The sequence below is a fragment of the Mirounga angustirostris genome, unplaced genomic scaffold, assembly GCF_029215605.1.
Source record: "Mirounga angustirostris isolate CCGP_5_RB_7025 unplaced genomic scaffold, mMirAng1.0.hap1 SCAF_5, whole genome shotgun sequence".
NCBI classification, from domain to species: domain Eukaryota; kingdom Metazoa; phylum Chordata; class Mammalia; order Carnivora; family Phocidae; genus Mirounga; species Mirounga angustirostris.
Genome location: NW_026991713.1, coordinates 123,709,997 through 123,820,777, shown reverse-complemented (window position 1 = coordinate 123,820,777; position 110,781 = coordinate 123,709,997). Strand labels below are relative to the sequence as shown.

At 39.0% G+C, this 110,781-nt stretch overlaps 2 protein-coding genes and 2 long non-coding RNA genes across 10 annotated transcripts; 2 read left to right on the top strand and 2 right to left on the bottom strand.

Annotated features, from left to right (window-relative positions):
- Positions 1–5,602: 5,602 nt before the first annotated feature.
- Positions 5,603–64,849, bottom strand: TRDMT1 (tRNA aspartic acid methyltransferase 1). 6 transcript variants are annotated; one of them, XR_008506049.2, is made up of 12 exons: positions 64,717–64,849; positions 38,384–38,493; positions 27,077–27,153; positions 24,522–24,593; positions 23,835–23,900; positions 22,980–23,049; positions 22,036–22,119; positions 20,116–20,459; positions 18,031–18,088; positions 16,810–16,939; positions 10,469–10,619; positions 5,603–9,526 (listed from the first exon to the last, which is right to left on the bottom strand). XR_008506049.2 is itself a non-coding variant. In XM_045874339.3 (11 exons), the coding sequence occupies exons 1-11, from the start codon at positions 64,778–64,780 to the stop codon at positions 10,519–10,521; spliced, it is 1,176 nt and encodes a 391-aa protein (XP_045730295.1). In that variant the 5' UTR covers positions 64,781–64,849; the 3' UTR covers positions 5,603–10,518. The 6 variants fall into 6 exon arrangements, 5 of the variants coding, with proteins under 5 accessions (XP_045730295.1, XP_045730296.1, XP_054363319.1 ...); XM_045874339.3 differs by having other exon boundaries at positions 5,603–10,619; XM_045874340.3 differs by lacking the exon at positions 64,717–64,849 and adding an exon at positions 64,263–64,402 and having other exon boundaries at positions 5,603–10,619.
- On the top strand, positions 64,693–88,273 carry LOC135364499 (uncharacterized). Its single transcript, XR_010411700.1, has 3 exons — positions 64,693–65,254; positions 76,499–76,664; positions 88,197–88,273. It is a non-coding gene; the product is annotated as an uncharacterized LOC135364499 (long non-coding RNA).
- Positions 66,671–88,203, bottom strand: LOC123844187 (uncharacterized). 2 transcript variants are annotated; one of them, XR_010411697.1, is made up of 3 exons: positions 82,124–88,203; positions 75,659–75,768; positions 66,671–75,045 (listed from the first exon to the last, which is right to left on the bottom strand). It is a non-coding gene; the product is annotated as an uncharacterized LOC123844187 (long non-coding RNA). The 2 variants fall into 2 exon arrangements; XR_006790719.3 differs by lacking the exon at positions 82,124–88,203 and adding an exon at positions 80,175–81,573.
- Positions 88,274–90,300: 2,027 nt separating the features above from the next.
- On the top strand, positions 90,301–98,321 carry VIM (vimentin). Its single transcript, XM_045874337.1, has 9 exons — positions 90,301–91,067; positions 91,720–91,780; positions 94,588–94,683; positions 94,771–94,932; positions 95,463–95,588; positions 95,919–96,139; positions 96,601–96,644; positions 97,035–97,120; positions 97,963–98,321. The coding sequence occupies exons 1-9, from the start codon at positions 90,505–90,507 to the stop codon at positions 98,002–98,004; spliced, it is 1,401 nt and encodes a 466-aa protein (XP_045730293.1). The 5' UTR covers positions 90,301–90,504; the 3' UTR covers positions 98,005–98,321.
- The last annotated feature ends 12,460 nt before the right edge of the window (positions 98,322–110,781 follow it).

Genomic DNA, 110,781 nt, shown 5'->3' with positions numbered 1-110,781 from the left:
GTTAAGCTCATGTCACAGATTCTAGAAAACATAAAATATGGACTGGGGGCTCTTGTGTCATTGTGGGACAGGGACTGGTCCAGGATAGGGCACATACCAGAGGAAACATAAATTGCTAGGCTCCAAAATTAATGGCTCCGCAAGCCAGTGAGGAAACACAACACAGTTTTCTCTACCTCCAAAAGCTCTTGATACCAGGATTTCAGCACTTCCACCGGATTCATCTGAGCTTAATTTCTATGAAGCTGTGAGGCAGTGAAGTTGAGGTTATCTTTGGGGAGTGCCATGGGTAAACCCTCCTGACATTCCTTTGCAAGGTAACCTAAAAAGAACAAAATAAGTTTTTGACCTGGTGACTCCTGGAATTCCCTGAACAAGGCAATGAAGTGCAAGATTCAGACACGGTGATTCATACCACAGTCAAAGGAAGACGCCAGAATGCACTAACACTGAATGTGAGGGGCTGAGAAGTGTACGTGGCAAACAATAGCAACTTGTAGTAGATCCCATCTTTTGAAAAGGGAGAAATGCATTTCTGTAACAATATTTTGTGTATGATAGAGGAAGAGAGCAAGTGAGGTGAGCCTGTCCCCACTGAGCAGGGGCGGAGGGGGGCGGGGAAGAGTTTAGGGATATTTGGCACACTACAGAACTCTGCCTCTTGTATTTTTAATTGGGAAGCTACAGACAGGAGCAGCACACAGAAGGATCTTTATCTGGCAATGGGAGGCTTTGCTTCATTGATGTGATTTATGATGGGGGGAGTGTTCTCACAAGGCTGATGCCTTACAAAGCACCACCATTCCCAGGGGATTCATTAATTGAAGTGCCACACAGATCTGTGGGAAGATAGAAGGTGTTGTCATCAGGGCAGGAAGAAGGATGAGATGACCTCACCTCTCGGTCTTTTTCAGTGCCCTTATTCCAAGATCTGTAAAAACCGAAGCCTTTGTCCCTTTGTATTTTTTTTATATAGGAGCTTGGGCTATATTATTACAGAAGTCCTGCTAAATCAAGCTTTGTCAAAAACTCCTAGACTATATTTATAGGAGGCATAAACAATCCCTTAGGCGTTACACACAATTCTGGTATTAAATACTTTTCCTATAAAACTTGTGTTTTTCTTCTTTAAGTTGACCGATAGAATTATGCCAACAATTCCCCAAGTCGTCAAAGACCATAATGATTCTGCTACAAAACTCAGCATGCTCATATTCAAGTCAGATTAACTGGACAATTATTTATTAAGTACCCACCATTTGTCAGCCTCTGAGAGAGGTGCTGAGCAGACAGAACTGGGTAAGATGCAGCCTCTGTCTTGAGGGGAAAATGTCTGGGGAGGAGACTGTATTACGTGCCATGAGAATGCAAAGGAAGCAGTGACTTCGAAGATTGTTTAAAATGATCAGACTCCATGGTAGAGACTTAGAATAGAATATTAGTTTTGAATGAAAGAATGTTTTAATGATAAAAGAAATGTAACTGTACTATATTCAATTTGCAGAGTATAAACAAGAAAACTTAGAATTCAATTGCTCTAATGTAACCCTTATCTATTATTTTATTCCAATCTACTTACAGATGAATAATTTCAGTTATAATCATAGGATATACATGTATAAAATTATGTCTCCTCCTCTTTTTTCACATGAACCTAATTCAATGTCACCACCTAGTCTCCTTGACAGTAACTGTATTGTTATATACAATAAAGTTTATATACTCATATATTATTCATATACCAAATTTATATTTTTAATACCATAAATTTCACCCTACTTATGTGTACAATTAAATGCTTTTTAGTATTTTCAGAGTTTACCACCATCGCCACTAATCCCAAAACATTCCCATCACCTCAAAAAGAAATTCTGTACCTCTCAATTCCCCTCTTTCCCCTTCCTCTGGAAATCACTAATCAACCTTGCCTATTCTGGACATTTCATATAAAATGAAATTATGTAATATGTGCTCTTTTGGGTCTGGCTTCTCTCACTTAGCATCGTTTCCAAGGTCCATCCATCCTTTTTACGGCTGAATCCAGTGTACAGATATATACAATTTGTTTTCTTGTTTCCTCCACTCCTCAGTCTTGTTCCCCTTTTCTTGCCTTCCAGCTTGATTTATTTTAGAGTTTTGAGTGCATTTCTTTGTATAGTTTTTGCAGTGGTTGCTCTGGGTATTACGATATACACTTATGACTTATCACAGTCTCCTGGTATCAGCATTTTACCACTTCACAGGAAACGAAGTCTCACTTCCATTTAGGTCCCTTTACCTTCCCTACTTTTAAATATCATTGTCTTGAGCATCAGATGAAATTACAATTTTGGTCTCAATCATCAAATGGGATTCATGAAAGTCATGAGGACCCTATTTATTGTATGCATCCCTAATTCTATTCTTTCCATTGTTCTTCCTTTCTGATGCTCCAAGATGCCTTTTATCATTTCATTTCTGTTTGAGGAACTTCCATTAGGCATTCTTTTGGGGTAGGTTTGCTAGCAACACATACTTTCAGTTTTGCTTCATTTGAAAATACCACTATTTCTCTTCAGTCCTGCAGGATAGTTTGGAGGAGTACAGAATTTGCAATTAACAGTTCTTTTCTTTCAGCACTTGAAAATGTTGTGCCATCTCTTTCTGGCCCCCGTGGTTTCTGATGAAAATCTGCAGTCATTCAAATTGTGCTCCCCTCTAAGATTGTGTCATTTTCTCTGGCTGTTTTTGATGTCTTTTTCTTTGTTTTTAGTTTTCATATTTAATTATGATGTATCTTTTGGATTTCTTTAAGTTTATCCTATTTGTGGTTCACTCAGCTTTTTGAACCTGCATGATTGTATCTTTTGCTAAATGTGAGATGTTTCCATCCGTTATTTCTTTGCATATTCTCCCAGCTCTACTCTATTTTTCTCCTTTACTTCTGGGACTTCAAATACATGAATATTGGCACTCTCGTTATTGTCCCACAGATCACTGACGTTCATTTTCCCCCCAATCTTTCTTCTGTTATTGAGATTGCATAAACTCTATTGGTTTATTTTCAAGTTACTGATTTAATCTTCTGTCATTTCCACTGTACCATTCATTAAGTTTATTTTGGTTATTGTATTTTTCAGTTAAATAATTACCATTATTTCTTTTTCTAAAAATTGGGATATAATGCACACACCACAGTGATTTTTTTGTTAACTTTTTAAAACTCTTTGTTACCTATTTCTTTGCTGAGGCTTTCTATTTTTTGTTCCAATAGAATTTGTAATTATTTGCAGAGGCATTTTTACAATGGCTGCTTTAAAATCCTTGTCAGATAATTCCAATCTCTGGTTCATTTTGGTGGCATCATCAGTTGACTTATCTTTTCTCATTCAAGTTGTGGTTTTCTTGGTTCTCGGTATGACAAGTAATTTTAGATTGTATCCTGGATGTTAGGAGGCTCTGGGTCTTATTTTAATCTTTTATTTTAGCAAGTAGTCATTCTATGTTTAGCATGCAGACCCTGGCCTGCTTTTTGGTTTGTGATTCCAGTGGCAGTTTAATTTTCAGAGTCTTTTGGTCTGGTTGGTTTACCTGGTACTGCTGGGGTTGCATATGGTCCTTGATGGTGCTGCTTTAGGGGGACCTGGTTTTCCCCTGGCACCTATAGATTGGGATAAGGAGCCTCCTGTCCACGGTGAAGAAGAAGCTTCCTGGATCAGGCCTTTTGTAGTAGGATCCCCTTGCCTCTGCTCTCTGGCTGTCCAGTGTTCTGAGCAAGTGAGAGGAGTCTCAGGTCTTGCAGAAGAGTGCTTCCCCTGGACACTTGTCAATGCGGGAGCCCTGTATATTGCCCTTGCTGGTGGTATCAGACTCATCCTGTGTTGGTCAGTAGGACTCTAGTTCCATCTGGGATAGGAATGAGCCATGCTGGGCTCCCTTATCTTGTGAGGTTTGGAGTCAGGAAACACCAAACATGGGTCACCTTCTTCTGTTGGGTGGGAGCTTTTAAGACATTCTGCAACCATGTTTCCCTTCCAGTCTTGGGATTACCTAGCTGGTTTGTTTTCCTCTTCCCACCTTTCACAGTCCTCTTTTTGATGTCTTTTGCATTGTCTTATAATCATACTTATCCAGAATGGATAATTGTACTTAGAAGGAGCAAAGAGAAATGAGCCTGCCCTCTTGTCCAGGCAAGAAGTCAGAATGCAATATTTTAAAAAATTTCTATCTGCACAACTTCCTTAGCCAAAAGATCAAGCCCTATCCTAGAATTGTTTTTTAAATCATGAGTTCTAAACTTGAGTAAATTTGGCTATTCGAAAGTGGCAGTAACATAAATAGTTCTCAGGAGAGTGACTTAAAGATACTGTTTAAATTCCACAGTATATTTATGGCCTTTAGGCAGCTTCTATATTGATCCAGTATGGAGACTACAGTCACTCATCTAACAAGTATTTACTAAGGGCTCATTATGGGCCAGGTACTGTTTTAGTCCCTGGAAAGGTAGCAGTGAAAAAAAAAAAAAAATTAAATATCCCTGCCTTCTTGGAAGTTTACATTCTCCAAAATATGGGATGTTTTTCACTTAAAATGAATTCAAATCAACTATCAAGCTCATTGTCTAATCATCCATAGCATTAGCTTTTCAAACAGCAAACTCAACTTAAATCTACTACACAAAGACTATCACATTCCATTAGGTATCTTCAATCATTTCTGTGTGTGAGAGATGTTTAATTGTACTTGTGTAAGGAAATAGCTAAGTGAGTAGAATAACAACTATCTGAGTAAAAATGATACTCACGCTAGATTAAATTCAGAAGGCTGAAAATTGTTCAATGTCCTTATGTTCAGCCAAGCATACAAATCTGGTTGGAAATGGACATGTATGTCTTGAGGTTTCAAAGTGACATTTTCTGTTTTCCTAACATGAATCATTGCTCAGGGAAGGCTTTCAAGGGAAGGCCATTTTATTAACAGAAGCTTATAAATGGAAATAGAGTGAGAAAGAAGGTGACAATGATCTTGGGTGATGGGGTTTAAACTTGAGAGACTGGGAGAGAAGCAGTATCGTGAAGAGAAATATTGAAGTTAATTGTGAGTGGAACTGATTTTTTAAAAGTAAGTTTTTAAGATTGTATTTATTTGTTTATTTATTTGAGAGAAAGAGCAGGGGGAGAAGCAGAGGGAAAGGGACAAGCAGACTTCATGCTGAGTGTGGAGCCTGACACGGGGCTCAATTTTACAACCCTGAGATCATGACCTGAGCCAAAACCAAGAGTCTGATGCTTAACTGATGGAGCCACCCAGGTGCCCCAAGAGGGACTGATTTTTAAATGGAGGATGATTTACTTGTTTTCAAATATGCTAAGTTTGATGTGACAGGAAGATACTCAAGTTAAAGATGTCCCAGCATAAACCTTCTAGAATAGGGCTTAGGAAAAATATTGGATCTGGAATTATCTGGGTATCCCAGGCAAACGAAGTTGTAGGAAAGGGTGAGACCTTAGAAAAATGGCTTGAAAGTAAAGGGTAAAGAGAACTGAGGACTGAATCTTCAGTAATGGATGAGCTCCACCCCAGACCTCCACTCTCCACTCTCTCTCTTTAGACTCTTCAGGTGATCTCATCTGATTATAGAGCCAACTTGGCTAAATAAACATGTTCCCTACTTACACTCTTATAATTTAAACCTGCACTGATATGAATAGACATAAAGGTGCAAACAAAATAAAATATAGAGCAAATGCTTGAAGTAAACAATGGAACTGTGGTATGTACAAGCAAAGAAATGAGAACATTCCAGAGCTATGATGAAGAGTTCTACAGGAAAATTAACTTCCTATCTTCTAGTTCGGGAAAACTTCTATCTAGATTTCTATTTATAGGAAAAATAAGTTTTTGAAAGCTTTAGGAATCAGGTAGAGTGTACTTGAGGGAGAGCTGTAAGTGTTGGATGTAGCTGAAAATAAGACTCAGAAAACAAATTTGAGTATTTCAGAACCAGAAGCCAAAAAAGTTCTCTGCACGTTCATATTTATTGAACAAATAAATTTTAAAAGGAATAAACTCACAAGTCAAGACAAAAATAGTGAAATAGTTTGAGTCATGGTTGCAAAAGATTTTAAAGAGCATGAGTATCTTAGTGTAAAATATTCTTAGAAGTCCTAAAGAGAGAAACAGACATAGAGGCTAGGAAAATAGATTAAAAAAAAAAAAAAAAAAAAAACACAAGTTTTAAAATTTTAGTAGCAAAGTAAGGGAATGACAAGAGAGGAAAAACAGTGCTGAAAGGTTGGCTGATATAAATTAAAGTTGGGGAACACGTTTAAGATTCATACTGCCTTTAGTAAAATGTGCAAAGGGGCATTCCTAAATGAAGTATTACAGGCATATCAAGATATCTTGGTATGATGAATGGGGGAAGAAGTGGCTGGATTGGATGTGGATCAAAAAAATAAATGAATGTCAGGAAAGTGATAGGATAGTTGTATGCAGCACACTTTGACATTAGAAGTTGAAAGGAAGAGTTCTAGTACAGGGAGGTTCAAAGGCTGTGTTGAAAAATTACATAATGAGTTCAACTACAGGCTATGAGAAAACTGCTGAGACCATATGACCTTTACTCAAGTTCAAAGTCCAAAGCTATTTGTAAACCAGTTTATAACGTGTGACCTAAAATAGTCATAGTTCCAAGCTGTGGACCAAATAATAAAAAGTTAGCCTTCTTTTCAATAACATAACCACCTGAGGAAAACATGCTTTAACTACTTTGTCTAAATGGGCTTAAAGTTAGATCCTTATTATGTTATCTTGGCTTATTTGGGAACCTCTTGATTCTAAATTCTGATTTTATTTTTTTTAAGATTTTATTTATTCATCTCAGAGAGAGAGAGAGAGCATGAGCAGGGAGAGAAGCAGAGGGAGAGATAGAAGCAGACTCCCCACCGAGCAGGGAGCCAGACCTGGGGCTCAATCCCAAGACCCAGAGATCATGACCTGAGCCGAAGGCAGATGCATAACTATCTGAGCCCCCCAGGTGCCCCTAAATTCTCATTTTAAACTATAAAATTACCTCCCTTCCCCCCAAAAAGGCACCCAGAGCCACTTTAGTTTGGATGCATCAGTCAGTATGTGCTTGAGTTTGGGCCGACACGGCAGTTGCTTCTTCATTCTGCACTGTCACTGGAATTAACCAGTTTTATGTGTCCTTAGCTTCATTTCTCCATCCTCAGAAGCCTCCAGTTTAATAACTTCTGACCCGAACCATACTGAGATTGAACCAGAGGACAGACTGGGATTCTTGTTAAGGAATCCTACCCCCAACCCACAATTTTTTAAAAAGTGTTGCATAGTCCTGACTTTCACAATTTCCACTCCTGGTTTTGTCCCTTGAAAAGGCTCTAATCTTGAGAAGGGGAGCAAGTGGGCTGGTAGTCAGAGGTATTTTCTCACTTTTCACGGGCACCGCCCCTGGTGTGGGTCTGATTGAAGAGCCAAAATGAAACATGCAGGGTGATCTGAAGGTCAGCTGATCCCTTAGTTACAGGGTGATTCACGCCCTCCCTCTGGTCACTTGGCTCTCCTGCGTCGTAAGACTGTTGAGCTCCAGATCTTTCTCGTATGATGACTATCCATCCCCTTCTCAAAAAATTTTCCAATATGATTCATCTTGTTTGTATTCATTCATCTGGTTATCTCTTGTTTGTTATTTTTGGATCCAAAAAAAGTTACCAAAAGTATGAGGCAGGGTAATAACTTAAAATTATTTGGCAAGCAATTTGAGAGAGCACCAAAAGGAATGATATAAAAAGGAGGATAATAGATCAGTTTACTGTTAGAAATGGCAAAGATTTCATTGCATACAGTTCTTTTTAGAAGAAGAGGCTCTAGTTTCCAAAATACTACATAAATTAACAGTAAGTCCAAACATCAGAAAATAGGATTTCTAGAACAAATGTTAGGCATATTTATTACCAATAACATAGAATAGGCATTCAATAAAATAACATTTTTTTTTAAAGATTTTATTTATTTATTTGAGAGAGAGAGTGAGAGAGAGAAAGAGCACAAGAGGGGGAGCGGGAGAGGGAGAAGCAGACTCCCTGCCGAGCAGGTAGCTCGATGCGGGACTCGATCCCGGGACTCCAGGATCATGACCCGAGCCGAAGGCAGTCACTTAACCAACTGAGCCACCCAGGCGCCCAATAAAATAACATTTTTAAGATTAATTTTCCATGTACATATAAACTAAATAAATCACACTGTTAAATATGTCTTCATTAAGGTGTGAGTTTTATGCTTGCTCCTTTTTTATTTTCAAGGGCAAGAATCATTATGCCCATGAATATACTACAATAATTTAAAAAAATTCAAAAAGCAATATTCTGCCTTCTAGTTAGGAAGAAAACACTCTACAGAGCTTTCCTAGGTTTGTAGTTGGTGCACTGGACTCAACATTTATTTTGTGTAACATTGCTCAATGGGGCACAAGACACTATAATTACAGCTTAATCATAGTAAAACTCTGAACCTTTTTATCAGTAAGATTCTTTCAGCAGTGAAGAGAACCTAGTGAAAGTATGCCAAAGTAATTTCAGATTGTTGTATACTAAAATTTATGAGACTTGTAATAAGGTTTGTCTTTAAACATCACACACAAAATGTAGATGTGATAATTGATATATATGCATTGGCCTACAGCTTCCCTATATCCATATTTATCTATGAGTTTTTCTGAAAAAAAACGGTGGTGGGGAATAATTATGTTTTTTTGTTAAACTGTGGTAAAATGTCTATAACATAAAACTTGTCATTTTAAGGACTGCTAAGTATACAGTTCAGTGGCATTAAGTATTTACACTGCTGTGCAACCATCACCACCATCTATCCCCACAACTTTTTCAACACCCCAAAGAGAAACTCATTAAACCCATTAAACATGAACTCCCATTACCCAGGTGCCCTAAGCCCTGGTAACGCCTAGTCTACTTTCTGCCTCTATGAACTTGATGCTTTCACATACCCCATATAAGTGGAATTATAGGAAATTTGTCCTCTGTGTCTGGCTTATTTTACTGTTCATAATATCCTCAAGGGTCATCCATGTTGTTGCATGTGTCAGAATTTCTTTCTGTTCATGGTTGAATAATATTCCACTGATGTATACACCACGTTTTGTTTATCCATTCATCCACTGATGGACATTTCCATCGTTTCCACTTTTTGGCTATTGTGAATAATGCTGCTATGAACATTACTGTACAAATATCTGTTCAAGTCCTTACTTTCAATCCTTTTGAGTAAATACCCAGAAGTGGAATTGCTGGATCGTATGGTAATTGTATGTTTAATTTTTCTTAAGGAATCATCATCTATTTTCTGCAGTGGCTGCACCATTTTATATTTCCACCAGCAGTGCACAGGGTTTCAATTTCTCCACATCAAAATGATTCTTTTAAGAATAAAAATATCATTTTTATTTTGTGATACAATCTCTGGTCTTATTTCTTCTCAATTTTCTTCTTTTTGTCACTTGCTTTTATAACTGAAATCAAAATCACAGGATTTATGATACAAGAGTCTGATTAGAAACCCTAATTCCAAGAACTCTACTGAGAGAGGAAGTGAAAGTTTAAAAAGCTAATTCACAGAACAGTCATATGAATTGGGGTCAGAGGGCAGAGATTCCTCCCTAAAATCTGAATGTCATGCTACATCCTTAGAAGGTGATGGAAAATTTAAGTTACAAGAAGTGGAGAAGGAAGACAAAAGCAAGCTCTGATGATAGCAAACTAAAGGAAAGTTATTTACAAATGAAGAAAGGACAGTGAAGTTTCGCGGTTCAGATGGAGATAGAATTAAAGATAATCAGATAATGTGTACCTACATCTTCTGTAGCTTCCAATGGAGAGGTAATCAAGAATTTAAGATTATTTTTCTGACATTTTCTTCAGACTGTTGTATAATGCTGAATGATGACAATTTGTTTTAAAATATTATATGCATTTGTTTAGATGCAATTAAGAAATGTTTAAAGGATTGGAATTAAGTAAAACATTCAATGTTTGCAACAGGCCAGAATTAGAGTCATCATTTTAGAATGAGGAATTAATCATCCACCAAAAAAATGATAGGATTCATAAAGCAATTTGTTTAATTAACATACAAAAACATAATATCTCAGGTTCACTATACTATGCCTGTCATGACACTTCACAAGATACTCATGTAGACAAACTCCAATGTTCCTCCTAAATTTGTCAATACCATAATATTAAAAAGAGAATATTTTACATGTATATTTAGCAATTTCATATGAAAATATATTCTCCTAAAGCATAGTAATTTCTGCTTTATAAAATATAGTAATACAAATTTAGGAAAAAAACTGGCATTTTTATGATAAATCCAAATTTCTTTTTAAAGAGATAAAGGTAGTTGAGTTGAATTTCATCAAAATCAATTCAAAATAGAATTTCAGAATTACCATCTGGATATGAAGAAATAATGTGACCATCTTTCAGAGTCATTTTTAAATTATTCATATAGGATTTTGATTAGTTTAGCTACTATATGCACATTAAGACTATTTCCAAGTAGACGATAACGCTGTTTCACAGTTATCTTCTCAGGAAATCCTAGAAAAGAGAGATAATAATTTACAATACAATCATTTAAAATATTAACTTCCAGAGATAAAAGGATGATGTAACCTTCAGTAAGAACAAAGTGGTCATTCACATAAATAAGTCCCTAAGATCTCCATGAAATTCAATTAACAAATGAGAATATGAAGCCAAAAATAGAAGATTACATTGCCTACACAATGTGATATTATCATATCACATAACATATTATGTTCAGCGTACACATAAGTGCACCCATAACAACCATGAAACTCATTGAAATCTGTATTTTAAAGCACTTTAGGAAAAGTAGTGGCTACCATTATTTCACAGTTGTTTTCCTTTACTTAATAACAGCTTTATGGAGATAAAGTTCACCCTTTTAAAATGTACAATTCAGTGGTTTTTAGAAGAGTCAGAGTTTTGCATGCATCCCCACTATTTAATTCCAGAACATTTTTATTACCTCAAAAAGAAAGCTGGCCCACATCTAACATCATACTCAAAAATAAAAAGCTAAAAATTTTCCTCTAAGATCAGGAACAAGACAAGGATGCCCACTCTTGCCACTTTTATTCAACATAGTATTGGAAGTCTTACCCAGAGCAATTAGGCAAAGAAAGAGATCACAGGAATCCAAAGTGGAAAGGAAAAAGGAAAACTGTCACAATTTGCTGATGACATGATATTATATATATATATAAACCCCCCAAAGACTCCACCAAAAAAAACCTGTCAGAACTAATAAATGAATTCAGTGAAGTTTCAGGATACAAAATTAATATATAAAGATCTGTTGTGTTTCTAGACACTGACAACAAACTATCAGAAAGAGAAATTAAGAAAACAATCCCATTTACAACTCCATCAAAAAGAATAAAATACCTAGGAATAAATTTAATCAAGGAGGTAAAAGATCTGTACACTAAAAATTGTAAGGCACTGATAAAAGAAATGAAAGACACAAATGGAAAGACAGTCCGTGCTCATGGGTTGGAAGAATTATTAGTAAAATGTCCACAGTCTACATATTCAAGGCAATACCTATCAACATTCCAATGGCATTTTTGACAGAAGTATAATACACAATCCTAGAATTCATATGGAATCACAAAGGACCCTAAATAGCCAAAGCAATCTTGTGAAAGAACAAAGCTGGAAGCTCTGCTCTGATACACAAAAATTAACTCAAAATGGATTAAAGACTAGAATGTAAGACCTGAAGCCATAAACTCCTAAAAGAAAACACAGGCAGAGGGATGCCTGGGTGGCTCAGTTGTTAAGCGTCTGCCTTCGGCTCAGGTCATGATCCCAGGGGCCTGGGATCAAGCCCCGCGTTGGGCTCCCTGCTCAGCGGGAAGCCTGCTTCTCCCTCTCCCACTCCCCCTGCTTGTGTTGCCTCTCTCGCTGTGTCTCTATCAAATAAATAAATAAAATCCTTAAAAAAAAAAAAAAAGAAAGAAAACACAGGCAGTAAAGTAAGCTCCTTGACATCAGTCTTGGCGAGAATTTTTTGGATCTGACTCCAAAAGCAAAGGCAAAAAAAAGTAAAAATAAACAAGTGGGGCTACATCAAACTAAAAAGCTTTTGCATAACAAAGCAAAGAAAATCATCAACAAAATGAAAATGCAATCTACTGAATGGGAGAAAATATTTACAAATCATATATCTAATTAGGAGTTAATATGCAAAATATATTGAGGGAATATACACTGGTGCAGCCACTATGGAAAACAGTATGGTTTCCCAACAAATTAAAAATAGAACTACCATATGATCCAGTAATTTCACTTCTGGGTATTTATGAGGTAAAAATGAAAACACTAATTTGAAAAGATATATGCACCCCATGTTCACTGCAGCATTATTTACAATAGCCAAGATATGAAAACAATCTACACACACACACACACACACACACAGGAATACTATTCAGTCATAAAAAAGAATGAAATCTTGCCATTTGCAACAATACAGATGGACCTTGAGGGCATTATACTATGTGAAGTAAGTCAGAGAAAAAAGGACAAATCTCACTTATATGTGGAATCTAAGAAGCAAAACAACATGATGTACCAATACCCCCTCCTCTTTATAACTAAATAGTATTCTATTGCATGGATATACCACATTTTATTTATCTATTTATCTGCTGATAGACATTGGGTTTTTTCTACTTTTTGATTATGAATGATGCTGTTATAAGCATTACATATACATTTTTGTGTGGACATTTTCAGCTCTCTTGGATATATTCCTGGGGGTGAAAATGCTGATTCATACAGTAACTCCACATCTAACATTTGAGGAACTGCAAAACTGTTCTCCAAAGTAGCTGCACCATTTTATACTCGACCAGCAATGTATAAGGGACCTGATTTCTCCACATCTTTGTCAACATTGTTATTGTTTGTCTTTTTGTGAAGTGGTAGCTTCTTGTGGTTTTGATTTACATTTCCCTAATAACTAATGGTGAAGACATCTTTTCATGTGCTTACTGGCCATTTGTCTATCTTCTTTGGGAAATATCTATTCAAATCTTTTGCCCATTTTTAATTGAACTATTTTTCTTTTTATTGTTGAGTTGTGAGAATTCTTTACATATTTTGGATATAAGTTTCTCACAGTTGTTTTTTATTTTCCATTTCCACAAATGTGCTTTCTCATATTGGACTTCCATTTGCTATATTGTTTTTCAAAACAAAATGGCCCACAGATACAAAATTTGCTAGGACAAAGCCTTGCAAGTAGCAACATAAAAGACTGTCCATGAAGTTTATACTATAATGTTAGTTACAATTTTCATATTCAGTATCCTTTGACATAGCAATTAAATAAAGGAAAATTTATATAATAAAATGAAGGAAATAATTAAAAAGTATTAAGAAAAGCAAATTACATATTTTGTGAGGAACAGAAGGAAGAATTGATTATGATAAAGTTGCTTTATCAACACTTGACATTATACTTACTGCAATAAAATTAGTGATTACATAATAAAATTATATTTGCAATTGAGCAAGATCATAAAATTGCTATTATAAAGATAATATGTCTTAGGTAAGCACATTAGTCATCTAAAAAATTATTTCATTCAAATTAGAAAGAGATACAAATAGATCACAGACTTTTAGAATATTCTAGGGATGACCTTTTGTAATATTACGATTACATCACAGGGTAAGAAAGGTTTGAAAGCAAACAAGTCAGATTTGCAAAAATTATACATATGTGTGGGTGCTTGTGTATTTTATATACAGATATAACTTTTTTAAATTAAAAGGTGACTTTTTAAAAACTTAGGTACATTAAAAAAAAAAAACTTAGGTACATTAAAAATAATAATAATCTTCAAAAACAAAGAAACATAGCATTAACAAGGTCAAGATAGCAGCTTTCATTCTGTAAGTGTAGCTTAGTGGTCTCTTCCAAAGCTTGCTATCTCACAAATGCATGCCACTAGCCACAAAAAGAACCAGCACAAAATGTATGAAAGGATCGATGCAAATCCAACATTGACAGTGGACAAGCAGCTCAAACATTCCAGATTCAGAGTCAATAATGCACATATGAAGGACAGTTCTGTCACAGTGCTGCTCAGTGTGACATCAGTCAAGCCTGATTATACAAATATATCACATATTTTAAAAGAAGGCTAAGCAATTAAAAAGCCTTTCTTGTACATATTATACATATATTTTCAGAGAGCTGTGAAAAATCCTAATTTACCTATGTAAAATTTTTAAATGATGAAAAAAACTACTTATGAAGTAAAGGCTATAAAAGCAAATAAATGTTCATCATTTAAAAATAAAAGCTGGGAGGGCACCTGGGTGGCTCAGTTGGTTAAGCGACTGCCTTCGGCTCAGGTCATGATCCTGGAGTCCCAGGATCGAGTCCCGCATCAGGCTCCCTGCTCGGCAGGGAGCCTGCTTCTCCCTCTGACCCTCCTCCCTCTCATGCTCTCTGTCTCTCATTCTCTCTCTCTCAAATAAATAAATAAAATCTTTAAAAAAAATAAAAAAGAAAAAGAAAAAGAAAAAATAAAAGCTGGGGCACCTGGGTGGCTTAGTCAGTTAAGTGTCTGCCTTTGGCTCAGGTCATTATCTCAGGGTCCTGGAATTGAGCCCTGCATCAGGCTCCCTGCTCTGCGGGGAGTCTGCTTCTCCCTCTGCCTCTGCCCCTCCCCTCTATTCGTGCTCGCTCGCTCTCTCTCTCTCTCTCCCTATCGTTCTCACTCTCTCTCAAATAAACAAATCTTTCAAAAAATAAAAATAAAAGCTGACATTTAAATTTTTATTGTGTGACAGATAGCATGTAAACATTTTATATATGTTAACTCACTTAACAGTCACAACGACCCTATGAAGTTGGTGTTGTGATTACCCCCATTCTATAGAGGTATAAACTAAAGCAGAGGGGTTAAGGTGCTGCTAGGATTCAAACTCACTCAGTCTGACTCTGGGGTCCATGCTAAGTGTCAGTATTTCTGCAGTGACTACCACTGCTTAAAGAAATACACACTCAAAATGTAGGAATTAGTTATTAGATAGTCAATCTCTTCTCTAGTGCTATGGAAAGTACCTTTGATTGTTCATCCTAAAAGAGGAAAAAAAAAATAGTAATAGACTGGGAATTAAATTCCTGAGTCCAATTCTCAGCTTTTTATTTGTTTTATGATGTTCCCACTCATTTTGTGACATAGACTAAGACAAGGGAAGTTTGTGTTTTTCTTAAATAACACTCGCCAGGATATTTGTGACTGAATGAGATCACCAAGAAAAAGGCAGAGAGTTACAAAATAAACCTGGTTGCTGTGACTACACTCAGAAAACCAAATACCAAGAGGACAGTCAAATTATACAGTTTACTCCCAATGTACAAAAGGATGTGTTTCAAAACCTCATCTGTAAATCAATTATTTAGAATTTAAAACATGATCTATTTAACCCATTATCTGCTTCAAAAATAGTACTGAATTAATATTACAACAATATTGGATTTAGAAAAATTTGGCTTTTCTGCAAACCCCCGAGTTATCAAAAATACATTTCCTGTTTGCATAGTCCTGGAAGCATGTTAGGGAGGTCTGTCTTTCCCCAATCACCACCAGCCAGGTACTGGCCACACACCTACCCCAGCCTACGAAACTGATGGCATTGGGACCACGGAGAGCACAGGCACCAGGAAGGAGAGATCGGGGATGGGGCAGGGTGCTCTACAAGGTAAAGGCCATGTGTCCAATCTCTTAATGGCAACCATCCCTAGATTTCCCCGACTGCAAAGGAGTTAGGACTGAGTCTTTCTCCCTCTGCAACTGTATCTTCATTTTTGTTCCTGAGATTCCCTGCCTCACACTCAATAACCTTTTGTCCATTCTGGCATCTGTGCTCTGAGTCATCCTCTCTTTCCATTAGGAAAACTTTCCTAGACCACCTCCCCACCTTCTCTTTTCTCCACTTATAGGGAGGACAAAAGATGCATAACTGATAAGTATGTGTCTTTTTTTTTTTTTTTTAAGATTTATTTATTTGAGAGAGCGAGAATGAGAGAGAGAGAGAGAATACATGACGGGGGGAGGGTTAGAGGGAGAAGCAGGCTCCTTGCTGAGCAGGGAGCCTGATGCGGGACTCAATCCAGGGACTCCAGGATCATGACCTGAGCCGAAGGCAGTCGCTTAACCAACTGAGCCACCCAGGTGCCCCAGTATGTGTCTTTAAAGAAAATAAATACAAATACGCTCACTACCAAAAAAATAAATTAATTCCTCAACCACCTTGTAATTTCCTCATAAAAAGGACACTTCTGGCATTCTTTCATAAGATCTAGTGTGGGATTTTTAGAACAGGACTTATGGAATCAAGAAAATAAAGCTGGAGACAGACATGCTATTAATAACCATCTGTGGGGAGAGGTGAGAAATTGTGGGTTTGGCCCTCCTTCCCTGAAAACCACTCGGGACCATTATTGGAGTAAAGAGAGAGAGCATTGAGACTGAAGGGAATGGACTTAGGTTATGAACAAAAACAGAAAGAGGAGGAAGAAAAATGTCAAAAATGGCATGATCAGGAAAGGAAGAAGTTTTCTTACATCCATCTTTCTGGTCAAGGGTTTATTAAAAAAAATACATGAGTATGAGTCCCTATTGAACTCTAGGACCTTTAATAAACAAAAGCCGGGGTCTGCGTGTATCCCACATACCGAAATCTGAAGGAAATCCAAGGAGACTTGCTATTTCTTTAGGAGTGAAATATCGAAGTTTAAGCATTAACAATTTTGTTATCTTTTCTTCTTGTGACAAATTGGTAAGGGATTTGTAGATATCCTCAATCTGTAAGAAAACAGCCAAGGTAACTGATAAAGTAGAGTGCAAGTAGATTTGTTAAGATAAGATCATCTCTTGTGAGACACTTTAAAAAGGATGAACCTATAGTGTGCTATGATACCCGGTAGCAAAATGCACAGGGTAAAATGTCTCTTGCAATGAACTCTATAATAGGTTGATCAATGGCAGTATAAACTGTGAAAACGAAATGTCTGAAAATGAGAAGCTTAATGTTGAAAAAATCAGGAAGCTTTGATCCCTCAATTAAATCATAAGAAATAAACAATGGCAATATGACATAAAAGAAATGCAGTGAAAGATATGAAAAAGAAACCTGAATAATCAATGAAATCAACTTCACAATGCGAACAAGTAGATCATGAAAATGTTTACTGTTTGTGATCAATTTCATCAAATTATTTTCTTAAAATGATAAAATACATTTGGTAAATATAAATTCTCAAATCCATTTGCCTCTAATAGGATTTTTACCATGGGTAAATTTTACTAATGGTAAGAGTAATTGTCATACTCTTACTAATGGTAAGAGTAATGGTAATTTAATTCAGTATAAAAGGAGATAACATGATTTCACTTCAAAATTATTCAAAAGTATAGAATACTTTTGCAGTATATCAAGCTTCTTTTCAACTATGGTGCCATGAAGAGTTTACAATTGAAGTATTAATAAAAAGCCTTGCTAAGATGTAGATATCTTTCCCTAAAAGGCAGTTTTATAGCGTGTGATCCAAAGGAATATTAAGATATTTGTGCATAATTTTAGAGAACATTAACTATTGTATGCTGCATTTCAATTTACTCCTTATGGAATAAAAAGAATACCAAAGGTGAGAATAAGAAAAGAGAAAGTGAAATAGAAAATATTCTTTGTACATAAACTCATCTAGCAACAAGAAACAAAAAGGTTTATTCTATAGTAAAGAATTATTATATATATTACATAAATATATGAGTAATATGTATATCCACTCCCAATTAAACATGTAAGATTATTTTAATATTCTCAAATTTTAAGTATTAAATAGGTTTATTTAAATCAATTTTCAAGTATTTTAGTTCTAAAGCACATACAATACCTGCACATCCTCTGTCGTCTGTAACACAGATCCTGTCCCTTCTATGTAGCTTCCATAACTGAAAGATTAACATGTGTATTATGCAGCATCTAATGTTTTTGTTAATGTGAAATTCCTTAAATATTTCTTGAATGAATTAATCAATCTACATAGTTACATCCTTCTGAAATAGTCTGAAACACATAAATATGCTCTGTTAAGTGAAAAATTACTGGGTGAAAGACATAAGATCATTCTATTTAAACTTCTCAGACACTAAACTTGGCATAGTGTTTTGAATTGTGTAAAAACCACTTTGATCATGCATTATTAATTATCATTTCTTTGTATTAATTGTCAGTTTCTTAATGTTCATCACTAGAAAGCATGCATTTCTTAAGACTTTATATCCAAATGCTATTCAATATTGGCATCCCTGCTACATTAAACCAAATACAGGTGAAAATAAATTGCTACTATTTTTTATAATGACTGAACCATCACTTCTCCTCATGAACTGAAAATGAAAAGCCCACTCTCCAGTACTGTGACAAACACGGGCCTGCTGAACGTGCGTCTGCCTCCTACCGTGACGCAGTGTTTTCACGCCTCTTCACACAACAAAGAGGCCATTGTATAAAAAACTGTATTAAAAGTATAAAAAGCTACAGAAATACAAGGTGTTAGTAATATTTCTTCCCCTAAGATCACTGCCAAGCTAGCTGTTCAACATATTATCATAATCTTTTTCCCCAAATAGATCAATTTAAAATATAAAGACACACCAGGGAAAAATACTTTTGCAAATCTGTTTTCTCATATGTGTGCGTGTGTGCCTGTTTATATTATCTACACTAAAATAGACTTTTATAGTAAGGCTTCCTTTATACCATCTTTATAATTACAAAAGAATTTCAAGGTTGTTTTTTATTACCAAACTGATAAGTCTTGTCTTATCAGACTTGGAAACAGACAACAGCTGAGTAAAGTCTTTTAAGGCAATGGAAAGCAATAAACCAGTTGCCCTGAAAGTACAAGGGCAGAACATGACAAAATCGGAATAAATCTGGCATGGTTGTATCGGGACATAGCATGCATGAAAACTAGTGGGTGAAAAGAGAAAGCTTGAAGTTTCAAATCATACAGTTACTCATCAAATGAGGTTGAGTGGCATTAACAAAGCAGAGATAGAGATCTTTTACAAAATTTTCTGGAAAGGTCTAATTTTCCCCTTCTTTATAGGTTTAAAAAAACTGATGAAAAACATATTAACATTCAAAAATAACCCAGAAGTAACCAATAAAAGACATTATGATATACCATGAAAATGGAAAAGTTCTTTATGTACTCATATGTAATAATATTCAATTTATATTGTATAATGAAAAAAGTACATAATAACAGATACAGTATATTACCATTTACTTAAAAAGGGGGGTAAAATATACATGTATATTTAAATACACTCTCACACATAATACCTTCGGAAGATTAGACAGTAAATTGAAATCTCTGGTTGCATGTGGGCAGGAAAATTGGATGAGCAAGAGACAGACAGGGAAAGGAGTCTCACAATCTTTGTACCTTTGAATTTTGAACCACAAAAATATATTACTTATTTAAAAAACTGATTAAAATTTAAATATGCTTTAACAGCCACCAGATGATTTAACTTTATTTCTTGATATTAAAATTTAATTTCTTCTTATACATTGATCATGAGAGTGGACATAAATTTTTGAGGTTTGATGTGCCATGAAAAGAAAGGTGCTAAAAAGTAGCAATTCAGTATCTACAGAAACCATGTTCCACCACGGGTAATTAAGCTCTTATGAAGGTCACCAAACAAACGGCATTGTGTTTTGTGAGCACTTTTGTGGGTTGTGCACATAATGTTCTGCCAGAAGGAATTTTCACTTGTGCATTCTATTGAACACGAAAGCAGGCAATTAAGGGCAAAAAAAAAAAAAAAAAGAAAAGAAAAGAAATCATTCTAGCAGAAACATTTTGTAAAATCCTCCTTGTTTTGAGAAGAACTGAAAGAAACAATAGTCATAAAAACCTGGCTATTCTGAATATCCCATTCTAAGAGCTTTTAAAACCTACCCTTTGGTAAAGCATGTGGACCTTCTGCAAGTGGGCTTAACAATGTCTAACAAAAGAGCGTATCGCAGCAATGACTTTGGCGGTAAAAAATACTGATTCACGTCAACATCATCTTCAAGAAAATCTTTTAGCATCTGCACAGAGAGATCACTGTCCTGGTGATGTTTCCGGTCAATTTCTTCTACAGTTTCAAGCTTAAAAAGAATGGCCTCTTTTCCAGAACGTTGTCTGCTCTTATCAAAGCAAATACTAGGTTCAATTTTCTTTCTTTCAATTTTATTTTCTGTATCTACTGTATTTCTTCCTGGATATTCAGATTCAATTTTGGGAAACTCCATCAGTACCTGGCATTAAGTGAAAATACACACCTGTTCAAAGCTTTATTAAAAATAAATGATGAATTAATAATGTCTAGTCAACATTATGCAAAAAATGTCTTCAGCCTTACAGAGTTGTCATTAAAAAACAGAGGAATTGTGACTTACTTGTATGTATACAAGTTACTGTAAGTTTTTCACCATATAGCTATAGTGTCATCAGGCTACAACTGATTTATTTCATGGAGTTACTGCCTGCTGTATAGGAAGTATGCTGAATATAGATACAGTACTATATTTAAAAAAGAAGTTTAGAAAGCAACATTAGATATGGAATGAGTAAGTCATGGGACTAAAAGGCACAGCATTTAAAAAAAAGAAAGAAAAGAAAGTAACATTAACATTTCCAGAAAATGTGTATTCGATCAAAGTTTGCCATACCCCTTCATTAAAAAAGAAAAACTGGAACATACCCATGATCTAAAGGAAAACTCATAATTAAAAAAGGGAAAGCACTTTTTCCCCTGAAAGGTTATTTCTACTCAAGAGTCCCATAGGAAAACCGTTTTCCTGCAAAACATGTAACCACGCATAATGAATGCCCTATGCTGTAAAAGAAAAATAGTTCCAGGAATTTTTAATGCTGATGTCTTTGTTAATATAGTTTATATATTGTTTTTGGAATTGACCATCATGGAAGGGGGGATGTATTGGTATTGTATGGCAGGGGATCCAAATGACATGACTGACCCCCTATTAGACTTTTGAGTTTTTACCTGTGACTATTAAGGAGAGCTTCACTGAATCACTGAAACTCTGTTTTCCACAGCAATTTTGACGGAAAGATGTACAGTTGCTTGCATAATTAGAGATCCTATCTACAGCAATTGAGCATTTTATTCTAGTTTGTACTAATCACTATATTTTAATCAATTAAGGCTAAACAGCACTGACTTCAAAGAAAATGCAACCAATTTGTGTTAAAATACTGTTAAGCAATTGTTAAGATAGTATAACTGAATTTTATCAAAAATAATCAATGGCTTCTACTGGAGGGAAAATGACAGACACAAAATAGTCAATGGTCAAAAGGGAAATGAGAGGGAGAAAGAAGGATAACAGCACTGATGTTAGTCTTTTTTAACTTTTAACTTATATTTTTTTCTAATAATGAGAGAGAAGTTTTTTTTGTCTTGTTTAAAACAATAAAAACAGCAACAGGAGAGGAAAAAGCCCTAGGAAATAGACTTAGGTCATGGTCTATATAATAAGCTCAGTAGGAAACATATAAGCTTCCACAAAGTAGTTCTTTTTTTTTTTTTTTAATATTTTTTTAAATTTTATTTATTTATTCATGAGAGAGAGAGAGAGAGAGAGAGAGAGAGAGGCAGAGGGAGAAGCAGGCTCCCAAGGAGCAGGGAGCCTGATGCGGGACTTGATCCCAGGACCCTGAGATCATGACCTGAGCCGAAGGCAGACGCTCAACCATCTGAGCCACCCAGGCGCCCCCACACAAAGTAGTTCTTGAAATAAATTAGCCGACTGAGATATACTTACAATATAATAATACTAATAATAATAATAACAACAACAACAATAATACCTGACCAGGGACTTGAAAAGGTAATGGTTCTGACTGAAGCTTTGCAATAAGGAAATACCGGAGCCTTGAATTTGGAATGCCAAGCTGGAGTAAAGCAGAGCAGTTAGTTAATATAGGAAGTTAAAGAGATCTATATCAACTGTTGCACCTAACAAAAAACTCATACAGGGATGCATTTAGTTTCTGCCAGAAAAAATTCTGTTATTGATACGTGGAAGACTTTTTTGTAGCAAATTCTTAAACCTTTTAAATTGGTGCTTTGTACCTTTATTTGAATGAACAGAGATTGAATCTGATGAGTCATATGTCTTTGAGTCACTTTCATTTTCTATTTCCCAGATAAGAAGTTATATAGACATTCTCACATTCATTATTAATAATAATCATAAAAAATAAAATTCAAATATAGCTATTGGCTATTTATTGCCTCACTTTATTAAAAAAGGAGGATGCACTAAATTTTGAAAGTCAGAAGGCAGTAAATATGAAATAAACTTAATGAGATCAGACATAATGCCAATTTCCATGGCACATATACATCTAATTTTTGAAACAGGTTTTCTTTTAATTTCAGGGCAAATAACTGTATAATAGGCTAAAGATAGTAAGAGGCTAACAAACACAATGATAAAAGAAAAAATAGTGAAACTTGTAATATAAAAGATCTACCAAATATCATAACCACTTACTTCAATTTCATATTCATGAAATAGAAGCAATGTTTGCATTTTATCTTATTTTATTTTAATTCCAGTAGAGTTAACATACAGTGTTATGTTAGTTTCAGTTATTTGTTTATTTAGTTATTTGTCACTTACATACAATACCCAGTGCTCATCACAAGGGCACTCAGTATAATATTATTCAAAACAGATCTATTCTTTTTATTGAGTCAAATTCCCTTTAGGAAAATTTATAGGAATGTTGATAATTGTGGTACCTACAGAGGTTGGAGATAATAGAAATTCTTGGTACTGAAAACCGCAATTTTCTAATGTTTGTATTAACAGGTCTCTGAAAAGAAAAATTAAGAGAAAAAAGAAAAACTTTCACCCTACAGTTGGAAATGGGGTTCTTATATAAAAAAATTATACATAAACTTCATTTTATATGAAAACTGTACCTCCACCGAAGTTGTTTAGAAAGTGAATGATCCTAGGTCATAATTATTAAGTCCAGTACTTGAGAAATTGCATTTCTCAAAAAAAGATAGAGATGATTTCTATTATAAATAAATAAATAAAGCTGCCAGATAATTTATCCCAACTGGGGCTATATTCTATCCAGAGTTGGAATCACTAGTCTACTGATGATAAATCTGCTACTGGGATGAACTCTATCTGTAGCAAATCAGATAGGGGAGCACTGATCAGACGGCAGCCAGTTCAAGGACACGGATACTTTCTGGCTGGGCTACCATCTGAAAGGGCTCTGATCCAGAGCTTGCTTCTCCTAACTGCGGGACAGAAAATGCTTATTAAGAGGAACATTTCTTACTGAGAATACTCCTACTTCTAAAGAAATAGGCAACAATGTAAGCAGCTAAAATTGAGGAATACCATTCTCATTAAAATATGTGCTCATTCTGCAAAAATTCAAACATATCAAAATGGGAGAGAGTCAGGTGAACCTAACTTTGTGAAACTTTATATTATTAATTAATCAAAATCAATATTAATGAATAAAATATATAATATATATAAAATGTCAGGATGTATGGGTTTATTTTTAAGATCTTTATTTCCAAATGGCTCTTACAATATACCAAGTCTAAGATGAACACATCTTATATATTTTACCTTGTAGAAGATACTTCAAAGCCTTTAACATTTTCTAAAAGAATATATTTCGGTAATTTTTGTAATCTAAAACAAAACAGAAACAAATGGAATTCTAAACATGTCATTACTAAGAAGTAAGAAGTAAAGAAAATCCTTACTTGTGGGAGATTTGAGGTAAATAATTTTCCGAACTCTCTCTTTTTACGAAAGGACTTTATAGAGGATAGAGACAACTTATATTTTATTCATTTTCCCCATAAAAATGGCATAGCTAATGAAGTTAACATTTGAAATGTTAATTTCCATTGAACTTTATCAGGAAACATGGGTTCACACAGAGGCTCTGAACTGCACAACTCAAAGGGCTGCCATTTATATAGAATGGCAGCTTCTAGGGTTAGCACAAGTTTCCAGGCCTTGGGCAACAGCATTCACTAACATTAGCATCATGAATACTGTAAGGAGAGGCAGTAGAACTTAGCTATTAGACTGTAATTCCCTGTCACTCACTATAGTGGCAACCGCGGAATGGCAAACATTTGCAGTTATTCTATAAGTCATGGCAGAGGGAGATAAATGACATGCACAGTATCTGAAAGCTGCATGTATAAGCTGCTAATCGCTATAAAATGACAAATATTACATTCTTCCAGATCCAAAGTTTTAAATTTAAGGTAAGCTTGTACAAAAAATCTAAGTTTTTACCTTGGGAGAATATCTAGAACATGTAAGAGGCTATTCGTCCTTGGATCAGTCACATCACCTTGCAGGCCAATTCTAAAGGATAAAAAAGGTACAAATAAAATTCACCAAGAATCGTCCTTACAGAAAGATACCAAATCACTTTTAAAACATCAAAACTGAGAGAAGTGAAATTAGTTGGCCTTCACAAAAAATATGATCATCTTTGTTGCTATAGAGAACAAAATGCATTTATTCACTTAATAAAAATGAAAAAAGCCTTGCCTATCTAATAAATATGCTTATTATAAAACAATATGCCAAATGACTTACATGAGGCAAAGAAGAGAACAAAGAAGAACAAATAGTCAGTAGAGACTAAAATCAATTACTCTCTTAAAATCATTTTGTTTAGGAAAGACACACAAACACACATACACACAATTGGTTGATGATACCTTTTGCTCTGTCCCAGATGAGACAACAAAAGTTCAGATGAATGAGCTGGTTGGGTAGGGTGGCAACACAGAGTAATGCACTGATAACTAATCACCATCTAAGCAGACCATAGTAGGTAAGACTAAGACAATTTTGTCCAATGTAAATAGTAGAGACTTAACCTGAATGCTTGATTCTACAAGCAGGAGTTACAACTTGGTTAGACTAACTAGGTCAGAACAGGACATGTAAACAGGCAGTATTTCAGTATTTGGACTAGCAATTAGATCTTACAAGTAAGATTCAATGTGATCAAGAATCAAGCAGAAATGAAGACTTGGATTGGGTCTGGGTAGCAGGAACAGAGGACCAGGGTTTAAGACTTGGGTACTTACTAGCTTCATTGCCTCAGATGAGTTACTTGACATCACTTGTCAGTTCCCTCATACCTTCCAGCAGGGCCAGAACCATCTGTGGATCTGAGGCTCAGACAGACACTTAGAGTGGACTTGAAGAGATACCTCAGAAATCTTGGGTTCTTCTCACTGTGTCCCTTTCCTCTCGGCGTTGCAATGATGACAGTATTACAGAATCAGTTACTGCTGCCATCAGCAGCTGGAGTTGGGCTGCTGGCAGTAGGGAAGACACAGCATGCCCCGCGCAGTACTGGATGAGGCTACACGGTGCTGGGGCTGCATTCTGTTCTGTACGTCCTACTTACTGTAGTTAAACAGGCCGTATGCTTGCATATGTTTGGAGGCATCTTCATGTGGAATGCTCTCTGCTTTCAGACACAGTTCAGATACTGCCTCTCAAAGAACTCCTGTGTCCTGGCATGCAGCAAGCCACTTTCTCCTCTGTGCTCTCATGGCACTTCCAGCATTCATTATATAGCTTATATTACATTATATGATAATTACTTGTCGGTCATTCCCTTAAACTATAAGCTCCTTGAGGATGGGAACTACAGTATCAAAAGCAATGCCTGGCTTATAAGTGCACAATAAATCCTTGGGGAATTAATTTCCTAGAGAGTTGTTTAAATAAAGCAAAACTTAGATGGAAATTAAGCATGAGAATATTCATTTAAATTAGAATATTTATTACATGTGATATCCCACTTAAAATCATCTTATACATTTAAGTAGGAAGGTATAAAATAATTGATAAATCCTGGTTCTGACATTTTCTAATTGTATGGCCTTTAAAAAGTTACTTAATCTTTCTATGCCTCAGATTCTCACCTATAAAATGTGATAATATTAACACCTATCCCATAGGCTTGTTAAATTAAATGGCATACTCCATGTAAGACAGAGGATTGTTACAATTATTTAAAATAATTAAAAATATCTAAATGAAGATGGATTAGTCAAGATTTCACCTAAGATATAATTCCCTGAAACACACAGCCAAATAAATACTACATAATGAAAAAAATGAATTGCAAAATAGCTATAAAAAGTCAGAATTACTCGATGTACATATGAATTCTGAGAAACATAAAATTCACAAACACATTCTTGATTAGCTTTTAAATTTTACAGTTAAGTAATTTAGGAATTGAATATTATGAAAATTTACTAATCAGTTAAAAAGATATTTCTGAATACTCATTAGTTTAATTAATCTAAGGTAACTTAGGTCAGAAATAAATATTGTATCTTAGGTAGGTATAAAAGAGGTCCCATACAGTCTCTGCATATCTTTTATTGACCAAACTGCTTTGCTCATTTGGTAGTAACTGCTATTTCCTTTATGATTAAAGCTGAATTATAAATAAAGGGATAAAGGGAATTATTTATGAAAATTGTCAAAATTATGAAAATGCAGCTAATAGTCTTCAAAGTGTCCATGCTTGAAACTATGGTATAATTCCCTCGAAAGTACTCTTCCTGGGCGCCTGGGTGGCTCAGTTGGTTAAGCGACTGCCTTCGGCTCAGGTCATGATCCTGGAGTCCCGGGATCGAGTCCCGCATCGGGCTCCCTGCTTGGCAGGGAGTCTGCTTCTCCCTCTGACCCTCCTCCTTCTCATGCTCTCTGTCTCTCATTCTCTCTCTCTCAAATAAATAAATAAAATCTTTAAAAAAAAAAAAAAAGAAAGTACTCTTCCTCAACAGAGAAATAGTTATTATACATACCTGGTGAATGGTTGACAGGGAGGGCTCATTAAAATCATATTGAAAGACAATTTGTCAAACTCTTCTAGCGTAATGCCCTAAGGAATGAACATTTGGGGAAAAAAATATAAAAAGATGCATAGAATAGGGAAGAAGGAAAAATGCTAATTGTAACTGAATATATCAGAAATTATAACCCTTAATAGTTTCATTTATAATACTCAAAACTTTATATAACACTTAACAAATTAACTTCAGTTAAACTAACTTGCCAAAGCAATCTTACGAAGGAAGTTGGATAAGTAAATTAAAGCTATGAAAAACTAAGTGACTTCCCCCAAGACTCAGAGCTGGCCAAAGCAGAGCTGGAATGCTAATTTCCTGAATCCTAAGTGTTTCACGCCTCTGTGACACCTCAAGTCTAACACCACTATGTTTTCTGGAGTCAAACATAGAGAACTTCGTTTTATAATTAATGAATTTTTAGCATAGGGCCTAAGAAAATTTTTTAACACCTCTCTATCAATAATATTTTTTATTTAGGAAATGTGATATACTGACCAGTCACCATCCCTTCCATGTAGGTCTCTGTAAAAATATCACCAAATGAAAAAAGGTCCTGTTTTCAGATAGCCACAATAATTATACTGTTTTACAGTTGTGTGTAGTCAAAAAACTTCCAAAGGTAACAGATAAGATTAATCAATATAATTCCTATTGGGCTAAGTAGTTGAAAAATGTGCTATTTTGCTTCTATTTTATATATCAGAAGATAGGGCGCCTGGGTGGCTCAGTTGGTTAAGCGACTGCTTTCGGCTCAGGTCATGACCCTGGAGTCCCTGGATCGAGTCCCGCATCGGGCTCCCTGCTCGGCAGGGAGCCTGCTTCTCCCTGACCCTCCCCCCTCTCATGTGCTCTCTCTCTCTCTCTCATTCTCTCTGTCTCAAATAAATAAATAAAATCTTAAAAAAAATATATATATATATATATATCAGAAGATAAATACAGTACAGTGGTTCCTCCCTTATCTGTGGTTTCACTTTCCGGTTTCAGTCAACCCAGTCAATCAGGGTCCAGAAACAAAAGATCCTCCTTCTGACTTATGGTCAGATCATTAGTAGTCTAACCCTAACGTCACAATGCTTACGTCATTCACCTCACCTCATCTCATCATGTAGGCATCTTGTCATCTTACATTACCACAATAAGAAGGGTGAGTACAATATATTTTGAGAGAGAGAGAGAGAGAGACTGCAATCACAAAACTTTTACTAAAGTATATTGTTATAATTGTATCTTAGGTAGGTATAAAAGAGATTGTTAATCTCTTACTGTGCCTAATTTATAAATTACCTTTATCATAGGTATGTACGCATAGGAATAAACATGGTATATATACAGAATTCGGTACTGAGGGCTCAGGCATCCACTGGGGGCCCTGGAATGTAGTCCCATGTGATAAGGGGGTCTGCTGTACAGAGAAACAAGTCATGGGTTTTCCAATTCTCTTTAAGCACTCTTAGTATAAATGCTTAGCCAGAAACAAGCAACCAGACTAGAATCACAACTTTCCTAATTATGACACATTTTTAAGAAGTTCAATGACATGAATAAGGCAGGACAAGCTTTATTCTGAGTTCTGTAAAGAGTGAATGAACCTGGGGAACACATCAGTTGTCTCTGTTGTATTAAAAGTTTGAATGTATGTGTCTATCATTTTTAAATCACAGGCTTTGAAGTAGTTTAAGGTGTATATGTAACATAAACACAAAATTAAATATTGAAAAGTTCCTACAGCACCTCTGAATCCCTGGGTTCTCAGGAAAACAATGTGAAATTCATGCACTGACCAGTCTGTCAGAAAACATGGGGCAAAGCAGTACAATCAGACAGCACTTCATACCAAGTTAGAGAGCCTGTCAGCACAGGGCTACTGTGATAAGCAACTTACCTATGTCCTAACTGAATATGGATTGATTACAGCTACATTTCTAAAACTAAAGTAAAAATAAAACAATGATCTTTTACATCAGAAGCATCCTATGTCTAGAATCTGGAGGAAGTAAACAGAGTTACTGCCTCCAGTACAGGTTGGCATAAAAAATTACAATTTTAAAGGATTCTTCAAAATAGTGATTTTTTTAAAAATCAAATGATAGGGCAGTTATGCAAGAAATAATTAGTCAAATCATTCACAACTTTATTTAACCTGGCATTGGAAGGCATTAAAATGTGTTGAAATTCAAGAAAGTAGTTACAGAGATACACAAATTATCTTTAATAAGTTGATATTTGCAACCTAACAGAAATCTATTCTTTTGCTTTCAGAGAACATTAGGTCAGCTCAGTGTGGTAGCACTGTTTATCACACGTTGATGAGCAGTTTTATTGGTCCTCTTACTAGCTTTATTACTTGTTTTTGCAGAAAGTTTCCTAGCTATGCTTATACTTAATTGTCATTTAAACTTTAGGAAAAACTTGGTAGGTTAGAAAACAACTTTTGACAATTTTAGTAAATTTTAGTTAATCTAAAGAGAACTGACATTTGTACAATATTCGGTCATACTTCCAATTTTCAAGTATCTTTTATTCCACTTAGGTCATGCAGATTTCTTGTTACTTATTTCTCAGTGTTTGTAAGTTTCTTGTTACTACTATACATAGAAACTTTCTTCTATTATATTTTCTAACATGTCTTTGTTTGCATATATAGTAAGCTACCGGTTATCATATTTTTGTAAACAGCCTCCTTAAATGTAGTAATTGTTCCTCATACTATTTTTAGGACAGTACGTTGTTTGTTTTCCAGGCCTACACAATTATTCTTTAGAATCCTCCTTAATATTTATATGCTCTTTCTCCTGCATGAGTACATTACCTAATAGTCCACAACAACATTAAATAACAGTGCCAAAGGTAGACATCCTTGTTTTATTCATTATTTTAGTGAGAATGCTTTTAAAGTTTTACCATGTAGCATGCTATTGGAGTGGGAGATATATGTGCATGTTTGTGTTTAAACAGAAATATAAACACACATACACACAAAGCCAGTAAATGACATATACATCTCTAGTAGAATGCATTTGTCCTAATTTTACTGAGAGATTAAACTTATTGGAAAACCCTGCAATTTGTCAAATATTTTCTAATACATAGTTTTGCTCTTTCCAATTATTAACATGTTGAATAACAGTAATAGAATTCCTAAGTACTAAATTACTATTATACTTTCCAAAACAAAATCCATTTTAGTTATGCTACATTATTCTTTTGATGTGCTTTTGATTATTTGGTCATATTTTACTTAGAATTACTGAGTTTATATTCATAAGATAATGATTTTCCTATTTTGTGGCTTATAGTAAGTATCCAATAAAAACTGAGTGGATATTTCCTACCATTTCCTGCTCTATGAACTCTGATGTTATCTTGTACATAAATATGACAATCAGATCTTTATTGAGGACTGTATTAATCATCATTATAAAGTACCTTTCTATGATTCTTAAATGTTCTTGTCTTGAAATCCATTCTAACTAATATCTATTCTGAAACTGTTATCATTTGTGACCATTTGCCTGGTATCTGTCCATTTTTTAGCTACAATATGTTGTTCATTCAACATTCAGAAAGTGATCCACCAACATTGTTGTCTGTGACAACAATGAACCAAGAAACAAGGTTTCTGCTCACGTGGTTTATATAGTAGTGACTAGTAATTCCTCATTTTCTACCTAGATGAATTACAGACTTTAGTTTTATTTTACTAGCTATTTTATACCTGAGGAGTTCTGCTCCTGGTTATAACCCTCTCTGTGATTTTTCAGGTCTGACTGTGGGCAGTTACATAGGCTTCATCCCACAGGCCTTGAGGGAAAGCTGCCCTTCCCACTCCAGAACTGGAACATGGTCAGCACATCAAGTCTCTGCAGGCCATTAGGGTCAAGGATTCAGGCGCCCTGGCCAGCACATTCTTCATATATTTGCATGTCTAGTTCTCTTTATCTGTGGCCTTGGGGAGAGGTCCACTGCACGCAGCTCTGCCAAGACCTCCTTATGGGAGAAGGTGGTGGAAATCTGGAAGACACTTCTCCCTACTCCGGCTGGTACTCAGCACTTTCCCTTCCTAGCCCTCCTCCCTTACAATTCCCCCTAAGACCGGAACTCCCCCACATCTGTGCTGACACACCCGCTGCGGCATGTGGAAATGGAGCAGGGGGTCCTGGCGTTTTCTCTTATTTTACATATGTGCTTATATCACCACAGTCAGTGATAAAGGCTTTACTCTTTTATTTTTGTCTTGCTGCTTTAGTTAGCTACTCTGTCCTTCCCAGCTCAGCTAAGCTCCTAGTAACATTCAATAATGTCCTAAAAATCCATAGCTTCATTTATCTTTCAAATACACATATTTTTTAAGTCTCACTTTCTTCTCCTACGTCAATCATGTTATTATTTCTACACTGCAAAGATTCACAACATTTTTACCCAGTTTTCTAACCATAATTTCTTTCCTGACATGGTAGCTTTATTCCTGGGCTCTCTTCTTGGATTCATCTCTTGCTTAGTTAGATTAAGTGAATGAGTCATTTTTTCAATAAGGGTCCACGAGTACTACAGTTCATGAATTGTTGTAGGTTTTATTTTAGGAATTTCTTCCCTCTATTTCTGTTAATATTTTTGTTCCATTTATTTTATTGTCTTCCCCAGAGATACTAATTATTTTTATTGTAGATCATTTTTGTCTTCATTAGTTATCATTTATTCTGCAACATTTGATCTGTATTTCTTTTCCGTTTTATTTTGCTTTCTTTTTCTCAAGCTCTGTTCTTCATGATTGTTTGCAGCACTGTCCACTTTACTTTTTGCTACACTGACCTTTCATTTCTATAATGGCTTTATTTTTCTCCTCTTTCTTTTTTCCCTGACCACTGATATTTTTCCAGTCCAATCACTGTCTTATCATTGCTTTTTGAGCTGGTGTATATATTTATTTGAGTTCTTGTTTTGAAGATACCATGTTTTATTTAATGCCTGAAGCTCATGGAGGCATGTATGTTTGAAATTTTCTTCGGCTTCTTAACATAATTTTCTGTTGGCTATTCTGTGTTTTGTTTACATTTCGTACCTTATTTTTAAAGTACAATATTAGTATAGCCTCAAACTGGTTCCTTTCTCATTATCATTCATTTCTTAATGGAGGCCACTTGAATCAAGGAGTTTGCTGAAAGATGAGATGAAATAGGTACTTTGTGGCCACACTGTTTCTGGGAAGGACCTGCACTAGCTTTAACCTAAGAGCACGCCTCTGTCCCTAACCCATGATCTTGCATTCAGGGCGAGCAGGAAGTCTGTTGCAGTTGCAATGGCACTTTCAGCTCAGGGATCTGGATTTTTCAAATCTCTCTTCTCCTGACTTAGAACAAACAACCGCCAGGTGTATTTGGTCTTCTCCCTTGCCATTTTCTCCTTCTTGATTCTGCACAAAATATGTAGAGGTTTGCCCGTGATTTTGCCATCCTCATTCAGTTCTGTCCCATTTCCACTGCATTGGACACTATTCTTCATAATTTTCTTTCTTGTTTTGGCTTATCTCTAAATCCTATTTTTATTAATGATGGTTTTCCATCCCCTTTTCCCTTCTTTTCTTATTTCTATTAGGAAAAGGGATAGGAAAAGGGATAGAGTTTTGGAATAGAAGTATCTTTTTTATGCCACATTGGATCAGAAATCCCAAAGAAAAGTGTTTACAAGCATATTGTAAACCCTAGAGTAGCCACTAAGAAAATAAAACAAATATAAATAAGGTATGCCTAATAAGCCATTAGTAGAGAATAATAAAATATTAATATATCAAAAGGCAGAAAAAGAGGGACAAACAAAAAACAGATTGGAAAAATAGAAAACAAGTAACAAGGGAGTAGAATTAAATCCAAAAATATTAATAACAAGATTAAATGTAAATGGTAAAACACTCCAGTTAAAAGGTAGACACTGTCAGCCTGAATAAAAAAGCAACACCCAACTAACTATACACTGTCTACTACAAATCTAATTTAAATACAAAGATAAAAATAGGATAAAATTTAAAGGATGGAAAAACATAAACATGTAAACATTAATCATAAGAAAGCAGACTAGCCATATTAATATCAGGAAAAGTAGAGTTCAGAACAAAAAATACTTCCTGGGGTTAAAAAGGGAAATTTCAAGGAGCATTATCAACAATAGCCCAACTATGGAAAAAGCCCAAGTGCCCATCAACTGATGAATGGATAAAGACGATCACACACACACACACACACACACACACACACACACAACCACACACACAATGGTATATCACTCAGCCATTGAGAAGAATGAAATGTTGCCATTTGTAACGATGTGGCTAGAACCAGAGTGTATTATACTAAGCGAAATAAGTCAGAGAAAGACAACATGATTTCACTCAGATGTGGAATTTAAGAAACAAAACAGAAGACGGGCCCCTGGGTGGCTCAGTCGTTGGGCGTCTGCCTTCGGCTCAGGTCATGATCCCAGAGTCCTGGGATCAAGCCCCACATCAGGCTCCCTGCTCGGCGGGAGGCCTGCTTCTCCCTCTCCCACTCCCCCTGCTTGTGTTCCCTCTCTCGCTGTGTCTCTCTCTGTCAAATAAATAAAATAAAAATCTTAAAAAAAAAAAAGAAAAAAAGAGGGTGCCTGGGTGGCTCAGTCGTTAAGTGGCTGCCTTCGGCTCAGGTCATGATCCCAGGGTCCTGGGATCGAGTCCCACATCGGGCTCCCTGCTCAGCGGGAAGCCTGCTTCTCCCTCTCCCATTCCCCCTGCTTGTGTTCCTGCTCTCGCTATGTCTCTCTCTGTCAAATAAATAAATAAAATCTTTAAAAAAAAACAAAACAAAACAAAACAGAAGAACGAGTGTATTATACTAAGCAAAATAAGTCAGTCAGAGAAAGACAATTTAATTTACAGCATTAAATAACATGATTTCACTCATATGTGGAATTTAAGAAACAAAACAGAAGAACATATGGGAGGTGGGAAAAGAGAGAGAGGACAACAAACCATAAGAGACTCTTAACAATAGAGAACAAACCAAGGGTTGATGGAGGGAGGTGGGCAGGAAATGGGCTAGATAGGTGATGTGTATTAAGGTGGGCACTTATGATGAGCACTGGGTGTTGTGATGAACCACTGAATTCTACTCCTGAAACCAGTATTACACTGTATGTTAACTAACTAGAATTTAAATAAAATCTGGGAAAAAAGGACATTATAATGATAGAGGGGTCATTCCATCAAAAAAATTATAAAGTGTAAATACTTAATAACAGAGCTTTAAGATAAAATGGAGCAAAAACTGACAACACTAAAGGAAGACACATTCACGACTGTGGTTGGAAATTACAGCACCCTTCTCTCAGCAACTGATAGAAAAAATCAGTAAGGATACAGAAAAATTGAACAACATTATCAACCAACTTGACCTGACTGACATTTACAGAGCATTCCACCCCATAAAAAAAGAATATATTCTTTTCAATACCATATAGAACATTCACTAGACCAAACTGAATTATGGGCCATAACACAAGTCTCAGCAATTTAAAATAACTGAAATTATACACAGTATGACCAAATAAAACAGAAATGAGAAATCAGTAACAGAAAGCTATCTGGAAAATATTATGAATATTTGGAAATTTAAACCCATACTTATAAATAACACATGGGCCAAAGAAGAAATCAGAAGGGAAATTGGAAAATATTTCTAACTATATGAAATCAACACAACATATGAAAATTTGTGGAATGTAGCCAAAACTTAGGAAAATCTACAGCATTAAATGTTTATATGAAAAAAAGGAAAACAATCTCAAGTAACTCATCTAAAGTCCCACTGCAAAAACTATTAAAAAACATAAATTAAATGCAAAGTAGAAAGAAATAATAAAGATGAGCAGAAATTAGTGAAGTAGTAAACAAATGGACAATAGATAATATCAATTGCATCCAAAGCTATTTACTTGAAAAGACCAATAAAATTGGTAAGCTTCCAGCTTCACTAGCATTTTACAAATTACTGACATCAGGAATGACCTACAGTACATCACTATAGAGTTCACATATAGAAAAAGGATATAAGGAAATATGAAAAAATCAAGCGAATACATTTGACAAATTAGATAAAATGGATAATTCCTTCAAGATCACAAATTTCTAAAACTAAATAAAAAATAAATAGGAAGCTTCACTAGTCTTTTAGCAATTAAATAAATTAAATTCATAGTTTAAAACCTTCCCACAAAGAAAACTTCAGGCCCAGATGGCCTCATTAACTAAATTCTATCAAACATTTATAGAGGAACTAATACTTGGTTTTCAAACTCTTCCAAAAAATATAAGGTTAATATAACCCTAATACTGAAACCATACTAAAACACTGAGGAGAAGTAACAAATCACCTATGAAGCTAAATGTAAAATACTTAACAAAATATTAGCAAATTGAAACCAGCATTACATAAAAAAGGTAATAGATCATGACCAAGTAGGATTTATCCTAGGAATGCAATATTGACCTAACATTCAAAAACAGAAATTGATATAATCACCATATTAAAAGAATAAAAGGGGAATGATATAATCATGTCAAAAGATGCAAGAAAGATAGCATTTGATAAAATTCAAAACCCATTCATTATAAAAATTCTCAAAAAATGTAATAAAAGGAAATTTCCTCAACTTGATAAAATACATCTATAAAAAGTCTACAACTAATATCATCCCAAACGGTAAATGACCGAATGTTTTGCCTCTAAGAACTGGAAGAAGGCAAGGATATCCAATGTAATCCTATTTAATCGACACTGTATAGAAGGTCCTAGACAATGCAATAAGACAAAAAAATAAGTCACACTGATTGGAAGGGAAAAGTAAAACTCTTTATTCTCAGACAATATGATTGTGTATGTAGAAAAAATCCTAAAAAAATCAAAGCTATCAGAATAAGTCAATATGACAAAGTCACAAGATAGAAGGTCAAACAAAAATATGTGTATTCCTATATGCTAGCAATAGGAAATAGTGGTAAAATAGTGGTTTTTTAAAATACCACTTACAATAGCATCAAAACCCACAAATATTTAGGGATAAATTAATTAACATATGTGCAAGATTTGTACAACAAATATTACAAAATATTACTGATATAAATTAAAGACTACCTAAATAGATGAAGAGAGATACCATGTTCATGGCCTGGAAGACTCAATTTTATTAAGATACCAATTCTTTTAAAACCAATCAGAATTCCAATCAAAATATCTTTTTGTAGAAATTGGCAAGGTTATTTGGAAATTTACACAGAAATGTAAAGTACAGTGTAGCCAAAATAATCTTGAAAGAAAAAACAACAGCAATTTGAGAACTTATGCTACCCAAATTCAATACATATTATAAAGCTATAATAATCAAAAGAGTGTGCTACTGGTGTAAGGAAAAACATACAGATACTACTGAAGAGAGAGTCCAGAAATAGACACACATTTATGACCTATTTTTTTTTATGAAAGTGTCAAGGAAATTGAGGAAAGGATAGTCATTTCAGAAAATGGTAAAAGAAAGAAAGAAAGAAAATGGTGCCAGGACAATGCTATATGCACTTGAAAAAAAAAATAAATGACTGCTACTTCAAACTACACCAAAAAGTAACTTTAAATGGGTCATCAACCTAAATGGAAAAGCCAAAACTATAAAATTTCCAGAAGAGGGGAAAATGGGGTAAACAAAAATTTTTTAGAACACACAGAAATGTGATCAAAAAACAAAGAAAGATAAATAACTTCTGCATTTTGATGAACACAGTTAAGGAAATGAAAAGACAAATTACTGAACTGGAGAAAATATTTGTTATATACATTTCTGACAGACAACTTGAATCCAGAAAACTTAAACAACTCTTACAATGAAATGATGATATTACAAACACACCAAATAATAAAAATTGGCAAAAAATTTCATTACAGAAGAAGACACAGAAATGCACAACATTTTTAGCCATCAGAGAAATGCAAATTAGAATCATCACACACAAAAGAATCAGAACAGCACAACAGGCTCACTAGAATGGCTAAAATTTAAAAAATTAACAATATCAAGTGCTGGTAAGGATGTGAAACAACTGAAACACTCAAACATTGATTATGGGAGTGTGAAATGGTATAAACACTCTGGAAAACAGGATTTTCTCATAAAATTAAAGAAACCTACTATATGACCCAGCAATTCCAATTCTAGGTATTCATCTACAAGAAATGAAAACAAAGGTCCACACAAAAACCCTTACATGAATGTTCACAGCAACAGTTTTGTATAGTCAAAAACTGGAAATAACCTAAATGTCTAACATCATGTGACTGGATATATACATTATAGTACATAATATTTCACCGTATAGAATATTACCCAGCAATAATAACAAAGAACAGACTACTGATACGCACAACGACATGGGTGAATTCAAAAAACATCGTGCTAAATGAGCAAGTTACATTCATGATTTTATTTGTGATATACTGGAAATGGAAAATTTAATCTGTAATGACAGAAAGCAGATCAGTCGTTGCCTGGGCATGGGACACTAAGGAACACTAGAGGGGATAGATGTTCTAAGTCTCGACTGTGGCGGTTACACACTTGTAGTCAAAACTCAAACTACACACAAATGAGTGCAGTTTATTATAAATAAATTATAGCTTCATGAGAAATTTGATGTAAAATGTTTCACAAGAAAATGGAGAAAAACACAATCTCATATTATTTAAAAAATAACAATGTACATCAGTGTTAAATACTTCTGCAGAGTTCATCAATGTACTTTTAACCTGTAATTTTGACAGGCTTGCTAAAATAAGAAGCATTCAATAAGTAATAGCCAGTGACTGCCTCTCTTGTTTTTACTCCTGTTATATATATATTGTGCATTACTATTGCTTGAAAGTAAAGAATTAAACAAAGTTTAATATCATTACAGAACCATGCATTTAGAAGTCAAGCATATTCTTACATTTCAATCTTTTGTCTCGGAGACCAAAATACTGACCTCTCTCATTCTCATTCTCTCAAACTGAAAATTAAAACTAAATAAGGGCCAAAAAGAGCATGCCATCTTCTTATAGATTATAAAATGTTGATTCCCTTCTAAACTTTTTCAGTTATATATGATTTATCCTCCAATGAAGACACCAGAAATCAGTATTTTACAGTGTTTTTCAATCATACTTTCCTTGCCATATACTTATTAAAACAATAAGCAACATTACTCACTTCGATTGTCTTGGCCAGTAACTGCGTGTGAGGAAAATTATACTTGTATACTTCATTAGCAACAGTGTTTACATCAATGGCAGCCACCACTTGTGCAGGTATACAGCTTTCTGTAATGATAAGTGGAATACCTTAAAATGTGAAGTCCTTAATATCAACTTGATCACTTTACAGAAAAGTCAAAATCCAGAATTTTGTAGTACACTTCCTCACATCCTCAATTATGTAGCTAGATCTCAGATTTCTAATGGACAACCAGGCCAGGGAGTTAGGCATGAAATGGAATATTTGCATACTTCTGGTTCATCTCTCTAAATAGCATTCTGATGCTAAAAATAAGATTTAAATGTTTTAGTCACTATCTGTTACATTTGCCTTCCTCACTCCATTAAGATGTACACTTATGAGTTAAATAGAAAGTTTTCCTAAGTTAAAACAAACCAAAAATAGAAAAGGGAAGTATATTTTTAAAAACCTATCACTTGGAACTCTATATAAATAAATTAACTACCATTTGCTCCTCACCTTCTAACATTAATACAAAGCTGCTTCCCAATATCACTAAAAATGCTTTTACATAAATTTTGGAAGGTTTTTAACAACAGTTTTATGGAGATATAATTCACATACCACAAAATTCACTTGTTTAAGGTTTAGGTAAGTTTTTAACTGAAATGAACAATTAATTGGTGTCCAAATATAAAAACTACATAGACTAAAAATTAAAAATCTTAACAGACCAGGACAGAAAGGAGTAAGGGAAATAATTTCAAGAGCATGCCTTCATTGCCCTTCTCTCTTGCTGCTAAAAAAAAAAAAATAATTCTGGGGGCACCTGGGTGGCTCAGTCATTAAGCATCTGCCTTCAGGTCAGGTCATGATCCCAGAGTCCTGGGATCGAGTTCCCACATTGGGCTCTCTGTTCAGCGGGTAACCTGCTTCTCCTTCTGCCTGTGCTCTCTCTCTCTCTCTCACTATCAAATAAATAAATAAAAGCTTAAAAAAAGAAAAAGAATTTAGATGTAAGGAGCTAGGGCTCATGTAGCAGGCACCAGAACTAAAACTCAGATCTCAGAAGATGGGGTAAAGAGGAAGGCTCACACACACACTCAGAAAATAATCACAACCATACACTGAGGCCTAAAAGAGATGATGTCCAAGACAAAACAAGGGCATAAATATCTCTAAGTAAATATTTGCTGAATGTCTACCAGGCTCAAGACACTCAGCTAGAACCAATTATCTCCTAGGTACCCTGCTGCCTTGTATGTAGGTCACTGGAAACTCTGAGGTCCAGTTAGTAATATCATAGGTAGCTGCCTCCAACTGAGTTTAGAATCAGTAACTAGTTATTTGCCTTAGTATAAAGTTATAAATAATACCTTTGTCAAAGGTATCAGAGAAATCTTGAAACATAAATCAAGAAGGCTTTTAAACAAATAAAAAAATTAGTATATAAGGATTATTTTGCAAAATCACAAACCTGTTATAATTCAGATCAAGAACTAAGTTACTACTAAGCATTGTATGAGAGCTCAGAATTACATAAATTTCATTGAATTATTTCACTGTTTTGTTAAATAAGGTATCTTGTCATTAGCATGATGAAGCCTGCTTGCATTTTATATGCAGCAATCTGGGACTGCCTGGAGTTGGTTAATATGACTTTTCTCTTTTTTCAGGCTGACTGACAATACACAGTGATGTGCCGAATCTGTACCACAATCAATAATTAATTTTATGTTCTTGTATTATGTGCCTGAAAGACATAAAAACTTACATAAATCAACTGCCAAGTTAATGTTTTATGTGGCTATCCAAGAACCAATGAACCAAAAATTCTTTCTCGGAAAATAACAGATTTTAAAAGTCAGTAAGCAAAAGCACTGTTGTTTATTGCATTATTTTAGAGTGTTATAAAATTAGGATCCAGTGCATGGCCTAAAAAGTTATTTCTGTGATGAGAAATGAATGTACTAAGATATTACTGACAATAATTCAACTTGCCTTTTCAAAACAGAATTGTTCTGGTGTACGGATGTGTTTCTAAGGAAAAAGTTAGATTTATAAATGACCATTTTAAAAAAGCAAATCTGGTTGTATGTAAGTGATGAGTCACTGAATTCTACTTCAGAAACCAATATTGTACTGTATGTTAACTGACGAAAATTTAAATAAAATGAATAAATAAGTAAATAAGCAAAACTGTCAATTCTGTCGAAATCTGAAATTGAGATCCAAAGACAAGTTGTCTTGATATTTTCTACTGTATACTTCAAATCTATAGCCTCCAAAAATCTTTGTCAAGCCATGTACACATATTTTGAAAATGTTTAACTAAAAATACCAAAGTGAATATAACTCAGAATTTTGCATAAATGAGCTCTACTACTTAAATCATGTAGGAGAGGTAATTCTTGCAGGGGAGAGGGAACCCATCAGGATCTTTTAGTAGCATGGAGGGTAGGGATGTGTTTTCAGCACTGTGATCTACTGCTCTACCTGGATGTTATTCATGATATTTCAGTTATTACTCTGATTGCATATTTATCAACAGGAAGCATGGGTATAAAAGGTACGACACTCTAGTTAGAGAAATGCATATAAATGATGTTAAAAGATTGTCAGATTGGATCTACAAGGAAAAGACAAGGGGTATCATGCTCCTGTTTAACCAACTGAGCTACCCAGGCGCCCCATATTCCTGTTTACATGAGGACTGAATTTAAAAAGGCAGAGTTAGTTATACCAAGAGAGACCTTCTAGGGAGATGCAAGAAATGTCACCAACAATACATGCGTAATTCCTGCTCTCACGTATGGCTCTTATTGAAGTAGGCAAGAATCAAACACACACACACATACCATATTTGAATAGCAATAATTTTCCTTCTTTTTCTGATCACTCTTTCTGGAAAAGTTGTAGGGAAAAACTGGTTGGTAGTAGTGAAAGGGTACAAGTTTACACTCTTATCTGCCTTTCCTAACCAAATAAATCAGAAAGTTTAATTGTGCATAGTTATTAAGGTGGGGAAAAATTCAATTTTTAAAAATGTAAATATAAAATTAACCAACCCATTTTGAAATAAGGAAAGTAGCTTATTTTTTTCCTTCTTTTTCTTCTTTATCATTTATTTTCTGATTTGTATCTCAGATAGGTGAGTAATTACTTGAATGAGCTCATTATGACCATACCTGAGATACCTAATCAGGTATGTTAACACTGACATCTAGTTGTGAAATGGAAGATCAGTGGACCATATCCCATGTCTATTTTCCTTCATTCAAAATGACAGCTTAAGAATAAAAGTACTAAGCAAAAGCAGATCTGAAAGGATTCTGAATTTAAAATGATTGCTAAATGTTTTATCCCTATTGGCAAAGTATATTTCTTTTTTTAAAGATTCTTGCTTTTCAAAACTTGCAAATAAATTATTTCTCTGAATTAAATAAAATTTAAAATAAGTTTCAAAATTCATCCAATTTCCTTAGAAAATCGCCTTAGAAGTTTAGCTAACAGTAAACAACAAAAAAACTTACTTTGGGTCAAGACATACACTAGATCGTTCTTTCTAAGATCTAACTAAATACAAGGGCCCATCAACCAGAGAGTGGACAGAAACTGCTTGAGATATGTGTACAGACCAGAGCTGGGAAGTGGCACCAGAGAAAAAGGTACCAAATTAATGTTTAAAAAGGAGCACACTGAATTTACATGGAAAGGAAAATAAAGATCCTATGCTAGATAATACAATGCAATTTGGAGAAGAGGAGGATTGCCTCCTCCATTTTGAGGAGGACATTGAGAAAGAACAAAGGTATAAGAAAGAAGAAGAACATGATAGTTTGCGCTTTCTGGCCTTTTTACTATTGGTTTGTTTCTACTATTGAAAAAGAAACGTAATGGCTGGCACTCTAATTACCATGTTAATCCATGAAGAGAAGGGCCACTTTACAGAGCTAGCGAAGCAAAGAACTGGAAGGAGTTGAGGTCCTGAAGGATTTCATGGAATCACCATAGCAGCCCTAGATTACTATGTCTAGACTCACTTTTTTTTTTTTTTAAGATTTATTTATTTTAGAGAGAGAGTGAGAGAGGGAGAGAATCTCAAGCAGACTCACCGCTGAGCACACAGCCCTAAACGGGGCTCTATTCACGACCCTGAGATCACGACCTGAGCTGAAATCAGAGCCACCAAGCGCTCCTAGACTTACTTTATGTGAGAAAGAAACAAACTTCTACCTTCTTTAGTCACTATTATTTTGGATGTCTCTATTATTGACATTTGACATTGGATGTCTCTATTATTGACATTTGAACCTAATGCTAACAGATGCATGAACCTAATCCTAACAGTTCCTCAGTTGTTTAGATGGCTGTGTGTGTGTGTATGTGTGTGTGTGTCTGTGTGTGTCTGAGCATGTGGTGAGAAGAGAATTTCAGGTTCAATTCCTGTTTAGACCGGATCAATATAACTCAAAAAACATTTATTGAGTGATGTGTGCCAAGCATTTTGCTAGACTCACAGGGATGGATATATAAAGTTTATATTTAGGGAGGTCAGGGGAGTTTTACAATTAAAGCAACATTGTTTTTCTCTAAGGTACAAGAATTCCTCCTTTAATATAAAAGATGAAAAAAAATATAAAAGGTGATTTCCCCCCAAATTTTCCTTACGAAGTGAATTTCTACCAAGCAAATACTTTCTTCATTATTTTTAAATTTTTATTATTGAAGTATAGTTGACATACAATATTAGCTTCAGGTGTATACATAGTGATTCAACAATTCTATACATTACTCAGTGCTCACCACAATGTGTCGTCACCATTTGTCATCATATAATGTTATTTCTTCGTTATTTTTTAAAAGTCACATCTATGTTACCGTGAGGAGAAAAACTCTGGAGGCTTGATTTAAGAGAATATAAAAATTTTGGAAAACTAAGTAAAATCATATATTCAATAAACAACTCAAAAATCTAATATGAATAATATTAATAGGAATACCAGCACTAATAACACCACCATGGTACACTCAGAATCTCAAAAGCAAAACCGCTGAAACTCTGGAACAGTGATAATCAGCCTCACATATTTCCTAACCCCAGTAATCTCTTGTTAAATATTTTTGCACGGCGAGACTTCCTCAGATGATTTATCATAATACTGATTAGAAGGTGACATGAAGCTACCACTAAGGAAGCTCTGGTTTCCCTTTGGAATGATGGCTGAAGTGTTACCCAACAGCCTCTGTGGTTCTTGACATAAAACAAAGGTCAAACTATAAATATTGATAATGATAACTAAAGAGAGGACAAAACCTTAACTTCTCAGGCTTTCATGCAACAGATCTTCTAATGATTACTAAGTGTTCATAAGCCCTTTTTATAAAAGGTGCTTGGTGTTTTAAAATGATTTATTGTCCTAAGATAAAGAAATGTCTCCTTCCATCAAGTTTTGATAAGTTTTAAGACTTGGAAAGCAGGGCGCCTGGGTGGCTCAGTTGGTTGAGCGACTGCCTTCGGCTCAGGTCATGATCCTGGAGTCCCGGGATCGAGTCCCGCATCGGGCTCCCTGTTCGGCGAGGAGCCTGCTTCTCCCTCTAACCCTCCCCCCTCTCATGTACTCTCTCTCTCTCTCATTCTCGCTCTCTCAAATAAATAAATCTTTAAAAAATAAAAAGACTTGGAAAGCAGTATTAGATGGCTTATTTTTAAATTCTATTTTGTTTGAAAGAAAGATAAACCTTCATTTGTTTTTGTTCCTTATAGAAAAGTCTGTATTTGGGCGCCTGGGTGGCTCAGTTGGTTAAGCAACTGCCTTCGGCTCAGGTCATGATCCTGGAGTCCCGGGATCGAGTCCCGCATCGGGCTCCCTGCTCGGCAGGGAGCCTGCTTCTCCCTCTGACCCTCCCCCCTCTCATGTGCTCTCTCTCTCTCATTCTCTCTGTCTCAAATAAATAAATAAAATCTTTAAAAAAAAGAAAAGTCTGTATTTTAGAAACCTTATCAAGAGAGATGGTCAGTGTTCCATGGACATGTTTATTTATAAGCTACACATATCAATATATGTAACAATGTCAATTTTTTTAAAAAGCAAGATAGCATCAAATGCTCTTTTTTTCCTGAACTCATATCAGTAAATTTGCACTTACGGGGTTTCCCAGGATTCTTCCCAGACTGTAATGGAATCATTCTATAGCTTCTAAGTCATCTGGTAGTTCACCACGGTCTTCCCAATAAAATCCAAACTTCTTAGCATGATGTGGACCCTGCATACCTGTCTAGCCTCCTCTTTTGACACTGTCCCTCGAGTCCAATTCACTCTTCCAATTCACAGTCACTACACTCATACACATACGCTTTTTTCCCCAGGTAATACCCAACTACTTATCATGCCCCAGATGGGCCATAATTTCTCAATCCTAGTACCTCTGTATATAAAAGCCCATCCTACCCTGTCCAACCTCTGACACCATCTCTCTTGTCCTAGATCATTCTCATTGGTCCCTCAGGACTCCCTCAGCTTAGGCGTGACTCCTCCAGGCAGCTTTCACTGAGCCTGCTGGAGTGAAATGGGGGCCGGTCCCTCGGTCATGGTGCTGGGTAGTTCACACTATGGTCACATTTGTCCCAGGACACTGCCTCTCTCACTAGACTACACGATCTGATAGAGCCCAGGCAGTGGCTTGTACATCAGAGTACTCACAGCACCCAGACATTGCCAGAACTGGCACCCACTTGGCCTCCAATAAACATCTCCTGACCGAATAGTATGAAAATGAGTGAATTTGATCCCTAAAACCAACTCCTTATAATTGTTCATTTCCTTCTTCAATGTTCTGTTCCTCAGAACAGGATTAGCTTAAAAAGTCTTTAATAATCCTGTACTTCTGTGTTCATCAAAGCCTAAAAGACCGATTTTAGGTAGACTGTTTGACATTTAGGTCAAATGTTTACCTTGGCAACACAATGAAGTTTCCAGAATGGCCTACAGAATTCTATTTATCTTACAAATATGTTAAATAATAGCACCAATAGTGCTACTGTCGGGCAATTATAAATACTTATTAGAGTACCTATCATGTACTGGGCATTCTGCTGGGTACTGAGAATACAAGATGAGATGAGTGGACATCTGTGTTGTGCTTTACCAGCATCTAGTATGCTTCTCTAGCAATAGTCCCAGAGTTTCTTTTGGGGATCTTACCACACTCACTTTCTGTCAAATGGTTCAGACGGCCTCAACCCCCTACCCCTGGTTTCACTTAAAGCATGTGTCAAGCCTGAGCCAAGACTTGCAGAGTGATTTCGGAGAGGGCAAACAACTCAAAGTAAGCCAATGAGGCACAATAAGAGGGAACACCTGACTTTTTCCTGGGCAACTGGAAAGAGATGCTTGATTTTCTTTTTTTTTTTTTTTAAGATTTTTATTTATTTGACAGAGAGAAAGACAGCAAGAGGGAACACAAGCAGGGGGAGTGGGAGTGGGAGAGTCCCACATTGGGCTTCTTGCTCCACAGGGAGCCTGCTTCTCCCTCTGCCTCTGCCTGCCACTCCCCCTGCTAGTAGTGCTCTATCTCTCTCTCTGACAAATATCTCTCTCTCTGACAAAATCTTTAAAAAAATAAAATAGAATAAAATTCATCCATGGGGCGCCTGGGTGACTCAGTTGGTTAAGCCTCTGCCTTCGGCTCAGGTAATGATCGTGGAGTCTCAGGATCAAGCCTCATGTCAGGCCCTCTGCTCAGTGGGGAATCGATTTCTTCCTTTCCCTCTGCCCCTCTCCCCTGCTCATGCTTGCTGTCTCTCAAATAAATAAATAAAATCTTCTTTAAAAAATGCACCCAATCCATAAAGAACAAAACTGAGACAGATACAGAGAGAAAGAAAACTGGTTCCTGGTAACACAATTTGAGCCGCTTTAAGCTGTACCCCAAACCAAGCCTATATTTGATCTTAGTCATTACATGAGTATTTACAACTTTTATGTAAACCAGTTTGGATTGTTTTCTGTAACTTGGAAATAACAGTTCTCATAGGCATTTAAGAGAACACACACTTAAATATCACTTGTCACTAAGAGGAAATGCATTTCAAATTCCAACTTGGCAAGCAAAACAACATGAACATCAAAAGCCTTGTGAATAAGAAATTAATTCACTACATAGCTACAAAAAAAAACACTTCTCTTGATCAAACACTCCCCAAGTGTCCTAAATTGAGGCAATATTTGCAGGAGTCCCAACTTGGGAGGCAAGGACTTCGTTACAGGTCTACCTAATTACTTTATCCTATACATGTATTCTAAATACAACAAACATGCAGACAGCCTTCTGTAAGCTGTATCCCCAATGTCTTTTAAGGAGCATATAGTATTTTCAGTTGAACGGTCTTATTAATTTTTTAAAAATTCAAGTTCTAAAAGTAAAAATGGTCAAAATAGAAATTTCAGTGACAGGCAATTCAAAATAAAGAATTTCATATGATCAATTAACATAAAATGATGCTGCACCTCACCAATAATGACAGAAATCCACATTAATCAGTTTTACTTATCAGACTAGGAAAGCTTTTATAAGATGAACACTGTCTAGTACGAGCAAGAGTTTGAAAAAATGTGCCCTTCTTCATGTTGGCTCTAGTGTACACAGATTCAACTCCTCTATCATTCATCCTAGCTATTCCGCTTGTGACAATTTATGCTAAGGAGATATTTGGACGATGTAAGTGTAAGACTGTCATATTAAAAATGATACCCATATATACTGATGTGGAGTGATACAGATTTTTTAAGCACACACACAAAAAAAGTCACTAACTATCTTGTTCGGTATATAATATAATAATCCAAGTTTTGTATAGTGTATGTGTATGTACCCATATTAAGGAAAAAAAAAAAAAAAACAGCAAATTTGACGGGCTATCTCTTGGTGGTAGAGGGAATTTAGAAGTAATTTTTTTTCTTTCTTTAAACTTTTTTGATTACTTGGTCTTTTTCTTGACAATAAGAATGGAATGCTTTTTTTTTTTTAAGATTTTATTTATTTATTTATTTTTTGGCAGAGAGAGACACAGTGAGAGAGGGAACACAAGCAGGGGCAGAGGGAGAGGGAGAAGCAGGCATCCCGCCAAGCAGGGAGCCTGATTTGGGGTCGATCCCAGGACCCTGGGATCATGACCCGAGCCGAAGGCAGACGCTTAATGACTGAGCCACCCAGGCGCCCCAAGAATGGAATGCTTTTAAAATCAGTGAAAAGCAAACACACATAAAATTATTTTTATCTTGGAACAAAAGAATTCAATATTTCTCTTGGTTGTGACCCTGAGAAATCACAAAGGGAAAGTATCAAGGACAGATAAGAAAGGTTTGGATACATTCTCAAAACATGCTCATTAAACTGTAAAACCACACACACACACACACACACACATACAAACACCAGTAAACAGTTATAACTCAATGCGTATTTTATCCCACCAACTCAATAACAGTCAAGAGAATAAAAAACAAGAATTAAATTGCTATAGTTCTTTAGAGCTCAACAAATATGGCCTATGGCCAAAAATGTAATGAGTTGAAAGCTACCTATTTACATACTTAGAATTCAAAGGATATAAATCTGTCTTCTCCATTTTTCCCATGACATTTAAGGCCTTCCTCTTAATCTCTTAAAGGCATTACCGGTGATTAAAAACATTTATTTAAATGGTTTAAGAAATAAGCAATATAAACACATGTGATCCAGCCTATTACAGGTTTAAGCAGCAAAGACTTTGTTTTACGTAAATTTGCTTTGAATGAACGAACATCTATGAATGGTTCATCACTATAAATATATCAAAACATTCTTTGTTGATATTTTCTTATAATTTAAAAGATGATCATTTTTTTAAAGACGATCATTTCTGATATACTCATGGAAGTCAATGAAGAAATGATATAAGCATTAGTACTATGTATCTAATCACTATGAATGAAAAAAGACTTGTAAAAATAGAATTATGTTATCAAACATAAAGATCCCAAAAATTAAACTAAAAACTCCTCTCTAAATTTGTCCTGCCATTCTGAGTCCCTCTTTGCTTTATATATGGTAAACCTTCTTTAAAGCTTATTATTTTCATCATTATTGACTTCATAAAGTTTTAAACCCTATCCTGAATTTCTGCTACAGGCACCTCTAAAAGAATTAAGTTTAGGGGCACCTGGGTGGCTCAGTCAGTTAAATGTCTGCCTGCTTGTGGCTCAGGTCATAATCCCGGGGTTGGGCCCCACATCAGGCTCCCTGCTCAGCTGGGAGTCTGCTTCTCCTTCCCCCTCTGCCCCTTCCCCTCCTCATGCTCTCTCTCTCTCTCACTCTTTCTTTCAAATAAATAAAATATTTTAAAAAAATAAAAAAGAATTAAGTTTACAATTTTGAACTGAACCAGAAAGTAAAGTCTGTCCTAAGACCTTAGAGGAAAAAGCACTTCAATTATTTCATTCCTCATTTTCTTTTTCTGAGTCTCCTCCCGATTATATATTTCTCTGCAAACCTTCTTCCATTAAGCCACATGGTATTCAACACATACTAGCTATCACTGTTTTTTTTAATCAAGCCTATCATAGACACACCCTACAGAGATTCTTTATTCAGTATGTGTGTGTGTGTGTGTGTGTATATTCACAGGTCCTCAGAAAGATTTAGGATATGGATATCTAGCTATCTAGGTCTTTCTCTGCCTGCGTTTGAAGTTTCGCTCCACGATTTCCAGCTGTGTGACTTAGGCAAGTCACCTGACTTCATTAAGCCTCAGTGTCTTTATCTGTAAAAGTAAGAGAATAGAGATAATAAAGTACCTATGTCATAAGGTTTTCTGAGGATTAAATTAGCTAATACCTATAAAGTTTACATTTGTGCTGGCCATATACTAATTACTCAATAAATTTTTGCTATGATTATTATCACAAGTCCAAAGACTTTTTAAACTAAGAATAGCAAATGCTAGAAAGGACCGGTGTGACAGGAACCCTCACTGCAGGTGTATCAATGGAGGATTCAGTGTTTGAGAGAGCAGTTTGGCAGTATGCATCTAAAGCCTTCAAAACTGCTTGGACTTAGCAATTTTATACTTCGGCACGTATCCTAAGGTGTGGAAGGCAGAACAGTGAGCTCCCCCCGCCCCCACAAAAAATTGTCCCCATCCTAATCCATGAAACCTGTGACAACGTTACCTTACCTGGCAACAGATATGACTAAAGATCTTAAAAAGAGGGGATTATCCTAGGTTATGCAGGTAAGGCCCAGTGTGATCACAAGAAGGATGGAGGAGGGTTAGAGTCAGAGAAGGAGAAGGGATGAAAGAAGCAGAGGTCAGAGAGAAAGACTGGAAGATGCTGCACTTCCAGCTTTGAAGACGGAGGAAGAAGTCACAAGCCAAGAAACGCAGGTGACCTCTGGAAGCTGGAAAAGGCAAAGAAACGCACTGTCCCCTTCAGCTTCCAGAAGGAAATACCTCAGGCAAAACCTTGATTTTAAGACTTCTGATCTCCAGCGTTATAAGATAATAAATTTGTGTTACTTTAAGCCATTAAGTTTGTGGTAATGTGTTATAGCAGCAATAGGAAACCAATATATAAGGCAATAACAGAGATGTGAAGAAAAGATTTATATGAAGGATAAATGCTATTTTATTTATAATAGTGAGAAACCATAAGCAACATAAATATCCTAAAATAGTTGATTGCTTTGAACAAGTGGAACTTCCATAAAATGGAATATCACACAACGATTAAAAACCAAGTTTAAAAATATATTTAATAACAAGGCAAACTTCAAAATATTCTCAGTGAAAAAAGAAAGCTATAGTTTATTTTAATGTTAATGAACACCTGTCAAATAAAGATTGAAAGATATAATACAAATTCTCAACAGTGTTTATCCCTGCATGAACAGCATGTATAATTTTTATTTTGAAATTTTCTTCTTCATTTGTGTAGCATAAGTATTTCCCAGTAAACTATAATCTCAAGGAAAAGAATATAGCTGTCTTGTTACTGCTGTATCCCCATTGTGCAGCAAAGTAACTGACACAGAAACCATGCAAAAATTATGTGCTGAACGAATAACCGAGTATGTTTTCAGTATTTCCTAATGTTTTCCGCCCTTGGGACTTCTCGGATTCCAGGAGAGTTATGGTTCCCAAGTCCAAATGGTCCCCTTTCTTAATGCAGTGAGAGATAAATCTTGACAAATTCACTATAAATGTCTTGATGATTAATGTGCGCAATCATGCTGTTGGATTGGATGGACGGGGGACAGCTTAAAATTGCAACATTACTCTATTAATCAGGTGAGATGATAAAGCATTTCCTAATTTTTAAACAAATATATAGTTAAAAATAAAAAGAATAAGTGTAAAAATATTTTTAAATATTCAGCTTCACTAGTGATAAAATTAAAATAACAATTTCACATGGTTAACTATATAGTTTTAAATATTATATTGGTATATTTATGGTCACAAAAACATTACTGGATATAAATTGGTATATCCTTTTAAAAAGTAACTTGAGGGGTGCCTGGGTGGTACAGTCAGTTAAGAATCCAACTCTTGATTTTGGCTCAGGTCATGATCTCAGGGTCGTGAAATCAAGCCCCCCATCGGGCTCTACACTCGGTGTGGAATCTGCTTAAGATTCTCTCTCCCTCTGCCTCTGCCCCTCCACCTTGTGTTCTCTCTCACTCTCTCAAGTAAATAAATCTTTAAAGAAATAAAAATAAAAAGTAACTTCACAATATCATCAGTCTTTAAAATGTTCATGCTCTAGAACTTATTCACTCATTCAACAAATACTGAGCATCTACGATGCAACAAGTACCATTCTAGGTGCCAAGGGTATAACAGTGAACAAAACAGAATGAAACAAACAAACAAAAATATCCCTACCCTCATGGAGCTTACATTTTAGAAGGGGAGGCAGTCATTTTAAAACATAAACAAGCGGCGTCTGGGTGGCTCATTCGGTTAAGTGGCAGACTCTTGATTTCAGCTCAGGTCATGATCTCAGGGTCGTGAGATCAAGCCCCACATCAGGCTCCATGGGGAGTCGGCTTGAGGAATCTCTCCTTCTCCTTCTGCCCCTGCCCCCGCTCACTTTCTCTCTCTCTCTAAAATAACTAAATCTTAAAAAAAACATAAACAAGTAAAATATTTAATATGGTAGGCAGTAATAAGTGCTGAGGGGAAGAATAAATCAGGAAGGAGGATAGGAAGGCAAAGTAGAAACAGTAATTTTTGATAGTGGCCAGGGAAGCCCTGAGAAGGTGACATTTGAATAAAGACAACGGACTAGTCTTGTGTCTATATGGGGGACAGCATTCCAGACAGAGGAAACAGCAAATGCAATGGCACTGAAGCAGGAATGTTCTTGATGTGTTTAAGGATAGCAAGGAGCTCGCTATCCCTACTCCTTCTGCAGGAGCTAACACTGATAACAGGACAATGTGCATCCTTGCTGGCCTTTTCCTATGTCCAAACTCATATATATTATACACAATACACACACATTCTGTATATATACAATGTATATGTAAATATACATTGTATATTTGACAAATATAAGACAACTAGAATGAAAATTAATACCCATTCTCTGCAGGAGAATATCCAAAATTAGATGCATGGTCATTTTCATTATATAGATGATGAAAAGGTATAGCTGAAATATTTAAATGTATATTATATACTTTCTTAACTTAGTTATACAAATATATTTTAAATAGCACTATCTTACTATGTCCATCTAGAAATACCGCTTTTTCCACTCAAATTTCATGGTATAACTTTATCCGACTTTCTCACATGCATCTTTGAAATCAGAGTTTTTATAATCAATAGTCACCTTTTAAGTCATCTAACACAGTTTTCAAGATCCCATCAACTTCCCTTCAGTCAAAGTTACTTTAGCACTTTTTGAGTTTGCGAATGATGGTATCACTGGAAACATTATACCAACCACAAATGCCCATTAACTATTTGTGATCTCCACAAAGTAACCCCCTTCAGTATTACTCTGTAATTTCCAGAAGGTTTGTTTACAATGATATCTAACCCCTGTAACTGCAAGGTCATCCCTCTAAAAATTATTTCTAAATTTTTAAATTCATCTGTTATGATTTTTCATCAATTCCTTCAAGTGACCTTAATAAGCACCCAACATGTATTACCTTCTTTCAGGCTAACATAACTTATCTAAGCAACATTTTACTACTTTGCTGTTCAAAATATAGTAAATTGAGGACTATGAAGATCCTTCATGAAAATTAAAATATAGGCTATAGACTCTTTTCGAAGTATAACTTGTTTGGGAAAAACGAATATATTGTATTGAAGACAAATATGTCTATAAGGCATATGTATATATATTTGGGCTTTGTTTTTGATTTTCTTTTAAATAATGGAATCAAAAGCCCTTTGATTTTTACAATCACAGGAGAAATGTAAAAGACAATCTCTTCACAGAAGCAGAACTCTAGATTTTATGTATGTTTCCCTTGCCAAATCCTAAAAGTGCCAACCCACAAAACAATCTAGAAAAATGATAGATTCACATCTTTCCCCCCAAGCCATGGTCACCAACATTCTGACATTTCAAAATTAACTGAGAGAAACCTCACTGGATGGAGAGCAAGGTACAGATAAATGGTCAGTATTACGTCAAATCAATAAAGACTGCCATTAAGTCTAAACAGTCAAAGAATATAATTTAAACAATTGACCCAGCAACAATAACCACAAGAGTAAACTGAAGCCACAGAAATAAAATGCCTTCTGAAGAAGCAGAGAAATTACTCTGGTACTTTATTATCATGTAAATCTCAGGGTTTTCAGGAAAAATGTAAGCAAGGCAAAACTACTTACTTAGTATCTCTAATTTGATCTATGAAAGTTCAAAGCCTAACTAGATTGTCCAACTATAAATCCTTCATATTATGGGTTCTTCGTGGACCAAAAGTCTCCTATAATTAAGGAATGTGCCAAAGCCTATAAGGGTCGTGTATATACTAAAAGACTCAGGTACTTGTTTCTTTCTTTTTTTTAAAGATTTTATTTATTTATTTGAGAGAGAGAGAATGAGAGACAGAGAGCATGAGAGGGAGGAGGGTCAGAGGGAGAAGCAGACTCCCTGCCGAGCAGGGAGCCCGATGCGGGACTCGATCCCGGGTCTCCAGGATCATGACCTGAGCCGAAGGCAGTCGCTTAACCGACTGAGCCACCCAGGCGCCCCAGGTACTTGTTTCTTAAATTAAGTCTCACTCATTAAGTACTAAGGGATTATTAAGTTCACTACTGTGTTTGAACAAAAACTAATGGATGCTAAAGAGCTACTATGACTAACTTTCTGATGGAGCTGTTTTACTTTAGTCCAAGGGTTTTTGCTCAGTTTGTGGTGATTTAAAGTCCTAGAATGAAAAGATTTAGTGGATAACAGTAAAAGCAACTATTGGTCCAGGTAAAGTAATGGTATTTATAGTATTTTTTAAAATCTCCACTACATTCTACCTATTTTCCAAAACTGAGATGCATTTTTTTTGCTTTTAGGCAGGGTGAGAGCTGATTGGCACTATTTTTGAAAAGCACTTTTTAGGGAATATTCCTGATAATCTTCCATGGGCAAAGCAAGAGGCTAAAAGAATTCCTAAAAAGGCTCTAGACACCAACAAATACCAAATTCTACATGCAACCTTCATCTCCCTATTTTATGATAATAATCCTTCTGTAATTACTTACAGATTCGCTATCATGTATCAACCTCTTTTCAATTTTCCACACAAAGAGGTAATATTTCTTGAGAGGAATAAAAGAGTAAAAAATAAAACACTTGAACTTCATTATTTTCACCATAGCCCATTTTAACATATGATTAAAATTCTACAGAGTTAAAACCAACTTATTCCCAATACACTTGATTATTTTGAGAAAATTTCACATTTTATCATGTAGTACAAAAAAAAATGTTATCTATTAAAATGTCACATATAATCACACATACAAAAACCTTTCATGATTCTACTTATTTAGCCACTCTCCAACACACATACACACACGGACATGGACACATACACGCACATACATACATGTTTATCTCTTACATGATACCTATTAACATCCTTCAAAACACTACCAATGGACCACACTTCGGGAAACGCTGACTTAGCTCATCCCCCCAAAGAAAAATGATCTTTGTGATTCAGACTTAATAACTAAGTTAAACTTATCACAGTACAATGGTATCTACTTCAAGCTATACATATTTCATAGCAAAAATGACTCTAGTTCATTTATTCACTTGTACATTCATCCAAAAAGTATGTATACGCAATGTTCTAGACAAAGTCTATCTTATTATGGAACTTATATCCTAGTGGGGTGGGGCAGGGGGGAGAGAAATGATAAATAAGTACATATTATGTCTAACGAGGAAAAGTATTGTGAGAAAAAACCAAAACAGAGTAAGCCAGATAGTGTAGGAGAAGGGATTGGTTCTATTTTTGTATAGGTTGTTTAGAGAATGTCTCAGTAGCAAAAACCTGAAGGAAATGAAGGAGCAGGCAGGTATCTGGAAGAACTTTCTAGAACAGAAGGAAAAGACACTGCAAAGGCCCAGAGATGGGAGCAAGTTTATTTTGTAGGAGGAACAACAAGGAGACTGGTATTATAGACTGAATGTGCCCCCCAAAATTCTTATGTTGAAATTCTACCTCCCAATGCACTGGGAGACGGGGCCTTTGGGAGGTAACTGGGATTAGAATCAGATGAAGTCATGAAGATGGAGTCCTGATGAATAGGATGAGTGCCCTTCTAAGAGTCATGAGAGAGCTTACCTCCTCTCTCTGCTCTCAGCTATGTGAAGACAAAGGCGAAGTCAGCACTCTGAAACCTGGAACAGGGCCCTCACCAGAATTCAACCACACTGCCATCGTGATCTCGAACTTTCCAGCCTCCAGAACTGTGAGAAATAAATGTCTGTGGTTTATAAGCCCCCCAGTCTATGGTATTCTGTTACAGCAGCACAAACTTACTAAGACAGCCAGCAAGCCTGGAATGAAGAAAGTAAGAAGACAGCACAAGAAATGTGCTCGGAGAGGGAAAGGGGCTGGCTCTGGCCCAATGAGGACTGGGGCTGGAAGACTTAAGCTTTCACTGAGTGATATGAGAAACCTCTCAGAAGTTTTAATCAGAGGAAGGACTTACCTAATACATTTCTAAAGCATCATGTTGACACCAGAGGAGTCAAAATAAACTAGAGGAGACAGAGCAGAAGCAAGGAGACCAGTAAAAAGGCTGCTGCAATAATCCTTTGCCCAGGTCTTCTAAGAAAGAACCCAAGGCAAAGCTTAGCTGCAGATACTCTTTCTGGGAGGCAAAACCCCAAAGCAGCAAGAATAAGGGGCAGTGAGGCAGAGAGGAGGGAAAGCAAACAAAAGGCAGTGTATTACTAACCTGGTCACAGCTTCACAAGAAAACCCAGCTAACTGTTGTCATGGATGGACCACACTCCTCACAGTGGCAGGAGGGGGGATGTATCGAAGGTGACAGAAGCCCTGCAGTAATGACACTATTTGATCTAAGGCAACACTCCCCACATCCCCATATGCACTTGAGCAGGGAACACTGGTAGGGGGAGGAAGAGAGAGGATATGTCTGCTTACTCCTTCCTCATCATGTTTCTTCCTGATCAGAGGTCATCCCATAAGACATGTGTAGGAAAACACTCCTGTGGTTCTCTTTTACTCACATACTACTACATACTCACAACACTTCTGACACCAGATGGATGTCCACAGTTCACTTTAATTCTGATGCTAACTAGAGTTGGCCAAACCCCTTAAGAGCTCAGACCCATAACACTGCCCCAAGTCTGACACCAGTTGCAAGTTAATACCTACATGTTCCAGGTTACCTACAACTTCTGTCCGACTGGGCTACAAATCAAAGGTTCCCACAACCCCCTCCTTGGGTTCCATCATTTGCTAGATCAGCTCACAGAACTCATAGCAACACTTATGTTTGACAGTTTATTATATAGTAAAGGATACATACGAACAGCCAGATGAAGAGATACATAGGGCAATGTCTGGAAGAGTCCTGAGCACAGAAGCTGAGCTGGGGTGCACCATCCTTATGGCATATGGATGTGTTTACCAACCCAGTTGTTCTCTGAACCCTAGACTTTTAGGATTTTTATGGAGGTTTTATCACATAAGCATGATCAGTCATCAACTTAATCTCCAGCCCCCCTCCTTCCCAGAGGATAGGGGGTGGGGCTGAAAGTTCCAAGCTTCTAATTACCCTCAGTCTGTCTAGTGACCAGCCCCATCCAGAAGCAATTCAGGAGCAGATCAAGAGTTGCCTCATTAGAACAAAAGACACTCCTGCCACCTAGAAAATTCCAAGGGATTTAGGAGCTCTGTGTCAGGAAGCAGGGTCAAAGACCACATCTGAGAACAAAAGAGGCCTCCACTGCTCTTATCACTTAGGAAATTATAAGGGTTTTAGGAGCTCTGTGCCAGGAACTGGGGGCAGAGATCAATATATGTGTATTTTCTATTATTGCACAGGCATGACTCTTCCTCTCCTCCCCACCTAGGGTTGTGTTAGCCAACCCCTCCAGACAGCCTCTGCAGCCACGTTTCAGTCCGGACACTGGCGGTGGCCAGAGCATGTTACGAGGCATGGACTGGCGGTGTTATGGAATAAGGCAACAATAGCAGAGTTGGGGGCGCCTGGGTGGCTCAGATGGTTAAGCGTCTGCCTTCGGCTCGGGTCATGATCCCAGGGTCCTAGGATCGAGTCCCACATCAGGCTCCCGGCTCGGCGGGGAGCCTGCTTCTCCCTCTAACCCTCTCCCCTCTCATGCTGTTTCTCTCTCGCTCGCTCTCTAAAAAATAAATAAAATCTTTACAAAAAAAAAATAGCAGAGTTGGGGGACTACAGAGAACAAGCAGCTCAGGGCCCGGGAGGCAGGCAGAGACAAGTGAATCTGGGGTGGCACATAAATTAAGTCTGACAAAACAGGAGCAAGATTATGGATGAGGTGGTAAAGGGGAGGAGAGAGAGGAATGATAGAATTATAAAGAGCATTTGAAGGGCGATCCCATGGAATTTTCTGGAGTAAGAGAAGAAACATCAATGACTCGAGACTTGGGGGTGGGCCCCTGGAAGAATGGAGACACCTGTTGCTGGGAGGAGGCAGGCTGCAAGAACATTAAGTTTTGAAGGGGTAAGGAGAACCAGGAGTTCAGTTTTGAACACCTCTAGAGAAAAACAGAGATAAGGAGAACATGAACAAATCTGGCCTTATAGACAAACTACCGAGAAGCTTACTTAGGAGCTGGTCAGCGCTGTCAGCATCATTAAAGGTGATGCACACTGGTCCATGTGCGGAGCCCTGGCACTCGCTCTCACTCGCCCACTCACTGGTCCCGGCACTTCTCCCACAGCTCCCTCAGCGCTCTCCTGTTGCCCAGCAGGCATTTCCCAACACATGCTCTAAGGAACATTATTTTACAGGATGCTAATAAGTATAATCCCCTTCCCCACTCAAAAAAAAGCGTACTCATTGCTCAAATACATATGGGAAGTGCGGATTTAAACCACACAGCACCCTTTTTGCAGGGCTTCTCACCACTTTTGGTATATTAATGTGTCCTGAGACTCTCATGGGACAATATCATATGAAGAGTTTCCGAAACTTATTTGACCATCAAGGCCAACTTATTAATACCCCTGAGAAGACTATTACGTAGGATACCAGCCAGGAAATGGCAACTAAATCAAGAATGCATTTTAGTCCTTAGTTCACTTGGTTTGTAATATCAGATCACTCCTTGAAATCCTCTCCTCCCTTTATCTTCATGGCACAGTGTTCTTTTGGTTCTCCTTGCTCTCTAATTTTTCCTGCTCAATTTCCCTCTGTAAATACTATTTCTCTACCCAGCCCCACAATGTCGCTGTTCCTCAGTATTCCCTACTGTTGGTCCTCTTTTCTACACTCAGCACATATATAGAAACAAAAGTTTATCTCTAATCCCATCGATCCCCCAGACCAAAATACACAAGCAGCTGCCTATTTGGCATTCTACAGGTCATACAGACAACTCAAACTCTGTGACTCTAAAATGGAACCTATTATTTCTCCCCTACCTTGATTTAGGACTATCCCATTGGATAAATGACCCACGTCAGAAATCTAGGTAACTAACACCCAAATGACTACCAGGTTTTGCTGATTTTTAGATCCTGTATATAACCTGAGTCACCTCCTCCATTCATTGGCTCTGCCTAAATTCATTATCGCTGAACAATAATCTTCTGTCCACCATGTCTCTATACCCTACTCCCCACCACTACCACCTTTTGGTCACACGGTACAATTTCTAGAACCTAATTGATAGGTTCTTTAACTTTCATTTGCTAACTAGACCTAGGAGATAAAAATCCAAGCACGTTATCAGATTGTATGGCATTTCATGATTTGGTACCTCATAAACATCTACTTCTTTGTAGCACTTATATTGCAATAATATTTTAATACTTGTAGCTCTCCATGCTTGTACAGACCATGTTATTTCATGTCTGTGTGTGTACAGGAAGTTCCTTTCTGTCTGGTATAATCTTTCCCTTCTTAACTATCTGAAAAACTCTATCATCTTCCAAAATCCTGGATGGAAAAAAATATCGTAACAAAATTGAACAGCAAATCACCAATTATAAAAAAGAATATACCAATGACAACATGAACAAATCACAAAATAAATACAAAAAAATACATGAAAATGTTCAACTTCTTAAGTAACATCAGCAGTATTACTTATATACTATATACTAGGAACTACAACAGCTCTATGTATAGAGCTCCTACCAAGCCTGTTAGTAGTATTATCCCAATTTTATCAATAAGGACATCCCATACAATTAAGTGAGGAAAGCTAGTTACAAAACAACATGTAGAGAAAGAAAAGGAGCTAAGATTTACCAAGTACCTACACTATATTTCATACATCAACTGTTTCAGTTAACATTCACAACACCCTATGAGAAGTTTATTACAGTATCCGTCTCAGAGATAGGGTATTCAGGCTCAGAAAGTCAAATAGCTTTCTAGTACTCACACAGCTAATATTTGCCAGTTCTGCCTTACTCCTAAATAATGGTATTAATTTTATCACTCAGAGAAATAGACGGAGTAATTCCAAAATCATTGAATAGGAGGCCAGGGAAATGAACACAAAGTAGATCCAGGTTAGGAAATTTATTCCCTCATGGATAAGTGAGCTTTCTAGAGAATCATGAGGGCAAAACAGAATTTTCTGTTCTCTTCATTGCCCTTCTCTTTTACCTCTTCATACATATTCATTCCCTATCATCTTCTGTGGTTATAAATAATTCTTTCCTTCACTGATCTATTCCTGCATAATTCAAATCTAGTCTGAAAGCTCTTTGACAACTTCGAATATTTAATTATCAGTTTCTTCTAAAGCCATTTTTAAACAACATGTAATAATTTTCTATAACTCTAAGATTTTTGATAATAGCTGCCCATATTTACTGAGCACTTACCACATTCCAAGCACTACTGACATGCTTTATTTTTATTTATTTATAATTTTCACACTTCCCCTTCGAGGTAAGTACTATTATAGAAAAGGAAACTGAGGCACAGGAAGTTTAGTTTTTGCCCAAGGTCACAAAGCTAGGAAGTACCAAGGCCTTCTGATAATAAAACTGTGCTCTTAACTGGGAGATGAAATGACCTCTCCCTGAAACTGTCCTATAAACACTGTCTGCTGTTACTATCTCACAGTGCTACAAACAATGATTTAAGACCAACCTACTATGAAAACAAACCATCGTATTTCAAATTATTCGGCAGTACCAAATGATTGTCAGAGGCAGTTTAAGTATCAAATATGAAAAGAATGAGATAACATTTGCAAAATCGAAAAACGGTGACATCTGAAAGATTCCTAAAAGCATTTGGCATGTGAGTGTATGTGTTCCCCCTACTGATGTTTTTTCCAAGTGAGTGGTTTCTATTCATTTAAACTCCTCACACAGCCTTTTTACTTCTTCCGTGGAAGGCAGAGTGACTTCTCTAATCGGCTAATTTGTGAAAAATAAACTGGGCATGCCTGCTCAGCTCCACCAGTCCTCCTCTTGGGAATAAGCTACCCACAGGCAACATGCGTTCTGCTTGCGTCTCCAGCTGTGCCTAAAAGGTAGCTGCCTAATTGTCTGGTTGAATGTTAGCTGACCCATCGGGTCCTCTCAGTAAGCTACATCCTCCAACTCAGCCTTTACGAGTAATAAAAATCATACAAATTTGTATTTCCTATTTGCCTTACTCTTCTGTTTTCTTTCTCTCTTTGTTCAGAATTATGAAGAGGGGTACTATCTATTGAGCCCCCAAAAGCCCCAATACATAGGTCATAATACAAATTAAACTGGTCACCTAGACATTAGGACAGGGTAAGTAATCTGATCTATGGAAAATAGTAATACTCTGCAGTGAGGTAAGCATTTCCATCACAGAAAAGATAGGTAATTCTATCATCCAATGGAAAGTGAGCATTCTCCTTTGCTGAATATACAAAATTCATCCTACTTATTTCATCTTTGTATTTCAAGTTTGGAAAAAATAATCTAATAACTCCTGTGGCTAACAGAGAACAAAGAATACATATTTTCAAACGGGACAAATTTTTACCTCACTTCACTTTAAATCTGGCAACAAGTCATATAAGAATAACTATGGGAAAAGAGGCATAAAGAGGACATTTTTACAATACCAAAGAAAATTTAAGAAAAAAAAATTAAGCAGTTCAAATTCTAGCTCCTTACAACTGATGTTCCAAAAACACCCCAGGTGACATTCGGATCTATATTTAATCATAATATACTTGCCTGATTCAGATATAAGCACACCTAATTACAAAGTGGTTCAGTAGGGTCTCAAGTTGGCATATAAGTCATTGAGAAATAAAGATAAAAGAAATTCAGAAAATAATGAGTGACAAATTGCTTGACATTTTAACTGAAAATATTAAGGCTGAGTAATTCCTACTAAATATGATTGTTAATGTGACTAAAACTCAAAATCAACACCTTAAAAAACCTTTAGAAATTATTTGGTAGGGCAGGTCTTTTTACTTTCAAGGAAGTCTCAATAGTTGACCATATATATGATAATAATCAGCTAGAGCTTTCTTTATTCACTACCTTACATCACATTTTAGTCTTTCTGTGATATTATACTTTATGAGAAAAACAAAATCTTATTTGCTACCCATTAAATTTGCAGGTGCCTTGCAGGCCCCACCAATATATAACTCATGAAACTACTTCTACTACTTTCTGAAAGGAGATATTTTCACCTGGAAGATTCTCATTAGCCAAGACTTTATAGACTGTGCAGGCATAAATAGTATCAAAGAAGTAGTAAGTGCTTCCTATACAAGGGAACATGTCTTAAATAATGTGAAAGGTATTTGTTATACTTGTGGCCACTTAGAATCTTTGCCCGTGTCTTCTATATTTGAAAATTTTGCCATATTTTGAGTCCCTTCTTTCCAAAAGAGGAGCCAGAACTCACTTTCCCAGCTTCCTTTGCTGGCAGTGGGATCCAAAGTCCACCAATTAACTGCATCCATATACTACTTTCATTCAGAAGTAGCAACATGAGGTAGCAAATGAAAAACCCATCATTTTCGCGACAGAGATGGGAGAAGCATCCACCCTTCAGAGGAAAACAGGGATGGCACTTCTCACACCTGGCCCTCAGCATCACTGGTGAAAGCTGTGAAGTCAGTATGAAGCTTTGTGGGGGCAGGGCCCAGAGTGTGGTTTGAGCAGTGTTCCTGTTCACCTAACCTGTTTGTTGGGTGTCCTATAGATTCTGTGAGCTTCCAAAAGTCCTTTTCTATATATATATATATATATATTTTTTTTTTTTTTTCCCTGCTTAGGTTCGCTAGAGAATAGATTATTGGTTTGCAACTAAGAGTTTTGTATTATACAAAAATTGGGGCTGAGCAAACTATGCTTTTATCAACATAATGGTAGAATGATTACCCATCAGCAGTCATCCACAGACTGCCTGTCACAAGTGCGGTACTGTGCTAGAAGCTGTACAGGAACAAAAAGGAAGGGAAGGGAAGGCAGCAGAGGCCAGATCTCCCAGGCAGAGTAAGAAGATGGGGCTGTGACTCGAACCTCAAAGAGAAGTTACTTAAGCAGGGAAGTGAGTGACATGATCCAGTTTACTGTGCAAAAGATCATTCTCTTCCTATGTGGAGAAAGGGTGGAGCAGGAAAGCAAAGTAGAAACAGGGGAGCAATTGGGAAACTATTTTAATAAAGTTCAGATTCAGGATGTAGCAGTGGCAACAGAAATATATGTGCACAAATTCAGGTTGCATTGGCGGATAGGAGAGAAGATACTTAACTGTTTCATTAACCAAAAAAATGCAAGTTAAAATTACACAATTACCCCAATCAAATCAGCAAAGGTTAAAAATGGCTAATACAAATCCTGATGAATACGCAGTTGAAGGAGGTACTCATAAACCTCTGAAAAGCAATCTGCTATATTATCTATCAAGTCTTAAAAAATTATCCTAATTTTTTACTTAATAACTAGCACATAGTCTCAGATTGTTAAATGAATTAACTCAACTTTTAGAAAACACCAGTTAAAGAGAAAATTAGGATTTATGTTCAAGGCTGTAATTGTAGCACATTTATACTTGCAAAAAATTGGGGTATAATCTAATGTTCTTATCTATCCCCTTAAGGAGTGGTTGAATTATAGCTTATGATAAAGTACTAAGCAAACCTTAAAATCATGTTCATTAAGGGGTTTCAAGATACGGGAAAATATGGTGACATTATAAAATCTTACAAAATTAACAAAGAACAAAGAGTACTAGAATTTTTTTTTTTAAGTTTAATTTATTTACTTAAGTAATCTCTACACCCAACATGGGGCTGGAACCCATGACCCTGAAATCAAGAGTCCCTTGCTCTTCCGACTGAGCCAGCCAGGCAGGCGCCCCTAGAATTTTCTTTTGTTTTCTTGCTGGTTAAGTTTTGATAAGAGAACTGAATGTAGAGAACCAGCAAATAATTGGTAATAAAACTATAATAATCACTACCCTAGTCTACAATCAAAACTGAATACATATGCTCAGAAAACTTATGTTCAACTCATTATATATTATTTGTATCTTACACTATTCGTTTTTCGTTGCCCTTGGTACTAAAAAAAGGAAGCAGGCAAGTTTCAGTGTTGTGGCTGTCATAGTAATTTAAGAATAAACACGCACGTTCAAAGTCTATTTGTCACTCTGTATCTCCAGCACCTAGACAGTACCTGGAACAGAACAGGAGTTCAAGAAATATTTTTGAGAGAACCACCACCGAAAATAAACCTTTCAGTTCCAGCTTATCACCTCAAAATGAGAGAGGTACATAAAATAGTAATAGTCCTAATTTATAATGTTTTGAGTGGCTACAATGTACGAGGCACTATTAAACATTTTACCCGCCTTATCTTTGATCCTCATAATAATCCTCCTCTGAAAAATTTACTTTTCCCATTCTAAAACCAGGAACCGGGTTCAAAGATGTTAAGGAACTAGCCCAAGGTCACACCAAGTTTCATCTCCGCTCTTCTGGCGCCTCAATGTATCTAGACAAGACACGCTGTTTCTTTTCAATGATCAGAAAGGAACAGGTTTTTCCTCAGTGTTTCCTCTCCACAGTTCATTGAGGCTTCCCTAACTTCTTCCGCCTTGCCCTGCAACTCTCCCTGTGAAGATCCAATCCTCACCGGCCAAGCCCCCCAGGAACCTCCCCTCCTCGCCGCGACTCCCTCGAGGGCAAAGAAACAGGTGTCCACGCCTCTAGGTGGCAGCCACAGCTGGAACGGGGACCGGCCCCCGCCAGGAGCTCGCCCATCCCCCGTCGCCGGTACCATCTCAGTCTGACTTTCCGGCCTCGCCTCGCGGATCAGGACTCAAACTGAGTCCACACAGACTCCGCGTCCGCCCTTCGGGCAAGCCTCGGGGCTGGAGCAAGGGAGTCTCCGCCCGGAGCCGCCGGGCGGGGACTGCGCGCTCGGGCGGTTTCCACGACAACCGAGCGCCGCCCCCCCGCCCCCAACACACACATCCTGCGCTCCTCTCTCCGCCCCCGGCGCCTCGCCGCTTCGCCCCTCCCCCGAGCCCAAGCTGGGACCAGCCCCTCGGTGCGAATGGGGAGAGAGATGGCGTGTGCGCTCTCACCTCTCAGCGCCTGGTGCATGCCTCCAATGCCGCTGTACAGCTCCAGGACGCGCAGGGCCTCCATGCCCGCTGCGCCGCCGCCGCCGCCGCCGCCGCCGCCGCCGCGGAGCTAGGCCCGCCGGTTCCCTTCTCATCTTCCTCCGCCCGCCCTGCTCCCTCGCCTCTGGTTCCGCCGCTTTTCGGTTCCCCCTCGCCGGCCGCTCAGGCTCCGAGAGCTGCTAGCAGCGCGAGGCCCCCGGGGACTAGCAGGGGTCAGCGGGGGGACAATGGGCACAAAACAATGCGGCCTCCCAAGGGAATAGCGGCCCGATTTACGCCCTATCTACCTTCTAGAGTGCATTCAGGGACCTTGGAGTCCGAAGCCAAGGAGACGAAATCCACCTTTGCCCCAAAGTGAATTCACATGGGTTAGACGCCAGAAAAGGTCGTTTCCCAGGCAGACTGCTTTTCCGTCACTTGGAGCCTCAAGTGTCCAAACCTTACTAGCGTTAGTAACGCACCACGTGCCAGGTGTTGTGTCTGTGCTGCGGTTACCGAGGTAAGTCAGCCTTCTCCTGCGAGCAGGTCCCGGAGTTACAAGTACAGAAACCGGCGCCCCTGCAGCCGAGCCCCTGTGCCGGCCAGTTCGGGGTCGCGGGCTGTCATTGCCAGTGGGCTGCACAGTACTTTAGCTTGGAAAATAGCCCCAACACAGGATCTACTGTTACTATAATGTAGAAGTACTTAGGCCCCTCCAAGTGCTAGGGCCTTGCTTCTCCAAGATGCCCAGTGACCAAGTTTGTGGGAGGCTGGATCACAAAGTAAAAAATGACCTCAGGCACGAGAGGAAATGATCTATTGTGCGGCGTCCTATTGTTCCCATTACCACCACACGTTAACTTGTGTTAGGAAAAATTGGAGAGTACCACTTGTAATAAGTTAATGACTGGTTTGTTAGAAACTTTCCACCTGTGCTAATGTAATACTATAAACAAAAGTAGGACTACCCTATCTGGATTATGGAAGGGATCCATTTTTCATCAGTTTCCTATGAAATTTTTTCCTTGTAAATGTGTATTGGTCCCTAAATTTTTTTTTTTTTTTTTTAAGATTTTATTTATTTGACAGAGAGAGACACAGTGAGAGAGGAGCACAGGCAGGGGGAGTGGGAGAGGGAGAAGCAGGCTTCCCGCGGAGCAGGGAGCCCGGTGCGGGGCTCGATCCCAGGACCCTGGGATCATGACCTGAGCCGACGGCAGAAAGTTAATGGCTGAGCCACCCAGGCGCCCCTATTTCATTATTTTTATTTTTATTTTATTATTATTATTTTTAAGATTTTATTTATTTGACAGAGAGAGACACAGCGAGAGAGGGACCATAAGCAGGGGGAGTGGGAGAGGGAGAAGCAGGCCCCCCCACTGAGCAGGGAGCCCGATGCAGGGCTCGATCCCAGGACTCTGGGATCACGACCTGAGCCGAAGGCAGACGCTTAACGACTGAGCCACCCAGGCGCCCCTAAATATTTTGTTTTTATTGGTCACTTACTTCAGATAAGAAGGGTGGCAGAAAGATAACAGAGAACAGAATCTTAGCCCTGGCATTGCCAGTGACTTTGCACTGAGCCTGGTTTCCCCTTCTGTCAAATAAAAGGGAAGGAAGCAGGAGAAATGATTGCTGAGGGCCCGACAGCTCTAAGATTCTATAGCTGAATTCCCTTCTGCAAAAGTGAGTCCTGATTTGGCCAGATGTTAGTTACCTGCTCAACTTGAAATTGTCGAGGGGCGCCTGGGTGGCTCATTGTTAAGCATCTGCCTTCAGCTCAGGTCATGATCCCAGTGTCCTGGGATGGAGCCCTACATCAGGCCCCCTGCTCAGCAGGGAGTCTGCTTCTCCCTCTCCCACGCCCCCTGCTTGTGTTCCCTCTCTCACTGTGTCTCTCTCTGTCAAATAAATAAATAAAATCTTTAAAAAAAAAAAAAAAGAAAGAAATTGTCTAAAATTTGCTTTAAGCAAATGTACTCTTAAACCAACTCCATTTCTAGAAATCACATACACACTAACATCACATATATAATGCATGAAACAAACTTTTCTAGTATTTATTACATATTAGTACAATAAATACATCAGTACATATAAAGGGGGCTATATAGTCACAGTGATTTATATGCAGTCAACAACCAATAAATATATATATGTATGTATAACATACCTAGACTCTGTTTAGCATTAACTATAAATCAAAATAAATATGATCAAGGATCTTACCCTGTATGGGAGAGACAGGCCAAAAATATGTGGAAGAGTTCATGGAAAATACCAATCTCCTGAGAGGAAGGGAGATAGATCCCCATCCCCACACAGGCTGATTACAAACTGTTCACGCTGATACTTAAGGGTCTTCACAATATAGCCCCAGACTTACTTTTCTTTGTGAATTCTGTTTCCTCCCATTCTTCAGCTCTGCTGCAAACTGAAATGGTCGGCATTCCCCTCCTTCATGCCTCAGTTTCCCTGCTTATGTTCCTTGTTCATGTTCTTTACGTTGCCCAGAAATCCTAGCCTTCTTCTAGACCCACCTAGTGCAACCTTCCTTCTAGAAATCCCAACTTGTCTGATTCCCCCATCCCCGCCCTGCCAGTGTTCTGAAATACAGATTCCACCTGTTCCTATCACGAAACCCTTTCAGTTCTTCCCAGCCCAGTTTTTGCCTTATACACATCATCTCTTTGCCTAGTATTTCCTCTGTAAGGCTTATCCCATGTGATAATCATTTCTAGAATGAAAATCCATAATCATAATGTATGACCATCTCCATGGGAGCATCTATAGATGTCAGGCCCCCTCGAATGAGGTACATTCGCTTGCAAACCCTGGCGCAAGTTGCCAGAGCTGGGAATGCCAGTAGTTGATACTACCCATCCTCGGTAGGATGAGCACATACAGAGAACGTGAAGATATGTATTGATTACTCTTTCCCGAAGTGAATCCCAAATGTTCTTACAGAAGAAAAAAACAGCTTTCTAATCTTATAGTTTCCCATAAAGTTATCCTCGATGGCATTTCCAACAGAGTTATATTCTAATCACAGACACTCAACACTCTTTTCGAAAATACAAATATTTTTAGGATATTCAGTATATTTTCCCTCCAAACACAGAAAATGCACTTGCGAAGAAACCCAAAATGCTAGTTAACACCTGGCACATACAACGCATATCAGAAATAATTACGGAGCACAATGTAACACTAAAGGTATATTAGAATAATAAAAGCATATCTCAATGATTTAAGAGCTCATTGTATAACTTGAAATCTAATGATATTGTATTCTTCCTCTCCTGGCTGTCATGTCACTGATCATTAATATCTAACAGAACTAAACAAAGTCTGCCAAATGTTTAAAATACTTTTGGCAATCACCTTTTGGTTTCCATGATCCAGGCCATTCTTTATTCCCCAGTGAAACGTGATGTGGATTCTTATACAGGCTTGCTGAAGGAAGAGAATACCCTGTTTATGCAAATTTGAGTGATGAATAAATTACATCCTGGTTTCACACAGAAAAAGAAGGGTCTTTATGAATTGCATGGAAAATAAAAAAGTAGTCATATGGGAATAAATTGGCAGTAAATGTCCTCAAGAGAGGAAATTATATTCAGAAGAAATTTGAATCAGAAAGGCCCTGAGAGTTCATCTATCACTCGTGAGCTCCCACTTACCCAAGAAGGCCTTTTACCACCGTCCTGATGCAACGGCATGAGGCCTCAGCTATGAGCTGCTCCGACGCACAGCATGCTTCACAGGGCCAGGTGTTTGTGGTGGAGCGTGAATTAGTAGAAAATCCTTCTCTGTAGTCCCCCAAACTCCAGTTCCTTTTAGATTTGCCCTCTGCACTGATTTGGAAGAACTGTCCCTCTTGAATAAGGAATTTCATTGTGGTTAAAACTGTGAGCCTGAGAGCCAGAGAGTGTAAACAGGAATGGTATATTTGCAGCCTCCTAGCCGTGTGACTTTGGGAAAGTCACTTACCCTCTCTGAGCCTACGCACACATCTAAAATGTGTCAAAATAGGACATGTGGTTGCTACAAGGATTAACTGAGAATTTAAAGCACTTAGCCCCATGCCTGGCACAACATAAAAGCATGTTTAATAAACAGTATTCATCTAATGACATTCTCTAAGTGATGCATTCTCAGTCCCTTCAACTGTGTCCAATGGCATGATTCTGACCCCTGGCATTGCTCATGCTCCAGGATGGTGATGCTGGTGTTAGGAGCCATAATGAACACTGGGCCCTAAATGAGGTCAGGTCAGCATGCTACAGAGTGGGGCTTATAGCCATAGACCTCTAAGGGCCCTAGGGGAGTTTGTGGGAGGTGTCCAGGAGTAGCCTGGGCTGGGCGCAGAAAGGCTGGACGTCTGCAAGCCAGAGGCATGACTGAGGGGCTGCTGAGCCTAGAAGCACTGGCAGTAAGAAAAAAGACAGCAGCATGCATAGACAGAGCCTCACTCAGAACTCCCACAGAGACCAGGGTAGCTTGAAAGGTGAGTCTATGGGTCTGGCAATCTTACGGGAAACTTGTGAGGGACCTCACCCAGGATGCACCGGATGCCTGAGTTGCTGTGACTAGGGGTGGAGTAAGGGGAAACCTATTAAACCCATCCCATCACTCATTGACTCCTTTATGTGCCAAGCACTGAAGAAATGCTTAATTTAAAATGGTTTTATATGTAAAAATCTGTAACCTAAGCCATTCAAGTGCCAATAACAAAGAAGAACTCAATGCCTTCATCCCCTGAACGTTAAGATGATTTTACCAATTCTATTGATTCTCCAGAGCTACACTGTCCAATAGGGTCACCACCAGCCACATCTGCCGATCTAAATTAGCTTACTTACCACTAAAAACTCGGTTCATTAGTCATGCTAGGCACATTTCAAGTGGCTGGTGGCTACGGTACTGCTCAGCAAAGAGAGGATATTTCCACCATCAGAGAATGTTCTATGGGACAGAGCTGCTTGAAAGTCAGCCTCTTGAAGTCATGACCTTAATGGGTAGCCCATCAATAAATGAATAGTGTTGAAGTGTGCAGTAGGTGCTTAATTATTGTACTTGGAACACTGATTTTAAATAAGCGCCCCGAAGATTTAGAGTAAAAGGAACTCCCACAAAAGCAAACCTTGTAGCCCAACACTTCTGTTCTTCCTCTGGTGTCCGGTCACCTTGTTCACAGACTGTCACAAAAGAAAAGACGCAGGAAAACAGCAGGTGTGTTCTATTAATGGCATAACAAGCTTCCAAGAGAAAAAGAACAGATGGAAAATGATGAACTTCACGATGTCTTGAAGGAATGGTACTTCTCTTTTGTGAAGTATATTCTAGTGACTTCTGATTGTAAATATTATCTTACACTTACCTCAGAAGAATAAAGATTTTTCTGCAGAAAAGCATAGAAACCATGCAGTTTGCCTTATAGCTTGCCCTCTCAAAGTACTCAGTCACAGATTTTGACTTTGATTTTTCTCTTTCAGATTTTTTTTCTGAAATTTCTAACTTAAAAATGCTTGGCAGTAAATGTTAAAGATTAGATTTTAGTTAAATTAAAGATAGTGGGATTGTCTATCTTTAAAACGGGTCTCCTACACCCATGGAAATTTAGAGCTCAAAGAAATCTCAAGGACTATTTCCCAGTGTTTTTCCAACTATTTTTAGATATAGAACCTTTTCTTCAAACAAAATCTCACCGAGAATCAGGGCAGAGGGTGAGGTAGAGCATGTGCGTGTGTGCACACAGATGTTCTGTTGCTGAAGCATGGATAGTAGGGGGCCCAGAAGAACACCAGATCATCTATCCTGCCCTCACCCACCCCTGTAGCTGCCTCTAAGTGACCCCAGGTGACACTGATTTCACCCAATCTTAGTTTGACAGGTGAAGACCCTGAGATTCAGAAAGTTGAGGTAACTTGCCCCAGCCCACAACCAGGTGGAGAACGGGGAATTTTTACTCAGGGGTCCTCCAAAGGTCTTTATAGTGCTGCCTATACCATAACTTAGTACAGAAGATACTTGGCAGATTGAGCTGTCCCATGCCTGCTGGGCCTCTACACCCGGAGGGAAAGCTGAGGGTCCAAACCAGAGCAGCCCTGGTTGCTAGAATATATTGCTTCCCGAGAACAGGTTGGCCTGAGGAATGAAGGTAACTTTTGAGCTCAAAGAAGGTAACATGAACTGCTCTGACAATGTGTTTTGTAAAGGCTAGACAAAAAGGTTAATTCTGCTTCACAAAAGGGAGACAACTTCAAAGACTCACAAATAAAACTTACAGTTGATTGTCAGCCCAGTTACTCCTACAAAGACACCTTGATGCTGTTCAAGGAACATATAGTTCTTAGAATAAACAAGGCAATATGAGTCCTGCTTCTAATACTTTCTTCATCTATGAAACAAGGGTAATATTTGCTAGCAAGGTAACTGTCTGCATTTAATCAATAATTAATTGATATATAAGGAGAGAGAAAGAGAGACAGAGAGAAACTCGGTGGTGTGCCTAAAATAATAAATAACTGGTTTCCTTCCCTATCTCAACAACTTCCCTATCTGAACAACTCATAATGGAAGATATGATCCATTCTTTTCTAACAATCACATACAGAGAATTGTTTTCCTGGTATGCTTTCAAAGAGGGTTTATAACCAAGAGACTAATTTGCATATTCTCTAATAAGATGTCTTTCCTTATTGTTTTCTATTACAGCCTCCATTATTTCAGGTGGGAAAACAAGACCTATGATGGGAATAGAGGAGATAAAAATGAAAGAGAGCTGTTATTACTTTGCTCCTGTTCTCTGCTAATTCACCAAACATTCAGAACCGTTTGAGGTGACTAAATCCCCCTAACCAGATCCAGCAAGGCCAGGAAGAGGGAAACACACGTGCGTGCACACACATTCACACACACCCTACAGACACCACACACGAACACACACGCTCCATAAAACCCCTCATTCTTCTTCATAACCTTTTTTTTTTTTTAATTGCTACAGTTGTCAGTACCAACAAACTAAAATGCAGAGAGAAATCAAATAAAAGGATTTTTTCACCCTACCCTTGCTAGTCAGGTACTAGTCTGGATACCAAATATCACTTAGACATTCTCATAGGATCCAATAGTGATAAAAATAACCAAAATGTAGTAACATCATTACTAAGTCTACTCACTCCATAAGAACATAATGCAACTTCGTGTTTACTTGAAATTGTTGAAATTGGCCTTACGATCTTTCAAAGTCACTCCAGTAAACATTATACAACATAAGTACCACTGATCCCCCCCAAACGTTCTATTTACACTGGGAATGCCCCAGAGGCCATTAACCCTGCTATTACAGAGTTACCCTGATTCCTGAAGATCAAGACTGAGTCTTTCATTCCCATCTAAGGTAATCACTGCGGAGTTAAAATATAGTACAAGTCTCAAAGGGATTTGTTCTATGTTTAGTCATTCAGAGAATACGGAATGACCAAAATAGACTATATTTCAGTGGATGGCAAAGTATGTTTTAGTAATAGGACAGTATCAATCATAAATGATAATGTAGGCCTGTAAGTTTCAAAGAGCTTTATGAATGTTTAAAATGCTCATAAACCCATTTAGGCCCCATCAGTTTTTCTTTTTTAATATTCAGGTTTTGGGTTTTTTTTTACAAAGAATCAAAAGGCGAAAATTTCATGTTATGAGCTGTCACATAAATCAATATTCTCCAGGTGAACAGATTTATTTACAAGTCACAGAAGCACTTTTTTAAAAGAAATCAGGAGAGAGCACCAATTTAAAAAAAATCTGGAAGGTATCAAAGAATAAATGAAAGAAGAGAGCTGGTATCTATTTTGAGGGGTAAAAATCACATTAGGAGTTAAAAATCATTCTGGTTAGGAAAGAATGTCAGGAATCTGCATGGCCTATCCTTTTTTACTCCTTTTACTGTAGGGCTCACTCCAAGAATAGGGTGGGAAAAGAATGCAACCCAGAGTAGTATTTACGTCTCCTTGCAGAGTTCACGGTTTGCAAACCCAAAAACTTCAGACTGCAGTTCCATCATATTACTTGTTCCCTATAGAGGTGAGACATTATTATTTGAAAAACAATTTTTTTATTATCACTAAAAGTGAAAGAGACCTGATAAAAGTAACATCAGAAATGCCCAGAGTATTGAAAACCCAATCCAACTGTAAGAGGACCATTTTTTCTCTTTTGCACAACTAATAAAATATTTATGCCCATCACACATAATCTGGAAAATAGGAAAATATATTTTAAAAGAAAATCTTAAAAACCCAAAGAGATAACCATAGCTAATATTTTAGTATCTCTCTCTAGTCTTTGCACTAACTATATTTTACCAAAATCATAATCTTATTGCATTTATGTTTTATACTCTGGTTTTTTTCCCATCTGACATTTTATCATGACCAGTTCTGCATTTCTATCAAAGGGATATATCACTTTTCACGTGTCATCTTCACCTTTTTCTGAATTTTCTAAGTAATGCATGCTAATTTGGAGGGGTAAAGCAAATTACAAAAGCAAAAAAAAAAAAAAAAAAAAAAAAGATACAGCTTCCAAAAAAACCTTGATTCCACCCTCATCCTTAAAAATCATCCATATTCAATGATTCGCTGGATATCTTTCCTGCCTTAGTAGTTTCTGTAGTACATAAACAACCATAATTTCTTTTTCTAGTCTCTCAGTATTGAACATTTAAGAGGATTCGGTTTTTTTTGCCACATGAACAGTGCAATGAAATTCTTGCATATAAATATTCAAATGCTCTGATGTTCTCATCAGCTAGATAGAATCTAGAAGTGGGTATTACTAGGTGAAAGACATAATTGTCACCTAAGTTCTTGATGCATTTCCAAAACGATTATGAGCCCATCAGCAGTTGCTGAGAATGCTCACCTTCTGTATCCTCATGAACAAGTGTTGTCACTTGAAACTTTTGTCTATCTTATAGGCCAAAAAATTAGTGTGCTATTTTTATTTTCCCTTTTTTTTATGAACATCAAGGGTGAATTATCACATGTTTATGGGACATCTGTAATTTTTTCTTTTGTTAGTTATTTGTCATATTTGTCCTTTTGCTATTGGGATAATATGAGTTTCTGACTGCATTACCACAATTTTATTTTTGTTGCTATAAAGCTGTCAACCATGTGTGTTGTAAAAATGCCTCCCGATTCATCAGTTTCCACTGGATTTGGTTTATAATATTTCATGACACAAACGTATTTAATTTTCTGCAGTCAAATATACACAGTTTTCCTTTGTGATTTATCTGATGCCTTTTTAAGCCTAGGAAGTCCCATACTTAGAAAAAAAATGAGCTAAACTCACCTGTATGTTCTCTTCCTTTACATTTCATTTTTTAAATCTATTTTGATATGGTATGCAAGGTGAGGTTTTAAACCCAACTTTTCCGTAAATACCTAGATTCCCCTTCCACGGTGGAAGGGAATACGTCCTCGTTCACACAATATACCCTAAGGTAGCATCGTCCCCATGGCGGCTAGCCCTTCTTGGGGTATGCCTGCTATTCCTGCTGGCGAACCACACGGGCAAATACTGGAACTTTGTAATACATTTTCACACCTACTAGGAACCTCCAGAATTCCTCTTCTTTTGCAAACATTTCTTGGCTATTCCTTCCGGTTCTAAGCTCATTGGATATTTGCCCCAGATTTGGTACCAGTTACCCTCCCACTTTCTTTTATTGGAAGAGTAACAGAACATTAGATATTCCACAGAACTAACTTTAGAGAGAGTGATATACCAGGGGCAGTCTAGACTCTTTCAGCTTTAGAAGGGAGCTTTTAAAGTTCAAGTTCATCTTGATGCTTCCATTTTTTTTTTGCTTCCAATTTATTTTTACGTTATTTTTTTAAATAAGCTCTACGCCCAAGGTGGGGCTTGAACCCAAGATCAAGAGTTGCAAGCTCCTCTGATGGAGCCAGCCAGGTGCCCCTTGATGTCTCAAACTTAATAAAGCCTTTTTAAACCTTGATAACACACACACACACACACACACACACACACACACTCTTTGCTTTGTCTAAAGTAGAGCTCATTGTTCATTTCCCTCCTTTCCAGACCTCCTTCCAGTTTACCATCTTTGCATCCACTTTGATACACCATGCAGCTTGTTGCCACACTAAATCCTGTTTAAATTACAGTGTTGCCACAAAATTTAGAAGTCTCTTTCTTTCTTTCCTTTAACTGGGTCAAAGTTGACAGGTTCAGGTCATCTTCCCAAGTATCATCATCTCCTCTGAGCGCATCCCCAGCTATCTGGAAAGAAAAAGAAAGAAAGAGACAAGGAGAACAGGGAAGACAAAATGAGAGGAGGAGGAAAGAAAAGAATACTAAGGTATAATAGGCACCTGGCCTTGCCAATATTGTTCCCATAAACTTATTTAAAAAGTCATCAAATAGAAAGTATTTCAAGAGTAAAAAATAAAATAGTGCTCTCATTTTTCACAATTAGGAACCAAAATACAGACTTTGCTTTTAAAAAAAAAAAAATTCAGATTAGTGTCAATGTTTTATTATGACGATGATTTATTTTTAACCATGGGCAATTGTAATACAAAATTCTAGTATTTTAGAAGCCCCCCCCCCTTGGGTGGATGGATGCATAGATGGGCATTTAGTCATTATCTCAAGGTTTTACTATCCTAACTCCACCATGCCAATCAGGCATACTTGAAAAAAATAACCAAATTGATATTAAGAGTTATTAGACAAATATACCTAACATACCCAATTTTCAAACTCCCAGCAATTTTTCAGAGGTCCATGTAATTTTCACAATAGTACCTAGTATCTACAAAAACACCAAAAAAGGAGGCTTACATGACATTTCAAGTCCAAGTACATATTCGTCGTGTACTTAGATACCTACCTCCAGAACTACCACAAGGCAGTCGCAGACATTTTGGGCCTGAGTTCAGAGCTGCATCTTCTTGTACACATGCAGCCACATGTGAGCTTTCACATTAGAAAATGTTATGCCTGAAATGCAAATATGATAACAATAATAATAATTTAAAAAATTTAAACACAATACATAACATATTTAATTTGTCTCAAGACAAGTTTATTTAAATACAAGTGGGAGTTTAGGATCGGATTACAACTGGTAAAAGTTAACAGTTCTCCAACTTCATCTGAACACCATTTTTAAACACATTTTAGCTCCCAAAACAATAACATAAGTCAGCCCCAAGATTGATAATGTAAGTCACAAATAATGTAAGTCAGTCACTTTAAAAAACAAAAGCTGCCTATAAGGAAATAATTAAATATGAACATCTGAAAAAACACTCGCTCACACTGAAAGCTTTACTTTGTGATTTGGGCACTCATGAGGGTCAAACCATTGACTCTCATGCATGGACAAACCATTTTCTCCTTGGCAGCAACAACAACTTGAGGGTGATGGTCTGAGAAGTCAGGGCATCCCCAACTTAGGGCATCCCCAATATGATCTTTTCCTCTTTCCTTTAATAGGAGTTAAAGTACAAGTTTCAACTCATGCAGCACACAGTAGAAACCACATTCTGAAGTGAAATACAACACTATAATGCAAAGTTTTCAAAGGAAGGGCACCAGAAAGAGTGACATAACTTTTACAACCATCTATCTATCCATGTTGAAGGTATAAATGAGTTAGAGATTATTGAAGAGGAAAGTTGTTTTGTTTTGTTTTGTTTTTTAAAGATTTCATTTATTTATTTGACAGAGAGAGAGAGACACAGCGAGAGAGAGAACACAAGCAGGGGGAGTGGGAGAGGGAGAAGCAGGCTTCCCGCCGAGCAGGGAGCCCAATGTGGGGCTCGATCCCAGGACCCTGGGATCATGACCCGAGCCGAAGGCAGACGCTTAACGACTGAGCCACCCAGGCGCCCGTAAGTTGTTTTTTTTTTAAGATTTATTTTATTTTAGGGTGGGAAAGAAACAGAACATACATGCACGAGCATGGGGTGGGGGATAAGGGAGAGAGGAAGCAGACTCCCCACTGAGGGGGGGAGCCCAATGGAGGGCTTGATCTCATGACCCTAAGATCATGACCTGAGCAGAAACCAAGAGTTGGACGCTTAACCAACTGAGCCACCCATGCACCCAGAAGATGAAAGTTTTTGGAGGAAGTTGTCAGTATGCTGTGTGGATTGACCTTTTCCCCAGAAGGTCTATGGAGCTGTTTGCTATTCACCTCAGGCCCAACACAAAGAGCTTCAAAGGACCACCCTGGGAGTTTACAACTGTACCCATCCTTTAGCCTCTGAGTTCTAGAAAGTAAAGTCCCTTTGACCAGATCTGAACCATACAAGGGAGAGCTCGCTGTTTTTAGATCCTGTAGGGAGGATGAGCCCCTGGAAAGAAATTACCACAGCAAAAAAGAAGCAAAGAGTATGCTTCTCCCTCTCCCTCTCCCCCTGCTTGTGTTCCCTCTCTCACTGTGTCTCTCTCTCTCAAATAAATAAAAAAAGTATATATAAAAAAAGAAGCAAAAAGTATACTTCTGAGTGACTTCTAGGGACTGTGGAAGACTAAATATGAATGCACCTCTGCATGTTAAGGACGCTTTGAGAGAGCCATCCCAATGATGAGAAGTCCCCAAAGAAGCACCTGCTAGAAAAAGGGCCAGTTTTAGACACACGCCAAATGGAGACAGGTAAACTCTAAATCACCAACAGTACTTGTCAAGAAAGAACTTTCTTATCTCCCTCACCTCTTCTCAATGAGATCTAACCCTGAAGCAGCAAGAGACCTTAGTTAGCAAGATGGGAAAGGAGGAGGAGAAGCACTTAGTAAAGAGAAATCTAGTACTCCCATTCCCTTGCATCCAGCACTCTCAAGCCTGGAGAGGGAAGACGTGTAACTTTAAAGCAAGATTGAAATTTTGATTATTAGGTAGACATGCAGATTATAAATCACTATGATTAATTTTCTCTATTATAAACAGAAGTGTTTAATTTAGTAAGAGTCACCAGGAAAGTCATGGGACCTGCTTGAATTTTCATTGCAAAATTTCATTTGCAAAGACAGCCATTTCATAAGCTGTCCCCTTGTCTTCTTATTTTCTCCTGCCCTTGACTTTTCAGACACATTGCCCCGCTTCATGCTGTAGTTTAATAACAACCCACATTACTGGGTGCTTACTCTGTGCCCCTCTACTACGTATTTTTTATATACATTTCTCACTTCATCTTCATACAGCTCTGTATTATTAACACCTCCTTTTTATATACAAGGAAACTGAGGCTTATGCAGAACTTGGGAATTTACCCAGGTAGCCTGACTCCTCAATCTGTCATCTTTCCCTGAAAGAATGAGTGAAATGTAGTCTCTTGGTTCAAAGGATAAAAAATATCAGGCTTGCTTTCTTTAATAAAACATATGTGGATCTCCCTTATTTCACGAGAAAATGAAAACATTCCACTGGAGGAGAATTAGTAGAAAAGCAAACATAGCTATTTTTTGTAATCATAAAATCTGCTGATGTACACATTTATTCCAAAATCCTGGATGTCATTATGTCAACAATCACAAAGCTTCCTCAACCCAGACATAAAATAACAACAATCCTAACAACAATATCTAAAATGTGTAATGTTTGACCTTTACAAGCTGCATTTTTATATTTTAACCTAATTTTTTTTCTCACAACAATCCTCTGAGTAGGTATCATTGATGCTATATTTTTGTTGAGGAAACTAAGGTGAAAAGCTTTGAAAACCTGTGATTTACTTAACATCAGAAACTAATACACGACAGAGCCAGGACTAAAGGCAGTATGCGTCCAAGGGAAGTTGAAATAGCCACCCATTTTTGTATCACCTTCTAAGCCCCTCTTTAATGTCAATATTGATATTAATTATTCTTCCTCCTTACGCTTCACATTTTTAAGTAATCAAATCACTTCACAAATCCTCTTACAGATCCTGAATCTCTGACTTCATTCTGATGAGACCATTTGTGGCAAGTAACAATGCAGATGGTTTTCAGATGCAGAAACAGGGGCCTCAAGATGCAAATGAGTTAGTGAAGCCAATGGAACATGAGAGTCTTAAAGGATTTTATAAACCTGAGTTGAATGTATGTCCTCATACAGAAAGACATGCCTTTTCTCATAAGAGATTATTCGAGAATTTCAGAACCATGCCAATATAGTTCACAGTACCCCACTCATCTGGATTGCCCTTCTCTGGGTTCTTGCAAGCAATCAATCCTCCTCATTAAGTTCCAGACTTTTTATTTTTTGAATTCTAAAGTTAAAACATTCTTTTCTATCTATTCTTCATTTCCTCATCAACAGACTCATAAACGTCCCCACTCTCCAACCACTATATTTTTCATACTCTTCATGGCCACAAATACTAATAATTTGTGGTTCTCAGACTTCAGCACTCCTTGGAATCATCTGGAAGTCTTTTTAAAAACCAGATTGGTGGGTTCTGACTCAGTCAGTCTAAGGTTAGTGTCGCCAACAAACACCAGGTTATGCTGATGTTGCTGGTCAGGGTACCACACTTTGAGAACCACTGGACTAGCCCCTTCTCCCATGTTCCCTTAAAGGGGGCCCACAGAAAAGGGCTCGGCTGCTAAGGCTCATGAATCACACAAATGGTGCTCCGTGCCCTGGCCTCACACTGAAGGCTTCTATCTGGAAGAAAAAGAAATGGTTGTCATGACTCATTGCCTTTTTCAAGCTTTTCCAGCCACAAAATTAAAAACAGAAAAGGGCTAAATTAAAAGCAAAATGAAAACAGCCACATTTTTGAGACTTACGGCATGATTTCTGGAGTTAGAACAAAAGATATAAAGACGATCCAGGTGAGCCCTATGCTGGCCGCACTAAACACTGGTATCAAGAAGGTTACCAGGCGAACCCAGAGCCTCTGCAACCAACCCCAAGAGCCCAATCACTTGGGCTTGGCTCCCAGTTTTCTTTGTCAATAGTAAGTTCTTCCATAATTCTCCAAACACATTATCGGCCTATCACTCTTAGAGTTAGCTCACTTCTTCTACAACTTCTCTACTATTTTTTAACACAGAAAAATATCAGTTGTCAGTAAATACTATTAGAACATCAAGCAGGTAGACAGATAATCTGAAGAGAGAAGCCGCAGAGGAGTTCCCTTCTGGTTCCTTTATTTTTGTAATTATCACCTCCAGACAGGTCTCCATGGACAATTTTAATTCCATTTTTCATCTCCTTGGGGGAAAACTAAGGCATTTTAGGTTATGGTATAAAGTCCTTTAATGTGACCAGTATTTTCAATAGCAGTATCGTTACATCAAATAATAAAAAGTAACTGACAAGAAACGTTGTTAATATAAGACATAACATTTCTGCTTAAAAAATAATCTTAGTTCTACATTTAATATAGCAATGCAGGGCAAGAACTACTGACCTTTTACTCTGATCACCACGAGTCCATTAAATTTCAAAACAGGGCCAGCCAGTGACTAATATGCTACTAAGTAATAAACCCATGCCATCCAAATGTAGCTTTTTTCTATCCCAGTCCAAAGAAAAAGGAAAACAGAAGCCTGATGGTAAAGTCACCAAATACACAGATTTTGAAAGAAGTCATTCTGGATGAGCATGAGTCACCAAAACTACTTCCTTAGTGATAAAAGTTGCCTAAGTAACCCAGATGCCTTTCTATGCTAAGAAGTACATGGGCCGTGTGTTGAGTTTCAAACCCACGGGTCATTTCCTTTCCTTAATTGCTAACTGCTCTTCCTGGCTACATTTGGGGCCTGTGTTTTACGCAGTAACCCAGCAACTAGTTATTATGCTATATTTTATCAGGGAGAGCAAAACAGTAAACTTCACATTTCCATGGATTTCAGAGTAAAAGTCACCAAGGCACTGTGACTTTAGCCAGGGAGAGAAGGGGGCATTATGAAACTACTGAACTAGATCTCAATGTGGCAGCAGGATCATGCAAGATTTAGAGACAAAAAGATTTAGCAGAGAAGAGAGAAGCAGATTAGGTGCCCTCTGAGTGCAAGGAAGGTGCTTATTCATTTCTGCGTTCTTAGGACACCACCGGGGGCCTGGCGCACACTACAACTCAAAATACATGGACTAAAGGGGGTCCCTGATTCTCTCCTGAATAATCCAATCTACTAAGGAACTGGGCCACTACTAATTTAGGATTTCATCAGGCTTTTTAACACTTCTGTGCCTTCTTTTCCCCCTCAGATCTATAATGGGACTGTAATATTTGTTGTCTTGCCCTTGTATACATGTGAAGTGCTTTAAGGAGGCTCTGTTTTAAAACAGGCTGGTGCTGATGAGCATTACTTGGAAAAATCTGATACACAAAAGCAATGAGATGATTAGTGCACAAGAAATTTTTTAACTGGGTAGTAAACTTGTATGTATTCTCAGTAACATTGTTTAGTTTGGCCTTGAGAATCCTGGCTGTCATGTGATTCACTGTATCTCTCATATCACACAACTCTCCCATTAGTTTTGGCCCATGCACTGTTAGTACCCTAAACATTAATGAATCTCTCTAAAATTCAAACTAATATAGAACGAGTAGAAGGTGTTCTTATTTACAGAGGCTATGTGTTCCAAAAATGTTAATTTCTTTTCCACCAGCAAATGTGGTTGAGGATTTTCATTCATGTAATTGGTGTAAGTCATACACCATCACTATCAAATCATTCTGGTGGGTTGAGTCAGAATTCAGAAATGAGAGAAAGAAAGAAAAGAAAGAAAGAAAGAAAGAAAGAAAGAAAGAAAGAAAGAAAGAAAGAAAGAAAGAAAGAAAGAAAGAAAGAAAGAAAGAAAGAAAGAAAGAAAGAAAGAAAGAAAGAAAGAAAGAAAAGAAAGAAAGAAAGAAAGGAAGAAAGAAAGAAAGAAAGAAAGAAAGAAAGAAAAGGAAAGAAATGAGATCTCTACAGAAAACCCCTGAAATTGTCATGGACATCTTGATGATTCACTAAGGGCACCATATTCTCTGAATCAAAAAAGGGTCCTGTTGCTGCATCAGAACAGCGAGAAAAAAAAAAAAAAAAAGTCCAAAGAGATAGACAGATACCATGATAAGAATGCCAAAGAGACTTGAGGATGTCACCAACAGTGGTACAAAAATACCACAACATGTGAGATATTACTGTACAGTGGAGTTTCGAGTGTGGAGCCAGAAGTCCTGGATTCAAATCCCAGGTCTGCCACATCCTGACTGTGTGAGCTTGAGTAAGTTACTTAACTTCTGTGTCTCAGTTTCTTCATATGTATAATAGGGCTGTTGTGAGGATTAAATAAGTTAATTCGTGGCAAATAGGTTCATACTTGGCATACAGTAGGCACTCAATACATGCAAGGTCTCATTATGCTTACCATTAGCTTTCCCATCTGGGCCAGAGTCCAGTTTTAGTCATGATATCATGGTATGCCTGGTTACCATTATCCTTGTTTAGAGCTCACAAATCACGGACTGTGAAAACCAACCCAGAGTCAGCAAAATGAAAACCCTGATCCTGACATGCAAGTCACACATGTCTAAACTCCTAAAGTTCTGGAGATCCCAGATGAATGCATTACAGCACTGTATCAGAACAATTTTTCACAATTTATGATACAGAGAAAACATATTTCATCTATATTAAGCTCAAGTTCCACAATATTTTTGTAGTTACTCCATATATCCATATGAGTCACATTAGAGGGCATATTTCTAAGACTTAGCTAATGAGAAATACAAAACCTTACTCGGTATTTTAGAAATCACTGCAGGAAAACTATGGAGAGTGCTGCCAATCCCTTTATTCTGCTACAGTTACCTCAAAATGGTCTTTCCTAGTTATTTCTCATAATTGTAATGAATTTTCTTAATCTTTTGCCTTGCATAGTTTTATCATTATGCCATCTTATATTTCCTTCCATTTGCATTTAGGGTCACTTTGACTTATATGCTTATTATTTTTCTGATACTTTGTCTTTTGATTTTCATTTCTAACCTCTACAGATCATAATGATCTTTGTCAGCATACACAAGACCAAAGTTTGATGGGGTATATTTTAAACACTGAGTTTATCAAACACATCCAAAACTAAATGTAATATCCAAGGTTTTGAAGAAAATCATTTTCACTCGCTAAATGAACATGTTTAGCCAGAGCTAAAACATCTCCACATTTTTTTTTGAAAGACTGGTTAATTCTTTAATCAGTTTGGAGGTAAGTGGGATAGAGTTCTTTTATTTGTCCCAAATATACAGGAAAGACATTATGGCTATATATATATAATCAATATATTTCCATTCCAACTTTACAGGTCACCATAAAGAAAAATCAGAATTTTAAAAAAATTTCTTCAGTTCTTTAAAAGAAAACTGTGCTATTAAACAGTTATTATCAGTAGGCCTATTACCAAAATATCTCCTGAAAAAACTTCCACCACTCGGGAACTAGGGGACCTCCTCAAGATAGGCAGAGTCAATTTCCAGGATGTCAATGCCCTTGGGCAAATTTTCTTGCAGTGGCATGACCTTCTCTATCCTGAAACATGGTAAAAACATTAGAGGCCACGAGTAAATACCTGCTTGTTTTCATGTGGTAATCTCACTTGGCCAATAACTAAACTCTGACAGTATCATTTAGGTCACTTTCAAATAAGGTCTGGTTTTTATAACTGGGCTGGTTTCGTTTTGTGTTTTGCATCCAGTAAACCAATACTGAAAATCTAGCTTCACATCTGTCTGACATCAACTTGAAATTTTTTGCACTAGGTTTTTCCCTCCATATGTTGATGAACATCTCCTTTTCCCTCCTATATACTGATCACCTTCTCTTTCCTCTGTCATAGACTATACATTAGACTTCGGTGAAATTATAAATAATAAATAGTTCTACAGGGAACTATGATCTGCTTTTATTTCCCCCAAAAAGATTCAAAGAGATTTCCAGGAATTCATCTTTAAGCATTTTCTCAACTTTAGAACTTTCTGAACTTTAGAAACTGTTCTAGAAGATACTGCAGAAGTCCCCAATTTTATACCAACTATGGAAACCAGACCATCACAAGGCTGTTGATGCTAACTCATGTGAACATTCTGAAAGTGCCATAAAAGGCAGAACCCCATGATCCAGCTTATACCTCACCCACCTTATGAGGTTTCACTGTATATAGACTACAGAAGGGAAGATACTTCCAGATAAGAGGATTTGAATGAATGTCTTTCACCCCAAATTAATTTCCCACCTAAAAATTTTTCTTTTGTGTACACCACCTCCATTCTCTCAGTTCCTATCCAGAAAGCTCTGAGCCCTTTGACTTGTCTTCTAACTTCATGGCCGTAACAATCATCCCTCTGTGCTATCACTGGACCCCCCACCCCTCCATTCACCTGATCTACTGCAAACAGCCCTCAAATCGGTCTCCTCAATTCATCCCCCACAACATGCCAGAACAGTCTTCCTAAGGCACAGCCACAAACATGTCTTTCTCCCAGTCACAAATGACAGTGAATTCCCACTGCCCACCACATTAATTATAAACTCCTCTCCCTGGCATTTCGCCCTCCAACGCATGGTCCCATATTAGCATCTGCTTCCCTTTCTCCCCTACCGCTGCTCCACAATCCAGCCATACTGGGATTCCTGCTAGCCCCAAATGCCCCCCAGAACCCTGCCATCTATGCGATTTTTGCTCAGACTCTTCCATCAGTTTCGAACCTTCTTTCTCTACCACAATAAGCTATAAAAAGTGTCCCCAAGTACCTCGAGTACCATCTTTTCTAAATATATTTTCTGGTCTCCCCCAAGTGGCTATGGATCATTTTCCATCTAAACGCTCTAGTATTTCATTCATATCTCCGTCGGAGCACTCACCACATTCCACCCTGTAGTACAGCACTTTCTGTGGTTCCTGATCCTTTTCCAAAGCTGGGAGCTCCCGGGAGACATGAACACTTTCTTACTTACCTGAACTAACAAGCATTGCAGGCCGGTGCAGAAAATGAGGATACCTATCTGCTGAACAGAATATGAGAAAAGACCTGAGTGTGGGAAAATACAGATTCTTCATCGAACAGAGAGAAACTTAGGGTCCCCCTGAAATCGTGGTCTGGTGAGGAGCAGCGGGAGGGATGGTGGAGCATGCTTGGCCTGGCTTTCAAAGGCCATGTTTGAGTGTCATGAGCCTCAACCTCTTTTGCAGCAAAACTTCTGTTTCCTTCACCATCTTTATTACAAATTATGATTCCTTTGTTTGTTCCTTTACCAGAGTATTGTCCCTCTGAATCACATATGTGCACACACAACTCAAGTCTACATTCCAAGAGCACATGCCTTGTTCACTCCCCCCCTCCCCCACAGAGTCTAGCAGAGTGCCTGGCACATGGTAAATATTCAATAAACATATTTTGAGTCAGTGAATGCAACTTGTGGATCAAAATGTCCTGAAAAGATTAAATGCAGTCACCCCTAAAGGGACTAGCACAAGGCTTGCACATAATAGCGCTAGAAGTATTCGCCTCCTCCCTCCCTTCTCTCCTTCCTTCCTTCTTCTATGAATTACTCATGCATCAATCCATACATTCAAGAAATGTGCCAGGCTTCTGTAGGCACATGAGGTTAGGATAGTGAACAAAAAAGAAAAAAAAAATCCCTGCCCTCATGGACCTTAACATTCTTTCTATTTTTATGGAGCTTACATCCTAATGAAGCAATGAGGGATTCACTTTGGATCTTTGGGACATCTTAAGAATGTGGTCATTAAGAAAAAGAGGTTGTGGCTCTGAGGAGTGGACACAGGAGACAACGATCCAGGATGGCCCCTAGATCTGAGTGACCGAAGAGGAAGGAGTGGCCACGGAGATGAAAGTTTGTCATCTTGGTAGTGTGCTGGTTGCCCTGAACAGACAGGGAAGTTGGGAGGGGAATCCCCTGGGGTTGGTGGGTTTTAGGGTGTGAGATGAACTACATCCAATTTTGGAGATGATGCCTCTGAAGAGATGGAAAGAAATCTAGGTGAAAGGTTTAACTCTCCAAGTAACAATTTAGGGAGCAAGTGAAACCAAACCCCTGGGCACGTGGGTGGCTTAGCTGGTTAAGCATCTGCCTTTGGCTCAGGTCATGATCCTGGAGTCCTGGGATCGAGCCCTGCATCCGGCTCCCTGCTCAGTGGGGAAACTGCTTCTCTCTTTCCTTCTGCCCCTCCCCCCCGCTAGTGTGCTCTCTCTCCATCCAGGCCATCTCTCTCTCTATCTCTCTCTCTCCCAAATAAATAAAATCTTAAAAAAAAAAAAAAACAAATCCCCTCCATATCTACTATGAATCACTGTTACATCCTCTGAATAACATAAAACATCATAGTCTAAGCATCTGCCAAACTCCATTCAGAGTCTGCTTCTTCATAACATAATCTGATAATGAACCAGTCTCTTCAGTTCCTGAAACACAGTAGGCCCTAAGTAATATTTGCAAATGGTATTGGTTGACAGTGAGCAAAATTTCATCATCGAGGAAGGCAAAGAGAAAAGAAAAGTGCATTTGGAGTCAGAAAAGCCTCAAGTGAAAATCGTGCCCCCTTCCTCCCTCCTCTCCTAGTCATCAGACCATGATGAGTAAATTGTAAGCCGGTGTCTCAGACCCCTTCGCTGTGAAATGGACAATCAAATGCCCCTGCAAGATGCTATGAGAGCATTAGGTAAAATGCATGCAAACTTCCTGTCATCCAATAGGCACAAAAACTAAAGCACTGGTGATATGAGTGATGATTATTCTCTTCATGACATCTTCGAGTGTTGTCATGCTTCTTACATCTCACTTTTATCCACCTTCTCATTTCTCCCATTCCATCCAGGCCGTCCTGCTAGAAGCTGTCCTCTTGGTGTGGCCTCCTGCCAACCAGCTTTCCTAAAGCCCCCACCGGCCGCTAAGCTCCTCTGTACATGGCTGGCTGCTCCGTCAGTTCAAATCACCCCATTCAACTGACATCACCACAGCTTGCAAATTCCCAAATCCCTGTTAGGACTTTAGATTTGGTCATGTTTACGCCTGGCCTACGAGTCGGACCGCCGTGTCCTTACGAGTCACACCCCACACCATGCCGTGTTTGAAACAGCTTCCCGGTCCAGCATTTAAAAATACCTCCGAGGGGCGCCTGGGTGGCTCAGCTGGTTAAGCAACTAACTGCCTTCCGCTCAGGTCATGATCCCAGAGTCCCAGGATCGAGGCCCACATGGCGCTCTCTGCTAGGCGGGGAGTCTGCTTCTCCCTCTGACCCTCCCCCCTCTCGTGCTGCTCTCTCTCAGATGAATAAATAAAATCTTAAAAAAATTAAATAAATAAAATAAAAATACCTCCGAGCTAGGTTTTCACGGCACTCAAAAAAATAAATGGGAAAACCGAGAAAGCTAGGTCTCCATACTGCTGAGTGTCAAAGGTAACTAAGAACGTGGGGCACAGATAAAGCAGGATTAATGATCACACTCAAAGATGTTAGTTCAGGCATAATGATTTCCCACGCTGATGACCGCCGCCCATTGGCTGAGGCACTGGGCTAGGCACATGTATGTCTGAATGAAGTTAATTCTGTACGAAGTCTCACGCATTCTACATGAATAAGAGTGTTTTTGTAACCTCCAGTTTTCTACGCTGTAGCTACGCTAGCTATGGCCGTTTCTAAGAGGAAGGACACCCTGGATACTCTGTGTGTGTGTGTGTTTGCACTGTATGGCCAGTGCTATGGATGGAAACTTTGTGTCCCACCCCACCCCACCCCCCAGCTCCAAATTCATATCTTGGAACCCTAATCTCCAATGCTTCCATACATGGAGATGGAGCCTTTGGGTGGTAATTAGGTTTAGATGAGGTGTTGACGGTAGAGCCCCCGTTAGGGGATTCCTGTACTTATAAGAAAAGGAAGAGACTACAGTTAGCTCTGTCTCCGCCATCTGAGGACACAGCAAGAAGGTGGCTGTCTGCACGCCAGAAAGCAGGTCCTTATCTGACATTGAATCTGCCGGCACCTTGATCTTGGACTTCCTGCCTCCAGAACTTTGGGAAACGAATGTCTGTTGGTTAACCCACGCGGTGCACAGTATTTTGTTATAGCATCTGAGCTAAGACAGCAAGTGAACATACCACAGCCCTGCCTGACAATACAGACTGGGGACAAGTTAGAAAGGAGGAGGGATACCCCTGAGATGATGAGGAAGGCCAGAGTCCATCCCAGAGGAAGTCACCATAGCCCTGAGGAATTTGCTGTGGTCACCAACAGGGCACCCTGTCACACCACACCAGAGCCTTGCCCTCACTTTCCGCGGTGAGTTAGTCAGCAAGCATCCCCTGACAGCACCACTTCATTGCCCTGGGATCAGCACTTTGGGTGGGAGTAGGGTCCATCCTCTCTTCCTCCCTCCCTGTGGGGAGATGACTTTTTTTTTGTCTCATCCTAAAAATTCCAGGCACACTCACAATGGTGGCATTTGCCGGGCAGTGGCTTGAATAAAGAGCTCTCAGGGAACAAGATGGCAACGTGGAGCACAAACTAGTCTGCCGGGGCATCAAGCCCCAGGAATGCTCCCTGGGAGCACCCCACGGCCCCCCAGCACAGGAGAGAAGAAAGGAAACGCACGGTAGGGGAGCTATGCAGCAAAGGTCCTGCAGCTTGACTTTGGCAGTACCTGAAGTGAGGTAAACAAAATATTGCCTAGACGAGGCTTGCACCAAGAAGCTAGGATAAACCCTTCAGTTGGTTCTACACTATTTTTCTTAAATGCCAAGTAACGTCCAGTACCACCCCCACAGCTCCCCCAACTCCAAAAAAAAAAAAAAAAAAAGACAGAGGGAAGGATTTTACCTTTTTCTCTTAACTATTCACTCGATAGGGTGGTTTTGGAGTTAATCCATCCAGTACTCAATAGGTCTTCTAAATACTCAAAACAAACAAACAAACAAAAAACAACCCAGGATTTTTAAATTGCTCCTTAATCACAATAAGGCTGGCTTGCCCTCTTCCCTTCATCTCCCTTTTGGGGGTAGCACTTACTGATGTTGCAACAATAGCCCTTGAGTTGAGTGATTTACCCTAGATGGGTTTTGGTGGTGGAGTCTGAACACTCCCTAATGCTCAAGACCAGAAGTTTTCTCTCTGTTTGTTCTGCAGATAGTTTTATCTCCTTCACTGGAAGACCAATTGCACGAATTCTTCTGGAAATGAGGCCAAAAGGACCTGTGACATTTCCCAGACAAGTCACCAGAATCCTGCAATGGGCCTCGCTGAACCAAAATGAACATATAAATCTATTTCCCCCCAAACATTCTGTCATTTGCGTTATATAATTGCCTTTCATTAATCAAATCGGGGTTTTAAAGCAACGCCTAATTAATTCTATAATTGGCACAGATTATACCTTTAATGACTTCCACTATAGCAGAAAAACCAGTGATCACTCGATTTGATTTTGAAACTACGGACGCTGGGTTTCCTCTTCCACCCAGAACTTTCAGATCGTGTTAAAAGTCGGGTGTGGTTCCACGGGGACGGGGGGGGGGCACTGAGAGGAGCCCAGAGGGAAGGATGGGAGGGAACTTTGCAAGAAAACCCTTCCCCGAGTGCGTTCATGATGCTGGAGACCCGAGTTCGGCAGCTCTCCGGGCTCTGCCGAAGTTTCTTGCTAATAGGAAGTCCTCACATTCGGAGCAAAACCAGGCTTTGGAGAGTCCTTAAGAAGGCAGGGGTGTTCTCAGGCGAACCGCACAGAAGAAAACTCGAACTTGGGTAAAACTTAAAACAGTGCGCGCGTGGCCCGGGGAGGCTGGAGTCAGGCTCGTCTAACGGTTTCCGAACCGCTAGGAGCCCTCAACCCCGGGGGACAGCAGGGCTCAGTGACTCACTGCCTGTGACTCAGTGACCCCACCCCTCTCCCCCGGGCTTTCCCCGGCCGCCGCCTCGAAGCTCGCGCCGTCCAAAGCCACCGAGCCCGTTAGGTCCCTGAACAGGAACCCCCCAAGACAAGAGGTTGAAAAGATTCGTGGGCCAGAGTGGGCGGTGCGCCAGGCTGCGCGGGGCCCCAGCTCTGCGCCGCCGACCGTGCACGCCCCCACCTCGCGCTCCAACCTCAGGCACTCTTTGTTTCTTTCTTCCGATCCTCTGGATCCCTGACTCCCCCCTCTTCCTGCTTCTTGCCCGCGGGTCTCCCCACCCACACGCCCCTGACCGACCACAGCCCGGCAGCCGAGAGCCCCTCCCACCCGCCCGCCTCCTCCCAGGACTCTTCGGCGCGGTGCCCGCGACCCCTCTGGTCCAGGCCTGGGCAGGGTCCCCCACCACCGCGCGACCCCGCCTTTTTTAGCACCCAGTGGGGAGCAGAGCTCGGACCATCATCAGCAAAGCCCCCGAAAGTCCCAGCCCAGCCAAAAAGTAACGGGACGGTGCCCAGTCCCGGGCTGCAGAGGAACCGGCAGGAAGGCTCGAGGGCGCCCCGCTCCCCCCCACCCCCACCCCCACCCCCCGGTCTTCTTGTCGGTCCCCATTGGCTGGCGCGGTCTGCGGCTGGGATGGCAGTGGGAGGGGACCCTCTTTCCTAACGCCTTATAAAAACTGCGCCCTCCGCGGGGTCCGGTCCTCTGCCACTCTCGCTCCGGTATCCCCCGCGCCAGAGACGCAGCAGCACTCCCACCGCCCACACCCACCGCGCCCTCGCTCGCCTGCACTCCCCGAGCCGGTCCGTGCCGCCGCAGCCGCCCGGCCCACCGCCACCCTCTGCAGTCATGTCCGCCAGGTCCGTGTCCTCGTCCTCCTACCGCAGGATGTTCGGCGGCCCGGGCACCGGGAGCCGGCCGAGCTCCACACGGGGCTACGTGACCACGTCCACCCGCACCTACACCCTGGGCAGCGCGTTGCGCCCCAGCACCGGCCGCAGCCTCTATGCCTCGTCCCCCGGAGGCGCGTACGCCACGCGCTCCTCCGCCGTGCGCCTGCGAAGCAGTGTGCCCGGCGTGCGCCTGCTGCAGGACTCGGTGGACTTCTCGCTGGCCGACGCCATCAACACCGAGTTCAAGAACACCCGCACCAACGAGAAAGTGGAGCTGCAGGAGCTGAATGACCGCTTCGCCAACTACATCGACAAGGTGCGCTTCCTGGAGCAGCAGAACAAGATCCTGCTGGCCGAGCTCGAGCAGCTCAAGGGCCAGGGCAAGTCACGCCTGGGGGACCTCTACGAGGAGGAGATGCGGGAGCTGCGCCGGCAGGTGGACCAGCTCACCAACGACAAGGCCCGCGTCGAGGTGGAGCGCGACAACCTGGCCGAGGACATCTTGCGGCTCCGGGAGAAGTAAGGCGGCGCCCATGCGGGGCTGCGGGAGGGGAGGGAGAGGGGAACAGGGCCCCCGCGAGAAGCTGCCACGCCCTGGATGTGGCTGGGGTGGTGGCTGCCTGGGGGACAGCGGGTGAGCGGGGTTGTGGGTGCGGCGGCGCAGCCCCGCCCTAAACCCAGACCTTGCAGTTAGCATTTCCCCTCCACCCCCACTGGTCGCCCCCAAACACCCCGCTTCAGGTTACAGATTTCTTAAAACTGCCGCTCTGTCTGCAGCCGAAGGCCCTTATAAGCGATGAGCGCCATTTCCCCAAACTTTTAGAAAGTTTCCCGGCCGCTTCCGGCGGGCTGCCAGCATGGGGCGCGAGGAGGGAAGAGAGGAGGGAAGTGGCGGAAGCGAGACAAAGGGATTGCGGAGGGCCCTCGGGGGCGGGGGGGCGGCGGTCGCCTTCCAGGTTCCGGTGGCGGCCGTGATTGCTTTTGCACGCTGTCGCCGAGGACCCGCTAAAACGTGCGGAGGGCAGCAGTTCTAAAAGCCGCCGTGCTTGGCTGCCCGCGGAGGTGGCGCAGCAGCTTCTGTCGCGAGGCGCAGCGACGTGGTGGTTGGGTGTGGCCGCCCCGCCCCTGGCGGTTTCCCAGTTCCCGTTTGGTTAATGTGCGACTGTTTCAGGTTGCAAGAGGAGATGCTTCAGAGAGAGGAAGCCGAGAGCACCCTGCAGTCTTTCAGACAGGTTTGTAGATTCTGTTCCCGCTCGCAGCCACCGGACCCCACCCGATCGACCCGGAGCAATTCTCAAAGTTACGTAGCCCGTGTCTAGATAGTGCAAAACTTCACGTCTGTGCACAAAGCCCCCTAGTGGCGGAAAGAGCACAGATTGGAGCGTCTCCCAATGAAAACCCTTGAATGAGTGAAGCTGTGCCTTAGGACAGAAAGAAAGTCTTTAACTTTTTACTTTGTTTCGAGATTTTTTTTCCAAAGAAATTTTTTTTTCCGTTTTGTTTTTGCAACACATTGACATTCTGATTCTGAACAGTTACAGTTTGATGTAGATTAAGGTTTACTAAAGTCAAGTTGGCTAACTTTTACAAGGCCATGAAAAGCACAGTTATACCCTGTAGTTTGAAATGTTAAACGTGTTGGAGGATAAGAAACTTAGTTTAACTGGACTTACGCCAGCAAGTTTCTTTTCTTCCCTGCAAGTTTCATTGTGGCATTAAAGTTATATGGAAGTATCACTAGGCACAACTATTTTGTGATCTAATAAGGGTGAAAAGGAGCCATCTGTCCCCTGGGCTGAAAGTATTAATGGTTTCTACGGGCTTCACGATGGAATGTAGATACAGACATTCTGGCAAGTGTGGTGGCTCTGGACAGAAATAATAGGAGTCTTTGTGTTCCCAGAGAAGCTTTGCAACAGGCTACATTCTTATTGAATATGTAATGATGTAAGCGCAGTTCTAATTGGACACACGTATGGGCTAACATCCGTTATCTAGTATCTGGTCCAGACTTGTGAAGTATCTGATGGGGAAAGTTCTTAAAGCTACCATCATACCTCACATTTTGAAAGGCCTTTCTTTATTTGGTTTCTTTATTCTCTAGCACTTTCTCCTTAAATGAAGAACAAACCTAGGGCCCAAGAATGGATTTTTTAAGTAAAGGACTTTTTGCTCCAAAGCTAGATAGACTTCAAGGATTCTTAGTTTGAAATTGGAATTCAAAAGCAGGAAGAGCCGCTAGCATAGTTTTATTCTCCTGAACACTTACTGGTATGGCTATCTAAGCTCTCAGATGAATTGTCTAGAATAACATTTTGAAGCAGAAATACATTTACCAAATTAAGTTAAGCACTGCAGTGTGTGGCCCATTTTAGTAACTGAGCATTTGTAATCATCATATCTGTAATGTTTTCTGCAGTGTAGTGAGTTAATATAAAATAAGATTAATATGAATGATCTCCTCTTTAGGGATTCAGTAAAATCCCTCATATTTTCTTCAAGGAAGTAGAAATGTCACAATGTCACGTAATTATCTTCCCCATCTTTTTTTAGGGCTTAACAAGCAAAGTGAATTTTTCCCAAGCCAGGTTTTTTTTTTTTTTTAATTATCACTCATTCCTCATTCACATTTCCATGAAGGTGAGAGAGGTCGCTCAACATTTTAAGACTTAAGTGCTATAAAGTGCATTCCACATACAATTGCTGACAAGATAAGAGGTATAAAAATTCTTACATTTCCTTGAGGGGAAATAAAATCTTTGGGACATAGCAATTTGCAAGTGATGGAAACACAGGAGAGCCTGAGCAGCAAGGATTCTGCATATAGTTTCATTACATGCATTTTGACCAGTCATTCTGAAACAAGCTAAGTAACTGAATTGACAAAGTGCTAAGTGAAAAGGATGGACACACATTTGCAGGATGCAATGGGAGTTTTAAGAGAAAATTCTACCAGATTTGGAAGCAAAGAAAATACAGTGCAGAATTACATTTCTTTTCCTTATGTGCCTGAACTGCATCTTTGCCAGTGTACAAATTGAACTGGATTATAAATCTAGCCTTGCAACATCTAGCCTTGCTAGATGACTACATACTTGCTTTGCATTCTAAGGATACATTTGGCTTAGTCAGTTAAGCCTCGGACTCTTGATCTCAGCTCAGGTTTTGATCTCCGTCGTGAGTTCAAGGCCCATCGTCGTGGAGCCCACTTTAAAAAAAAAAAAGAATTCAGCAGAGAATAAAAGAGCTCAGATATACACTGAAACTTTTGAAGCACAAATTTCTGTTTTACGGGTCCTCGAGTATACACAAAATGAAATCTGGTCAACCCTATTACATCATGTTATTTCATGACATTCCAAAAAGATATCTTAAAAATGTGGTGACATTGATTTTTCTAGGTTTAAAAAAATAATAAAATCAAGTCAGGGAAAGACCAATACCGTATGATTTTCCTCATGTGGAATTTAAGAAACAAAACAGATGCACAAAGAAAAAGACAAATCAAAAAACAGCTTCTTAGCTACAGAGAACAGGCTGAGGGCCACCAGAGGGGAGGTGGGTGGGGGATGGGTGAAATTGGAGATGGGGATTAAGAGCACAAGCACTGTGATGCGCACTGAGTATTGTACAGGTACAGGGTTGTTGAATCACTGTATCGTATACCCGGAACTAATATGTTCGCATAATATCGTATGTTAGCTATACTGGAATTGAAATTTTAAAAATAATGAGAAACTTCACTAGTGTAATGGAGATTCAGAGTGCAGTTTAACATTTACTTATTTTTAAATTGCTTATTAGCCATCTGAATACAATACAGTGGGTCACAATTCAAATTTACTAATGAAGAGAAGAAAGTATAGTATATTATCATACTGGGTGATTTATAGACTTATTCAAAGGTCATAAAAGTTCTCAACAACCTTTTCATAGTAAAGAGACTAAGCTCATATGGTTCATTTAAAATTAAGAAAGGAGGTAAGCCATTGACTTCAGTACCCTCCCATCTGCCCTGTCTTTTCTCTTTTCAAACCAGGATGTTGACAATGCTTCTTTGGCACGTCTTGACCTTGAGCGTAAAGTGGAATCCTTGCAAGAAGAGATTGCCTTTTTGAAGAAACTACATGATGAGGCAAGTGGAGCCACGTTTCGTGAATGAATGTGGGTGAAGTTGCCCCCATCCTGGGCATGGCTGACCTTCTGTCTGTTCTTTCTGCAGGAAATCCAGGAGCTGCAGGCCCAAATTCAGGACCAGCATGTCCAAATCGATATGGATGTTTCCAAGCCTGACCTCACGGCTGCCCTGCGTGACGTACGCCAGCAGTATGAAAGCGTGGCTGCCAAGAACCTTCAGGAGGCTGAGGAATGGTACAAGTCCAAGGTATGAAAGCAATCAGTGTGGCTAGAACAAGAGAAGAGCATTTTGTTCTGGAAATGCTCGTACCTGCCTGTGATCCCTGCGCACCCTTTAAGTCCAGTCAGAAAGTTGGCTTGAACTTCTTGAACTTCTCGTCCCAGTTGTATTTATTGCTACAGCCTCCCTATCACTCATCCCTTCTTTCCACTCCCTTCTGAACCCTACTTCAGAGGCGATCCCGACACCACACCTGTGACCCCCACCCTTCTTGAATGAGGGTAACGTATCGAATTTCTACTTGAAAACATTGTCAGCATTCTGCCACTCTTCCTTCGCTGTTCAGAACAGAAATGTAGACATAGTCTGGAGGACGTGGAGCTTTGCACTTAAGATACAAAATTTGATTTGGATCATGTGCTATTTATTTATTTGTTTGCTTACCATCTTGAAGCTTTCCCCTTTTTCCAGGCAAGGGAGAATCTTAGGGGATCTTAGGGAATCTTAGGGGACCAAGTCACGTGGGTGGTCCACATTTTGTCATTTCTTTCCAACAGTTTGCCGACCTCTCTGAGGCTGCTAACCGGAACAATGATGCTCTGCGCCAGGCGAAGCAGGAGTCGAATGAGTACCGGAGACAGGTGCAGTCCCTCACCTGTGAAGTGGACGCCCTCAAAGGGACTGTGAGTATCCCATCCCACTAAAAAACGGACCATAAGCCGCTTGCGTCATGCACATTGATCAAGCTAATCCGAACAAAACTTCAAATGAAGACCAATTTATGTTTTAATCCAAAGAAAATGAGCTGTCAGGACAGATTCAAAGAGCACTCCGAGATGTGAAGGTTTTAGCTTATACCTGTATTCTTGCTTCTAATACTTGATGCTTATATCCTTCACCTGAAGTTGGAGTGCTGCTCCCCATTTTTGCCACTAGGGGAACAGATCGTGGGTCTGGGAATAGCTGGGGGTTTCCTGGGAAGTAACAACGGAAGCCTCTCTTACCTCCTGCAGAACGAGTCTCTGGAACGCCAGATGCGTGAAATGGAAGAGAACTTCGCCGTCGAAGCTGCTAACTACCAAGACACTATTGGCCGCCTGCAGGATGAGATTCAGAACATGAAGGAAGAGATGGCCCGTCACCTTCGGGAATACCAGGACCTGCTGAATGTCAAGATGGCTCTCGACATTGAGATTGCCACCTACAGGAAGCTGCTGGAAGGCGAGGAGAGCAGGTGTGGCACAAGGGCTTATGCACGTGTGTTAATAGGTACCCTTTGTTAGGAATTATGCCCCTCACTTTACCTACGTGCGTTACCTCTTCATCTTTAGAACATTTCTTCAACGTAGCTGCTGACCACTTCGTATAGATATGGAACCTTAGGTTTGGGAGATTTAGTAACTAACTTGCTCTAATCAGCGTTAATCAGTGGCAAAGCTGGGATTTGAACTCACAACTCTGGGAGCGCCAACGCTCTTCCCACTCTGCAATGCTCAGAGAAAACACTCAAAGGAAAAGATTTTAAATGTACTAATGAGACCGTCCTAGGTAAATACTTCGGAGGCAAATCCCTCACTTAATGAACTACGAAAATACATTCTCTTATTTGATGAAAACAAGAAGTTGAAGAAATTCGTTCCTTATTGTTTGAGTCGTTTTCCAAAAATTTTACTGTTTTTCTTTATCTCTATATAGGATTGCTCTGCCTCTTCCAAACTTTTCTTCCCTGAACCTGAGGGGTAAGCATTTGATCTCCCCTTATGAAAAATTTCAGCAGCTTGTAACCAGTCCGTTTATGATAAAGCACTAATTTGCTAAATGATTTTTTGAAAATGCCATACAAGATAAACTCCTATAAAACATCCATAATTTTTAGACCCAAGTACTGTCTTATAATCTGTGCTGCCAGTTAAATTTCAACTCCCTTGGACTTCTTCCTTTGGAGTATGCACTGAAATAGTCCATCCTGATGCTACCGCGTTACCAGGCCCTAGTAAAGTCTTGAGAATTATTTGGGGAGGAGCGCTTTTGACGGTTGTGAACAACGATCATAATTCTTTGGGCAAAATAGTTACTTGTCTTTTTAGAATTTCACTTTTACTAATTTGGGGCGATTTTTCTTTATTCAGAAACCAATCTGGATTCCCTCCCTCTGGTTGACACTCACTCAAAAAGGACACTTCTGATTAAGACGGTTGAGACTAGAGATGGACAGGTTGGTATATTTCAGCCAAAACGCATAATCTCAGGCAGACATCGATAGCCTTGTGAATCAATAAGTCTCTATCTCAGATAACACCTGGCTAATTGGGGAGGTTTTGGTTTCACTCGTGACCCTCAAAAGAGAATAGGCCTTTTTTCCCAGCACGACACACAGCCAACTATTTGGCTCCTGAATATGAAGGTGACATAGCAGTCTTCCTACTGTCCAAAATAAGTGATTGTTTTTCTACGCTCCTTAATTTAAGATCAGCGCACAGCTTCTTTAAGTTACTTCCTAGACTCATTCCATGAGCTACTTCAGTAGACTCCCTTGATATCAGGAATGTTTTGATCCTGGACATACGGGCTTCCCTACTGACTGCCACCTGAATACTCTTAGGCCCTTTGACATAGCACAAGGATATGCCGGATAATCAGTTCGTTTCTCGTTACTTCTCTACGCCAGGAAAGAAATGGCCGAAATCTGTTGCGATCTTCATGGAATCTCCCCTTGCACATACACTTAAAATGCACTTGACTGTACAGTTTAGTCTGTCTTCATGACTTTTAAACTTTGCTGCATAGGATTATCACAGCATCCTTCATACACAGTTTTAAGTTTTCTTTTTTTAAGTGCTAACATTCCATAGGATACTTCTTTTGCGTGTAGGTGAAGAGCGTCTTACACACGTATCTGTCCCTCCTAGCTGTGACCTTGGCCGTGCACAGCTAACATAACCTGCCTATTTTCACCATCAATGATACCTACTTAGGAGGGTTTTCCTTTGTCATGCTTATCGGGGTAATTTCATCTTCAACAGGTATTCTATTTGACTCGAATTTTTTTGTTAACAGGTTATCAATGAAACTTCTCAGCATCACGATGACCTTGAGTAAAAAGGGCACAGAGTCAGTGCAGCAATACTACCAGCAAGAATAAAAAAGAAATCCGTATCTTAAAGAAACAGCTTTCAAGTGCCTTTCTGCAGTTTTTCAGGAGCGCAAGATAGATTTGGAATAGGAATAATCTCTAGTTCTTAAGAACCAACACTCTTAAAAGATTTAGGAAAAAGTTCACAACATAATCTAGTTTATGAAGAAAACTTGTGCTAGAATACTTTTTAAAAAGTATTTTTGAATACCATTAAAACTGCTTTTTTTCCAACAAATATCTGACCAACTTGTTTCTGCTTCAATAAATCTTTGGAAAATTCTTTTGGTGTGTTACTTATTTGCTTCTACCAAAACAGTTCTCTAAATTTTATGAGAATCTGTGTCAGTGACTTTTTTGGGGGGGGGGTTCCTAATCTGGTGAATTTGCCACAAAAATCAAGTTTCGGTTAACTGGATAAATTCAACTTACTTCTGCTTCAGATATCATTCTTACTTTGGCCATTGTAGGTATAGTTCACTTTTTTTTTTTTTAAAGATTTTTTATTTATTTGACAGAGCACAAGTAGGCAGAGCAGTAGGCAGAGGGAGAGGGAGAAGCAGGCTCCCCGCTGAGCAAGGAGCTTGATGTGGGGCTCGATCCCAGGACCCTGGGATCATGACCTGAGCCGAAGGCAGACACTTAACCGACTGAGCCACCCAGGTGCCCTGACTTCACTTCTTTTCAGTGAAATCATTTAAATTTACAAATAGCTGACCTAGAATAGAATAACTTGTACAAAAATGCTGATAGGTCTTTTCATAAAATGAGTTCAGCTGGGGCCATGCCCCTGTGTGATTTCGATTCTAACAAATACACTTTCTAAAATTAAAGGCTTTGGCTAAAGGGAACTTCTGGGGGCACATGCAGCAGGTGGAGTAGCCCAGAGTCCACTGTGGGAGTTAGAACATGGGGTAATGGCAGGATAGAGGGGCTGTGCCGTCTTCAATTAGCAAGACACAGAGAAGGGACAAGTCCATCAAACTTGGAAAACCTGGAGCAGTGAGAATGAGTGATACAGCTCTGAAAACCTTCAGGCCTCTGGAGGATGGATAGAGTTGAGATAAACAGGGGAGAGAGGATATTGCCCAGAGGCCATAGAGTTGTCACGGTTGGTAGTGTGTGTGTTCTGAGGGAAACTCCTTTGGGCAAAACCCTGGACTTCTTGACGTCCCAATCTCCCATATAACTACTACCTCCCTCCTCCAGGACGGAGATGATAGGCATTTGCCATCATCTTTAGGTGCTCGCTTCTGCCTCTCTTGAGTTGCTGAGGGGAGTGGTAGGTAGTTAATGGAAAGCCCACCTAAGGGCCAGACATTAAGTGCTAAGTAACACTGGCTGAGATTTTCATCATTTTTGTTCCGGGGGCAGTGCAGGAGTAAAGAAAGGATTGGCTGCATTACTTAGTAATAGTGCCCCCTTTAGGCTCATAACTGTACTTGTTTGGACAATAGATTATATCTGGTCATCCGACCCTCAGTATAATCTTACAGGAAAGGGTGCTTATCCTGAGAGTCCTTGAGTGTGCCTGCCCCCTCCCCCCCACCAGCCCCCATATTTGAACAACTGGTGTGTTAAATGGTGCAATCAGCATTACCACAGCAAACATCCAATACTCGGGGCCCTAACAGACATTTTATATTTGATTTTTGGTTTTCTTTTCTGTCCGTCAGCCATTCCTACCACCATCCCCATCAACCCTATTTTTCCTGCCTCCTCTGCCATTTCTATTCCACCTCTGGCTTAGGAGGATTATCCAGGGAAGACAGCTCCATGTTGGTTTTCTTCAAACATGTGACCTTTCATTATTTAAAAAATAAATAAATAAAAATATGGGGTTTTTTCCAGGAAGAAAAGAACCGGGATAACAAGGAGTTCTGCCCCTATACTCTGAGACTGGTGGGTTCCCCAGCCTTCAAAGTCCCTTACAGCTCTTTCTAAAATCACCTCCCCAAATTGGCAAAGATGAGCCAGCCTCCCTTATCTGTGACCGTCAGAAATTAGCCCTTCCTGAAAAGCCTCGTAGGGGCTCACCTCACAGGAATTTAAATCTCTTTAAGTCTTTTTTATTTTTATCTTTAATTATACTTCTAGCATTTTCCTTATCTCCCACTTTGAAAAACTAATAAAAAGAAACTATGTTCTCACCACCTATGGTGAAACAAAGATTTACGCTTGGTTCTTTTATATATAACATTAATCCAAGACTAAAGGAGATAAAAAAAAAAGGAGGTAGAATGAAGGAAATGATGACATAAAGTGATGGCTGGAAAAAGTTACCATGGGGACTGTGAGCTCCAGAGAAATAATGTGAAAATTGAGTCCAGCTCAATTTTCTCACAGTAGTGACCGATGGAGGAGGGGGCTGGGAATGAGACAAATGTTCAACTTAGTTACAACATACCTGATGGAGGATTCACCTTCCCACCACCAGCCTCTGACAAAGGCACTGGGACAAACGAAATCTTTCTTTCTTGATTGTGAGGGAGGGGTGAATGTTGGGGGAGGGGGATGGAAGGGAAGGGAAGGTGGGAGTATAGCAGCTTCCCCTCCTGTTTTCCTGAAGAAAGCAATGAAAGAGCAAACACTATGCCTGCAAGAAGGCTTTCTCTCCAACCTGCCAGGCTTCAGCTAAATAAAGGGTCTGTATCAGTCTCTTGTGGCGGCCATAACAAAATACCACAGCCTGGGGCTTAAACAGCAGAAATGCATTGCCTCACAGTTCTGGAGGCTGGAAGTCCAAGATCAAGGTGTTGGCAAGGTGGGTTTGTTCTGAGGCTCCTCTCCTTAACTAATCTCTTCTTACAAGTAAACAAGTCACACTGAAATAGGGGCCACCCATATAACCTCATTTTATCTTAATTACCTCTTGAAAGACCTTATCTCTAAATACAGTTACCTTCTGAGGTATGAGGGGTTAGGACTTCAACATATGACTATGGGGCTGTGGGGGAGGGGACACAATTCAGCCCCTAACAGGGTCACAGTTAAACATTTGGAGAACATTCTTGTCTGTATTCGAAAGAAGTCTGTGGGGCACCTGGGTGGCTCAGTTGTTAATTGTCTGCCTTCAGCTCAGGTCATGATCCCAGGGTCCTGGGATCGAGCCCCGCATCAGGCTCCCTGCTCTGCGGGAAGCCTGCTTCTCCCTCTTCCACTCCCCCTGCTTGTGTTCCTGTTCTCGCTATCTCTCTGTCAAATAAATAAATAAAATCTTAAAAAAAAAAAAAAAAAGAAGTCTGTGATAGAGATTTTCAAAAGGGCATAATTTAGAACAAAAAAAAAAAGAAAGAAAGAAAGGAAAGTGATATGGTGTTGATGGTATACCCAGTTAAGACTATATAAACGTTTAAAATTTGACAGGCATATGTGGAGATCTACTCCTCTCATGGCCATCAAGACAAGCCTCATATATAAGTTCCTTTGCTTATTAAAACTACCATCTACCAACCTACCAGCCAGCCTCTTTCTTTGGTCTCTCCCCGCTCGCCACATGCAGGTGCTGGTTTCAGATTTCACTCAGGCAGCTTGCTAAGCGATGTAAGGAGAGATACCACCATTGTATACCCAAAGCTTTTTCTGAAAGCCTTTTGTGATACGGACCCAGTATTCTCTTTCTGGCCACCTTCTCTCTGACCTTGAAGCAATGTGTACCTCTTTGAGAAAAAGATGATGAGTGATGGTTTTAATGTCCCTTTACATCTTGCCGAAGACAATTCCATACCTAATTGTTCAACATCCATGAACAACATTAATTTGTTGTTCAACTGAACAAATAAATATATAGTCTGACCTTAACTTCAGGAAGCCTATATTATGTTTGACAGTCTCAAAAGTGTTTCTCTTCCTATTCACTGCCTATTTCGCCACACCACAACAAAGCCCATCTTTCGATTCCAATTAAATATGGATAATATATGCTACCTCCGTATAATCTCCTAGGTGTAGGGTTATGGGCACACTCAGACACTTGAATGTTTTCCTCACCACCTCCAGATAAACTCTCTTCCCCTGTCTCCAGGTGGTAGATAGGATGAACTGTTCATGAAACAAGGCAATCAGCTCCAGGCCGAATACATTTCAAAATGTTTCTCCCTATGCGGTTTGACAGAAACAGGCAATTTTTGTTCTCCTTGCCATGCACTTCAGCAAATCATCCCGGCTCTTCTGAGTAGTCACCTTTCAAACCCATGAGTTACCTATTTGAGTTCTTTTACTTCAAACTGACAGGGCAATGCTAAAGCAGAATGTCATTCGTCAAGTTCCAGGCTGTTCTAGTCGAGAATCAGATACGCTCAGACCTATGCTGGTTTTCATTACTATGGGGGTAATGACATTTTTGGCTCGACCATAACGTCCTCTTGACCATACTGGGTTGAGGAAAATTTTATGGTTTTCACGAAAATCAATAAAGAACAAGTGAGATTTTGTGAGGGAAAGAACTATCTAAAATGTAGGGCGCCTGGGTGGCTCAGTTGGTTAAGCAACTGCCTTCGGCTCAGGTCATGATCCTAGAGTCCTGGGATCGAGTCCCACATCGGGCTCCCTGCTTAGCAGGGAGTCTGCTTCTCCCTCTGACCCTCCCCCATCTTGTCCTCTCTCTCTCTCTCTCTCATTCTCTCTCTCCCAAATAAATAAATAAAATCTTAAAAAAAATAAATAAAATGGTTGATCAGAAAAACTATGAAGTCGGGGTGGCTGGGTGGCTCAGTTGTTGGGTGTCTGCCTTCGGCTCGGTCATGATCCCAGAGTCCTGGGATTGAGCCCCACATCGGGCTCCCTGCTCAGCGGGAAGCCTGCTTCTCCTCTTCCACTCCCCCTGCTTGTGTTCCCTCTCTCGCTGTCTCTCTCTCTGTCAAATAAATAAAATCTTAAAAAAAAAAAAAGAAAGAAAAAGAAAAACTATGAAATCGCTATTCCAAAGCAACTCTGCATTCACACGATTTGGCTAAGGGGCCTTCTTTTAAATAGACCTCTGTGGATAAAGTTTGGGTTCATAAAATTGGAGTCTACCTTAATGATGCAAAGTTGAATTTCAAATAAGGCCAAAGCTTGAGAAGATGAAGTATAGCATTCAACCATCTACCCAGAAGAGAGAGAGGCATGCATTTTAAGGATAGAGGATCTCCAAAGCTATCACATGGGCCAGGGGCAGGCAGGCTTTCTTGATATACTAATCAGATTCAGCAATAGCTAGACAGTCTTTGGGAAAGGTACCCATGCAAGTGGGCCCCCGTGTGGCCATCAACCTGCCATTGTGGCGGCTCCGTTCATATGCCCATTGTTCCAGTCCCACCGTGGTCAGTAACCATGCTGGCCAATGTCAACTGGGCCGAATCATTCTGTCTGCTTCATTGTTCGGTGTCTCTTTCATGTTGAGATGCTTTTTGGTAGGCGTTAATGTGTGCTACAACAATCGTCACACCTTCCCAGCCCTCCTTGGGTTTAATTGTCCAGACCTTTTCTTTCTAGGCCTTCGCCAGCCAACTGGGCGATTGGTCTCAGCCTCTAGTTGATGTGTTCTAGGTCTGAACATTGGCTCAGTGTGAGAACTGAGCAAGGCATCACAACTTGATTGGGTGATTGCCTTCTGTTCCTCCATCTTTGCCTCCCTCAGGTTATAAAAATTAAGAGGTACCCTGTTGGCTCTTTTGCCTATAAGGAGGCCAAGGTCTATTAACCATTTCCACAACTTCCTGTGGGTCAAGCCATTCTGGTTGCCCTTCCAACTTTGCCAGTCATTATGGTAATTGTGACTCCTTGGCTTCTAACGGTTAAGAGACCCCTCGTGGCCCCATCTTTTTTTCAACATCCCATATTAAAGGCCTGTTAACAAAGCCAACTCTGTGTCTGTCTCACCTACCATCAGTCTTAGCCTGCAGAATTCATCTTACCACCTGTTTTCCCTGACTATTTCTGCTTCCAACTGTGTGTGTTCAGGTCTTCCATGAAGTAGAAGCCAAGACAAGATTAGGCTGGTAATAGTCTACTGGCAGCAGTGGTTGAGAAGGAAGACAGAGGTGGGTCCTGAGGTGTGATAGTCTGAGGCACAGAATCAGCAATGTTCCATAGCAGGTTCTCTCTCTCTCTCTCTTTTTTTAATTTTTTAATCTAAATTCAATTAATTAACATATAATGTATTATTGGTTTCAGAGGTAGAGGTCAGTGATTCATCAATCTTATATAACACCCAGTGCTCATTATATCCCATGCCCTCCTTAATGTCCATCCCCCATTTACCCCATCCCCCTCCCCCCCTCCCCTCCAGCAACCCTCAGTTTTTTTCCTATGATTAAGAGTCTCTTATGGTTTTTCTCCTTCTCTGGTCTCATCTTGTTTCATTTTTTTCCTCTCTTCCTCTATGATCCTCTGCCTTGTTTCTTAAATTCCACATATCAGTGAGATCATATGATAATTGTCTTTCTCTGATTGACTTATTTCACTTAGCATAATACCATTTTGTTCCATCCACATCATTGCAAATGGCAAGATTTCATTTTTTGATGGCTGAATAGTATTCCATTGTATATGTATACCACATCTTCTTTATCCATTCATTTGTCGATGGACATCTGGGCTCTTTCCATAATTTGGCTATTGTGGACATGGCTACATAGTGGATTCTCTTGAGGGGAGTTCTGAACCTCCATGGTCACCTCACCCAGGACCACACAATAGTTCTTGTCAAAGAAAACATTTCTTTAGATGTAGCAGAATCTGTAGATTCTTCTGATCCTCCAAGGAGAGGAAAATATTCCACGATGAACCTGAGCGGTGTCTGCTACTTTTTCATTCTCTTGTTTTCTCAGACTGGGCCCTGACTGTATCTGTGTTTGAGAGAAGAAATCCATTACTTACCTGCTCATCTCATGACGGCCTCTCTTTAGCTACTTGGAAACCCTGCTATAGTCTTGAAATAATCATTTTCCTTTAATATCACCTTCTTGAAGAGACTTCCCATGACTTTTTCCTTTCCTTTCTTTTCCTTTACCTTATTTTTCTCCAACATATTTATTACTGTCTGTATGATGTTATTACATACTTGAGTGTTTGTCTACTTGCTCATTTTTCTGTGTCTCCTCTTAGAATAGAAATTCCATGATAGGTGGGACCTCCGTTGCCTTGTTCATTGCTCTGTCTTCAGTGTTCAGCACACACATGCCTGACACACACAGTATGTGCTTAATATATAATTACTGAATGAGTACATCAATTATTAGGCAGGCCAGCCTCCCCACACATAGCTAAAACCAGCCCCTGGAGGAGGGAATGAGGACAGAGAAAAGATGTTTTTCTAGTTCCATTATGGATACCTCAGAAGGATCCTATAAATCAAGCATTACAATGCCCATTTTGCAGATGACTAAACTGAGGTTCGTAGGCATAATATTTATAAAGCCACCCAGGTGGTAAATGATGGAGCTGAGATTTGAATCCAGACCCAAAGTGGATGCTCTCAACCACTACAGGATGCTAGTAAGAACAAAAAGAACAACAAAACCCCCAAACCTAGTTTCTAAATTGATGAGTTCTGACAAACAATAAACTAGGTCTGTCTCCAGACTTCTTGAGTGGGATGACTCTATCAATTTACATAATTGCTAAATTACAAAACAGGCATCGTGAATAACCCTAAAGCGCTTCTAAATTTTCCAACCAACAACTGCTTACATCCTCTCCTGTAAAGTGCAGTAAAACTGTTTGCTAATCAGGCCTCAGGAGGGCTTAACAGTTTCCACACAGAATATCAGAAATCTAGAGAACCATTAAGTCATTACCTAATGCCAAATTGAATGCTACAGCATATTTTTCTGGGATTTTAGCCTGTCTAGCATCTAATGACTCGAAAGTGTGTCTCTTATTTAATCCCTCTCAAGATTTGTTTCTCACCAAGAAGCTACTAATGACCTCCCTTGTCAGGGAAGTTAGTCCCTTCAGATACCTGTCAAATAATTTTATGTAGTTATTCTAAAGCAAAGGTAAAAAAAAAAAAAAAGTAGCTGAATGATTCTGGAAAGCAAATAAGTAAAAGCTCTCAGCTGGGAAGAGTCTAATTGTTATTAGCACCTCCCCTACTGGTGGGGGCATGAAAAGCCACACAAATCAAACACCAGAGTCTAAAATCAAATTTACGTCAACTTAAATCCTAGTCTTCCATTAACCTGATAAATTATTCAGCCTTCTTACACATTTAATAAAACTCTGAAACAGGCTCCAGAAAATATTTGCATATAAAATATTATTTGAGAAATAAATAAAGCCTTAGGAGAAGGCTATGGTCTTACCCAACCAACTTTGATAAAAGTACCCAAAGCGAGCTGTCTGTCCTGCAGATTTCTGAGTCACTTTCTTCAAAGGGCAATTCTTTTTGGATTGGCGTTTATCAGGGTGGTAGTTGCTTAATTCCTGGTGAGTGGGGTCAGCTTGATTTACCAGTCAGAGGTCTTGATGCAATCTGGCTTAAGTATCCTCAAATGTCTTTTCCCAACCTCTGCACAGACAGATCTCCTCGGGAGAAAATCCTTTGTTTGAATCTTTCCCCTAAAAGTGTGTGTGTGTGTGTGTGTATGTGTGAGAGAGAGAGAGAGAGAGAGAGAGAGAGAGAGATTCAGAGAGAAAGAGAGACAGAGAAACAGAGAGAAAAAGATACAGAAGATCACTTTTGGGTCATTAACACCCTTGAAGATACCTGTCCAAGAAGATTCCTCCAACCAAGTGAAATGTAGAAGAAACTTCTGTACATTCTTCAAAGACAATTGACCGCTTGACAAAGAACGAATGGTGAGGCAAAACCTGAGGTCACTGCGGTGTCCAAAGAAATACTGACATCTACCGGTGGGTCTAGAAGTCACAGGACTTTTCCAAGGGCCATATTAAACTGTATGCAACTGGAGGGATTAAAATCCAACAGACACAATTCAGAACTCTTTTAAGTAAGAAATGATTTTCTTATGACCATGAAGACTATTTTTGAACATTTCTATTATGTATTATAGTCCTTTTACGGCAAGATAGATAACTAATCATTGACTAAATCCCTACATCTGCGACATTTAGCCAGCGAGAAGCACAGTCAAGGCAAGAGTAAAATAAACCAAATTCCTTTCTAACTTTTTTGTGACCCCAAAACATACCTCTTAAAAACAGTGCTTTAAAAAGAAGCGAGAACGACAGGAAGTAGTACTACTTCATGGAAAGATCGACCTGTGTTTCAATCTCAAAACCTCCATTTGGCTTTGTAATTTCTACCAAATTACTTAATCTCTCTAAATCTCAGTCTTTGCAACTGAAAAAAAGGATTAAGAATACATTCCCCCAAATGATGATTTGAGGCAATTAACACCAAATGCTTTGCTCACCTTAAATACTCCATGGAGTTGTTAACATATCTAAAACACAGGAAAGAGAATGGGACCATTTGGTTCATGATGACCGAGCTGTGATTTAGGAGAGTGCCTCCCAAACTTTAATTTGCACACAGATCACCAGGGAATCTTGTTAAAATGAAGGTTCTGATGCAGTCAGTCAGGGACGGGGCTTACAAATGGAATTTCTAGCAAGCTCCCAGGTGAAGCAGCCGTTCCTGCGGGACCACGGTGAGTAGCAAGGATGTATGGGTCCACTGCCCTCTGGTGGTCAGGAGTGTTGCGATGGCCTCGATCCACTGCCTTCTGCTCCCACGGGATTTTTGACAGGAGGGTCAATAGCTCTGAAAATTTCAGTCATTCCAATACATGGACGAAGAGAGCACAAGAAAGCTCTGCGCAAGGATGAATCTGTCGAAAAATGGAAAACCTCCTTCTCGTGCCTTTCCGATTTATGGATTCACCTTCTTCTAAGAGAGACGAGGTATTTGGGTTCTGAATCGAGACGACTCCCATAAGAGGGGTTCAGGGAATTAAAGCCCAGCAGTGAATTTATTTTGTTACAGCTCTAGGCTTTCGGCAGGCTCTGGTAACAGGGAGCGATTAAGATGGGCTTCGGAGTCACAGGTGAGTGTGCATCTTGGCTTTGCCATCCGCCATCAGCAAGGTCTGGGGCCAGTTCCTTAACTTATCTAGGCCTTAGATTTCTCTGACTATACTGGGAAAGCTAAGCGAGATAACACAAAGAAGGCCTTAGCCCACATACTGCTCAATAAATGATAGTATTATTATTGTTCTCATGACAAAACAGCCCAGCTCCTGTTTCCCTTGATGTTTTTGTTTGTGTGTTTGTTTTGAATCTAGTGCTGCCACTTCAGGGAAGGGTGTGTTAGAACAGGCAGTGGGACATCAAAGAATCTGATTTTGGAGGAAGCAAGATTAGGGTTCAAATCCTGGTTCCGCCACTAGCTGGGATCACTCCGGGCAAAGTGCTATAGCATCTCTGGGCTTCCAGGTCCATCTGCACAATAGGAGAATGATAACTTACCCCATGGAGTGAGGATTAGAAATGTTAGTTGTGCTGACACCTACTAAGCCCATGAAATCAGTTGCTATTAATACCAGTGGGAAAAAACCCTGTGTTCTGGATCAGACTTGAGTGGAAGCTCTTCACCCTCCTGACATGTCTACCTCCAGACGGCCCCCTACTTACAATTCGACTGATGATTTTTTGACCTTAGGACGGTCCGAAAGCGATACACATTTAGTAGAAATTGTACTTCGAATTTTGAATTTGGATCTTTTCCTGGGCGAGTTGATATGTGGGAGGATCCTCTCTCTGGTGATGCCCGGTGGCACCAGCAAGCCTCCGCTCAGAGCCAGCTACCATGAGGGTAAACCCACCGATCCACTTACAACCATTCTGCATCCATACAACCGTTCTGTTTTTCACTTTCAGTACAGTGTTCAGTACATTACACAAGCTAGTCAACCCTTTATTACAAAATAGGCTCTGTGTTAGATGACTTTGCCCAACTGTAGGCTAATGGCCAGTGTTCTGAGCATAGTTAGGGGAGTCTGGGCTAAGCTCTGATGTTCAATAGGTTAAGTGTAGTAACTGCTCAACTTAGGCTATCTTCAACTTAGGATGGGTTTATCAGGACTTGACCACATCATAAGCAGAGGAAGATCTGTAGATACACAACATCTTAAGCAAATCAATCAATATCACTGGACTAGTGAGCTACAAATGGAGGCAGGAATTGTGGTCCTACCTGTTGGTCACAGGGTAAACCTCAAAATCGGGTTTTTACAACTCATTATTATTGTAACCAATTAATTAATGTAACCAATGAATTGTATTTTACATTATTTTTAATCATATGCAATTTTTAAAGTATAACAGAATGCTTTATGTATTATCGCAATTATTCTGTACAACAATTCATAAGGTAGGAAAGATGGGTATATTTGCATTTTTTTGCAGATAAAGTAACAGAGGTTCAGAGAGATTAAGCAATTTGTTTAAGACCATGGAGTTGGCAAAAAAAAAAAAAAAATCCAGGTGTCCTTACTCTCTCAGAAATTGTAATAGAGATTTGTGGAGCTAAATAAATGTCCCATGTTTTCATTACTAAAATTGCAACCTCACATTGAATGACTGTGACTTGATTAGCATGACCAATAGATAAAGGCATTGTTTGTGGGCTTGGAAGACGGGGGTTCAATTCCTGACATTGCTACTTTTTAGGGGTGATGCTGGCTGGGCAAGCCACACTTTCCCAGAACCTCACTTGAACGATAAAAGGGCAACTGTACACTAGATCATATCCAAGAGTATTCTTTCTTTTAATTGGGCGTAAGGGTGGTGGTCACTGCCTGAGGAAAAGAGAGAAGATGAAATGTGAGAATATATTATAGTCTCCATTATAGATAAGCTTGTCCTTGAATGTTGGGGGACATATGCCAGCCAGGGGTTGTCCAACATCCAAAGTACCCTTTTACTAGCTCCCTTTTAGGAAACCTCTCATACTATGGAAATTTTTCTACTGAAGTCACATATCCAGATCTTTCCTCTCACTACCACGGAACCAAGACTCAGCTTGGACATTAGGTTCCTCAGTGAATGTTAGGAAAGCAGAGGGATGTGGGAGCCCAATAGGCATGATCTCATCATTGATGACTGTGGACCAGACAATAGTGTGACCTCATGTATGGTTCCTGCTGCCTGGTTGTCCCATGCTTCTGAGTTTTGTGGTTATTTTCCAAGCCTGGTCCTCCAGCCCTTCCCAAATTCCTGTAAGTTCCCTTTACATTTAAGATAGCCAGAGCCAGATTCTATTGCTTGCCACTAAGATCCAGACTAACCACCTAAGAGACTAGCATCTGTTTGCTCTTTCTTCTTTGCTAAAGCTACTGCCAACATTCTGGTGACCAGCTGAGTGAACACAATTCAAACCATAGTTCATAATGGTGTGATGTACATGATGACTAAGAAAGACAGGGTAAAGAATTAAAAAGTAGTTATCCTTCCTTTAAAATGTTTAATTTGAATCTCCCTCCACTCTCCATGAATCAGCCATTAATGTCCCTTTCTAAAAACATACCGCGTTAATAAATGAAACTCTGCTCCATAAGATATATTTATGTACATGACTGGCACCTTACAATACTATGAGTGTTGCTGAAAAGTGCTATGTTCCTTGTAAATTTAGAACTGCATTTCCTAAATGTCAAGTGTTTATTACCTGGAAAAAAGAAAGGAAAATCAACTCTACATTTTAAAAATGTTCTGCGGCTTCCTTGATGAGACATTTTAAGGACCATTAGCTGTCTCAATAGAAATTGTGTTTTAGAGAGGGGAAGAATGTGAAA

Coding starts and splice junctions, on each gene's coding strand:
- TRDMT1 (XM_045874339.3), bottom strand. CDS start 64,780: ATGGAGGCCCTGCGCGTCCTGGAGCTGTACAGCGGCATTGGAGGCATG. Junction 20,460..22,035: donor CTTTTCAAGTCCCTGGTCAG/GTATTATTGTTG, acceptor ACTTAATGCCAG/GTACTGATGGAGTTTCCCAA. Junction 18,089..20,115: donor TCCACATGCTTTACCAAAGG/GTAGGTTTTAAA, acceptor TTAATCTTTCAG/TTATGGAAGCTACATAGAAG.
- VIM (XM_045874337.1), top strand. CDS start 90,505: ATGTCCGCCAGGTCCGTGTCCTCGTCCTCCTACCGCAGGATGTTCGGC. Junction 91,068..91,719: donor ATCTTGCGGCTCCGGGAGAA/GTAAGGCGGCGC, acceptor CGACTGTTTCAG/GTTGCAAGAGGAGATGCTTC. Junction 96,645..97,034: donor TTCTTCCCTGAACCTGAGGG/GTAAGCATTTGA, acceptor TTCTTTATTCAG/AAACCAATCTGGATTCCCTC.